The sequence below is a fragment of the Marmota flaviventris genome, chromosome 17 (genome assembly GCF_047511675.1).
Source record: "Marmota flaviventris isolate mMarFla1 chromosome 17, mMarFla1.hap1, whole genome shotgun sequence".
In the NCBI taxonomy this organism is placed as follows: Eukaryota; Metazoa; Chordata; class Mammalia; order Rodentia; family Sciuridae; genus Marmota; species Marmota flaviventris.
This window is the reverse complement of record NC_092514.1, coordinates 52,019,144-52,141,039: the sequence shown is the minus strand read 5'-3', so window position 1 is coordinate 52,141,039 and position 121,896 is coordinate 52,019,144. Positions and strand designations below refer to the sequence as shown.

At 52.5% G+C, this 121,896-nt stretch overlaps 5 protein-coding genes and 1 long non-coding RNA gene across 39 annotated transcripts in view; 5 read left to right on the top strand and 1 right to left on the bottom strand.

The window, feature by feature from the left end:
• Window positions 1-1,363: 1,363 nt before the first annotated feature.
• Window positions 1,364-25,178, top strand: Rsad1 (radical S-adenosyl methionine domain containing 1). Of its 2 annotated transcripts, XR_011704860.1 has the most exons (10): window positions 1,364-1,573; window positions 1,939-2,072; window positions 2,174-2,378; window positions 4,967-5,332; window positions 5,529-5,592; window positions 6,009-6,156; window positions 6,339-6,393; window positions 7,110-7,213; window positions 7,400-7,596; window positions 24,759-25,178. XR_011704860.1 is itself a non-coding variant. In XM_027924759.2 (9 exons), the coding sequence occupies exons 1-9, from the start codon at window positions 1,439-1,441 to the stop codon at window positions 7,515-7,517; spliced, it is 1,329 nt and encodes a 442-aa protein (XP_027780560.2). In that variant the 5' UTR covers window positions 1,364-1,438; the 3' UTR covers window positions 7,518-8,580. The 2 variants fall into 2 exon arrangements, 1 of the variants encoding a protein (XP_027780560.2); XM_027924759.2 differs by lacking the exon at window positions 24,759-25,178 and having other exon boundaries at window positions 7,400-8,580.
• LOC114083451 (uncharacterized) lies at window positions 14,560-23,963 on the bottom strand. Of its 4 annotated transcripts, none has more exons than XR_011704861.1 (7): window positions 23,851-23,963; window positions 23,645-23,747; window positions 23,318-23,445; window positions 22,591-22,699; window positions 21,284-21,426; window positions 16,660-16,839; window positions 14,560-14,800 (listed from the first exon to the last, which is right to left on the bottom strand). It is a non-coding gene; the product is annotated as an uncharacterized lncRNA (long non-coding RNA). The 4 variants fall into 4 exon arrangements; XR_011704863.1 differs by having other exon boundaries at window positions 23,645-23,743; XR_011704862.1 differs by lacking the exon at window positions 22,591-22,699.
• Window positions 25,179-26,396: 1,218 nt separating the features above from the next.
• Window positions 26,397-47,263, top strand: Mycbpap (MYCBP associated protein). Of its 2 annotated transcripts, none has more exons than XM_027924813.2 (19): window positions 26,397-26,484; window positions 33,217-33,344; window positions 34,143-34,302; window positions 34,454-34,554; window positions 35,317-35,500; window positions 35,778-35,893; window positions 36,396-36,546; window positions 38,954-39,069; window positions 39,159-39,274; window positions 39,694-39,805; window positions 40,312-40,504; window positions 40,976-41,163; window positions 41,912-42,058; window positions 42,431-42,847; window positions 43,234-43,355; window positions 44,031-44,146; window positions 44,663-44,814; window positions 44,991-45,161; window positions 47,095-47,263. In XM_027924813.2, the coding sequence occupies exons 1-19, from the start codon at window positions 26,442-26,444 to the stop codon at window positions 47,194-47,196; spliced, it is 2,835 nt and encodes a 944-aa protein (XP_027780614.2). In that variant the 5' UTR covers window positions 26,397-26,441; the 3' UTR covers window positions 47,197-47,263. The 2 variants fall into 2 exon arrangements, with proteins under 2 accessions (XP_027780614.2, XP_071459448.1); XM_071603347.1 differs by having other exon boundaries at window positions 26,409-26,701.
• Window positions 47,264-51,895: 4,632 nt separating this feature from the next.
• Epn3 (epsin 3) lies at window positions 51,896-57,530 on the top strand. Its single transcript, XM_071603570.1, has 9 exons — window positions 51,896-52,439; window positions 53,603-53,721; window positions 54,314-54,394; window positions 54,603-54,737; window positions 55,643-55,730; window positions 56,163-56,432; window positions 56,582-56,689; window positions 56,820-57,050; window positions 57,202-57,530. Exons 1-9 carry the CDS (start codon window positions 51,896-51,898, stop codon window positions 57,528-57,530), a joined length of 1,905 nt encoding a protein of 634 aa, XP_071459671.1.
• A 4,470-nt stretch (window positions 57,531-62,000) lies between these two features.
• On the top strand, window positions 62,001-70,347 carry Spata20 (spermatogenesis associated 20). Of its 2 annotated transcripts, XM_071603987.1 has the most exons (17): window positions 62,009-62,090; window positions 62,849-62,968; window positions 63,094-63,273; window positions 63,379-63,443; window positions 63,618-63,772; window positions 63,850-63,993; window positions 64,086-64,287; window positions 64,741-64,871; window positions 64,960-65,064; window positions 65,490-65,564; window positions 65,664-65,873; window positions 65,956-66,148; window positions 66,439-66,607; window positions 66,860-67,071; window positions 68,656-68,855; window positions 69,743-69,823; window positions 70,001-70,347. In XM_071603987.1, the coding sequence occupies exons 2-17, from the start codon at window positions 62,892-62,894 to the stop codon at window positions 70,169-70,171; spliced, it is 2,370 nt and encodes a 789-aa protein (XP_071460088.1). In that variant the 5' UTR covers window positions 62,009-62,090; window positions 62,849-62,891; the 3' UTR covers window positions 70,172-70,347. The 2 variants fall into 2 exon arrangements, with proteins under 2 accessions (XP_027780530.2, XP_071460088.1); XM_027924729.2 differs by lacking the exon at window positions 62,849-62,968 and having other exon boundaries at window positions 62,001-62,090.
• Window positions 70,348-75,894: 5,547 nt separating this feature from the next.
• Window positions 75,895-121,896, top strand: part of Cacna1g (calcium voltage-gated channel subunit alpha1 G) — a 63,816-nt gene continuing 17,814 nt past the window's right edge. For 8 of the 28 annotated variants that reach the window (XM_027924656.2, XM_027924654.2, XM_027924643.2 and 5 more), the window contains exons 1-25: window positions 75,895-76,136; window positions 83,188-83,299; window positions 83,478-83,611; window positions 83,963-84,060; window positions 86,038-86,197; window positions 86,706-87,006; window positions 87,173-87,265; window positions 89,480-90,263; window positions 91,534-91,910; window positions 104,238-104,389; window positions 105,146-105,331; window positions 105,425-105,539; window positions 105,621-105,776; window positions 108,677-108,745; window positions 110,210-110,294; window positions 110,379-110,572; window positions 112,822-113,253; window positions 114,115-114,215; window positions 114,395-114,518; window positions 116,256-116,324; window positions 116,472-116,656; window positions 117,931-118,057; window positions 119,644-119,769; window positions 120,714-120,803; window positions 121,446-121,638. In XM_027924656.2, the coding sequence (XP_027780457.2) occupies window positions 75,895-76,136; window positions 83,188-83,299; window positions 83,478-83,611; window positions 83,963-84,060; window positions 86,038-86,197; window positions 86,706-87,006; window positions 87,173-87,265; window positions 89,480-90,263; window positions 91,534-91,910; window positions 104,238-104,389; window positions 105,146-105,331; window positions 105,425-105,539; window positions 105,621-105,776; window positions 108,677-108,745; window positions 110,210-110,294; window positions 110,379-110,572; window positions 112,822-113,253; window positions 114,115-114,215; window positions 114,395-114,518; window positions 116,256-116,324; window positions 116,472-116,656; window positions 117,931-118,057; window positions 119,644-119,769; window positions 120,714-120,803; window positions 121,446-121,638 (4,705 nt within the window). Of the gene's footprint in view, window positions 76,137-83,187; window positions 83,300-83,477; window positions 83,612-83,962; window positions 84,061-86,037; window positions 86,198-86,705; window positions 87,007-87,172; window positions 87,266-89,479; window positions 90,264-91,533; window positions 91,911-104,237; window positions 104,390-105,145; window positions 105,332-105,424; window positions 105,540-105,620; window positions 105,777-108,676; window positions 108,746-110,209; window positions 110,295-110,378; window positions 110,573-112,821; window positions 113,254-114,114; window positions 114,216-114,394; window positions 114,519-116,255; window positions 116,325-116,471; window positions 116,657-117,930; window positions 118,058-119,643; window positions 119,770-120,713; window positions 120,804-121,445; window positions 121,660-121,896 lie in introns of all 28 variants that reach the window. The other 20 variants (XM_027924669.2, XM_027924651.2, XM_027924642.2 and 17 more) reach the window with 9 other exon arrangements.

The window sequence follows — 121,896 nt, the reverse complement described above, 5'->3', positions numbered from 1 at the left end:
TCAGTGTCTTGCTCAAGTCCACACAGCTGGGATTAGGAGCCAGCTATCTTTTTGGGGGAGGTACCAGGGGTTGAACTCAGGGTACTCGGCCACTGAGACACATCCCCAGCACCCCCCCCTTTTTTTTTTTTTGTATTTTCTTTAGAGACAGAGTCTCACTGTGTTGCTTAATGCCTCGCTTTTGGTATAGGATTTGAACTCTTGATCCTTAGCCTCCTGAGCCACTGGGATTACAGGTGTGTGCCACAGCACCCTGCTAGAACCCAGAAGCAGATTCACTGTGCACTGGCCACTAACTTGTCCAAGTTCCATGAGACAAAACACACACACACACACACACACACTACATGAAGTGGGTGTATTACTTATAGATAGGCAACAAGGGTCAACAGAAGCCTTGGATTCATTTCAAGCCAGTTGCCCCAAGGCTCAGAAAAGTTTCCTGGTGTGAATAGAGTCTCATCTGTGTGTGCCCTGCTTGCACTGGACTTGAAGGGCCCTGGAAACCAGCCTCCCCTTGGTGACCATGTGCCATATTGGACTAAAGCATTGAAAGAAGTCTTCTTGGGCTGGGGATGTGGCTGAAGCGGTAGCGCGCTTGCCTGGCATGCGTGTGGCCTGGGTTCGATCCTCAGCACCACATACAAACAAAGATGTTGTGTCTGCCAAAAAATAAAAAAAATATTAAAAAAGAAAAAGAAAGAAGTCTTCTTTAGGGTGAGGGGAAGAGGACAAGAGGTACTAGAACAGAGCCTGAGCTGTTCTGACCAGTTCCTCCTTATCTCAGTAGTTGTACCTCCAGCACATTCTACAGTTATTCTTGAGAATTGCAAGCTATCACCTGTTCACTCTCTCCTGCACACACCATCTCTGACTGTCCTGGGTTGGCCTGACCTAGACATTACAGCATACTCTCATGGCCAAGCCAATCCCTCCGGGACTTTCTGCTCCTTCAAGATCCAGCCCAAGTGTCCTCTCCTCCCTCAGGGACTCCATGGCTCTTATAACAGAGGCCCTCCCTGCACTGAACACACTGGCCTGGCGTCCAGCAGGCATTGCATTAGTTGTGCTGCCTGTCTTCACCTGTTCGTTGACTTCTCCCGATCTTCTGCACCTAGATGTCCTCAGCGCCCAGCTCTGAGACAGGAACATGAAATGTGAAGGAAGTGATGGGACAAACTAAGCTCCTGGATGGGTCAGGGAACTTGCCCTGGTATAGGGTACCAAAAGACGCGCCTCGCGTTCTTGGGAGAGGAAGAACAGGAGGCTGCGATGAGCGCATCGGTGTCCGGCAGGTGGCGCCGCAGATCCAAGGCCTTCCGAGGCGGCGCGAGGTCACGCAGCCTCTCTTCCTTCCGCCTGGGCAGCACACGCGACCCTGCTCTGCGTACACCCGTGCGCCCTGGGCACGATCCCAGTCCCCACTGCGCTGTGCGCCATGGTTCTCCCCGCTGCCCGGGCCCGCGGCTTGGTGGCAGCAGCCAAAGCGGCCCAGAGGCGCCGCCGCGTGGACAGTGGGGGAGGGTCCCCAAGTCCTGAGCCCGCGAGCAGGCGCGCGGCGGTTTACGTGCACGTGAGTGGCGCGCGGGAGGGCAGAGGTCTGGCGTATCAGAACCCAGGTGGCGTTTGTCACGCGATGGACCTGCCTGCTGTCTTTCCCCGCCCCCAGACGAGGTCTCCGATAGGTCCTGGTGCCCTGGCAGGGAAATGTCAAGGTCAGGGTAGTCACCAGCTCTGTGACCTTCCAAGCCTCGGTTTTCTCATGCTAAAGTGGGGATAATAATCCCAGGGCGACCTGGTTTGGGAGTGGTGGTTTAGATGTCCTAGCCACTGTTGACCGACCTCGGAATGAGGATGGGAATGTTTGCTATGAACCCAGGAAGCGCCCAGGGTGCCCAGAGTCACGCCTCACCCTGCACATACACCCTCTGCCCGCAGTGGCCATATTGTGAGAAGCGATGCAGTTACTGTAACTTCAATAAATACATCCCTCGCGGTGTGGAGGAGGCTGCCATGCGGAACTGTCTGGTCACTGAGGTGCGGACGCTGCTGCGGCTCAGCGGGGTGCAACGGTCTGTACTGGGGACTGTAGCCGGGGTTTTGGAGAGGAAGACGGGTGCAGAGCATGCCACAGGCCTCTCCCGGTGTCATCTTCTCCATCATCTTTCCCCAGGGTAGAGTCTGTGTTCTTTGGTGGGGGAACCCCCAGTCTGGCCAGTCCCCATACTGTGGCTGCTGTTCTGGAGGCTGTGGCACAGATAGCTCACCTGCCTGCAGACTCGGAAGTCACACTGGAGGCTAATCCCACTTCGTCCCCAGCCTCCAGGCTGGCAGAATTTGGAGCAGCAGGAGTCAACAGGTTGTCCATTGGCCTCCAGGTAACCCATCTCACCCACCCCCTCCCAGTGCATCCAGACCTTCAGGGCTGTCTCCCCTTTGGTGACACTTTTTCATTGGGCAAACATTTCTGGGTGTGAGAGCTCAATAACAGTAGAGCCCATGATGACACTTTTCCCCCCAGTGCTGGAATTGGACCCAGAGCTTTGAATATGCTAGGCAAGTGCTCTACTCTGACCAACATTCCCAGCCCTTGTGATGACACTTAGTCATCTGCTGCTCTACTGGGATGTAAGCTTCATGAGGTAGGCCTCTGGCATGCCTTTTTGTACACTAAGCACCACCATAGGGCCTGGAACATAGTAGGTACTCAGAAATGAGGTATTACATGATTGGAGATGTGGGGAAGCAGACACATGGTCAGATCACTGCAGCATGGAAATATGTCTATAAAGGGGGCTCTCAGAGTACCACTTGGAGGGCACCTTAGTCTAACGAAATCACAGAAGGCTTCCTGAAGGAGATAATGTTTGAGAAAAGGGAGGAGTTCACCAGGTAAGAGGGTGTGGGAGGAAGAGACATAGGATATGGAGGAGACCTGCATGTTTTGGGGGAGCTGTGAATCATTCCTTGTGACCAGAGGCTATAGAGACAGGACTGCACATACAGTCTGAAAGCTCTCAGCACTTCTGAAGGAGTTTGGGTTTCTTCCTAGTGGTGATCAGGGAGCCACCGAAGGTTCTCAAGTAGGGAGAAGCCTGTTCTAGGTTCACCCGCTAATGTTTCCATAGCCAGTCTTGCCCACCTTCAACACTACCACTTCCATTGAACCACTTCTCCTAGGGTCATGGGCTTTGTCTTGATTGGATAAACTGAAAGAGACTCACAATTCTGAGACATTCCTGCCCCAAATGTATATCTTGAAACTAATTTTGAGGAAACATCAGGTAAATTAAGACTGGGGATGCTTCTCAGTGCTAAAGGATTTGCTTAGCATACTTGAAACCCTGGGTTTCATCCTCAACACAGAGGTGGCCGGGCAGAGAGAATGAATTAATGTAAGAAGCCAGATTGGTGGCAGGGCACACCTGGAATCCCAAGGACCTGGGAAGCTGAGGCAGGAGGATCGCAAGTTCAAGGTCAGCCTCAGCAACTTAGTAAGGTCCTTAAGCAACTTAGTGAGACCCTGTCTCAAAACAAAACATCAAAAGGGCAGAGATGTGACTTAGTGGTTAAGCACCCCTGGATTCAACTCCTTGTGAAAAAAAAAATTAATGTAAGAACAGGCAGTGTGAGATCTGCCCTCCTAAACAATTTTGGGTGCCAGTATAGTATTATTAACTGTAAGCACACTGTTGTACAGCTGTTCTCCAGCATTCACACATTAAGAGACAGTTTTTTAAAAAATTTTTTAGGGGCTGGGGTTGTGGCTCAGCAGTAGAGTGCTCGCCTAGCATGTGCAAGACCCTGGGTTCGATCCTCAGCATCACATAAACATAAATAAGTAAAACAAAGATATTGTGTCCAATTACAACTGGGAAATGAATATTAAAAAAATATTTTTTTAGTTGTCAATGGACCTTTATTTTATTTATTTATATATGGTGCTGAGAATTGAACCCAGTGCTTCACACATGCTAGCTAGGCAAGCACTGTACACCGAGCCACAGCCCCAGCCCAAGAGACATTTTCAAAAGCAACTGGCTTGTACTCTTTGAAAATGTCAATGTCATGAAAGGCTGAGAATCTGGACTAGATTAAAGGAGGCTAAAGAGACAATGATAGCCGAATGCCAGGGGTGACCCCTGGTTGTAAAGGAGGAAATTATTATAGTAGACATTACTGGGACAGTTGGCCAAATTTGAATATGACTACTTATTAGGTAATGGTGTTGTATCTGTGTTACACTTCCTGAATTCCATAATTGGATTGTGGTTATGTAAGAGAGTGTCCTTGTCCTTAGGAAATACACATTTCAGGATTTAAAAATTAAGAGATATAATACCTGTAACTCTACTGTCCAGCACACCAGCCACAAGCCACATGCTAGTGGAGAACTTGAAATGTGACTATTTAAATTAACATATGTGTCTGGTGTCTATTGTATTGAACAGTGCAGATACAAAAAATTTCCATCATCACAGAAAGTTCTGGGCAGTGCTTATCTATGATTTGCTCTCAAAATAATAACAATAATTTGTCTGCACATTTAGAGAGAGACAAAGTAACTGGTCAGATGTTGCTGGTGAGTCTAGATGAAAGTGTTTATTGTACCTTTCAACTTTCCTATAAGTTATTTCAAAATAAAAAGGAAGAAAAGATTCTTGATTTTGGAGCCAGTCCTGACTTTGCAGTTATATGTCCTCAAGATAAGTTACTTAACATTTCTGAACCTCAACTTTCTCATCTGGAAAATGGAGCTAATTTTGGAGGATTATAAGGATTACATTGCCTTTCAGTGTGTAGTAGCTCTAGGTACTGACTTGACTGTTCCCCACCTTCCCCATCTTCCCCACTGCCTGCTAGGTATTGCATTTCCCCCATATTTGTTTCTACAATGCTGTGTCTGTGGCATTGCTGTCTCTCTCTGAGCTGGCCAGCACACTAACAGCTGACTATCTCTTCCCAGTCTCTAGATGACACTGAGCTGCAGCTGCTGGGGAGGACACACTCGACCAGCAGTGCTCTGCGGACGCTGGCAGAAGCCCGGCGCCTCTTCCCTGGCCGCGTGTCCGTGGACTTGATGCTGGGGCTGCCAGCACAACAGGTGGGGCCATGGCTCAGGCAGCTGCAGGAACTGCTGCACCACTGTGACGACCATCTCTCCCTCTACCAGCTGTCCCTGGAGCGGGGCACTGCACTCTTCGCCCAGGTGCAGCGGGGTGTTCTTCCTGCCCCTGACCCAGAGCTCGCTGCTGAGATGTACCAGGAGGGTCGGGCGCTGCTCCGGGAGGCTGGCTTCCGCCAGTATGAGGTCTCCAACTTTGCCAGGAACGTGAGTCCTGGGGCTGTTGGCTGGAGGTGTGGAATGGCAGGCTGAGTATAACTAGGTAACTCGGGCTTCTGAGGAGAAGGGCCCTGCTGGGTGCTCTCAGACCCCAGACAGTGGGACAATATAACCTGGTGCCCTGTCCCTGAACACAAAGGAAAACCTCCTCCCTCTGCGCTGACTATTCCCTTCTTCCCCACAGGGGGCGCTCAGTACCCACAATTGGACTTACTGGCAGTGCGGTCAATACCTTGGCATCGGGCCCGGTAAGTCCCCTGTGAGCAACAGAAGGGATGACTTAGCAGAGGAATGTCATGGCTGTGTGAACTTGGGCCACTTACTTAACCTCTCCGAGCCTGAATTTCCTCACATGTAAAGTACAGCTAACGATAATATCTACTGTGTAGAACTGTTGAGGATGTATTGTAAGGTGTTTGATTGACTGCTGTTTCTGGGTCTTCAGTGTGTGTTAGAGTCCTCTGCAGGGCTTGTTAAAATCCAGAATGCTGGGCCACTCCTCCAGAAATTCTGATTGATCCGGGCTGGTTTAGGCCTGAGGGTTTATATTTCTAGCATATTAGAAGCTCTTGGTCCAGGGACCAGACTTGAGAACCACTGATGTAAATCTGATAAGAACCTATTGTTAGCTCATTAATGTGGGGTTCATTGTTGATGTTGTTAGGGGCCCATGGGCGATTTACGCTTAAGGGGGCTGGAGGCCATGCCCGGGAGGCTAGGATCCAGACACTGGAACCAGACAACTGGATGAAGGAAGTGATGCTGTTTGGTCATGGCACCCGGAAGCGTGTCCCCTTGGGCAAACTGGAGCTGTGAGCATCTAAGGGCAGAGGGCTCTTCACCCAAAGTTCCCCACACCCCAGAAGCATCTCCACATGTACTTCTTTATGTCCTGCCTTGCCCTCCCCATAGTCCCCAACACATCCCAGCATCAGTGTTAGAGTGGGAGAGGAAAGGCCCCCTCTCCAAGGTTCCTCAATGACTTCTCTTTCAGGCTGGAGGAGGTTTTGGCCATGGGGCTACGCACTGACGTGGGGCTCACCCACCAGGTAAGAAATAAGGTTTTTGTGTACTGTTTTCTCTTCCTAAGCCTTGCAGAGTCAGCCTCTTTCTCCTCCTGTTCCCTGCTGTACACACACACACACACACACACACACAGAGAAAACACCACAAAACACACCCCTCCTATACCTCTGGGGTTGACAGCCAGAGGTTGGGCCGTGGTCCAGCTGAGGCCTGATGAGCAGATGCTATAGGTAGTGCTGTACAGCGGTAAGAACCCGGGACTTGGGCTGGAAAGATCCAGTGTTGGCCCCTATTCTACTGAAATCTAGGGCACATTGCCTTTCCACTCTCTGAACCTTGATTTTCTCAGCTATGTGAGGGAATAGATGAGATAAAGGGTTTCCATGTGTTTTTAAGCAGAGCTGAAACCTCAGATAGGAAGCACAATAGATAATGATCGATTAAACTCAGAACTGCTTTAGATATCGTCAAGTCCATAAAACCTGAGGCTGCTGTACTCTGGCAGGCAGAGGAGAGAGAGGAGGAGCAGATGGAGACCTGGCTTGGCTGGGATCTGGGTTTCCACCTGAACGTGCCACAGAGGTGATAGTGCCCACCTACCCATTGACCTGTCCTGGTGTTTATGAGTATCAGCTGCTGAGACCCCCATGCTGGACTGGATCCTCCCTCACCTCTCATCCCTGCCATGAGACCCAGAGTAGTTCAGCTGGCTCATCACTTCTAACCTCTGGTTTCCCAGCACTGGCAGCAATTTGAGCCCCCGTTGACCCTGTGGGACATTTTTGGAGCAAACAAGGAAGTAAAGGAATTACTGGAGCAGGACCTATTGCTGCTGGACCACAGGTGTGTTGGGGCCGTGGGCAGAGGGGACGTAGGTGTTCCCAAGATCCCTGACTGCAGATCCAGAGATCAGGAAATGAGAGATACTGGTGAGGATGGGCCTGTGGGTGCTGGGGCCTTGGCACAGGTGGGGATAGCATTGAAACTGGTAAGATGAAGCCGTCACATCCAGGCTTCTTGGTTTTCCAGGGGTCTCCGGTGTTCCTGGCAGGGTCTGGCTGTGTTGGATTCTCTACTGCTGACCCTCCTGCCTCGACTCCAAGAGGCTTGGCACCAGACAACCCCATCACCTGCACCAGGAGGATGAGAAGATGTTCCTGTATCCCAGGGCAATGCCAGGTGGACTTGGGGGTCTGGACCAGCACTACAGGCATCTCTGCTGGCAGGTGCTAATCTCTGCTCCAAGTAGTCATTGCCTGGCCCTGGGATCCCCAGGGGTGTGGCTACAATGAGGTGGGTGGGAGGATATGTGGCTGGGAACTGGCATCCCACCCAGCTTTTCAGACTCACCAGTGTATGTTCCATGACTGGGAATTGTTCATCACCCATAACAGCTTTTTCTTTTTTTTTTTTTTTTTTTTTGGTACTGGGGATTGAACCCAGGGGTGCTTAACAACTGAGCCACATCCCCAGGCCTTTTTATTTATTTTGAGTCAAGGTCTCACTAAGTTGCTAAGACTTGAACTTGTGATTCTCCTGCCTCAGCCTCCCAAGCTGCTGGGATTTCAGGCATGCACCAGTGCACCTGGCTGTTTACATTTTTGGTACCAAATAATGACCAGTGTTTGGAAATCTTTATGTAGGCAGTTGCCTCCCTGAGAGGCCTTCCCCTGTTGTGAGGTCCTGGACAGCTGTATGAATCAGATCCTTTCCAGGTATCTTAAATAGGAAGGGATTTAATATGGATATGAGACATTTAGAAAACCATTGGGTTTTTTAGAGTCAAGGCCACTTGTCCCATAGAATGTCCCACATTCTGGGTATGTCTGATTGTTTCCTAAGGATTGAATTCAGGTTGAATATTTTTAGCAATACTGATACTCGGTGTTGTGTAACTCAGGGTCCCTAATGCTAGGCCAACCCACTATCAGTAATGCTAATTTTGACCACTTAATTAAGGGGATGGATGTTCTGTTTCTTCATGGATAGATATAGTTTTCCTTGAAATTAAATAACACAACAGATGATGTGTGATATCTTGAGACCAATTGAATATCCTGTTCTCCAATAATCACTTGCTCAGTGATTTTGGCATCTACTGATGATCCTTGCCCAAATCAGTTCTTAATTTGGAAGTTGCAAAATGTTAATTTCTGACTGTCATTCTTTCTACATTCTTTATCCATTAAAAAAAAAACCTTTCCATTTTAGTCAAAGGGCTAATCCTCCTTGTGACCTGGAAATTGGTACCAGATGTGAGTGTGTGTGCCTATGTTTGGTGGGGTTGGAGGTACATTTTCCTGGCAAGAAGCCACATAACTTTTGGGGGGATTGGGGGGAGACTAGGGATTTAATCCAGGGATAATTTACTACTGAGCTATATCACTAGCCCTTTTATGTTTTGAGACAGGGTCTCACCAAATTGCTTAGGGCCTGACAAAATTGCTGAGGCTGGCCTTGAACCTGTGATCCTCCTGTCTCAGCCTCCTGAGCCACTGGGATTATAGGCATGCACCACCATGCCCAGTTAGGAAGCTCTGTAACTTTAATTCATTACCATGTCAGAGGATACCATGATGCTAAAGGTAATTTAGTTCCACTGCAGATTGAGGCATATAGACTTGGCCTTTGGGAGGTGATGGGGGATTGGGTTCCCCGTCTCTCAGAGGTGAGCACATGCCTTTCCCTGTACTCAGTGGGTGTGAATGTCAGGTCTTCTCTGACCCTGTGGTAACATGGTAAGCATCACTCCCTCTCTTTTTCATCATGAAATATTCAGCTGGCACTGGTTGTGTGCCAAGCCTTGTACCAGGCTCACAGAGAAGAAGAAGACCTGCCTCAGCCCTTAGGGAGATGTTGACAGTTGTGGAAGAGGTTCTTCCCAGGTTGTCAGTCAAGGCACCATGGCAGGCTGTGGGAGCCTGAGGCATCACTTGGTTCTGAAGGGCTGGGAGCAAGAAAAGGTGTTTTTTTCTTACCACCTCCTGTGCCCCTACTGCCCTGGAAAGCCTGGCCTTGGGACAGCTTGTAGGGTGACCTGTGCTGCCCAGAGACACCTCTTCCTGAGCCTTCCCCTGATCTTGATATTCAAGAAGTGAGCATGGGTGTGCCATCAGATAACCTGGGCCCACTCAGGTTTCTCCCAGCTGCCAGGGCTCGTGCCACCTGAGATGTCTGGGCACTGCATGCTGGGCACCTCACGAGACCTGTTCCGAGGGCTGGGCACAAGCCAGGAACAGGTAGGGGTGGCACAGATCACCTTCTGTGACTCAGCCTGGTCCCACCCTCACCTTATGAATCAGAATCTCCTGAGAGCAGCGCCCAGGAATCTAGTTGTTAAATGCTTCCTAAGTGGCTCCAGTGACCAGTTGGGTTGGGGAAGCCCTGATGAGTGACGTTTCCCACCTTCCATCATGGGAGGCTGGGGTTGGGACGAAAGAGGTACTCCGAGACATGCATGGGAGTGGGGTCCTTCTCTCCACATCCTGGTTCTTCCATGGCTCATCCATCAAAGGGGTCCTGCTCCTCCCTTATTGGGACTCTGATTGTCATCTTCTCACCCTCCTTATGTGGGCAGAAGTAAAAGGGGTAAACCGCCTGCTTTGGTAATAAGGTGATGAGAGAAGTTGGAGACAAGCGGTACATGTAGTCACATGTACTGTGGGTACAGCTTGAAGGACCAAGCGTTCCACCTGCAAAGGAGAGCACTGACAATTTTAAAGCCTCCACGTGAGCCCCACCCCCTCCCCCAGGGAGTGTGATGTAGGCAGGACAGCTGTTTCAATTTCCATTTTACAGACGGGAACATTCAAAGAAGTTTTCTAACTTGACTCAAGTCCGGAAAATGCAGTCATGTGTCACTTACCCATGGGGATGTGTTCTGAGAAGGGCGCTGTTCGATGGTTCATTGTTTTGTGAACACTGAGAATCTACTTTCACAAACTAAGAAAACTAGGATGTGGCCTAGGGACTACCACTATATACGAAGTCCATCATTGACCAAAACATTATTCTGGAGTAAGTTGCAGACCTGGTTTAATACTTCTGGACATCCAGAACTTTCTGTTAAATTCAGAACTTTCTGCTTCACCATCATTTTATACTTACTATGGGTCCAGGTCAATTCGGCCATCCATCCATTTAATTAATCCTAAAAACTCTTTTTTTCCTTCCTTCTTTCCTGTTCTGGGGATTAAACCCAGGGGCTTGCACATGCTAGGCAAGCATTCTGGTAATTCCGTGTGCCTGAAGTTGCCCAGATTGGCCTTGGACTTGCAATCCTCCTGCCTTAGCCTCCCAAGCAGTTGGGATTACAGGTGTACACCACCACACCTGGCTGGCATGCCTTTTAAATTAGGCCAAATCCTAACCTCTTTCTGGTTTCTTTGTCTCATGTTTGAAGCTGCCATCTCTGCCTGGTACTGGTAGCTTGGGCTCAATGTCCAAACAGTTATGCCTTGGTATCTGTAGGGGCATTGGTTCTAGGACCCCCTCAGATGCCAAAATCTGAGAATGCTCAAATCCCTTATGTCAAATGGAGTGGTATTTGCATATAACCTATGCATATCCTCCTGTATATTTTTAATCATCTCTAAATTATTTATAATACTTAATACAGTAGAAATGCCATATAAATGGTTGTTCGTATTGGTCAGGGAATAATAAGAAACGAAAGTCTGCACGTTTGGTCAGATGCGAAAAAAATATTTCCCCCAGTATTTTCCATTGTCAGTTGGTCAGAGCTGAGATGCAGAACCCGTGGATACAGTAGCCACTGTACTCCCCTTCCTCGAGCAGCTCTAACAATAAGACCCCACACTACCCAGGCCCTACCTCTGTGACTAGACCTGCATTCTCTCCCTACCTAATTCTGCAGAGAAAAGAAGGTCAAGTAATCAGATGAAATAACTTAGGTGGTAGATTGCATTATTGTTCAAAATGTTTGCTACCCTCCTCAGAGTGCCCTTCCTGAGGCCTATGGGAGGATCATAAAATTCCTGCACCATCATCATCATCATCATCATTATCATTATTTTGGAAACAGAAATTGAACCTAGGGGCACTTAATCACTGAGCCACATCTCCAGTCCTTTTTAAACAAACAACAACAACAACAAAAATACACATTTTTTTTCTGAAAAAAATATTTTCCCTGAGGCAGAGAAACCAGAAAGGGTTTAGGATTTGGCCTAATTTAAGGAAGAGGAGTTGCTGAGGCTGGCTTTGAATTCCTCATCCTCCTGCCTCAGCCTCTGGAGCTACTGGGATCACAGGCATATGCCACTGTGACCTGCACCTGCCTTATTGAACCCAGAAAGGGCCATGAGACTAGCTCAGCCCTGGTTGTCAAAGCTGGTGGGTGGTCCACCATCTATCTTGTGCTTCTGTCACAGTGACCTGCAGTGTTCAGTTTTATCAGAGACAGTTTTATCAACCTGGGTTCCAGAGTGAAGAAAATGGGCAGAGGAGCAACCAGCCACAATAGACATGAGATGGAGAGGGAAATGAACATTTGTTAATTTATTAGATAACGCAAGAAGGCTCCAAAGCAAGACATATATAGTATCCCATTTTTGTAAACTCGTATACCTAAGTATGTTCATTTCTGCAAAGATACACAACCAGAATTCTAACATTTGTTAATTTACATGTGTTAATTTCTACATTATTCTGTTGTAAACCAGTAGATTTTTCAGTTTATTAGCGCAGCATAACTAAAACTAAATTGATACAGTGACAGGATTCCATCATTCAAAGATTAACTACTGTTAAAATTCTAGTGTGTAGCTCTGCAGAAATTCTTCTATGCAAATGAACATACTTAGATATTCAATCCTACAAAAATTAAGATATATATATATATAGATATACACACACACACACACACACGTCTTGCTTTGGGGCCTTCTTGTAGACATCTTTCTATGTCAGGTTTTTTTTTTTTTTTTATAATGGTCCTGGGGATTGAACCCAGGGCCTTGTGCATGTGGCAAGCGCTCTACCAACTGAGCTGTATCCCCAGCCTCTTTCTACTTCAGTTTTATTTCTGTGTCCTATTTTTAGTATGGATCCATAGTGTACCTACTGCATGGTGATGCCAAAAAAATCTAGTTTTACAATTCCTTTTCTAAGATATGGGGTCTCATTTTTTATTATTATAAACTGTGCAGTGATCATCTTAAATAAATAGTTTGATGTATTTGTTGGATCATTTCCTTAGGTTCAGGATAAATCCAAGAGGCAGAAGTGCTGACTCTAAGGGTGTGCGCATCCTTTGTTTGGGTCCACCTTGCCACACCGTCCCCCAGAAGGCCTGCTTGTGCTCTCACCAGCTCACTGCTGCTCATTTCTTTACAGCCTCATCGATAGCAATCAGTTTTGCCAAAAGATCCACAATCTGATATATACATATTTTTTATGATGGTGGAAATTAAACTCACATGCAAAGCAAGTGCTCTATCTCTGAGTTGTATTCCCAGTGCCTGAAGAGCATTCTTGATTTTTTTGCTGGGGGGTGGGGGTTGGTGAGGTGAAGGTACTGGGGATTGAACTCAGGGGCACTCAACCACTGAGCCACATCCCCACCCCTATTTTGTATTTTATTTAGAGACAGGGTCTCACTGAGTTGCTTAGAGCCTCACTTTTGCTGAGGCTGGCTTTGAACTCACAATCCTCCTCCCTCAGCCTCCCCAGCCACTGGGATGGCAGGTGTGTGCCATTGCACCTGGCCTGAAGAGCATTCTTAAACGTGGCTTCAGTGTCCGCTAACACATTGCCTCCCTAACTTTGGCAACTATTTTGGTCCATTTGCTTACCGTAAAGTCAGAGAGCAAAGGGGATGCAGCCTTTGGAACCTTCCAGGTAGAAGGCTGAGCTGGTGCCGCTTGCCCAGTGTTATAAATGACCTCTGAATTTTTCTTAGCCAGAAACCCTTTCAGAGAGTCCCAGAGCTCCCTTCTATCTTCCTCTCCCTGCCTTCTCTTCTTTTCCCTGAGGGAAATATTAAAACTAACTTTTAAATTTATTCTTAGGCAAACAGCACGAAAGAAACAGCATTGTAGATGAAAAAGGAAAAAAAAAAAAAAAAACCCTCACCCACGATAAGCGGCCCCAGCCGTTGCGGTTTTTATCTGCCTGTTTCCTTCTGTCCTTGTCCAGAAGCACACCATGTTTTGCTGAGCACCCAGGCACAGGTCTAGTTTTACATTTTGCCCCTTTCGCTTCTCATTTTTCATAAGCAGTTTTCCACATTGCTCCGTGGTCATCATCTTTCCCATTTTAATTGGTGCACAACGTTCCGATGAGTGAATAATTTAATAATCATTACCCTAATGGAAGTCACTTACATGGTTACTCGATTTTGCCTATTATGAATAATGCTGCACTGCATGTTTTTATGGATATCGCTTCTTCCTTTATTTGGATTATTTCCTCAGGTCAGTGCCCCAGAGAGAGATCGCTGGGTTAAAGTGTCTGAGTGCTTTAATGATTCCTAGCATGAATTGTTATATTGTTTTCCAAAGGGTTTTCTCTTATTTATTTTCCTGCCCAACCCCCGCCCCCCAAATAAGGGGAAAAAAATGCATGCTTTCTCCGTCAACCATATAGAAGAAAGCAAAAATTATACTAGGAAAATAACCACTACAACATTTGGACAACCATCCCTCCAGATATCTCTTGATGCATAGATATAGATGGAGAAATAAAAATAATTCTTCACAAGAGGGATCATACTCACGTGCCAATTTTGCAATCTGTTTTTTTTTACTCAACAACATGTCCTAGGTTTTTCTAATTGGTTCTGCCATCACCCACGCCTAGGTAGTAGCATAGTATGTAGTTCAATAACAGCTGTAAACCAGGCACTGTGTCAAGAATTTTATCTGCATTAGCTCATTTAAGTTCCACCAGAACCCAATGAAAGACGTTCTATTTTTATCATGCCCATTTTACAGATGAGGAAATAGGCTTAAAGAACTGTCTGCCCAAGGTCACATGGTTAGGAAGTGATGGGGCTGGCACTCAAGAACTCAAGGGGGTTTTCTGGGTCTCCAAACCGGGCTTATACAAAATAATACATGAATGTATCATCTTATAAAAAAATAAAGTGTGAAAGTCCCCTTTACATTTCCACAGGGGTTTGATGTATCAGTTGAGGTTCAACTGCATATAATGGAAAACCAAACTAGCAGGCTTTAACAAGATAGGGATTTATTTTTCCTCACAAGATAGGGATTTATTTTTCCATTAGATATAAAAGAGGTTAGTATGGTGCGCCCAAGGTCGTTGTCTTGAGAAAAACCAGCGTTTAACTTTTTGCTCTGCATTCTCAGTTTGTGGCTTCCATACCTAAGGTCTCCATATGGTCTGCTATGGTCCCTGAAGTTCCAGCCATCATGTCTGCATTCCAGGTAACAAGAAAGAGAAAGCCTGGAGGGGCAACAGTATGTTTGCTCTCAGATGAATCAGCTCCTTGATTCATCTGATTTAGCTTTCCCTAAAGTCTGTCTCCTCCATGACATCAGCTTGCTTCTAATTGGCCACCTTTAGCCACAAGGGCCTCTGGGAAATGTAGTTTTAAAATTGATAGAATTGCTGCTTTACTACCCACACTGCTCCATTATATAGGAGCTTGGTTAATCAAAAAGCGGGTGGAGCTAGGGATGTGACTGAGTGGTAGAATGCTTGCCTAGCATTCAGGAAACCCTGAGTTTGATCATTGCAAAAAGAAAATAATATTTAAAAAGCAGGGGGAGGGAGAATGGATATTCACAGGCAATTAGATAACTCTGCCATCATATAAATCCTTCTTAATCCTTTTCTATAAATTTAAATATTTAAATTATCTATACATATATAAAAATGGTCTAACATGTTAAAGGTACCTTGTTTTAATTTACATTTTAAAGGTTTATCAACCAGCTTACATACCCTCTGGAGATGGAACCTAGAGGTGCTTTATCACTGAGCTACATCCCCAACCCTTTTAATTTATTTTATTTTTATTTTTCATTTTGAGACAGGGTCTTGCTAAATTGCTGAGGCTGGCTTTGAAGTAGTGATCTTCTTGCCTCTCTGCCTCCTAAATTGCCGGAATTTCAGGCCTGTGCCACTGTGATTGGCTTCCATTAGATATTTGTTTAGTAATTATTGTGTTGTGTACACATTTAAGCTCTTTGTTTATTTAGCCAGTTAGAGCCTGCTTTCTTTTTTTTTTTTCTTTTCTTTCTTCTTTTTTTTTTTTTTTTTTTTTTTAGTATGAGGGATTGAGCCCGGGGACACTTAACCACCGACCCACATCCCTGGTCCTTTTTTTTTTTGATACAAGTTGCTAAGTCTGGCTTTGAATTTGCGATCCTCCTGCCTCAGCCTCCAGAGCCTCTAGATACAGGCGTGTGCCACCGCACTGCCCGCTTGATGATTTCCTGATCAAGTCAAATGGACTGTCTAGATAGATTCATTAATTGATAGGTAGATGTTACAAATATATTAACTCCTTGTCTTCCTTGCTGCATATAGTGCTTCTGATAAGCTTCTCTTTTATCTTTCATGGATTGTTCCTTTTCGGAAGTGAGTTTTCTACAATGTTAACCATATTTATATAGTTGAGTGTTATCTGTTGTCTGTGACTTTTTCTATCAGTCCTAGTCTCAGGCATATTTGTTCCACCTCCAGGGATATGGTCATTGTTTAAGTTTCCATTCTCCTCCCAAGAGCGTCAGGATAAGGTTGACAGTAGGTTCACCTAGATCCAAATCTCCACTCTGTCACTTCCCATCTGCATGATTAGCTGGAATACTTCCTTCTTCTGAGTTCCGAGTTTCCTGACTAATGAAGGGGTGGGACCAGCCTTGGATCCTCAAACTTGTCTATGCATCAGAACCACTCAGGCTCCATAAAATGCCCATTCCTGCCTGCCCCCTGCCCTGCATCTGTAGAATCCAAATCCCTAGACCCAGGAATCTGTATTTTTCAAAGGTCTCTAGTGAGTCCACTGCTCAGGCCTGTTTCAGAATCACAGGACCAGCCTGGCTACCTGCACCCTGCTGAGTAGTCACTGAGGGAGCTGGGGGCAGCAGTCCTAGGCTACTGTGTCCCCCAGAGCCAGGTGGCCCTGCCTCTTCCTCTTGGTGGGGGCTCCCATTTCACATCCAGCCTGCACAGCAGCTTCTGCTCCCTGCTTCCTCAGGGCAGTAGAGAGGGGTGTTTAGGATCCCGGAGAGCTGCCATAGCCATGCCTCTGGGAGGGGCCAGGGCCACCTACTAGTTGGGTGACCCAAGCTACTCACCCTGTGAGTCTCAATTTCCTCCCTGTTGAAAGCAGAGACAGTTCCCTTCCTTCAAGGCTGTTGTAAGGTTGGCGATGATGGATGGCTGGACGGGAAGAGCCTAGAGCAGTTCCTGGCTCAAAATGTGCTTGTGACACTTGTCGTGAGGATTACTGTTGGTGTTGTCATTGTGATTTACAGCTGCAGGGGAGGAAAAAAGTGCACCTCGACTGTCATGGGGTTTGTGGGTTGGGCCTGAGAATTAAACTGAAGTACGACAGATTGACAGGAGAAAACACAAAGGAACACAAGTTTAACTTGCACCAGGAAATGGAGGCCAAAGGCCGAGAGCTGAACGCTGCCTGAACTGGACGAAGAGTAGTAAATGATGAATGGGGCAAGGCAGAGGGGCTTGGGCAGTTAGTTGGGTGGAGAAGTGACTAGAAAGATGAAGGTTTGTATCCTTCTCCCTTGACCTCAACTTTCTATCCTTGATGACAATGATTTCTAGAATAAAGAGGACCTCTTCCACATGGGAGTGTCACTTACTGCCTTTTTTTTGGGGGGGGGGGTTCTGGGGCTTGAGCCCTAGGCCTGCTAGAAGGCACCCTACCACTGAGCCACACCCCCCACCCCAGCTTGTCATCCTCTACTTTTAAGAAGAACAAGGAAGGTCAGGTCAGAGTGATCTTCTTGCCCCTGCAGTTTCTCAAGTGCCTTCACCTGAAAACAGTCAATATGCCAGAGAGGGATATTTTGGGGTGGCGTGTTCTTAACTGCTTCTCAGTGTCCTGGGCATGTTTGCCCTAGGGAATGAGCATCCCCAACAGGAATTTCCTGGTGCCTGACAAGACAGACAGAGACCTATAATTTCCCTGTGATGCTGAAATTTGTCAGAAGGAAGCCCTGGGCTTCTGGAAATTTTTCTCCCTGGCTCAGAGTAGAACTTGCAGCCTTCTGGGAGGCTGGGAGGGTGTGTGCCACGGTGCCAGCTAGCCACCTCCAGGCGACGGGCACCCACACTGTGTGACTCCTCATACCAGTGCTCCTTGCCTTCCCTCAACAGGTCTGACAGGAATGGCCCCATTCCTCAGGTGGTTGATCAATCCAGGTAGGGACATCCCCACTTGCCACCCAGACCCCTGATCCCTGGGATGCCCATGAGTGTGCCTTGCTCTGCTTCTGGATTAGGTCTCTCCTGGTGCCCTTCCTAGAACCTAGGGCCTCCTTACCTGCATTCCTGCCATTTTGACTCTGCCTGGGGCAACTGCCTGCCCTTGAACTTGACCAACTTACACAGGCCTCACATCCTCTGCAGAGCTTTCTTACTGTAATTAAGACCCCAGCGAGAGGCCAGAGCCCTTTATTGAGGGTCTTAGCAGCATCAATGTGGTCTCAGCCACTTTAGAGCGTTGAGGAAGTTGTCATGGAAACGCCCCTCCTCCTAGCCCCACCAAACATGGACCCTTTAATCTTCATGAACAGCAAACGAGCTATGCAAAATGTTGAACTGACAATCCTAATCTTGAGCAAGGTTGGGAGGTCCTGGGACAATGTGGGGGTCCCACTCGTGCACCCCAGCTTGAGTGGTTGGACTGAGGCCGAATTGAGATCCCAGTTTTGCTGCCCATTTGCTGCTAATCCTCTTAGACTTAGCCTTTCTGTGCCTCAATTTTTTATCCTGAAAAATGGGGATGTTAATAATATTCTCTATGTGATTGCTGTGAACATTTAAGAAGTTAGTACTTTCCAGGATCAGTGACGCATGCCTCTAATCCCAGCTATTCAGGGAGTTGAGGCAAGAACACAGGTTCAAGGCCAGCTGGGCAATTTAGTGAGACCCTCTCTCAAAATAAAAAGGGCTAAGGCTATAGCTCAGAGGTAAAACTCTTCTGAGCTCAATCCTGAGTACCACAAAAAAGGGAAAAAAGGAGGAAAAAGGTATAACTCATTACTAAAACAAAGAAAAATAGGTTAAGTTGGATTTTGCCAAAATTTTTAAATTTTACATGTTAAAGGACGCTGTCAAGAAAGTAAAAGAAGTCAGGCACGATGGCACATGCTTATAATTCCAGTTGTTTGGGAGGTTGAGGCAGAAGGATCAAAAGCCTGAGGCCGGCCAGGGCAATTTAGTGATACCTGGTCGCAAAATAAAGGAAAGGTCTGGGGATATAGCTCAGTGTTAGAGCACTTAACTAGCATGTGCAAGGGCCTGGGTTAGAAAAGAGAAGATAAATTTACAGAAGATATTGCAAATCACATTTCTGATAAGGGTTTACTATCCACTATAAATAAAGAACTTCAGCTCTACAATAAAGACAGTCCCATTAAGAAACAAGCAAAGGTGCCAGGTGTTGTAGTACACCCCTGTAATCCCAAAGACTTGGAGGCTGAGGCAAAAAGATCACAAGTTTGAGGCCAGTCTCAGCAACTGAACGAGACCCTGTCTCAAAATTTTAAAAATAAAAAGGCTGGGGATGTAGCTCAGTGGTAAAGTGCCCCTGGGTTCAATTCCTGGTACCAAAATAAATAGATGAGCAAAGGCTTTGAATAGACATTTCTAATAATAAACACAAATGGCCAACAAACACATGAAAAGAAGCTGAACATCATTAGCCATGAAGGAAATGTAACTCCAGACCACAGTCAGATATTACTACACACTTAGGATGGGCACAGTATGGGTTTTTGTTTTGTTTCTTTTCTTTTCTTTTTTTGGTACCAGGGATTGAACTCGGGAGCACTCAGCCCCTGAACCACATCCCCAGCCCTTTTTTGTATTTTATTTAGAGACAGAATCTCATTGAGTTGCTTAGGGCCTCACTAAGTTGTTGAGGCTGGCTTTGAACTCATGATCCTCTTGTCTCAGCCTCCTGAGCCGCTGGGATTACGGGTGTGTGCATCACCGTGCCCAGCTACAGTATATTTTTAAAGAAAAAGAAGTGCTGGTGAGTATGTGGAGAAGTTGGAACCTGTGGATGCTGCTGATGGCAATGTAAATGGTGCCACCTGTGTGGAAGTCAGCCTTGTAGTTCCTCAAAAAATTAAACCTAGAGTTACCATGTAACCCGGCAACTCTAGTCCTGCACCCAAGAGAATGAAAAACATATGGTCACACAAAGCCTTGTACACCAATGTTCATAGCAGTGTTCTTTGTAATAGCCACAAAATGGCAACAATCCAGTGCCCACCGACTGACGAGCGGGTAAAGAAAATGTGGTCTATCCATGCTATGGAATATTATTCAGCAATAAAAAGAAATGATGTCCATAAAATGTGGATGAACCTTGAAAACATTATGCTAAATAAAACCAGGCACAGAAGGCTACTTATTGTATGATTTCATAGACACGAAATGTCCAGAAAGAGCCAGAAAGTAGATTAGTGGTTTTCAGAGACTAGGAAGGAAGAAGGAATTGGAATGACTAATGGGTATAGGGTTTCTTTGAGGGTGAGGGAAGTGTTCTGGAATTGGATAGTGGTGATGATTGCACAACCTTGTGAATACTCTAAAAAAAAAAAAAACCTGAATTGTACACTTTAAAGTGGTGGAGTCTGTGTTATATAAAATTTTATGCTATGTGAATTGTCTCATTTGTTTATATATTCAGCACTGGGGATTGAACCCAGGGATATTTTACCACTGAGCTATATTCCCAGCCCTTTTTTTTTAAATTTATTTATTTAGAGACAAAAATCTCACTAAGTTGCTAAGGCTGGCCTCGAATTTGTGGTCCTCCTGCCTCAGCCGCCTGAGTTGTTGGGATTATAGATATGTGCCACTACGCCCAGCTATCTTAACTTTTTTTAAAAAAAATTGAATCAGTACAATAAAGTGTTCAGAAGGCTGCTCAGTTCACGTAAACCCTCAGTAGTTAGTTGCCAATTTGAGGGTTGGTTCAGGTAACACAGAAAGGAAAAACAATTCTAAATGGAGAATTGCCTTTAGAGATTGAATTCACATATTTAATATTGGTTGAATAATTAGCATATGAGGGGAGTGGGGATAGTAGAGGATAGCAAAGGTAGCAGAATACAATAGTCACTAATATGGCATCATGTAAAAATGTGGATGTGTAACCGATGTGATTCTGCAATCTGTATTTGGGGTAAAAATGGGAGTTCATAACCCACTTGAATCTAATGTATGAAATATGATATGTCAAGAGCTTTTTAATGTTTTGAACAACCAATTAAAAAAAGAAGAATTAGCATATAATTTCTTCCTTCATTCATATGCATACTTGTTGATTTTACATGCCTTTTATGGGTATATGTGTACATACAAGCATTTATTTGTATTTTAATTTTATTTTCTTTTTTTAAAAAATATCTTTAAAGTATGAAATGGGTTTCTAAAGCTTAGATTATTATTTAAGCCTCCACTGGTTAAGTCCAGCTGTCATGTGGCTCAGGGACTCTACTTAAGGTCAGGTCTGTGGTAGAGCAGGATGCTCACCGACCTTGGGGTTGGAAGACCTGAGAGAGCCTTAGCTCTGTTCCCCGAAAGCTCCCTGAGCTGGGATGGGACTAAGGTTCTCAGGTTTAAAACAGCAGACACCCAATTACATTTAAATTGCAGATAAACAATGAGTACGTTTTTGGTGTAAGTATATGTTCCAAATATTGCATGGGACATACTTACATTAAAAATTGTTTATTTAGTGCCAGGAGCGGTGGCGTATGCCTGTCATCCCAGCAGCTCAGGATGCTGACACAGGAGGATCGTGAGTTCAAAGCCAGCCTCAGCAAGGGCAAGGTGCTAAGCAACTCAGTGAGAGCCTGTCTCTAAACAAAATACAAAAAATAGGCCTGGGGATGTGGCTCAGTGGTTGAGTGCCCCTGAGTTCAATCCCCAGCACTCCCAGCCCCCGTCAAAGTTATTTATTTAAAATTAAAATTTAACTGGGAATTCAGTATTTTGTCTGTAACCCAGACATGACTCAATTTCTGTAAAAAGACTTTTTGGAGGAAATCACATTTAATTCTCATAGCAACCCCCCCCCCCCCATTTTGCCATGGAAGAGACTGACTCAGAAGGATCAAGTGACCTAGCCCAAGGTCATTCAGCTAGAAAATCCCAGAGCTGGGATTTGAACTTGGGTGTGTCGAGTAGGGCATGATCTGCTGAAATGAAACTCAAGACAGATATTCAGTGACCTATTTAATGATGGCATGGAAACCTTGAGGTAACTTGGGAAGAACAGAAGCTCTCATTGACTGGGAAGGAAAAAAAAAAGTTGGAGAATCACATTTGAAACAGTGCTTCTGTCACTATGTCGTTATTACTTCTCATTGCTGCCACAACAAATGACCTTAAATTTAGTGGCTTAAAACAACACAGATGTATTCTCTGACGTCTAGAGATCAGAGGTTTGAAGTGGCTAAAATTAGGGTGACGGCTGAGCTGTGCATCTCCTGTGCCAGCTCCGGAGTGCCGCTGCATTTTCTGGCTCCTGGCCACCATGGCTCAAGTCACATGCCCCTTTCAGACTCAGACCCTTCCACCTCCCTCTTTTAAGGACCCTTGTGATGACCGAGGGCCCACCAGATAATCCAGGATAATCTCCAAATCTCCAAATCCTTAATCACATCTGCAAAGTCCTCTTTGCCATGTAAGCTAACAGATTCATGGCCCCCAGCAATTAGGATGTCTGTGGGGAGTGATTATGCTGCCTCCACGCTGTCTAGAGAGAAATTAGTAGATTCGAGTGTTCTGGGTCTTAACTGTAATCCCTTTCATCTGTACGGCTTTCCGAGTACTTGCAGATACACCCTTTTTTCTTTTTTTCCTTCTTGAATTGATCCTGGGAGCTCCATTAAGGCTGTGCTGACTCTGCTGTAAAGAAATCAGTTGAAACCCAGGAGGCATCAGCCCTGTCACACAGCTAAGGACTCAGGCCCACTCCTTGTCATTAAGGACGCACTCCCTCACAGTTCCCAGCCACATACCACTAGAACAGTCTTCTCCCTGGTGGGGTGGACAGCTCCTCAGGTCCCTGCAGTCTAGAGGAAGAGGCCCAGCTCTCTTGCAAGATTCTGCCCTCCATGGGCAACCTCTCTGAACCAGGACAAGGAAAGAGAGGTGCCAGAGGAGAAACTTCTTTTTGTGGAGAGGCTTGGCACAGAGCCCCAGAACCCAATGTCCATCCATTTGGCTCATGTCCTCGACAGCAGCCCAGACTGGAACTTCTACATGCCCCGAAGGGAGCTTGGATTCTTAGAAAAGTCATCTTAGTGCGTCTTAGCGCAAACCTCTCCAGAACATGTCACTGTGGTTTGTGGTTTTTGCCCTTGGGTGCTGCTGTGTGGGAAGAAGCAGCTCTCTCCTGCCCACTGACACTTCTCCAGGCTGCCCCCCAACTTGTCCCATCCGCCATGATGGCCTGCGTGTGCCAGGCTGTTCCCAGAACTGGGGTACACCTTGGATCTGAGAGGGGAGGCTCTGCTCCCTGAGTGTACGCTTCAGCAGGGGACAGGGACACTGCAGAAGTACATGTGATACTTCCGAGGATAACAAAACTGGAGGACAACAGAGGGTGACAGCAATCCCATGAGTGCGACACTGTTGCCACTCTAAAGAGGACAGCCCAGGCAGGAGCAAAGGTGACATGCAAGCCCATGTTTTACTCCAGAGCCCTGGTGCTCCTAACACCTAGTCCAGTGGCCTCTAAAATACCTGTGTTCTCAAGAAGAGAAGAAGAGGAATTTGAGCCCCGGGATGGTGTCTGGTCTGTGTGTCATCCTTGAGACTAAAGTCAGTCCATCCTGGGAACAGTGTCACCTGAGCAAGTGACGTGATGTGTCCTGTAAAGGGGGATGGCAAACAGAGGTGAGGATAGTGAGGCCAGAGGTGGGGATGAGCCAGCTGTGTGGGGGGGAGGGGCATTGGGGGGGCATGGAGATGACAGGGCAGTGGGCCAGAGCAACTGGAGGGGACTGAACCTGAACGGTGGTGTGAACTGGGGAGGGGAAGCTAGAGGTGAAGGGTTTGAGAAGATACTACCTTCAGCCTTGGGCTTTGGGCTGGTGGCTGTCCCCAGGACAGGAATGGTGCAGTCTAGACTTAGCCTCTAGAAAGAGTAGTTGATGACATGCTCAGCACCTGGCTGGGTGAAATAAACAGACATTAAGCAATAATTGATGTCGTGCCTCCTGTCAACCCAGTTACCTCCTCCACCCTGACATCAAGGAACAGCTCAGAGTTGCCACCTGGGAGGAGACTGCTTGGCTTTGCTGCTCTGAGTATTATTCAGTCACAAAAAGGGCTGAAGTCCATGCTAAGAAAAAGAAGACCCAATAGCATATGGTTCCATTTGCATGAAATGCTCAGAATAGGCAAAAATAAAATAAAGACAGAACAGAGTTTGTGGTTTCCAGGGGCTGGGAGAAAGGGGCGGGGGCTGACTGCTTAATGCATACAGGATTTCCTTTGGGGGTGATAAAAAAAACCTTCTGGAACTAGATAATAGTGACAGTTGCACAACACTAAATGTATTAAGTGCCACTAAATTTTATATGTTAAAATGGTGAATTTGGGGGCTGGGATATAGCTCAGTTGGTAGAGTGCTTGCCTCACATGCACAAGGCCCTGGGTTTAATCCCCAGCACCATCACCACAAAAAAAAAAAAAAAAAGATGAATTTTGCTCGGCTTGGTGGCCCATGCCTATAATACCAGTAGCTTGGGGGGGGCTGAGGCAGAAGGATCACGAGTTCAAAGCCAGCCTCAGCAAAAACGAGGCCCTAAGTAACTCAGTGAGACCCTGTCTCTAAATAAAATACAAAATAAGACTAGGGATGTGGCTCAGTGGTTAAGTGTCCCTGAGTTCAATCCCTGGTACCCCTCTTCAAAAAAAAAAAAAGGTGAATTTTATGTTACCTGCATTTTACCACCTTAAAAAAAATCAAATACACATTTCTGGGGAAAGATTCTTAACTTTGATCAGATTCTCAAAAGGTTAAGCAGCTCTGATCTGGTTCAGACACTTTCATGAGGCACAGAGGAAATGAGACCTGTGTATGGTCACTCAGGGGCTAGTGGCAGAGCCCAGCCGGCGGCATACCTGTCTGACCATGAACCCCCCCCTTTTTCCCTTGTCCTTTGATCTCCATTGACAGGCACAAGCTGTGTAACTCCCTGAAGTTAAAAGAACTTCCGGAAGCCGGGCGCACAGATTAGAGTTTCATGGTGTTCATCTTTTCTCTTGGTGGACTCTGAACTCCTAGAGGGCAGGAGGAAGCATGTCTTACTTTCCTCCAGCGGAGCTCCTGTGGCAGCCATGGAGGTGAATTGTTCCTGAGTCCACCTTCAAGATGGAATTTGATGTTCCCCTGCTTAGCCGACAGCCTCTAACAAACATTGTTTACCCGGAAGACACACTGGTTGACCTAGACTTCATCAGATCTGCAGTTCTCTGAGGCTCTCCCGGTCCAGGCCGGCTTCCTCTCCCTTCATTTTTTTAAAGTCTTATTTTATTTTTAAATATGCTGTTTTAATACCCACCCTCTCATCATTCATAAGCCTTACCATACTTGCCACTCCTCTCTGACATAAACCCCTTGCCCTCCTATCTCCATCTTATTGTCTATTTCCTGGAGGACCCAGGTGATACAGCACCCCCAGGTGTACCATAAGTGCCCAGTAAATATTCATGGAGTGAACTGAAGAGTCACTCTGGAGGGGGCAGGGAGGCTGGTGTCTGGGCCTTAGAAGGAGAGAAGCTGCCCTTGGTGGATGTTTCTGTCTCAAAGGGTGTAAGATCTGGAGGGGCATGGAGAAGGGGCTATGACTTGGGGGAGGGGGACAAGGAGTGGGGAACACTCAGGGCGCAGGGGAACTGACCAGCCCAGCTGACATCCTTCCTAGATTCCTCCTTTGTCTAGGGCAAACTGTGACAGAGCTCATAAATGGCCCAGGAGACAGTGCCTTGGGACTTGGGGAAACCAGGTTCAAGTTATGCTTCTTGCAAGTCTGGTGATTTTTTTTTTGCCCTTTCCTCTCTGGAGCTCAATTTCTCCATCTGTGAAATGGTTATAGAGTTATTCTCTCCTTCGGACACCATCATGGTTTTGAGAATTGACAGAAAAGACAGAGTTTGCGGGGGGTGGGCACTGTGTTGGGTATTTTAAATGTTTACTCACTTAATCCTTACAGTGGTTTTGTGAAGGAGGCAATGTAAGTGAAGAAAACAAGTGACTCAGAGAGGTCAAGGGGCTGGCCCATGAACACATAGCTAGCAATCAGGCAAGGTTTGGATAGGAACCCAGTTCCGTTTGGCTTTAGAACCTTCATTCATCATTGGACACAGTTACTGAGCAACTGCTCTGTGCTAAATTTGGGGTTTGAGGAAGGGCAAGGGTCAGGCGGTCCTGCTCTTATGGAGCTGACATTTTGGCAGCGAATGTGACCACAGACATCCTCATGAACAAGATAACTCCAAAACGCATTAGGACTCTGACAAAAGAAAGAAGCAGCAGCAGCGACAGCAGATGGGTGTATAAATTTGAGATGACACTGAGGGGCTACTTTTAACTGGGGAATCAAGGACAGCATCTCCAGGGACTTGGACCCCAAGTCGGGGTAAAAGCTTGGCTCACTTGGGAAGGGACAGAAGGCCAAAGGGAAGCCATCCCCAGCTTATCAGCAGGGCCTCAGAAGAACTGTCCCCGCGCGCAAAGGCCCGAGGCTGGCAGGTGACGTCACCGCGCTCGCCCACGCTGCCGTGACGTCACGAGTCGGCCCAGGCCTTCTCGGGTCAGAGCGCCGGAGCTCGCCTATGGCGGACGCGCAGGCGCGGCACGATGAAGAAAGTGGCTAACAAGCAGTCCCCGCCCAAGCTGTACGGTAGGTGCGCGCAGCCGCGCGGGCCGCTGGTTGCTATGGACGCCGCGGCGGCAGCTGGCTGGAGAGGGCGTGGGGAGAGACCTCACCGCCCCGCGGTCTCCGGGCCCCGAGGCACAGGGCCCCGCTGCAGCAGGGGACCGTACCATGAGGAGTTCCAAGAAGGAGTCCCGCACCAAAATACCGAGCAAGTTCGTGGAGCCCCCGGAGAACATGAAAGGTTGGCACTGGCTGCCTTAGGTGCTCAGGAGAACCCGACAGGGACGCTTGAGACCCCGGGGTTCAGGACAGGGAGCCTGGAGGATGGGAGTGAAGACCACTGGGAAATGGAGTCCAGCACATAGGAATCCTAACCGTGAGGGACACATTGGAGACTTCCCAAGGGAGGAAGCCCCGCACACTGGGCCTTGGGGGTGGGGACACAGCAAGGCGGGGACTCATAGGGAGGCTTCAGGGATCAGTGGTTAGGGACATGTTTTGGACAGGACCCCACCTCTAAACATATCATAGGATGGCACACTGGAGGCAGATCCCTAGACTAGGTGAGGTGCCAGGGAAGAGTTTAAGGCCAAGCGGTCCTTGGGAAGAGGAATTCAGGAGTGCAAGAAACCACCTTGATGGGTGTCTGGGGGTGGGGATTGCACCTCAGAGTCCTGCTGGAAAAACCCAAAGTGCTTAATCCCTCTATTCTGGGACTGCCTTTTTCTACCACATGTCCTTTCCAGCCATATGACACTTGTCCAGCTAGTTTAACCTGGAGTGACTACTTCCTGACTGTAGTTACCCTCTGGTTGCTGGTGAGAGAGCCACAGGTTTCCTGACAACAGCCTGACCCCCAGGGACAAGTTCCCCTTTGCAATCCACCCCCCCTGCCTTTTGTTGTTTTGTTTTGTGGTGCTGGGGATCAAACCCAGGGTGGATGCTTGCTAGGCAAGTGCTCTACCACTGAGACGCATCCTCAGCCCTGTTTTCATTTATCCAGGACCTGCTGTATGTGGACACTGTGCTGGGCAACAAGGGTATTGATAATGTCACTGGCAGGGGTCTGAATAGTTTCCAGAGAGGGGAACCTCAACTCAGGATGAAGGGGTCCTTCATAATTGTCATAGAAAAGAATTTCCAGATGTGTCAGAGGCACAGTAGAGATTTAGATAGGAAAGCAAGAAGTACACATTCAAAGAAGATGTGGGCTATCTTGAAAGTGAGATGGCCTTTTGGGGTATCAGGCCCCTCCACCCGCACCAACTCTGCTGCTGGTACTAGGGATTGAACCCAGAGCTTCACACATATTAAGCAAGCACTTTACCACTGAGCTAAGTCCTTAGCCCTTTTTATTTTATTTTGAGAGAGGGTCTTGCTAAGTTGCTTAAGGCCTCATTTAGTTGCTGAGGCTGGCCTTGAACTTGCGATCCTCCTGCCTCAGACTCCTGAGTTGCTGGGATTATAAGTGTGTACCACCATAGACTGCTGGGGCTCTTCTTTTAAAGGGAACTTGAGGGTGAGTGGGCATGGAAAGGTTTGTGAGGATGGTGTTAGCCTGGAAATCACAAGACGATTTGTGGTGGTCTTTCAGTTCTCAGGATTTTCATGTTGATGCTGTCTCCTCTAATTGATTGACAGATAGTGTTTGAAAAGTACCCTATTCTGTAGGTTTCTTAAAATATGTCTCCCTTTGTTTAATCTATTCTAAAAGTATGTTGTACAAGGCAATTTTCATAAGCAAGTGAATTTGTAGTAGATTTAAGATTGTGAGAGAAGATTTGTAGACTGACCAGAAATTTGGGAGTGAAAGGCCTGGGGAAAAACTAGACTGGGGAGGGCCAGGCCTAGAGGGATATGGGCCTAGGGAGAGAAGGTATGAGAAACTTTAACCAAAGCTTTCAGACTAAAGCCACAGACTTGTTTTCCTTCCTTTTATCTCTTTTCCACTTATCTTCCATTTCTTCTATCCTCCCTTAGTATGAAGTGTGTGACCCCAGCCCTCTAGAGAGGACCTGGAGGAGGATTCAGACAATGCAGAAGTATAGAGACTGGGATTTTAGTGCCCAGGAGGATTAAGGGGGCTCAGCCCCTGACCCAGACTTGGGATGGTAGAGTTAAGGGGAAAGGTTTTCTGAAGGTGACATTTATGGCAGATCCAAAGGAAAAGAAAGAAGAAAAAAAAAATTAAAAAGGAATGGTTTGTTTCTCTAGGTCTAGAGAGAAGCATGAGTTCATAGATTTATGAACATGGGCGCCTGAGGGGGCTGTGCTGGTAGGCAGGGACCAAGCCATAAAAGGCCTTTACAGGCGAGGTCAGAATGTCTGGGTGTGCTCTTGTAGGCCCCGGGGGAGCCAGCCTCTTGCAAGGAGAGGGGCAGGCCTGCGCGCAGTAGGGTCCCCCAGGAGGCCCAGAAAACTAACAAGAGCCTCGTTGCTTTTCAGTATAGCTTTCTTTTATGCTTCTTCATAGTATAAAAGGCTGATGCTGTTTCATGACATACTTTCTAATAGTTAAGAGAGAGGGAAAAAAATACCTGGTTTGCTTTCCCAAGGGCAGTCAAGGGCTTTCCCAGCCACTGCCTCATGCTCTCCTGTTTCTGCGCCATCTTAATCAGACTTGAAATCCTGCTGTAAACAAAGATTTTTCACTGCATATCTGTTTTTAATAAGGGGAAGGTTTCATTTGTAAAATAGCCCTGAAGCTAAGAACATGCACCAGAGTGAGGAGGGAGAAAAAAACAGAGTGTTTTAACGTGGTTTCCAGAACCATGGTGCATGTCTGTAATCCCAGTAGCTTGGGAGGCTGAGGCAGGAGGATCTTGAGTTCAAACCAGCCTCAGCAACTTAGCAAGGCCCTAAGAAACTCAGTGAGACCCTGTGTCAAAATAAAATACAGAAAGGACTGGGGATGTGGCTCAGTGGCTAAGTACCCTGAGTTCAATCCCTGGTATGGAGAGGGGAGTTATTAACATGCAAGATTTCTTTTTTCCAGAATGTTCTCAGGGAAGCCTCAAATGTAGTAGGATGGTACTTTCTCCCATATAATGCAGCTGCAGCCAATGAACAAATATAATCTTATAATCTAGTGCTGTTTCTCAAGGTCTCTGAATCACAAGCAAAAAGACAAGCAAATATGGCAACTGGAAATCTGTTTAGGGACCTGAGAGCCCTTTTGAGTCCCAGGTTTCTCCCTGGTCTTGTTCTAAGAAACACGGAAGACTCCTGGTCACACCATGTCCCCCTCCCCCACCCATTATAGCTCTACCCTGGTAGGGACAGCTCCTGCCTTGATTTCCCCCAGTGCAACCCTGAGGTCAGAATTTCCCACAGGCTTTAAACAGCACTTGGAAATAATAACATTTAGATAAAACAAGCCAAGAATGGAGTTCAGGTTAATTCTCCTTCCTTAGTTCCCTCTCCCATCCCTACTCCCAGCCTAAGGGCTTCATTTCCAGCTTCCTTGCTCTAACAGAGGTGTCCCTTGACTGCTATTGACAAGAAGGCAGGTGTCTTTGACCGCTCAGGCTTTCAGGAAGAGCAGAGAAAGGCCAGCTCTGTGTCTTACCAGTGGCTCCGCTCAGCTGACATTTCCAGAAGAAAGAAGAGGAAAGAGCTGGGCCTGCACGGGTTCAGTAGTGACTTACTCCACCACGGGGCATCCTGCAGCAGGCCTCAAAAAGCCCCCTGGAGGCTCATGCTTCCTCCCTGGTCTCCCTGCAGTCCATCTGGCTCCCCTCCATCCCACTCCTCCATGGATCTAAATGCCACTGTCATCAGCTCACTCTCCTGGACCAGAGGGTAGATGCCAGAGCCATGCTTCACAGAGCCACCTTGCCCTGGCTTCATCCCCAGCAGCACCCCACTTCCCCAGCAGGGCTTCTGTGTTACCGTATCCCACACTTGCCTGTTCATCCCTGCTCCTGCTGAGCTCAGACGGGGCCTTACCTGGAACATCTCCTTTCTGTGTTTGTTTCTTGCAGTACTGGGGATCGAACCTAGGGCCTCACACATGCTAGGCAAGCGCTACGCCTCTTTTTACTGCTCCACATGTGCCCCTTCCATGTTCTCAGGATCATGGGAAGCTGTCTCTGCAACCGTTCCTCCAAACCTTCTTGAGAGCCTTCAGTTCTGTGACCTTCAGGGCTCTGTTCTTCTCTGATGCCTAAGCAGACCTCTTGGCTGGGCTTCTCAGGCAGGCTCTTGTGTTTTGTGATTGCTTTGTGTTACGGTCTGACTCATCTTTCAGTCCCTCAACAGGAGAAGCCATATCGTAATCTTTTATATCATCTCATCCGTCATTTATAACACATTGAAGGTCCTTGGATCCACCTCTAGGATGAATTTAACTTTAATATACATCTCATTTTCATGGCCATTTTATTAACTGAAACACACCCTTTCCTGGCGGTGTACAGTAACAGAGCCCTATTGTACTGCATCAAGATAGCTTTCTCAGAAAAACTTCAGACCCAAGTCTCATTGACTACTTCAATCTCAACCAAACATGAAGAATTAGTTTCTGTATCACTCCAAGGGATGGGGGTTTGGGCCCCCAGAAATCTTCAGCAGCGTTGATAGTTTGTATTTACACGTGGTGATGCTATAGCCACCAGAGAAAAACACCATCTGGAGAATGTAATCCCTTAGGAAGATGTAGACCAACCAAGGTGATGGGCAGAAAAAACAGATGTCCTGAAAAAGATGAATGATACCAACATATTTACAAAAGCAGACCTTCAGCTGGTTCTAATTCTCTTGTGGGCTGCCACCAGCTTTGGTGTGTTTGTGTAGAAGGGAGAGAGAAATAGAAATCAAAACCGCATGCTGCATCTCCACGAACGGAGGCAGATCAGGCCAAAGCTCAGGTTGAGCTGCTCAGGCCTGTCTGTGTGGATGTCGTGAACTCCTGCAGACCCTGCAGCGGAGGACGTGGGCTGCGGCTGATGGGCAGAATTCAGAGTTATGTCTGGAATGATTCTGGCTTTTCTTTTTCCCCTCCCCTCACCCCATCAACTATGTAGACATCTCTTTAAAAGGTAGTTTGATTTTGTCAGCCAACACCCCTGCCTTGATATTTTAGTGCTATGGTCTCTTAAAGATTAGGATACTTAGAGAACTGTAGATAAAACCAAATTTTGTTTTAAATGCCCTGAAGTCAGGGCTTAGGTTTTCTTGTGATTGTTTTGTGTAGGGCCTTACTTCAAACAGTTCAGAACCAGAGGGAAAAGGATGGGATTACCAGCCAGAGAAACAAGCAGTACACTCAACACATTTGTGCCAGGTCTTGGAAGGCAGGCAGCATCCTGGTCAGAGAGTGCCCCTCTTCTGTCCCATGTGATGTCCATGTAGCGTGTCCCAGCAGCCACCAGAGAGATGCACACTTCAGTCTCTCTACTTTGTTCCAGTCCTGTGAGCCCCTGTCCCTGTCAACCACTTCATTATTGCAGTTGGCTTCTAGATAACCTGGCCCATCCCTGCTGCCTTGCCGTGGACCACACCGTAAAGTCCTCTGCCTGGCTCAACTCTTCACGGTGAGCTCCTGCTTCCCTCTCCTGTTCTGCTTCCTGCCTCCCACCTTGCTGCGCTCCAGCTATTTTAAAACACACGATCTGCCTTCCAGAGCGGGGCTCCCTTTCCTCCTGCCCCCAGCCCACTTCCTGCTGCTCCTTGGAATGTCTCTTCCCAATCTCTATTTCCCTCTTCTGACTGGGCTCCATCTCTCCACTCTCAGTTTAAACATCGCCTCCTTGGGAAACCTTTCCTGACCATGCCACAGACCCAGTGGACCCCTGGATGCCCCCTAATGCCCCAGCTTAGGTGGCAGCCTTATCTCTCATGAGCTGTGTGCCCTTTGAAGACACCTTCTGCTGTTTCTCCCCAGAACCCAGCACAGTTCCTGGCACAAAGAAGCTGCTCCACATTTTTACATGAAATAATATGAAACAGATGGTCAGAGGTGTTCTGCTCCCCGTCAGAGCATCTGCATTTTAACCAGTGTCTTGAGAAACCGATGCCTTCATACAGAACAGACCAGTGCCAGCTCTGGAAGAGGCTAAGAAAACAGCTAGCCCAGGTGTCCCAAAGCACTGGGCATCAGAATCCCAGGATTTAATTTATAAAACTCCCTTGAGTTTAAAAAAAAAAAAAAGACAGAAAGAAAGAAAAATGATAGCTCTCTAAGGCCAGGCAAGCAGTACGCAGGAAGCTGTAATTGTCAAACTCCCCAGAAGATTCTGAGGCAGACATTTAGGAACCACTGATTTAGTCCATTTTCCTCTTTTCACATATGGAAGATGGAGGGAGGCCCAGAGAGGTCAGGCGATATGCACCAAGGTTGTCCAACTTGTAAGTAACACAAGCAGAAATGGAATATATATATGTATTTTTTTAATCTCAGTTCTGGCTATAGAAGTCTCAGCCACTGGGGCCAGCTTGGGGGAGTGGGTAGGAGCTCCCCCAGGAGAGAACTCCCACCCCCTCAGCCAAGTGCTATCCAGACCATCTTGGCAGCCTCTGCTATCCTGTCCAGGTGGCCAGCTCTGCCTTTACCATGCAGTCTAATATGGATTTATTGATTTGTTTACTTTATTTTTTGCAGTGTTGGAATTGAATCCAGGGCCTAGCTGCCTCGCACACATTGGGCAAGCACCCTACCACTAAGCTGCACTCCTAGCCCAGGATTTGTAATTTTATTTATATAGTTATATGTACAGAAAGCTCTTTGAGCACTTCCAATTTTTTGCTTCTCTTCAGAAAAGAAGCGAGCCAAGGCACCCGAACAGCCCACACCCCCCATCCAGGAGGAGCCTGAGCCCGTGAGCAATATCCTACAAGGAGATGACATTCTTGCCTTAGCCATCAAGAAGGAAGACTTGAAGAAGGTAAGGATAAAGTGCATGGGTCCCTTGCTGCTGACACTTTGCTACCAGCCTGTGTAACCTAAAACATCAGCCATGCCAAGGTCTCTCCAGCAGCCCGCTACTCACAGGGGCATTTCGTGGTATGGGAAAAAGCCATTGAACACAAATTCTATTCACTTTACCATCTAAAGGATTTTACTGTGCTGTTTGTTTTAACATTTCTTTTCTATTTTCTTTTCTTTTTGTCTTTTGTAGTACCAGGGATTAAATCCAGGGATGCTTAACCACTGAGCCACATCCCCAGCCCTGTTTTGTATATTTTTTTAAATTTAGAGACAGGGCCTCACTAAATTGCTGAGGCTGGCTTTGAATCCGCGATCTTCCTGCCTCAGCCTCTTGAGTTGAGCCTGCGACCGCGCCCAGCTGTTTTCACATTTCTGAGATTCATGTAGAACCACAGGAGACAAGATGATGCCATACTTTGCTTCCCAGAGGGGACGTGACACTATCCCCATCTCACAGATGGGAAAATGGGATGACTCAGAAAAGAGAGAGATCTAGATGAAGCTGCTGATCCCCAACCCCAGGCCTTTCCTGAAAGAGGCAGCCACTTCTCACCTGAACTGTCTGGAGTCATCAAGATATTTTTTCCTTCCAGACATTTCTGCCTCTTGTCTGTTACATCGGTGATTCCTGGACAGAGCTGGGGAACACACTGGTCAGCCCTCAGGAATTCCACCAAGAACCAGGGCAGAGAAGATGGTACTGCTCTTCTACTGCCTCCTCTCAGGTGGAATTCTCTCTTTGGTTTCTTTTTAGCAACACAGTCCTCGCCTTCCTGAAACAGAGGACAAGCCTTTCATTTCCCAGAAATTTATCATCCGCAAACCCAAACCCAAGGATACTAGGAGGAAGATCTGCCACTTAGTAGCACATCCTGCTAATCCAGAAGTAGCCACAAAGCCCCTCGACTACTCTGGTATGATCAGTCTTGACCCTGGAACCCCCGGGCTTTGAATTCATGGGTCAACTTTGAAAGAAAGCTGGATCCCCATTAGAAAGGCAGCCCCTTGGGTAGGTCACACCAGCTACCTATAGTTTGTCTTTTTCCACCCCTCTTTTCCCCCCAGGTCCAGGTGACCACTTCGATGGCAGTCAGATCCTGCCTCACCACATCTTGGGGAGTCTCCAGGACTTTAAGAGAATTGCGATTGCTAGAGGGAACACCCAGGTTCGTTTGTGTTGAGCTGCCTGGCTCAGAGAAGTCGCCAAAGCCACTTTAGTCTCCCTGCTGGAGACTCAAGCAGGACCTGGACTAAGAGTCAAACCTCTCTGGGCCTCAAGTCTGAGATAATCATTGACCCTCCCCCGAGGGTAGTTTAGATGCTTTGGTTACAAGTCCCAGAAGCCAATTGAAGCTGGTTCAGCTGAAGTCAGGGATTTGCTCTCAGGCTACAGATGTTGCCTCACGTACCTGAAGGGGGAGAGGACATGGTGTATGTAGGCCAAGCCACCAAGGCACTCGGATGCAGGGCCCAGCTCATTGCTCTCTGCTATTCTGTGCCTGCTCTCCCCAGTTCTGTGGTGGAGGAAGGTGGCTTACCACTGCTCCCTGGGTGACCTCCTCATCATGCAGTGCTTCTCTGTCCCTTAGATACTTCGCTTTCATTGGGCAGGTGCTAAGGGGCATGGGAACATGTAAAAACAGCTCCATCTCCCTGGGCAAAAGTGCCAGTTAGCATCAGTTATGAGGAAGAGGCCATGCTGAAAGATGACTACAACCTCAGAACCAAGGTTCCTTTTGGAGGAAAGAAGGGAGGGGCTGACGTCTGATCCCAAAGCCTCCAGGTTCTGATTTGTTTTCTGTCACTTGCCACCCTGCAGTCCTAAAGAGGAATTCTCAGCAGAACAGGACAATGGCAGAACCTAGGTGTCTGGAAACTTCAGCTTGGGCCGACTCACCGCTTTCCATGTGCTCACGTTGTCCTTTCAGCTGGCTGAGCTGATCCACATCCCGCCCAGTCTGATGACCCTCATCTCAGCTAAGGAAGAACCGCAGCAGAAAGACCTGAAGGAAGAGAAGCGACATCCCTGGGTCCCACCTCCTCAGCAGAACTTTCTGAAAAACTGGCAGCGTCACATCACCCTGCGAAAGAAGCAGCAGGAAGCCCTTAGTGGTGAGCAGAGTGGACAGGGCTCCTGCCTGGTCTCCATTTGGCTCGAAGGCTCTGGTGTGTGTGTGTGCGTGTGTGTGTTTTCTTTCCCCCCACCTGTCCAGATCCTTGATGATGACCACATTTGTGCTGTTCATTCCCAAAAGCTTGCTGCTCCTAAACCCTAGTTTATTGGTTCTATAATCAGGCTGGCCAACCTGGCTGCCCTGTGTAGTTCCAGGGCCCATTTGTTCCGATTTGGTGCATTCTAATAGCTGCATTCTTGCCTCCTACTCTTAAGAGCATCTGAAGAAGCCTGTCAGTGAGCTGCTGATGCACTCCGGGGACTCCTACAGACAGATCCAGGAGGAGCGGGAGCTCATTGACCGGATACTTCCAACACAACATGATGGGAAAGTAAGGGCGGCCATTCCCAAGTGCCCGGTGCTGGGCCATGGGGGGCAGGGGTTGGGACGCAGAAATGACTTGTTTCAGCTTGCATACTTGGGGAGAAAATAATCTATGCATTGCAAAGCATTGCAAAGCCCTTGGGACCTTTACTAAATTTTGTTAGTGGATGTTTGTGGACTGTTCAATTAATTAAGCCTGTGGTGGTCGCCAGTAGTCAGTTTGTCACTGAGTTACTATGAGTTTTAGTATTTGTCTCCTAGAGGCTTAGTCTCCTGCCTCTGGACTCCCCATCAGTGAGTACCAGCATCTGGACCAGCTTACATTATCTTTCTAGGGTCAGTAGAGGCTACCACAGGGCATCCTACAAACAAGAAAGTAGGTACTTTTGCCGTCAGGGCAGCAACAGGTTCCTCAGAGAAAAGTCTATGGTGCCGTTGTCTTCCCAGGCCACCACCAGCTGCCAGCTGAGGCACTGACTTGACCTCACTGTGCTCTCTTTCCTTACCAGAGCTATAAGGACACCAGTGTGTTCTGGAGTCCACTGGAATACTTGGGAGATGAGATGACAGGTCTGGTCATAACCAAAACAAAAACTCAGCATGGCTTCGTGGAACCCATTGCTCGCATCAGGAAGCCCCGGTCCATCCGGGTGGAAACAGGTGAGCAGCAGGGCTGTGAACCACCTGGCTTCTGGTAACTGGCGTGGGAAGCAGGGCAGTGTGGTGCGACAGCATGGCCGCACTCTGAGGTAGATCTGGGACCAAAGCCTGGTTCAGTGTGATCTTGGGCAAGACCCCACCCTTCATGAGGTTTAGTTCTGCCTTCAACACCTGATAGAAATCACAGAAAGGGCAAGGTGGGAGTGAGGGCCATAGAGCTGTGCTGTCTAGTGCGGCGGCCTCCAGGCTCCGGCAGCCGCGAGCACCTGGAATGTGGCTGGTCTATGGGGTGAAGGCACCCTGTCGGTGTAACTGCACCCAGCTTGCTTGCTTGCTTTCATAGTTTTTAAAAAATATTTGTTTATTTATTTATTTATTTTGGGTCTGGGAATTGAAGCCAGGGATACTCTACCACTAAACTACATCCCTGCCCTTTTTATTTTTTTGAGACAAGAGTCCTGCTGTATTGCCCAGCCTAGCCTTGACCTTGGGATTTTTCTTGCCTTAACCTCCCAGGTCAACTGGGATTACAGGCCTGCCCCAACTACACCCAACCTACACCCCGGGTTTTGAAGACTCGTTTGAAAAAGTATATTTTATTAATAAGTTTTATATTGATTACATGGTGGATTGATAATAGTTTTGATAGTCCATGTGCCGGGTGGGCTTGGGGCTACCGGGTTGAGGAGGAGCAGAGAGCAGCCTGAGTAAGGATGGGCTCTCACACCTCCTGGAGCCCGCTCCCTCCAGGACATTTCCATGAGGAAAGGACGATGACAGCCCTAGTGACCCATGGGACACGGCTGGATCCACTTTCCAGCCTGATCTCTGGGCCAGAAGGCGATTAAAAAGATACTTCTCAACACAGCTGCACTGCCATTCGAAAGGGCCTCCCTCTAGATTTTTCCTGACCTGATGGATTTGCGGTGATGTTCAGTCTCCTGGGGAATTAGGCTGGTGGAAGCTCGCCCTGGAATCACACACACCCAGCACGTTTCAGGATGGTGCAAGAGATTTTAAGGAAGATCCTGGCTGAGTGCCTGGTTGTGGTGGGGGTTCTTCCAGCCTAGATGCCCTCAGGGGAACAGCTGCCAGCTCCCTGGGCTCCCTCTGAAGGGAATCTTCCCCCAACTCTTGCTCTGTCATTATGCAAAAGGGAAAAAAGTATTGAAGATGCAGAATATGAATCCATTTGTGAGGAAATAGTGGATAAACTCAAACAGAGGGACTGCTTTACAACACCCAGAAGTGTCAAGGTCAAGAGAGTTAAAGGAAGACAGAGGAATGTTCCAGACAGAAGATTGAAGTGACATGACTGCTGGATGTATGGAGTCTGAATGTTGTTGAAACTTGAATGGGGAGGGAGAGTAAGATGTGAGTTATCTATTAAGGTCAGCTCCCTGATTTCACTGTGGAGTGTGATCCCAAGGGGGAATGCCCTTGCTTTAGAAAAAGCACACAGAAATATTTTGAGGCAGTTGGGCACAGTGGCAAATGCTTGTAATCCCAGCAACTCAGAAGGCTGAGGCAGGAGGATTGCAAGTTGGAGGCCAACCTCAGCAATTTAACAAGATTCTATCACAAAAAAAGAAATAAAAATAAAAAGTGCTAGTATTGTAGCTCAGTGGTAGAGTACCCTGGGTTTAATCCTTACTACCTGTACCCCACCACACACTAAATAAAAGTATTCTGGGGTAAGAGGTGTTTGGTCAGTTACTTTCTCCCCCCATGGTGTAGGAATGAGGATTTGCCTGTACTCCCTGCTTTTCTGTAAGTCTGTGAGTATTTCATAAATAAAGCAGTAACAATAATCAAAATTCAGCTAATCAAAATAATAATAATAGTTTTGACATATTGAATTAAATAGACTGAATTACTAGGATGAAGCTTATCTCTTTACCTCTGCAATATGGCATCAAGGACATTTGATCTGACCGATGGCTTGCTTGTGTGGTTTGTGGTGTTTTGTTTGCAGCCCTGTTTGAGAGCTTGCCTGCCTGCCTGGGTTCAGATCCTAGCTGGGTTGGGTTTCTGAACTCCCTTGAGGAATTTGACCCTCTGGCCCTCAGGTCCCTATTTGCAGAATACTCATGATAGCATTGTGAGAGGGTTAAAGAGGAGACGTGAGTTATGCACATTAAGAAATTCTGGCTCATTGTCAGTAAACGGTAGCTGTTCTTGTTCTTCTTATTGTAAACCAAAGATTTGGCTCTTTGGAAACTAATCTCCTAGGGTCTCCAGGGCTTCTGGGGAGCTCTGGGTCATGAGTCTGGCTGCCCCAGGAAAACTGTAGTTTTTCACCTTTTTCAGAAATGGTGTCAAATGGGTGTTCTCATGGGCCTTGATTAGTGGATAGGGAAGGGGGTGTGACAGCAGCCCTGCTGAGTGTCCTTGGATCCCACTTTAGGACTGCCAGCCCAGAAGGATGCGTGGTACCGCTATACCTGGGATCGGAGTCTGTTTCTAATCTACAGACGCAAGGAGCTACAAAGCATCCTGGCTGAGCTGGATTTTAGCCAGCAGGTTGGGAGAGCCTCCAAGCCCAGTGTGAGGTCTCTTGGGGTGGTACCTGTCTTCAGTCAGCTAATGTGTCCTTTCTCTGTCCCTCTGAGGATATTGATGGCCTGGAGGTGGTGGGCCGAGGGCAGCCATTCTCATCTGTCACTGTGGAAGACCGTACAGTGTTTGAAAGGCTCCTGGAAAGCCCCCCTGAAGACAAAGTGCGCTTGTGAGTGGGGCCTGCACCCCAGGGAGGAGGCTGAAGAGTGTGGCCACAAGTACTGAATGGCAGGTTTCCCTCCCTGCAATCAGGGTGTCTCTGTGCCTGCCTTGCTAGTGGCTCCACCCACTCCTCTAGCCATAGGCTTCACAACACCTGTGCTAGCTTTTCTGTTGCCATCTGCTCTTTTCTAACAACCTGGGTGGGGGCTTCCAGGTTAAAAGGGCCCTCCAGCCCCTCCCATTGCTGTTCAAAGAGAAGGACTCTGGCAGGAGGGCCTGGGAAGAAGGTAGGCTGGAGTAGGACTGATCACACTGTACTGCAGGGCACAGCCAGTTATGTCCCCAGACTGCTTGGCAATCATCTCCATGGGTTCCATGTGGCCTGAGTGTGCAGCCTACAGGTGAATAAGTCCTTGATTTTTACAGAGACTTACTGGACAACTGCCCTGATTCGGTCTCTATGCCTGTTCTCGGCCCTTCACTGCTATTCTGTGGGAAGCCAGCTTGCTGGATCAGAGGCAGCAACCCGCAGGACAAGGTAAAACTGCCTCACCCTCACTCACCTGCTGGAAGGGACTCTCATGGGTGCAGGCCCAAGGTGACTGTGACATTCACAAGGAGCCTTCATGGTCTCCTATTTTGGGTTTTTTATCTGGTCATACTCAGCATGTCTGAAAATGTTAACAGCAACACTTACTTGAGCAAGAATAAAATCACAAGCTACCTACTTTGTACCCTGACCCACCAGGTAAATAAACAAACTCTCTCACAGAGATGGGACTTCCAGAAAGTTACAAAATATTATTCTAATGTTAAGGAGCAGAAATGTTCATGGGGTAGAAATTCTCTTTGTATTATTGATAGTGACCTCAGAGACAGCCACTCTTGGGGTATGACACTACTTTGAGGCTATGGGCCCTGGAGGCCTGAAACATGGGACTTTGGTTGTTAAGCCAAGAGAAGTCACAGGCAAACTGGGAGGAAATGGTCACCCTAAGCCAGGGCCTCCAGCCTAGACCACCCTTGTGTCTCCTCCTTCCCCAGAGGCAAATAGGAATTGGTGTTCGATTGACTTTCGAAACCCTTGAAGGGGAGAAAACATCTTCAGAACTGACTGTAGTCAATAATGGCACTGTGGCCATTTGGTATGATTGGCGACGGCTGCCCCAGCTGGACTCTTTCCAACACTTGAAGAGAGACAGGAGGATGCAGCAGTTTTACTTTAACAACCGGGAAGGTACCTAGAAACTTCTCTCCTCACTGGCTCCGTGTCTGGGAGACGCCAACATCTAGATAGTACCCAGCTACCGCAAGCTGGAGCCCCAACTCCCAAGCTTGTCCCTCCTGTTTCTTCTGTGACCAGTGTGGTCTAACTATTTCTATCTGTTGAGAGTGATGGGTCTCTTGAGAACACAGGAAGGTGAGCCACTTGGGAGCAGGAATATTCTAGGGGCTCAGTTATCTAGATGCATAGGCCTGGGGCTAGGATCACCAAGTATCCCTGCTTGCATAGAACATTCCAAGATTTCAAGCTCAAAGTCACATATTTCAAGAATCCTCTCAGTCCTGGGCCAACCAGGATGGTTGGTCACCAGACCTGGACCTTAGTTAACCGTGTGTGTTTAGCTTAGGGCTTAGTTAAACTTCTACCTGTGAACTTAGGGCTCAACTAGTGCCTCCTCCTTGGAAACCCATCTCTGCCTCTCAGGTGTGATTCTGCCTGGGGAAACGAAAAACTTCACCTTCTTCTTTAAGTCTTCGAGTGCTGGCATCTTCAGGGAATGTTGGGAGTTCAAAACTCATCCCACCCTACTGGGAGGGGCGCTCCTGCAGGTCAATCTCCACGCAGTCTCCCTGGCCCAGGACATTTTTAAGGATGAGAGGAAGTTGCTGGAGGTAAGGGACCTGGAACGTTGGCCCCTGGGAACATCAGATAGGTTACTCTGGTGTTCTTTCTGGCTGTGCCTGGAAGGATCTTATTTCTCCTAGCCCAAGAAGTTAATTTTTCACAAACGGGTACCTACCCTTGCTTAAATACTTTCCAGAGTTTTGTGTATAGAAGATGAGGCAGGCAGGCTGGGGGAGGGGCTGCTCGCAGCAGCCATGCAGGGCACCAACTGAGTGAGAGATGAAACGGTGCTTTAAGACGCAGACTTCGCAGGATATTCCCTGGAGTGCAAACAGATCATGTGACCCTCTGTGCCAATGCTGTCTTTTGTTCACTGCTGTCTGGTACTGTGCAGTGGAGTGGCATTTAACAGACAAGACTTCCAAACCAGAGATGACAATTTAAATAGCTTACCTCAACACCCCACCCCATAAGCTGACATCCTAGTAAGTGTGAGATGGGAACTGGGAACCTGCCACCCCCAGTTCTCAGAAGTGCCCCTTCTGCTTCAACTGGGGGAAATCCAGATACCATTCAGGAGCAGCTGTCCCCCAGGAGTGGCCTCCTCTGGACCCTTTGTATCCTCTGTTAGGGAACAAGGAGGTGTGGGAAGACCAAAAGAGTTTTGAGGCAGGTACGTGTGTAAGCAGGAATTTCGACCCGAGGAAGCCACAGTCCCAGGGATCTGGCTTCCTTCAAGTTTACATGGGTGCTGGGAGCCTGGGCTGCCACCTTATGCCACTTTCCCTTCCTCAGAGCAAGCTGGCCACTCATGATGCAGTCTCCATAGCAAAGGATGTGCTGCAGGAGCTGCTGAGGGGGATCCTGACCCCGGAGCGCATGCCTTCGCCCGTGGATGCCTATCTCACTGAGGAGGAGTTGTTCTGCCACAGGAATCCTCACGTACGGGGTGGCACCACGTGTGCTCTGGGCAGTTGTGGGACCAAACCCATCTGTGTGCCAGGACACAAGTAACTCACTTTCTCCTTACACCAGTCCTATGATAAGATGTGGGTACTGTTATATCCTCATTTTACACTGAGGAAACTGAGACCCAGACAGATTAGGGAATGTGCCCGAGATAGCTAGTAAGTGGGTGCTTGGTAGGGACAGGGCCTCATAGACTCCTTCATCCAAACCCAGACTTTCTTGGAAGCCCAAATACAAAAAAAAAAAAAAAAAGTTTTAAATTGGAGGCTGGAGGGGGAGTGGGAGGGGGAGTCCCCCTGGCTTCAGCCACTCACTCTCTGCTGTCATCCGGCTCCTCTCCTGCAGCTGTATTACCAGCACCGTGTGGTACAAAACCTGCATCAACTGTGGAACCAGTGCAGGATCCTGTCTGCCAAGTCTGAGGAGGCCCGGCCAGGTGAGGAAGAGCACCTGAGCCCCAGGGTGCCAGTGACCCCATCTGCCCATCTGGAGAAGGCGTCGTCGAATGTGGACAACATGACAAACTTCAGGAACCCAGTCAGGGAGCCTCAACTATCCCGGCATGAGAATGAGGCCCAGGGCAACTTTCAAGATTACTCCACGTTCCAGAAGACTAGAGTGGGGACCAAGATTTCACAGAGGAAGAGCATCATGGAGGAGATCCTGGTGGAGATCCCAGAGGTGGATAGCACCAGGAGCCCTTGTGAGCTGCCAGGTGTCCCCCTGACTGAGTGGAACCTCTGCCTGAAGGAATTCAGAAAGGTGTGTCTGAGACCTGGAAAGGATTAGGGGAGAATGGCCCTGGACAGCTGGGCACACTGCTCCTTGCCCCAAACCAATTAGCTCCATCACCTCATGGGCAGTGAGTGAACCTTCCCGAGGGCCCAGAAAAAGTGATCTTTTGACTCAGCTTTTTTCCCTGGGATCCTCAGGAAGCTTTGGTGTAGGAAGGGCTCCTTCTGTGACCTGGCAAACCTCAGAGAAGGGGTTCATGACAGATTTCTGGGGGAGGTTCCAGGTGCCACAAAAGGCACCTTAGAGTTCATGGCTCCTGATTCTTCAGCCACCTGTCTCATCACTAGATGACACAGGGACCCCCATTGTGCCAGGGCAGAACAGTTGCCCATGGTGCTTATGCCCCTCACCAGGCAGTGATGAAGCTCCCAGAAGACCACCAGAAAGAGGATGCCCTGATCAGCCTCAACAAGGCAGCCTTGGAGCTGTGCCAGGAGCAGAAACCATTGCAGTCCAACCTCCTGCACCAGCTGTGGTAGCCCCCCCTCCCCATGTCCCTTCTCCTTCCCTTGGTGACATTTGTCAGGGAGTTCCTGGACTGAAGGGGCTGAACATCCCTTGAATTCAGATTGCTGAAGGATGTTCTAGGACCTGCCACAGCAGCTCCACAGCTGCCTCTGCTCCCTGGGGAGCAGGTGCTGCAGGGTGCATACCTTGCCTTGTCCTCCTCCTCCTTCTCTTGTTCCTTCTCAATGAGTAGAAGAATGAAAAAAGGAGATCCCAGTAAAAGCTTCACTTCTCTCTTGCCTTGCAGCTGCTTGGGTGGGCTTGGGGGCCTTTTGCAAGGCTCTCAGAATACAGCCCCAGGAGTCTCATGCTAAAAAACTCTTGCAAGGCTCAGCCCCTCCAGTGGGATGGACCCAAGCCTAACTGTAGCCCCAAACTATAGTTTAGATGCTAAAGTAGGACGGGATTCAGGGAGGCCTCCAACCCCAGTCCTGGGCCATCTTTTCTTGGCTGCTGCCCCAGGGAAGCCAGACTCCCATCTGAGCACTGGCACAATCTTGGTGAGGATGCCATCTGCTTGGTGGCATGGCATTTCCATGGTAGTTCCTGGCACTAAGGTCTTTGAAGGGAGTCACCTAAGCCTCTGCAGATTCAAGGACAAGTGGGGAGTGGTGGTTTTTCTCCAACACATCTTGCCCTCTAGTTTGCAGCTGTGGCGAGATGTAATTGACAGCCTGGTGAACCACTCCCTGTGGCTAAGGGTTCTGCTAGGCCTGCCTGAGAAGGAGACTATCTATTTGGATGTTCCGGAAGAGCAAGGTCAGACACTGAGCAGCACCAAGTGGTCTTCCCCAGCACTCTACCCAGACAGCAGTTGTACCTTGGCTGTTTGTACCCCTGTGGTGGGCACTCTGCTAGGTTGGGCCATGGAGTGGGCATATGGTATCCTCTGTCTGCTGCCAGGATTTGGGGCTTAGAAGCTACCTTAATGATCACCTTCATTCAAGTCCCCCAAGTTTGCAGGAAAAGTCCCCAAAATTTAAATGACCTGTCTGTGGCCATACATGGAGCATAGTGGAGCTGGGGCTAGAATCTAGGCCTTCTGCCCCTGCCCCACAATCTTGTACCACAAGGTCACATGCCTGAATAAAGGAGCTCAGGGAAGTGGTGCCCGCCTCTGCTCTCAACCTGTGGGAATTCTCTCCAAGCCTCTGAGAAGAGGGTTCAAAGCCTCACCCTTTGCTTTTCCATCTCATTCCCAGCCCCCTCACAGGCCTGTGGTGCCAGCTAGACTGCAGGGGGCCTGCTACATGCTCTTCCACTCACTCCCCTTAGATCGAAAATCACCTCCCATCACGGAAGTGAAGACGACAGCTGGAAAAATTGGGAAGGAGACAGAAGGCCGGAAAGGAGCAATACAGGAAAAGAAGCAACTTGGAATCAGAGACAAAGAGGACAAAAAAGGAGCCAGGATGGCAGGGAAAGAGGCATGTGGGACATGGTCTGGGGTCTGGGGAGGGCGTTCAAGGGGCAGCAGGAACCTGGAGGTCTCTCCAGCAAAAGGCCCAGCTCCCAGGGAGCTGCTGTGGAAAAGGTATCTGTCCTACCTTGGGAGCTCCTGAAGGCTGTGTGTGTGTGTGTGTGTGTCTATTTCTCCAAGCAGGACTGCATCAACAGCAAGAAGCAGAAGGCAAAGGATGACAAGAAAATACTGAAATCTTCAAGTCGGGACAGGCTTTCCTCCGACGACCCTGCCCCTGACAGCACCGTTCCTTCCCACGAACCCATAGATCCCCTGGTCAAGGAGAAATATATGCGGAGGATGCACACAGAGGTGAAGGGAGGAGCCCAGTAGCCAGCCTCCCCTCCCCCACACCTCCCTCCCCCTGCGTCATTCATTCCATTCATTCCCCAAATGAGCTCCTGCTCCATCAGTGATGGAGGCAGAGCTGCCTCATGAGGGGCATCCTAGAGTGTAAGGCTGCCCTCATGCATGCATGTCAGGAGATGAGCACTGTGACAAAGACCACGAATCGGGGTCGGCCAGGGGCAGGGGCCTCCCTGAGAAGGTGACACCATAGAAAGGCTTGAAGAAGGGTGAAGGGTAGCTAGAAATGTGTCCTAGGCAGAGGAAGCAACTCTTGCATTGGAGGGAGCAGGCCAGCGGAGTAGGCCACTGGCAGGCACATGGGGTGGCCACATGGGACTTTGTTGTCTATTGGGAGGACTCAGGATTTTCTCTGAGAGACTGAGAAATCACACAGTATCTTGAATGGAGGAGCAACATGGTATGGCTTAGGCTTTAGAAGGTCCTTCTGGCTGTGTCAGGAAACAGACTCCAAGGGAACGGAGAACAAGGAAGCACTTCTCTTTCTGCCACTTCTACCGCTGCCTTTATGTGCACCCTGGCAGACAGGTTCCTTGGGAGAAAACTACACAGGATCATCTTTGTCTCTCTATTGCTATAACAAAGTGCCACAGACTGGGTGACTTACAAAGAAAAAAGTTCATTTTTGATTCACAGTCTGAAGACTGGGCAGTCTAAGAACCTGGTGCCAGCAAGGGCCTTGCTGCTTCAACTCATGGTGGAAAGCCAAAGGGCAAGAGGGCAAAACACAGGTGTCTCATTTATAACTAATCCAGTCCCAAGAGAGCTCACCCACCCCCCCAGTACTGGGAATTAAACCCAGGGCTTTTGCTCACACTAGGCAAGCATTCTACCACTGAGCTGCATCCATAGCCCCTTTTATTAAAAAAAAAAAAAAAAAAATTGAGACAGGGTCTTCCTAAGTTGCTGAGGCTGGCCTCCAACTTGTGATCCTCCTGCCTCAGTCTTCTAGGCAGTTGGGATCACAGGCACCGCCATATTGGGCTTAGAACTCTCATGCTCCTGAAGACATTATGCTTCTCGAGGGTGGAGTCTAGTGACTTAAGTCCCACCACCTCTCAACACCTTTACACTGGGAATCAAATTTCAGAGGGGACAGGTCACATTCACACTGTAGCAAGGGTACATCCACAGGAAAGCCTTCATCGTGATCTGTTTTTAAGCAGCGGGTCCTAGGTTCTAGGTTCTGTTTTCTTTTTTGTTATTGTTGCTTGGGAGGGACGGCCACAAAGCCAGCTGGCTGTGTCAGCGAGTCTGTAGTGGTGCTTTCTCTTCCTCTGATGTGGACAGTTGGGAGTGAGGCTTACATCACTGTGCACTGTAGTAACACTCCGGATCTCATTTGATCAGAATTGCTGCTGGTGATGTTACTGAGATTTCTGATGATCGATGGGGTCTAGAAAGGAATTAAAGGGCTCTGAGAACTCATGGGGCAAACTCTTCCTTAGCTCTTTGATATTAAAAATCAAATTGCTTAGGCTTGTGTGGTCCAGCCTAGTAGGGGACAGTCTTGGACGCCTTTCAGTATCGGCATCTATGATCTTACAGGAAGACAAATTGGCCTCCGGGGAGGTAGGAGTGGAATTGAGACTGAGCCCAACCCCACCCTTGAGGGGCTAATGGGTGCTGCTCCCTGGGCTCTCTGGAGTTGCCCTTTTAACATCTGTAGGCTCCCAGAGCCCCCAGGGCAGGATTACCTCCCAGAGTAGGTCTGAAAAATAAAATTGTTTGCAAAAAACAGAAATTCTATAGAAACTCTTGAACTTGGTCCTCCTCTCTCCATCTCTTCTAGCATCTCTTGACTAATAGCTACCTTTCTGTCAGGTCTCCACAGAGCAAGCCCTTGCCTGTGACATCTGTCCTGGTCCTGTTCTTCCAGGTCTTTGAACTGCTGAATGTCCTAGTGACTGACCTGATGATCTCGGCTGACGAGCTCAGCCCCATAAAGAACGTTGAGGAATCTTTGCATCTCTGCAGCTGACTCTCGGGCCCATGTATCCTCCTGGGAAACTGGCTGATAAGTTAATAAAGAACCCTTTCGGCTTCCACCACTTCCCCTGTGCCTCTGTGTCTTGGTGTTGGATCTCAGTGAGGTCAGCTCATGGCCCAGGTGTTCCCATGGCCCACCTGCCCCCGGATTCCCCTCTGCCCTGCTCCTGGAGCCATCCCCACCCGGGAGGTGATATAGAGAGCATGAACAGAAGCGCAAGTTGGTAGCAGGACAAGGAATGAAATCAGGTGACAGGACAGATAGCGTCACTTTCGTAGTTCCTGCTCCAGTCTGTCTTGGTTCTAAAAAGGATCATGCTTCTTGGAGCCAGGTCTTCCAAAGTGTCATCACCAAGTTTGACAAAGTGTGAGACTAGGAGAAGCAGAGCCCATGGGACCTGGCTCCTTGAGATCTCCCACTTCAGCTGGCCTCAGAGTCCAGTCCCCAAGAAGACACTACCACACCTTCTAGACCCTGGAGGGCAGACCCCTTTGTCTTCAGCCAGAGATTCTGGAATCTGTTTTCTCCCCGCTTTATGTTAAAGCAGCTGGCCTGACTTCACACTACCTTCCCTGTATAGAGGAATGTGAAGTGAGCTGAGGTCCCTGATCAGACCCAGCACCACAGGGTTTTCTAAGGGTGGCACCCATGTGGGCAGGGCTCCTGTGTGGAGTGGGCCACAGGCTCCTGAGATTGGAGCATCACTCTCTGAACTGTGGCAGAGGGGCTTGTGGTCTGATGTGCTGATGGGGCAAGACAGGTGTGGGTGGGAGGCTCAGGAGTGGCTCAAAGCCCCTCGTATTCACATTTGGTGTTTCTGATAATGACCTCATGGGCCTCCAGCACCCTCCAGTTGAGACCTGAGAGAAGGAGGTTCAGAGAGGGCAGGGTGCTTTCTTCCCAGTTGGAGAGTCCTGAAGCCCCTCAGGGTGGCTGGGGAAGCCGGCTAGAAGCCCACAAGGGGACAGCCCCAGGGAATGGTCCTGCCCTCCGCTTTAATGTCCTCTAGAGGAGGAGAGGTGTGGTGTGGTGGGGGTGTTGGGAAGCCCCCACCCCTGTTTCCTGTTGAGGAGGTAAGGGAAGGGTTAACTCACTGTGGGATGGGTTGGGTCCCAGGCTCCAGATCCGCACCCTGGGGGATCACCAGCAGGCAGGACTGTCTCCGAATGCCCCGCCCTCCTGGAGGCAGCAGGAAGGGGTTAACACACCGCCTGCCCTGCGTCCTCCTGTGTCCTGTTACTGCTGAGGCAGACCTGCCCGGCCAGCCGAGCAACTTTCCTCCTGAGTGCTGCGCGCTGGCCAGAGTCTAGGAGGCAAACGGGCAAGAGGCAGAGCCGCAGCCTATTGGGGGACCCTGCCATCACCCTTCTGAGGGGTCTGTGCCTCCTGGGAGAGGGTGGGTCTTGGGGTCGAGGGTCCATGGTGGATGGCTCTGGAGCCACTCCCAAGGCTGTGCCATCCCCCTGCCTTGCTGGTCAGAGGGTCACTGCAGAGGCTGCTCGGGCTGGGGCTGAGGGAGCCCGCACTGGAGGTAAGCTCCCTCCCTGGCAGCAGAAGAGCCCTCCATGACAGGTGGGGCAGAGTGGGCTTGGGGCTTGGTCTCTTTCCCAGGTGCTAGAAAGGACAGGGCTGGGCTGTAGTGGACTTGAAGGCTTCTTACCTGTGTCCTCTGCCCCTCCGAGTCACCCCCGGGAAAGACTCAGGGTCTCCCTCTCCATCCCGGTATTAATGTCTTTGGTGGCATCTAGCATCTTTGGTGGCACTCCTCACAAATTCTGGCACATCTCTGCTGGTCCTTCTTCCTCGGTTCCAGCTGCACGTCTAGCCCCAGGGTGACCCTCAGCCCACTCCAGTGCCCCCAGCACACAGCTGCCCCAGAGCTGACAGAACCAACAGAAGCTTAGGGCTAGCATCACTCTCCTGTCCCTCCAGCAAAAGAAAGGTCCTGCCACTCCTCCCGTGTTCACGATGGACCGAGGGGAGTAGAGGATGGGGAGGGGCTGCTGGCTGGAGGGGCACATGCGGACTTGAGCAAACTTGTGCATGTGACTGGACAGATCTAGGTTCTGCCCATCTCTCTGAACCCCACTCTGGGGATGCCATCTGCTTACACAGTGCTGACTTTTGGGACTCTCTCCAGGTCTCTCCCCATTCCCATCCTGCAGACCCTGAGAAGAGAAGCCCCAGCCCCCTAATTCTCCTGAGTCGTGTATAGACCCCTACCCTCCCTGCCGTCCCAGCCCAGCCTACTCTCCCCCTCTACCTGTCCCCTCCTGCCTCCTGCCCCATCTGAATTGGCCTCCCAAGTCCTGGCTTCTCAGTGTCCTTCCCTCCACCTGACAGGGTCTGGCTCAAGGTCACTGCAGTAATTCCATACAAGCTGCCTGGGGCTGCCGCTGCCTTATCGGCAGCGGGGTTTCTGTTTCACTCCCTTTTATTCCTGGGCATATTGTGTTCGATAAAACCCTTTGCTTGTAACTCGGCTGGCAGGGCTCCCAGCTGCTCCTCCTGACTGCCTTTCCTCCCCCCTCCGGACTCCCTTGCCTTCACTCTGCCCTCTCTTCTTCCCTACCTTGTCCCCTCAAACTCTAGGGGGAGGAGGTCAAGGCACCTCCCTTTGTTTCTGGCCCCTCTCCCACCCCAGTTCCTGCAGAGGTGTGCAGAGATGCCCACCTTCCTCCTAGAAGAAAAGTCCAGGCAGGGTTGCCCGGCCACACCAGGAGGTCCCCCTCCCACTAAGACCGGAAGAAAGGCTGGAGCAGCCAGGCCCAGGTAGGGCTCTGGTGGAATCAGGATACCAGACTGGTTCTGCTAGTTCCATTGGCCAGCAGGGAGGGGCATGCACTGGGGCCAGCTTCTGTGCACAATTATTTCCCATCTTGACTCTGCCACTGCTGGCCTGCCCCGCCCCTTGGGGAGGTAAAGACAGGTCTGAGTCACTAGCAAGGGGGAGGGCAGGAGTTAAACAAGTTGAGGCCATAGCATCCCCACAGAAGGCCTACTACCAGCTGGACAGAAAGACAGACAGAAGGTAGGCAGCACTTTGGGCCAGCCACACTTCATCTTTCCTGACTCCCACAGGATCAGATCCTCGGGGCCATGCCCTCTGAGGCACCTGGGCCCTGACAGGACTTGCCAAGGCCTGTGGGGTGTTTTGGACTGGGCTCAGCACTGGGATGGAAGGAGAGTGGCTTTGAGGGCCCTGGGAGCAGGACAGCCTTCTGAGTCCTGTCTTTGGCAATCTGGGGACCAGTTGACACACAGCCAGGCTGGGGTGGAGGGTGATGTTGGGAGGTGCGATCTCCATGGCTATCAGGATGTCATGGGGGAAGCGGAGGTTCTACAAGATCAGCCAGTGCATGTGCCTTGTCCCTGTACCAGTGCCAGAGGAAGGGAGGTGGCAGAGAGGTTCCTCTTTGGTTTCTGATAGGGCCTTGAGAGAATTTTTCTGTCTTGGGCCTGGCCCTGAGGCTGGGGCAAGAGAGGAAGGCTAGCCCTGTTCCTCCCTGTGCTTTGCTATTAGAGGTCTTCTATGTACCCAGGGCCTTGGGAGTTTGAAGAGCCTGAATTGTCCCTGCCTTCAGGGAACTTCTATTTTGGCTGAGAAAATGGAACTGAGATAGTAAAATATTCAGATTCATTAATTACCAATTTAGTAACAGTGACAATAAGTACCAGATTAATCTTATGGAAATGTAAATGTCAGCCCCAAGCCCTCCAACCACACACCATGTGATGTGAGCAGGTCACATCCCCTCTCTGGCCTCTGGGGGTGGCAGGGGGTAGTGGTGGCTAGGTCTCTGCGAGACACAGCTACCCCTACAAGCTCCTTTCCTTTGCCTTCTCTCTGGTTCCCCCCTTCAGCTTCTTCTCCTCCTCCCCTTTGGGTCCCCGATCTTGGCTCAGCCACCACCTCCTCCAAGAAGTCTCCTCAGATTTTCCTTGCATGCATCTTCTGTGCTTCTGTGCATGCCTGCACTGGACTGTGATCATCTATACCCTTACAACCAAATGTGGGTGAACCAACACACTGAGTTTGGTCTAGGGCCTGACCCAGGGAAGGTCCCAGGAACCAGGTGCTGAATGAATCAAACTATAAAAATCAGCATAGGAGGAAAAGAGGAGAGTGAACAAAGAAGGCAGGAAAGCTGTGAGCAAGATCCTCCTCAGAGGGAGCCAATCAGGAGCGAGGCAAGGGAGTGGGCATCACAGCAGTCATGTTAAGGTCCTGGCTGAGGCCACTCTGGGTCCTCCTGGCCCCCCACTTAGCAGCTCTGTGATTTTGGACAAGCCATGGAATTCCTCTCTGAGTCTCACTATCCCCATGCATGAGTGGAGATAGTTATCATGGCATCTCTGGTGTGGTTGTGTAGATGGGTATGCCAAGCTACAAATACCTGCTGAATAATAAGTAAAATAAGAAAAATAAAAGTGAGTGTCCACTGACGGCTGTTCCCACCAGCTGGAACACTCTGGCTAGGCCTTTGTCAGTGCTGAGTGACCCTTGGGAGGGGAGCACTGATCCTGAATTCCGGACCTTCTCTTCCTCAGCCCCATGTGGGACCGAAGGACACAGCCGCCCTGCTGAGAGCACGGCGGCTCGCCCTTCAAGACCGTGACCTCACGACGGTGGCCCTCGGCCCTCCACCTCCAACGGGGGCGGGGGCCGCCCACCTCCAAGTCTCCAGCCATGACGACCTCTGCGCTCCGCCGACAAGTGAAGAACATCGTGCACAATTACTCCGAGGCGGAGATCAAAGTGCGCGAGGCTACTAGCAATGACCCCTGGGGTCCACCCAGCTCCCTTATGTCGGAGATCGCCGACCTGACCTTCAACACGGTGGCCTTCGCCGAGGTCATGGGCATGCTGTGGCGTCGGCTCAACGACAGTGGCAAGAACTGGCGGCACGTGTACAAGGCGCTGACGCTGCTGGACTATCTGCTCAAGACCGGCTCGGAGCGCGTGGCGCACCAGTGCCGCGAGAACCTCTACACCATCCAGACGCTCAAGGACTTCCAGTACATCGACCGCGATGGCAAGGACCAGGGCGTCAATGTGCGCGAGAAGGTCAAGCAGGTGATGGCCCTGCTCAAGGACGAGGAGCGCCTGCGGCAGGAGCGAACTCATGCCCTTAAGACCAAGGAGCGCATGGCCCTGGAGGGCGCAGGCATCGGCAGCGGGCAGCTGGGCTTCAGCCGCCGCGGTGAGCGGGGTTCTCCATCCTCCTACACCTGTGAGTGAGCCCCGAGAGTGTGGCTGGGACAGGGAGGTGGCCAGAGTCCAACCTTGGCTTTGCAACCCTGAACCATGGTGAATAGTATTTATCTTGGAGGGATGTTATGAGGACCAGCAAGATAAGGAGTGTAATGTGCAAGATATAATGCCCCCACATAGCAAGCACTGCTCAAGTTAACTCAAATATAATGTTATTATACATTTGCCATTCAATTTATTAATTAACTATCGCTAGGATGGCATGGTGGTTGCACAGACTGGGGTCAGATACCATCTATTGTGCCCCTTCCAAGCTGTGTGACCTGGATAACCAACTCTTTGAACTTCAGTTTCCTTATCTGTAAGATGGGGATAACTTCTGTTGTTTGATCTGTTAAAAAACAAAGCAAAACAAAACAAGAACAAGACAAAACAAAACAAAAAAAGGCCCTCAACCAGACATGTGGCATTCCTCTTAACTCTCTCTCTTGAGGGCACTGCCCTTGAAAATAGGGGCAGTTGCTGTGCAGTTCCTGAATGCTTCCCCCAGCAGTGAAGGCTGATCTGAGGAACTTTGGAATAGCCCTCCTTTTTTTGGAGGCTGGGGATGGGGGACTGAACCTAGGTAAGCTCCACCTCTGAGCTGCATCCCCAGCCCTTTTTATTTTGAGACAGAGTTTCACTAAATTGCAAGGCTGTCCTCAAACTTGCAATTCTCTTGCCTTGGCCTCCTGAGTAGCTGGGATTATAGGTATGCACTACCTGATGTGGCTTAGAATGGCCCTGCTTTCATTGCTGAGAGCTTTGGCTGTGACTTTGTTATATTGGAAGTTCCTGCCTTCCCACTCTTCTTGGCTCCAAGCACAGTGGGGTCCAGCTGGAAGAGTCCAAGAGCAGGAGTCAGGGGACCTGAGCTCAAGTCCTGCTTCAGGATCCTGGCCAGACACCCTCTGAAGTGTCTGCCCATCTGCTAAGGTGGCACTGGCATCTGCACTTCCTGGGTGGAATGGGGAATCTACAGGAAGTGCCCAGTAAAACACCTGGCTCACTGGAGCCCTTGACAGTTGTTTTTTTGCCTCAGTTTCCCTATCTGATCCTCAGCTTCTCAGCAGGCAGAGGAGTGTGGGTACTGTGGCCCTGTGGGTACTAGTGTGGTCATAGAGGCCATGATGGTTGTTGCAGCTGCCTCTTCATCCCCCCGCTATGCCTCGGACCTGGAGCAAGCGCGGCCCCAGACGTCAGGAGAAGAGGAGCTGCAGCTGCAGCTAGCACTGGCCATGAGCCGAGAGGAGGCTGAGAAGGTGAGACCTCAGTTGTCCCGGGCCGGCCACAGAGGGAGGAGAGAGGCCTGGTGCTCCATGACTCGGGTTTCCCACCCTGGGCCTCAAGCCCTACTCCTCTCTCAAGGACAGTGCAGGGCCTGTGTCCCTGGGTTTGTTTCAGGCAGGACTCCTCTTGGACTTCAGTCCTCTCTGGTTGGACCTGGGAGTGTGACATGTGGTTGGGGTATACAGTATGCTTGAAGGGCCTTGTGATGGGGGAGGGGAGCGTGCTGACAGACATCCTTGAAAACACTGGGATTGCTGCTCCCCCATCAGCTGTCCTTTAGGGAGGACAGTGATAGTACCTTTGATATCAACTCTGCCATAACCTCTGCGGATGCAGGCAGACCAGGTAAGAAGCAGCTGGGCACACATGGTGGTGCTAGGGGAGCACTCAGGCCACCAGAAGAGAAAGACCCAGCTTCCTGATCCTGAAGCCACATCCTCACTGCCTGCCCCATTTATGGTGGCCATTTCTGTCTCCATCCCTGCTTCCTGGGCAAAGCTATGCTGGCCCTCTGGCCAAGGGTGGGGAGTGCTGAGTCAAGTTCACCCATCTTCTTCCCTGCAGCCAGTACCCCCAGCCTCCCACAGGGACGAGGACCTACAGCTGCAGCTGGCTCTGCGCCTGAGCCAGCAAGAGCACCAGAAGGTAGTGAGTGGGCTGAGCCGCCTGGGCCTGGGCTGCAGGTGCCCCAGTGCGGTGCTGGTGGAGGTGCTATGGGCACTAACCGGCTTCTCTGCTGCTCTAACTTGGTGCCTCCCACCCTGCTCTCTCCTTGACCCCAGGCTGGGCGCACAGGTCCCCTCAAGTTCAGCTTGAACTGCTCATGCTCCTCCTGCCTCTGTACCTTCTGCAGGAGGTGAGGTCCTGGCGGGGAGATGACTCCCCCGTGGCCAATGGTGTAGGGGCTGTGGTTCACCATCGCCATCGGGGGGACACAGAACCAGGAAGAGAAGAGAAAAAGGAGGAAGAGAAGCTGAAAACCAGTCAGGTAGGGAGCAAGTGGAGTGCGTAGGCCAGCAGGCCTGGAGGTAATTGAGTTGGTATTTGTAGAGCGTAGAACAGTGCTTGGTGTATAGTAAGTACTACCTAAATATTTATTAAAGGAAAATGGGGGTGGCAGCATGTAACAGCCCCTGGTCTCATACGTGTGGTCTAGACTTGAGCTGATAGCAAAATGGGATGTGACAAGATCCTGACCAAGATCCTTGGATTTGCTGCCACTTACTTTATGACTTGGAGAATATCACTGTCTAGGCCTTGGTTTCCCCTTCTACACAGCAAGTTCTTTGATCCTGATATTGTAGAATCACGGGATACTGTGGATCACGACTAGGGGCTGGTTCTGGCACATGGTGCTGAAGACATCTTGGGCAGCCTGGCAGGGGTGGGTGGGGGAGTACATGGCTTCTGAGAGCAAGACCACCCTCCAAAGCTATTCAGGCTGCCCGTGGGGTGTCTCTGTCCCCTTTCTGCCCACATTCATTGTGGTCAGTTTCTCTTGGACACTGACCTATGGAAGTAGGTTTGTTTAAAAAAAAAAAAATCATCTCTGCTCTTATGGCCTCTTTCTGCTGGCCTGAATTCTATCCCAGCGCTGCCTCTCCCTGGCTGTGTAACTTCAGGCAAACCATTTCCTCTCTTTGGGCTTGAACTGGCTCATCTGTAAAGTGGGTATATCACCTGCTTTACCTTCCTCACAGGGTTGTTATGAAAGTGGGCAGTCAATGGATGAGGAAACATTTTATAAACTGGAAGCTGTACAGAGGTGAGGGATCATTAAGAGATGTTTGTGGAATGAATAAAGGAGGGAATGAGTTCGAGTTAGGCTGGCAGGTCAGGGCCTGCCCTCCCTCTGGGCCCTGCCTATGTCCAAGCTGCCTCTCCCCTCCACAGTCCTCCATCCTGGACTTGGCTGACATCTTTGCACCTGCCACAGCCCCACCCTCCACACACTGCTCTGCTGACCCATGGGACATCCCAGGTGGGTATGCAGGCCTGCAAGAGGCTCCTAGGCTGGTCCCAGAAAGCCCCTTCCTTCCCAGCCACTATGGTCAACCACTTCCCCACATTAGCTGGGGCAAATCACTCACCTCCCCCAGTCACAGCTGCCTCTGTGACCTGGCTTTTATGGTGAAAGAACCCCCAGTGATGTGAATCTCAGTAGAGGTTCTCTTGCTGCCCTCTCGCCATTCCAGCCCTGAATGGGAAGGTGGCCAACATTGCCCATGCCTGGGGGTCCAGAGGCCTGGGATAACTAACCTGGACTCCAGCTTCTGGCTGCTCCTGAGGCAGCATTCCACCTGTCAAGTGGCTCCCATACCTCCCACTTGGGCTGTGTAACTGGGAGAGGCCCTGCACGAGGGATTCTGGGAGCTGGGGGTCTGGGCTTACACCTGTGCTATTCCCATTCTAGGTCTCAGGCCGAACACAGAACCCAGTGGCTCTTCCTGGGGACCTTCTGCAGACCCCTGGTCTCCAGTCCCCTCAGGAAATCCTCTGTCCCGAAGCCAGCCTTGGGACTTGCTTCCTACCCTCTCCTCCTCTGAGCCCTGGGGCAGGACCCCAGTGCTGCCTGCCGGACTCCCCACCACAGACCCCTGGGCACCAAAGTCTCCCCACCACAAACTCCCCAGCACTGGAGCTGATCCTTGGGGGGCCTCCATGGAGTCTTCTGACATACCTGGTAAGTGGAGGGCAGAGGGTCTTCTGGGTCCCCCTCCCTCTGGTGCCAGCAGGTACTGTGCTAAGAGGGCCACTTCCCAGGAAAGGGGTCAGACCAGTGCCTGCCCTTTATGCCAACTCATCTCCCTCTTTCTCCTTGTCTAGTTCTAGGTGGTACCTCGAACTTCGACCTATTTGCCAAACCTCCAGAATCCACAAAAACCAAGGAGGGTCTGGAGGGGCAGGCCTTGCCCTCAGGGAAGCCCAGCAGTCCTGTGGGTGAGCAGGAGGCCAAGAGATACGGAGGCTTTGGGAATGAGTGGCCCAGCAGACGGGGTTCCTGCCCTCTTCCCTTCACCTCAGTGGCCAATCTGTCTCCCACCAACAAGCTCTATCATGTACCTTTCAGAGTTGGACCTGTTTGGAGACCCTAGTCCCACTTCCAAGCAAAATAGCACCAAGGAGCCAGATGCCTTTGACTTGGATGTACTAGGAGAAGCATTAACCCAGCCTGGACAGGAGACCCGCACCTGCCGTACCCCAGAGTCCTTCCTGGGCCCCTCGGCCTCTTCCTTGGTCAACCTTGACTCATTGGTCAAGGTGCCACAGGCTGCGAAGACCCGGAATCCCTTCCTGACAGGTAGGGCACCCCCGAGTCCCTCAATACCAGGAGCCTTGCTCTCTCCTGCCCTCCTAGCAGAGCCCAGCTGCTGCCCAGCTGCTGTCTTCCTCTTCCCTGGCTCTAAGACCCCGATCTCGCCGCCCATTCCTGCGCCCTCTCTCGTTCGCAGGACTCAGCGCTCCGTCCCCCACTAACCCGTTCGGTGAGCAGGGCAGGCCGACCCTGAACCAGATGCGCACCGGGTCACCTGCACTGGGCCTGCCGGTCGGCGGGCCTACCGGGGCGCCCCTGGGCTCCATGACCTACAGTGCCTCCCTGCCCCTCCCGCTCAGCAGCGTGCCGGTCGGCATGACCCTTCCCGCCTCCGTCAGCGTCTTCCCACAGGCTGGAGCCTTCGCCCCACCGCCTGCCAGCCTGCCGCAGCCGCTGCTGCCCACCTCCGCCTCGGCTGGGCCGCTGCACCCGGGCCCGCAGACTGGCACCAACCCCTTCCTCTGAGCGACGCCCCAGCCTGAGCGCGAGGCCACGCCCCCTCGTGACCTTGGGCCGGGCGGCAGTGCTGGTCAAGCACCGATCCCAGCCTCGCGGGGCAAGGCGGAAGGTGCACTCCTGAAGTTGGAGACTGAGGACGTTTTTTTGGGGCGGAGGTGGCTAGACCACACCCCAACAATAAAGACTGGAACCCACGGGCTCAGCTCTTACTAGCAAGGGGACTTCTTGTGGGGTGTGGCACTGGGGTCTGGACTACAGGAGGGATCATCACTGGCTGTGGAGGAAACTACTGCTCTACAATCTAGGGCACGAAACGGTCCCATTTCCCTTACAACTAACTCCTCTCAAACCTCCATCCACAGCCTCATCTCCTGTTGGCCTGGCACCTTTGCTTCCAGATGTTCCCAGGCTGTCACTCATTCGGTCATGGTCATTTCATTTATTCATCGCACATCAGCAAGCACTGGGGATGATCTAATAGGGGACGGTAGGCGTTTGTTCCCATTTACTGGGCACTTGCTAATGTGCTAAGCACTTTAGGCAGAACATTTCTTTTAATCATTGCAACTCTGGGAGACAGGGAATATTGTCACTCCCATTCAGGACAGCTAAAGAATCTGCAGGGTCCACTGCAAAATGAAAATGCTGCCAGATGTGGTGGCACACGCCTATAATCCCAGCAATTCTGGAGGCTCAGGCAGGCAGATTCCAAGTTCATGTACAGCCTGGGCAAATTCAGTGGGCCCTCGGCAACTTAGACCTAGCCTCAAAGTAAAAAAAAAATAAAAAAAGGACTTGGGCTATAGCTCAATGGTAAAGTGCCCTGGATTCCATCCCCACTACTTCCCACCCCCACAAAAGAAAGAAAATGCAGGGTACCCTCTTCAAAATTGGGTTAAGAATTTCAATACAGGAACAGCAGAGCATCAAACCAAGTGCATGGTCCTCCCAAGTGCAGTTGCACAGGTCTCTCTTGCAGCAGCTCCCATTTTATAGGTGAGAAAATTGAGAATCAGAGAGGTTAAGTGGCATGTTCAAAGTCACAAAGCAAGGGCTGTGAGGAGATGAGATTCAAAGTCATCAGACAGTCTGGCTCCTCATCCAGGAGCTCCCAGACTGGGCTCCAGATTTAATTCAGCAAATATTGACTGACTGTTGTGGACAAAGTGTTGGGCTGTCCTGGGAGGAATCCAAGAATTGCTGAGCTCACAACCTGCAGGAGCTCAGAGTACAGCAGAGCAGACAAAAGGTGTGTGTGGGGTGGGAGGGATGTGACGCAGCTGCAGCAAAGCCAGGTCAGGAGCACTCATGTTCCTATGTTTACTGGGTCATCTTAAATCCAGCTCTGAGCCTGCCCCCACCACCAAGGCTGACAAGAAACTTCCCTTTATCAGTGGGAGTCGGCTCCTACTGCGGGTTCGTGAAGGGTTTTAGAAACCAAGAGTGGGACAAGGCCTGGTACTCGTCCTGGGAGCCATCACGGCCACTTTTACTTTCACTCAATGCTTCGTGATCACTGGATCACTGGACACTGGTGTGTCCTCAGTGCTTAGGGGTGGCCCTGCAAGCCAGCCTGCTGTTAGCCCCTTCCCCTTTTAAGGTACTGAGAGCAAACAGCCTTCCATAGCCCTCCCAAGAAATATCCAAGTTGTTGATGGTGGGGGTGTGTGATGCCACTGTCCTCCTGGGGTGGGTTGCTTTGTTTGTGTGGAGGGAGGGAGTCCCACTGTTGCAGACCAGATGGACAAGAGCACTTACTTAGAAGTCAGACGGGCAGGGTTTAAAACTCTGCTCCCAAGTTTGAACTTAATGATAATAATCTCTTAATAGGTGGTTATGCTGTCTGACCTTGAGTAAAATTACTTCACCTCTCTTTGTCTGTGCCTTGATTTCCCTACTTGTCAAATGGGATCAAGAGTTCCTTCTTTGGGCTGGGAGGGAGGGGTGCAGCTCAGCGGGAGAGCACTTGCCAAACATGCTTGGGGTCCCAGCTTCAATCCACAGTTCTGCCAACAAACAGAACTGTGGACTGAACTTCTTGCAATCCCCAGTCCTTTTGTTTCTGAGACGCCCCTCTGTGAGCTTGCACTCTGGCCATTTCATATCTATGACTTTTTCAACAAACAAATAAACAAGAGCCAGGGGTCCATCCTCTTCACGCACTGACCATGACAATGATCCCTGCCCCTCGTCCCTGGCTTTTCCAGGCAGCACACACAGCCCAGCCCCCATCTATCTTCTGCTGCACCCAAACTGGGAAGGTTCTATCTTCCTTGGTCCCAGATCCATCTCTGTGCCTCTCCCACCTAAATTAACTCTCCCCTGGAGACTCCAAGAGGGGCTATTATGTCTCCAGGGAAAAATAGTTCAGTTGCCTTGCTTCCGGTAACTACTTCTGGGACATCTTCCTCCTTGTGAGACCCTCCTCCTGGAGACTGGCACTGTGGTGCTGCCCTGCCTCCTTCCTGCCTGTGGCTGCCACTCCTCCTCATTCTCAGGATGCTTCCCTATTGGCTCACTTGACCCCACCCAGATCCAACCTCAACACCTTATCCAGGAGGATGACCTCACAGCCTCTTGACCTCTCAGCTTCCCTGACCCATTAGCACCCTTAGGGACTTGTCACCGTCCCAGTTTCCTCCAGGCTTCCTGATCTCACTCCTCCCAGCTGGAGGATGTCCTCTGGAGCATCTCCACCTGCCAGTCCCCCACTCTCAGAACTGCTCAGTATTAAGGATCTCTTCTCTCCTCCATAGCTTCAATGGCTTTCTCTCAACCAAATTCTTCCCATCAATATGTGTTCTTATTAGCTTCATCCCCAAAGTATCTTTCTCCTCACGTTGAGTGTCCAGGGTATCCCTCCATTTCTCCTCTCTGCCCTCCCTCAATGCTCTCCAGTTGCTGCCTGCTCTCAGCCTGGTATCATTGGATGATGGTCACCACACCAACCCAGGGATTTTTCTGGTCTATCCTGGATGGATTCCCGATTCGTGTACCTTCCTTCTTGTAATCCCCAGTCCTTTTGCTTCTGAGACGCCCCTCTGTGAGCTTGCACTCTGGCCATTTCATGTCTGTGACTTTTTCAGGCTTATGGAGTCCAGAACTGAGCCTTCTTTCTGCTTCTAATGCAGTCTCCGCTGGGGGACTTCTCCCTGGAGAAACCCTCATTCCTCTCTCCCAACAGCTTCCCCTCTGTGCTCCAAGCCTTGTCACCTCCATCTCCCTGTGTTCATCTCAAAGGCACCTCAAACAACAGATCCAAAGTGCCAATCATGCTTGACACCTTCTTCTTCCACTGGGCCAGTCCTGATAATCGTGCCTAGGCCCCCAGCCCTGCCTTTTCTCTGCAGCTACACCCCCGCCTTGTGACAACCCTCCCATCTCCCTGTCTTGCTGCTTTGGCCTCCCAATCACTGCTGCTTCCTCTCTTGCCTCTTTCTGATCCATTCTCCACTGCGCAGCCAGCAAGATCTTCCCCAAATGCAAACCCAACTGGGTCATTCTCCTGACTGAAGCCCTCCAACAGCTACCTCCTGCTCTCATCAAAACTCCTCTTCTCACAAGTTCCTCCAAGACCTGGTCCCTGCCCTCCTCCCCAACCTCCAAGCCTCATTTATGACCTATCTTCCCCTTGCTTTCTGACCTGCAGTTCCTTATCCCTGACTCACTGTGATATGTGGGGGCCTTTGCCTATGCTGTTTCCTTCGGCCTACTTCTCCAGCGCCCTGCCCCCAGGCCTGTACGCCCTTAAATTTCTTTCCTCTTGTTCTCTATGGCTACCGCACAAATGTAATTTCCTCAGGGAAACCTTCCCTTCTTATCCCTTCCACCAGATCAAGTACCTTGTTATATTATGCACACAGTGGGTGGTTGAATATTCATTTGTGTGGCTGTCTGACTGGCCTCTGTCTCTCAACTGTCTATGAGTAAAACCAAGGGAACAGGCTTGTCTCTGTCCACCCTCCATTCAGTATCTGGCAGAGTGGCAGGAACTGGACACTTGGACACTTACTGCATACTGGCTCAATGCATGTGTATAAAGCATACTATACAACATAAAATTGGCTCAGTGTTATTATTCAGGAAAATGTTCCTGGAGTGGGTAGGATTTGAGCAGGACCTGAAGTTGGAGAGACTGAACCAGACTTGCTAGCTGGATAGAGCTGGACAAGACATGCCTTCAGCTAGAGTCTCATTTCTCAAAAAAAGGTCAAATTAGCTGAGGCTCTGAGATCCCATGGCCCTGGCACCCCATATCCGTGAGAGTCGTCCTCTGGCTGGCAGGGTTACTCAAGCCAAAGCAGTTTTTAGGGATGGACCCCAGGCTCTAAAGCCCGGGCTGCACCGGTTTGCAATCCTCCTCTCGGCCACATGGCGACGCTCAGAGACCAGACACTCAGCTCCGAGTCCGGGCGAAGACCCGCCCGCGGCTCTGAGGGCGTCAGGCCCGCCCCTCGCAGCCTGCCGCTGGGTTTCTCTCGGAGCAGCCATGCTGGGCGCGCGGGCCTGGCTGGGCCGAAGCCTCCGGCTGCCCCGCGCCAGGCTGGGTCTCACCGCGAGCCGCAGGTACGAGCGGGCCGCTGGGGTGCGCCCTGCACCTGCGGCGCCGGTGGCCGGTCTCCCTGGCTCTGGGTCCATAGTGCCTGCTCGGGCCAGCCCCGCATGCCTGGTCCTCCCCGCACCCCACCTGCCTCTGATCTGACTTGGACACCTGGCCCTGCAGAAGGGTCCTGAGACCTGCACTGGCAGAAAGGGCCTCCGTCTCTCCCCAACCCCCTCCACTTATGGGGCTGGCTCCTGGGGGGACTAATCTGAGGCTACCACCAAGAAGCCCTCCTTGAGCCCAGTGCTGGACTAGGGCCCTTCTTCAGTAACACATTGTGACCCATCACTGCCCTATACTGATGTGGGGCCTGTCCATTATTAGGTCTGCCCCCAGCATCACTCTCCTAGGCTGAACTCCTTCAGATGGGGCGTTTCTGATTCCCTGGGTGTCCTCCGGGTCTGACACAGGACCTGGCCCATTGGGCTGCCCAGTGGTGGGTTTTGAGTAAGGAGTCCTCTGGACTGTTTTCCTCTGGTTTCCCATCACCTGGCTCAGTCCCTGACCCTGTTTATGTGTGGTCCAGCCACTCCTAGAGCAGCCACCAGCAGCTGTACCTTTCTACCCAGTTCATGCCCCCATGCATGCCAGAGGATCCCTCCCCCGCCCAGTGTAAACCACCCTTGGGAGGGGCCCTGTTAGGGGGACAGAATGGTGTTGGAAGGACCATTCTGCCCATTGTGACTCGCCCTGACCTCACAGTCATCCTTCCCACCACCAGGTCTTGAGAGGTTGGGGGAGACTAACCTGGCAGGGAGCGCCCAATGAGCCACCTCTCCTCACCCCCCAAAAAACTTAAGGGGAAGCACAAAGGCCACGGTCTCCCCCGTGGTTCAGAAAGGTGTGTGGGGCTGGGAGTTGGGGTTCTTTGGGGTTCGAAGGAAAGCTGGGTGGGATATGGGGGCAGGTGGGCATGGGCACAGGTGGGGCAGGCCTTGACCTGTGTGACCCATCTGCCCATACCAGGGGTAGCTCCTCCCGGGACAAGGACCGTAGTGCTACAGTCAATAGTTCAGTGCCCATGCCTGCCGGAGGGAAGGGAAGTCGTCCCAGCTGCCCCCCAGCCACACCCCAGAAAGCCCCCAACCGCCTGATCAATGAGAAGTCACCATACCTTCTACAACATGCCTACAATCCTGTGGACTGGTAAGTACCTTTCCAGTGCTCTCCTTGAAGCAGCTGGGGCCCCAGACCGCCCCCCCCCCCCAACCCCCAGGGCTGCTGATTGATGCCACACCCTGCTGGACCTAGGTACCCCTGGGGACAGGAAGCCTTTGACAAGGCCAGGAAAGAAAACAAGCCAATCTTCCTCTCAGGTAATGTGCCCACCTTCTCTGAAATGGGGAGGGCTGTGTGGGGGGAAGGGTTGGTCAGTAGGGGAAAGGTCCTGTGGGCCTTACGGGCTCCCAGGGGTCTAGAGATCAGCTTCTGGTCTAGGTGGGGCCCCTGGGCTGCTCTGTCCCATCTTTGCTGCCCCATTTGCATTCCAGTGGGGTACTCTACCTGCCACTGGTGCCACATGATGGAGGAGGAGTCCTTCCAGAACGAGGAGATTGGCCGCCTGCTCAGTGAGGACTTCATCAGTGTGAAGGTAGACCGGGAAGAGCGGCCCGACGTGGACAAGGTGTTCATGACGTTTGTGCAGGTGAGCTGTTTTCCAGTGGGAAAAAATCCTGTCACTTGTTCACAGCAGTTCCCCTGACCCTGATGCTCTCTCCACAGGCCACCAGCAGTGGTGGGGGCTGGCCCATGAATGTGTGGCTGACTCCCAACCTCCAGCCCTTTGTGGGGGGCACCTATTTCCCCCCTGAGGATGGCCTGACCCGAGTTGGCTTCCGCACAGTGTTGATGAGAATACGGGATCAGGTAGGCGTGCATCCAGGAGGGAGGTACTCCAGCCCAGGTCAAGGAACCCCGAGCTCCATGCTGACCTCCAGGTGTGCCCTCTCCTCCCACAGTGGAAGCAGAATAAGAACACCCTGCTAGAAAATAGCCAACGTGTTACAACAGCCCTGCTGGCCCGTTCGGAGATCAGCATGGGTGACCGCCAGCTGCCACCCTCTGCCGCCACCATGAATACCCGCTGCTTCCAGCAGCTGGATGAGGGCTATGATGAGGAGTACGGTGGTTTTGCTGAGGCCCCCAAGTTTCCTACTCCAGGTCAGCATTCCTCAAGCCCTCCTTACCCCAGACCTGGTCTTGTGCTTCCTGTCCTGGTCAATGGTCTTCTGCTTCCTGGCATAGTCATTAGCCTCCTGTCCTCCCAACTGGCCAGGAGACTTGATACCTGCTCTTAATAATGACATTCTGACCCTGACCTACATAACGATCTTCCAACCTGGTCAATGACCCTGGGCAATGTTACTGGTCTGGTCTGTAACTTCCCTGGTCCCCTATGGCCAATGATATTCTGTTCTCTGGCTCAGGTGATGACCTTGTGTCCTTTGGGTTGCCCATTGACCTCCTGACTCTCAGGCTTTCCAGAGATGGCCTGCCTGTCAAGTGAACTCTTCTGGGTTGACTGTTGACCTCCTGACCTCAGCCTGGCCAGAGGCCTCTTGACTATCCATACTCCATCATTCTGTCACTCACCTGTTCTTGCCACCCCCACAGTGATCCTGAACTTCCTGTTCTCCTACTGGCTCACTCACCGTCTAACCCAGGATGGCTCTCGGGCCCAGCAGATGGCCTTGCACACCCTGAAAATGATGGCCAATGGGGGCATCCGGGACCATGTGGGCCAGGTGAGGGGCAGCAGGGCATTCCCTGGAGGAGCAGTGGGAGGCGGTGGCTGGGATCAGCCTCCAGCCCTGCATCTCTCACCTGGTACAGGGCTTTCACCGCTACTCCACGGACCGCCAGTGGCATGTCCCTCACTTTGAGAAGATGCTGTATGACCAGGCACAGCTCGCCGTGGCCTATTCACAGGCCTTCCAGGTGACCCCCTTGCCTAGTCCTAACCCTGGCTGCCTCTCCCAAGGCCTTCCTAGTACTGTGGCTCTTCTTTCATTTTTTTCTGTTTTTCTTTTTTCTTTCTTCCTTTCTCCCTTCCTTTCTTTCTTTTCTCGCAGTACTAGAAATTGAACTCAGAGGCACCGTACCTCTGAGCTGTATCCTCAGCCATTTTAATTTTTTAAGTTTTGAGACAGGGTCTCACTAAGTGGCTGAGGCTGGCCTCGATCTTCAGGTCCTCTTGCCTCAGGCTTCTAAGTAGCTGGGATTACAGGCGTGGTCCATCACTCTTAGTTTCAACTCTTAATTCCTACTACCCGGCTCCCCTCTCCCAATTTCCCGGGAGAATATCACCCCTATGTACCTGGGCCACCCCAATGGCCTCTACTGACAGCCTCCTCCCTCCCCAGATTTCTGGTGATGAATTCTATTCTGAGGTTGCTAAAGGCATCCTGCAGTATGTGTCCCGGAGTCTGAACCACCGGGTATGTATCCAGAGGAAGGTGGGCCTGGCTGTAGGAGAGGTTTGGGGCCTCCATTGCCCTTCAGGCTGTGGGACCCAGCCAACTCTTCTCTTTTCACAGTCTGGAGGCTTCTACAGCGCAGAGGATGCAGATTCACCCCCAGAGCGGGGCTCGCGGCCCAAAGAGGGTGCCTTCTATGTGTGGACAGTGAAAGAGATCCAGCAGCTCCTCCCAGACCCTGTACAGGGTGCCACCGAGCCTCTGACCTCAGGCCAGCTTCTCATGAAACACTATGGACTCACAGAGGCTGGCAATATCAGCCCCAGTCAGGTGAAGACTTCTTGGGAACACAGGAGTGGGCCTAAGACCTGCTGGGTATGTGGGTTCCCTCTGATAAGGCCATTTTCCTCAGGACCCCAACGGGGAGCTGCAGGGCCAGAACGTGTTGACTGTTAGGTATTCTCTGGAGCTGACTGCTGCCCGCTTTGGCTTGGATGTGGAAGCCGTGCGGACCTTGCTCACCACGGGGCTGGAGAAGCTCTTCCAGGCCCGGAAACACCGGCCAAAGCCACACCTGGACAGCAAGATGCTGGCTTCCTGGAATGGTGGGGCAGTCCTGTCTGAGGCCCAATCCTGTTTGTAGAATTCCCCTCACCAAGTTCCCCTGTCTGTCAGGCACCCTTAAAACTGCGGATTCTTCTTTTATTAGATTTATTATCCTTAATTTGCAAATGTGTTCATTCGAGGCTTAGAGAGTGGAAGTGACCTGCCCAGGGTCACCTTACAGGGGCCAGGAGGCCAGCTCTAACTGGTGTTGGGTCAGAGCCTGGGGTGTGGTGGGGACCTCCCTGGAGAGCTCTGGCCTCATCTTTTACACCCTTTCTTCTCCCACCAGGCCTGATGGTGTCTGGCTTCGCTGTGACTGGGGCTGTCTTGGGCATAGACAAGCTGATCAACTATGCCACCAACTGTGCCAAGTTCCTTAAGCGGCACATGTTTGATGTGGCCAGTGGCCGCCTGAAGCGCACCTGCTATGCTGGCAATGGGGGGACTGTGGAGCACAGGTGGGGGACTAGGCAGGCTGGGAGGGCTCATCTTCCTTATGTATTCCTAGCCCCCCTCTGCCCTTCCTCTGGATGAGGCCTCACTATGAGCTCCTAACTTCCCTGGGTCCATTTACTCCTCTGGGAAATGGGCTAGTGGCAGACACCAGATAGCTGGATTTTGAGGATTAAATGAAGGAACACATGAGAAATGTCCCCTCTGTGAAAGCCCCAGGCCTTCACTAGCCTCTCCCCTGTTGCCTGTGTCCCCAGCAACCCGCCCTGCTGGGGCTTCCTGGAGGACTACACCTTCGTGGTACGGGGCCTGCTGGACCTGTATGAAGCCTCACAGGAGAGCTCATGGCTTGAGTGGGCTCTACGGCTACAGGACACACAAGACAGGCTCTTCTGGGACTCCAGGGGAGGCGGCTACTTCTGCAGCGAGGCTGAGCTGGGGTCTGGCCTGCCCCTACGTCTGAAAGATGGTCCGTGTGGGTGTGGGTTGGCCTGGGGTCCTGCACCCAGCTGGGTTTGGCTTTCCCTGCACAAAGCATAGTTCAGGGTGGTGGTGAGGAGCTGGTATGGGCTGGCCTCACATCTCTGTTCTCTGCTCCTTACAATCGTGGGAACCTGTTTCTTTCTTTCTTTTTTTGGTACTGGGGATTGAACCCAGGGGCACTTTACATCCCTAGCCCTTTTATTTATTTTTATTTTGAGAACAGGATCTTGCTAAATTGCTTAGGGCTTGACTAAGTTGCTGAGGCTGGCCTTGAACTTGCCATCTTCTGTCTCAGCCTCCCAAGTCACTGAGATTATAGGCATGTGCCACCATGCTGCCCCCCCCTCTCTAATTTTTAGTTGTAGGTGGACACAATACCTTTTTTGTTTATTTTTATGTGGTGCTAGGGATCAAATTCAGTACCTCACACATGTTAGGCAAGCACTCTACCACTGAGCTACAACCCCAATCCCTGGCCTCTCTTTATATGTAAAAGGATATTAATGCTGGTACTGACTCACAGGGTTGATGGAAAGATTTATCTAGGTGCTCATTGGTCACTGGCATCCAGGGATTCATACCTGGAATGAGGCTGACGTGGTCCCTACTTTCAGGAAGCTTACAGTGTAGTAGAAGACAGCTAATAAACAGAAATAAGGCAATAATGCACTCACCACATGTAGTTAAAGTTGTGATGAGGGCTGCAAAGAAGTAGGAGCCCTATACCATGTGGCTGCCCCCATGTCTTGTCTGTTGTTAATGGTCTCTCAAAGAGCAGGACTTATCCCCAGGGTCCAGTGCAATCCTGGCAAGTTGTAGTAGGTGCTCAGTAAATGTTTACTGAATAAATGAAATGGCCTCAGGAGAGAACCAAGAGGAGGAGATCTAGCTCAGCCTGAGGGGAGATCAGATTGAACCAGGCCTGGGAGGCAGGAGTAGGGACCATGGGGTCACAGAAGAACTGTGGAGATTGTTCAGACAGAGGGAAGAGTCTGAGAGACCCCAAGGGGGAAGCCTGGGCCCTGGAGGACAGAGGACAGGGCCTGCATGAAAGGAGGGCACTGGGGCCTGCAGGAAAAGGAGGGAAAGGCTCAGGAGACCTGCTTAAGGAAGTCACTCTGATGGTGAAGAAGGGATGGAGGTAGGGGAAACAAGTGACCAGTTAGGAGACCATTCATGGTGTTCAGTGCATGCAGGCATTGGCGAAGGCTCAACTAAGGGTTGAGCTTGGGATGGAGAGAAGTGGCAAAGTGGCATGTATTGTGGCTGCAGCCCTGGCAGGACTCAGATTAGAAGTGGGGGGTGAGAGACAGGAAGGGTGTGGCCACTCTGGCTTGAGCAGCTGGGTGGTGGACAGAGGTATCAGCAGTGAGACGGGGCCTGGAGACTGGCCGGCCAGCAGGAGGAGTTGAAGGTGCCATGAGAGAGCCATGTACCAACCACTGCTAGAGCAGGGAGGAGATGTCTTCCTCCATCCCCTCCCCCGTGGCCCCGGAATTAGTCTGGGGCAGGATCCTGAGACCCAGTGACCCTTTCTTGCCTCCAACCTCTGCCTCCCTCTGCCCTGCAGACCAGGATGGTGCGGAGCCCAGTGCCAACTCTGTGTCGGCTCACAACCTGCTCCGGCTGCACGGCTTCACCGGCCACAAGGACTGGATGGACAAGTGTGTGTGTCTATTGACCGCCTTCTCAGAGCGTATGCGCCGGGTCCCCGTGGCATTGCCTGAGATGGTCCGAGCCCTCTCAGCTCACCAGCAGACCCTCAAGCAGGTGGGGGTGCTGTTCCTCTGGCTGGGACCTGGGTAGGAGGGGAGCCGGGTTGCAACAGGGAAGAAAGTATGGGATAGGGATCCTGGGACTGTCCCCGGCAAGTGCCCTTGAGGCAGGTCCCTGCTCTGCAGTGGAGGTGCCTGTAGGCGGGTGTGCATCTGAGGAGATGGCCTGTGGCCTGGGCACATGCCCATGTGAGTGCCTGTCTCTGGCCTTCAGAGTATGGGTGCAGGAGGCAGGGACTAAATATGGGTCCCTGGTTGCTGGTGAAGTGTTCTCTGTAAGGCTCTGACCCCATGTGTGATGTTGCCATGTGTGTGCAACCCTGGGGAGTGTGTCTGTGTGTGCATGTGCCTGCCTTTCTGGGCGTGGGCATGCTTGTGAGTGTTGGCAGTGTGCATTTGCCTATCTGCATGTGTACCCCCGTCTTCAGGTGTGCCTGCTTGTGTTACATGTTTGCTCTGTTGTGTGTGTGTGTGTGCGTGAGAGAGAGAGAGAGAGAGAGAGAGAGAGAGAGAGAGAGAGAGAGAGGTGGGGTTTGTACGTATGGCATCTTCCCCTGTATGGGTATCTGCTATGTATATACGTGAGTACCATCTCCCTGTGGATGTGTCTCTGTGATACGTGTCTCCCACTGTATCGAGTCTTTTGGGTGTGTGTCCCCATGTTTGTGTCTCTACCATTGTGCATGGCATTGTCACTGTATTCTCCTGGGGTCTGTGTCTCCACTTGCAAAGCATTAAATCCAGTGTGGCCTCCTGGTAGCTGAGTCTCCATTCCTCTTAGAGAGAAAGGGTGGTGCGAAGGGAGGATCTGGAAACCCTGGTAGGTCTGGGGTTCAGCTCCTCCCTCATCTAACACTGGAATGACCTTTTTATTCTGGCCAGATTGTGATCTGTGGAGACCCCCAGGCCAAGGACACCAAGGCTCTGCTGCAGTGTGTCCACTCCACCTTTGTGCCTAACAAGGTGTGTATCCCTATGAGCCCAGCCCCACCCCTGCCTCCCTTGAGTTGCCCTTGCTGCCTCTCCTTAGCTCCCCAGTATCTGCCTTGAAGGATTGAGGAGAGGTCATCTCCACCATGGGCTCTGTAGTGTCCCAGCATTTTCCTCCAGGTGACCCTCTCTGCTCTGCCACTGCCCCAGGTGCTGATTCTGGCTGATGGGGACCCCTCAAGCTTCCTGTCCCGCCAGCTGCCCTTCCTGAGTACCCTGCGACGGCTAGAAGACCGGGCCACTGCATATGTGTGTGAGAATCAAGCCTGCTCAATGCCCATCACTGAGCCCTGTGAATTACGAAAACTGCTACATCAGTGACTGACTCCGCAGGGCCAGGGCAAAAGGTGGCGCTTCCCAAGTGACCAGAAACTTAGGCCCATCAAGGCTGTGTACAACCTGCAGCCACCCTGGGCACCCTGCCACCAGGTGACCTTGGCCATCCTCACTGCTCCCCCATGGGCACCCACTTACCCTGGAATAAACCGAACACCGTCCCGCAGTGACCTCGGGGCCTCAGCCTCACTTGTGAGGGAGGGGATCAGCTCTGGCCTGGGAACTAGCAGCCTAGGACCCCTTCCTCTGCGAGTCCTCAGCTGACCTCTTTGTCTTCTTCCATCCCCCCTTTACCTTCCAGAGTGACCCTGCCCCCATCCATAGTCATTGAGCCTGAATGAAACTGAGGTCAGGGGGCTAAAACTAAGTACAGTGGACCTGAGTGGAGACAGGGATGTATACCAGCCCAGGAGGGGTAAAGCCAGTCCTTGCCTGTAGAAGGGGTTAGCAAAGAGTCCCGCCCTTCCCTCCCCTTGTTCTGAGCAGGGAAGGGATAAAGGGACACTTTATATTTGACAGGATGGCAATATTGCATATGCCATGGTTCTCAATAGCAGCTGCTATTAGAACTAAGACATTTTTTTAGGGGATCCATCCCTCCCTGACCTCATCAGGAAGCGGGGAGGCCTCTGGCAAGAGGTCAGATTGTTCATCCCCTGCTTTTTGCAAGCCAGTTAGGAAAGTTCTCTCTCTCTCTCTCTTTTTTTTTTTTTTTTTTTTTTTTTTTGAGCATCTGTTGTGTTGGAAGTCCTTCCCCAAATTTATCTAAGTTTTTCCTGAGCAGAGAAAGCTGATACCTTCCTGCGACCTTCTCCTGCCTGCTAGATGTTGGGAGATGCTCTTGAGTCCTCTCCTTGGCACACACATCTTTGCAGGCTCCAGAAAACCCATCTAGCCCCCACCAGGGGAGGAGACAGGGAAGTGTGCTTTGGGAAGGGCAGGTGTGGAGTGATGGGGCTGACAGGTGGGGTGGGGGGAGCTTCCCCCCAGGCCTTCAGGGGTCTGCTGAGTCTGGGCATCCTCCTAGGCCCCAAGCCCAGCAATACTGATAGCCAAAAGAAGCTGCTAGAGACAAGGAGGCCTAAATGGGGCCACTTCTGGGGGAGATGTCAACAGTGGGGAGTGGAGCAGGAAAAAGCCAGGAGACTGGACAGTCACTCCCTGGTATATGGTCACATATAGTGACACATGGTACCTGGAACCAGAGTCTGCTTCGTCTGGGCAGCTGGTCCTTGGTGCAAGCCACCAGCCCATCTGGAGGGGATTAGAGCCCTGGCCAACAAGGTCAGCTGGCCTCTTTCTCCTTGGAGCCCACTCAGCCATGCCAGGAAATCAGAGGCTGGACATGAAGAGCCTGGCCCAGGGGGTGGCAGGGAAGGAAGGTATAGCGTGCTGAGGCACAGGTGGCCTTTTTGGCAGCCCAAGGCCTGGTTTTGGAACGGTCTGAGTAGTTTGCACAGCCTTCTTGCCACCGTGGTCTCACTGACCCTCATGAATGAGGTGGTAAGGCCAGTACCTTCAGCATCTCATATGGATAGTTCTTCAAGACCCAGAGAGGGTAAGAGCCTGGTCTAATAGCCCTCAGCACATCAGCATCTCTCCCTGCTGCTTTCCTTAGGAGGCCCAGCCACAGCTGTGAAGAAGGGTGCAGCCTGGTGTCTTCTATCTCTCCCCGTCCAGTCTAGTTTCTGCATCTCCTTTCCCTCCGACCTGGGATCAGGTCCATACATGACAATGGGATTCTGTAAATGGTTTCAGAGGAAAGAGGGCCTTAAAGGGTTAGTTCTCCCAGGAGTCCTTGAATTTGCAAAGAGGGCAAGGCTGGATATAAATCTTGGTAGATGTGAGATTAGAAAGCCCCCGCAGCATCCCTTTTCCTTTGTGGGCTTCCCTTTATGTGCTCCCTGTTCTGCCAGCATGACTGTTCTGCAGCAGCTGTGGGCCAGGGTCACTGGAGACAAAGCATCATGGTTTGGGTAGTCATTTAAGTGAGCCTCAGCTTGCTTATCTGAGAAGTAGGGAGGGGCCACCCATCTAGCTCCCAGGGCTGTTGAGGTGACCACATAGAATGATGTTTATATCATCCCTGAGTAGAAGGCATTGCAGATGGGAAGATTCTCTCAGCTCCTGAGGAAGCCAGACGGGCTGTGGGAGAGGGGAAAGGTCTGAGGGTTGTAGGGTACCCGAGGGGCTGGCAGGGCAGGGCAGGGCAAGCTGCATATAGAGAGATCTCTCAGCCTAGAAGAGAGCTTAGACAACATCCAGTTCTAATTTCTTTTTTTGGGAAACCAAGACCCAAAGAAAGGAACTTTTCCCTCCTCTTCCCCCTCCCTGCCTGAGGTTATAAATTCAGCTACAGAAAATTTACTAAGTACCTATTGTGTGCCAAACATTGGACTAGGGCCCAGAGAGCAAAATCGACATTGCCCCTACCTTCAGGTAACAGAGAGCCTGGAAGCAGAGACAACCATTCCACTATTGTAAACATAAACAGAATCCCCGCCTGGACTAAGTACTATGAGCTTGCAGACTATTGTCTGGCTCAGTACTATATCCTCAGTACCTTGGCACTTAATAGCGTTAAACACTTGCCAGAAAGAAAGCCAGTCTAAAAAGGTGACGTCAGAGCTGAGACTTGGAGGGCTGGAGTTAACCACTGTTCCAGGTCTTCCTTTGCCTTCTTCCTCCACTCCCCACTCAGGTAACCGGTGAGCATCTCTGGCCAAATATAAGAATCCTCTAATGCCTACATACTGGGTTAAGGATATTCCAGGTGAGAGGTCTCTCCCAAGACCCCAACCCCAGGAAGTCTATCTCAATTTATCCATATGGTCATGTGTGCCTACCCTTTTTCTGGGCTTATTTTATTTTTTAATAACACTGCAGCCCAAAGATCAGGGTGGCCTTGGGTGATGCATGAGGGTGTGGGGCCTACTGAAAACTAGAGAAACCTGACCACTGGACTGGGTAAGCCTCTGGCCTCATTTCCCCTCTGCAAACACTGGTGATGAGAATCCCTACCTCCTTGTGTCAGCCCTGGGGCTTCTTGACCCTGGCCAGAAGGGCAGGCCAACAGGCCAGACTGTGGACCCGTAGGAGGGAAGAAAGTGTCAGACGATCAGAGCTTGTCATAAATAGCCCCCCTCTCCCAGAAGTCGTCCCTGGGTTCAAGATCAGCGCCACACACAGAATGAGAGCAGAGACACCAGCTAGGAGAAATAGGCACTTAGGGGATCTGTTCATTAGCATGAAATGCAAATGAGCCCGGCCTCATTTGCACAACTCGGTGCCCGGATTTGGCAAAAGGGCAACCGGGAGGCGACAGGCGAAGAGCTGCTCTGCCCTCCTCACCCGACACAGCAACCGGCTGGCGGGATCTGAGATGTCCCCTACCCCCCCATACCGTGGTGGGAGGACAGCAGGGGCTGCGTGGGTGGCACGTCCTTAAGAAAGCGGGAATCCGGGGGTGCCAGAGGTCAATCAGACCACCCTCGGTGTGTCTACAATCGGGTGAGCGCCTCGGATCTCCGGGGAGAACTGACTGACCCGGTGGGTTTTGCCACTGGGTTTGTATCTCCCGTAGACGTTGGGGAAATGCTACTTAGCGTCTAATCCTCGATGCCCTTTCCCCTCCCCCACGCGCCTAGCACTCCCGTGGTGCTCTGTTCTTGGGTACCCACAGCTTTCTGAGGTGCGTGGACGGTGGGAGAGAGCTAGAGCTGAGTCCGGAACTCAGAAGGTGAGGCGGGGCGAGTGCCCGTGTCTGCGCGTGCGTATGCACGCGTGAGAAGCACAGACCCGCAAGGACCCACTACCCTAGAGTTGAGGTGAGTGAAAGGAACAGCACCGCGAAGCTTCGGTCCCGTGGACAGCCCTCCCCTAAGCCATATTGGGGCTTGAAGGGGAAAATGTGAGGTACAGAGTTAGGGGACGTTGGTGGGATTTTGCAGCATTAAATGGTGGAACCCAGCTCTGTGTTGCCACTGCCTTCCAAACATCCGAGGCCCCCGCAGGTCCCCACTCAGGGGATCCTCGCTCTGCCCTGCAGCTGCGCCTGGAGATCCAGGCTCTGCTGTCCGGTGCGACCTATCTGGGGCTACGCTTTCAAGTACGAACCCCCTTCGTGAGTCCAAGGGACAAAGGAGCCTTAGGGACAAGGGACGAAGCTCGAGCGTCAACGTGAGGTCGGAGCCTAGGGGTTAGGGTTAAGAGGTCAGGGTGAAAGTTCAGAAAAGAGCCTGAGAGAAGGACTTTTAAGCCCAAGACTATTTGACGAAGGCCACGCCCAGACCATGCCCACCTCTGTTTTTCTCAGGCTCCGCCTGTTTCCCCAAGACCTGCCCCCCTAGTCTGACGCTCAACCCCCGGGAAGTCCTGCTCCGCCTTCCCTTTTCCTAGTCCCACTCCTGGGTTCAACTACAAGGTGGGCGATTAACCAGGTGGAGACCCAGGATTTCGCTCTGAGACAGTGATCACACTCTCACCCCTTGCTTCCCGCATCCCGTCTTCTCCTGTACAGAGCTGAGCTCCGCCCTCTGGCTGCGATCCAATTCGGGGGGTCCCTGAACAAAGAATGCCGGGGGACTGTGGTGCTACCCCAGCACGACCCCACGCCAAATAGTCTGAGTCCCCGGGGCTCCCTTTAGGGGAGTCCCGAAGACCTCAGCGGCCAATTGGAAAGTGGGTTCGGTCTGGGCAGCCGTCTGATTGGCTCCAGCCTTCGGGAGCGGACCCTGGGGCAAGGGGAGGGGAGAGGGGCGGTCCTGGGATTTGGGATGGGAAACGGATTCCAGCTGTGGTTGTTTCCCCGGGCGCCCCCGCCCGCACTGCCACGGCGGCCGACCAATAGGCACGCGGCTCAGGGCCGGCAGCGCGCGACGATTGGTTTAGAGATTGGCTGGGGAGAGGCGGGGCCGAGGCTTGAAGTTGGAGTGAGGGATCCAGCTGTGGTGTGCGCCGGGCTCCTCGCCGCCGCTTTCGCTTGCTCGCTCCGCGTCTCTGCCGGAGGAGGAGGCAGTGGCGCCGGCGACAGCTACGGCAACGGCAGCCACCGCGGTGGCTGCTGCGGCGGCGGCGGCATCTCCGCCTCCACCCCCGCCCGGGACGGCCCCCCACGGTCTCCCCGCCCCTCCCGGACTGTGAGCCCGCCGTGAGGCGGAGGAAGGAGCCGCCCCCCACCCGCTCCAAACCCACCCCCAAAGAGATCCCTCCTCCCCTCCCCCAGCCGCCGCTGGCGCGGAGCCGGGACGATGCCGACCCCTTAGATCCTGCTCCAGCTGCGCCGCGGGAAGAGGGGGCGCCTCTCCCCGGACCCTCCGCCCTCCACCGGGCGCCCCCTTTCTTTCTCCCCATCTTCGGGCCGCTTTACCGAAGGTAGCGCCGATTCGGGCGACCGGAGCCTGAGCGCGAAGCGAAGAAGCCGGAACAAAGTGAGGGGGAGCCGGCTGGCTGGCCCGGGGGACCCGGGGATCCAGGGAAAGCGGAACTCTCGCCAGGCGGGGCTTCCCTGCGACCCGGCGCCCCGCGGGCAGCATGCCCCTGCGGGCAGGGGGAGCTGGGCTGAACTGGCCCTCCCGGGGGCTCAGCCTGAGCCCTAGAGCCCCCCAGATGCGCCCCCGCCGGGGCCCCCCGCTTGCGTGAGGACACCTCCTCTGAGGGGCACCACTCGCCCCTCTCCGGACCCCCCCGGGGCCCCGGCTGGTCAGAGGATGGATGAGGAAGAGGATGGAGCGGGCACTGAGGAGTCGGGACAGCCCCGGAGCTTCACGCGGTTCAACGACCTGTCAGGGGCCGGGGGCCAGCCGGGGCCGGGGTCGGCGGAAAAGGACCCAGGCAGCGCGGACTCCGAGGCGGAGGGGCTGCCGTACCCGGCTCTGGCCCCGGTGGTTTTCTTCTACTTGAGCCAGGACAGCCGCCCGCGGAGCTGGTGTCTCCGCACGGTCTGTAACCCATATCCTTCGGGCACGACGGGCCGGGTTAGGGGGTCCGCAGGGGGGCGGGTCGCTCCGCCTGAGGGAATCAAAAGCCAGGTGAGCCGGAGAAGTGAGCCCAAAGGGTAGACAGTTGAGAGGGGGGCAGCTGAGGGGAGGGGGCGTCAGAGTGGGTACAGAGACTCAAGCAGGTCCGGTTGATACCCCAGACGAGCCCCACCTCCGTACGCACACCTCAGTTCTCCTTGGGGGTTTGGGATCCAGGCCACGAAAAGAGAGACGTGCCCCGCTGGTTCACAGCTGGATGCTCTCCAGATGTGGGCAGAGGAGGGTCGTCATCCTCCAGATGTGGGAAGCTTTAGGAGCTTGGGCGCTCTACTCCTCCAACCGCGGGTTAGCGAGCAGGGTTTGGTTTCCGAGTTTGGGGGCTGGGGTGGGGAGGAAGCTGCGGGGACGGAGGAGGGGAGACCGCAATCTCCTGGGTTTTTCCTCCTGCCCCCGCCCCAAAGTTTGCGGCGGATTCTAGGGTCAAATACTCTCACCTGGTCCTTGAGGCTGAGGATTTTACTGACCCAGAGAGAGGTGTTGGGGGGCGGGGACCAGGTCTTATCCCCCAACCCCCTCACCCCGCGGGTTGGAGGCACAACAAGGAGATTCCGGCGGCGGCTGATGTCAGGGGTGCAGAATGAGAACAAGATGTGGTGGAGGGGGAGCCGTCTGCCCCCAGAGCTGGACTGGAGCCCCTTTCAGCTGGAGCCCAATGCCGGGAGTGCCTCCCTCCACCCCAATTCTTTATTTGATGCGGAGTGTTTAAGGTTGGGTTGGGGAGTTTTCTACTGGATTTTTTCTTGTAGAGGGAAAGACTGGCAAGAGCTTTGGCAACTGGGGGATGGGATTAAGCTTGCTCAAGTTACCCCTCCCCTTTCACAAATAGAGTGCTTCAGCTAATGGCAGAGCAGGTATGGGAGACCACAGCCCTATGAAAGTATTGGGGGACAGTAAGGCTGCCAATGTTTGCTAAGGAAGACTTGGGTCTGCTGCCCCAGTGTCTACTCTGTGGACAGGTTTGGAGGATGCATGCCCCACATTCCAGGTGGATGGATTTAGCACTGCGCCCTAGCCTCTGCCCAGTCTGAAGTGTGGGGGAGACCCCCACACACAGCCTTCTCAATGGATAGCACAAAGCTCTGCTTGACTAATGCCTGGCTCCTGGCTCTTGGGAAAGGTGGGTTGGGGGGGTGTTCTGCTACCATCCAGGTCATGATTGTTCCCCAGGCTCCTTTTTGCCAGCTCTAAGGTTCTATGGGACTCAGGGTGGGAGACCCCATGTCTCCCTTGTAGCCCCTGAGAGTCGGGGCGGGACTCTGCTTTGGGGAAGGGGGTGCGGGAAGCCTGGGGCCGCCCTCACTCTCTGCAGCTCTGCTGCCTCTAGTGCGCAAAGCAGGATGTGAGATTGGGTCCCCCCCACCCCCATGCTCTACACTTGTGGGTCTTTGGGAAGCTCCCCTCATCACACCCTTTCCCTTTCCCCTACCTCTTTTTCCTCTGTCTGAGCTGCAGAAAAAGGGAAGTGGGGGCCTCAGAGGTCTGTGGTCCTGCCGAATAGGCACATTTTAAGCTGCGAGCCCCCAGCCTCAGCCCCTTTTCTGTGAAGCAGAGATGGAGACGGGAAAAGAATGTTGCTGAGAAGGATGGCCTCTGGGCACCCCTTCTCTCTGTCCCTAATTGCCCAGCCCCTCTGAATGGAGAAACCACCAGTCCCTATCTCCTTCTCAGGGGTCCCTGGGGAGGCCCAGAGATCTTCTCTCCCTACTTCCTGTCCCAGTCAGCCCCCAACAGACCTCTTGGCTAGCATCTCTTGTCACCTGCTCTGTCTGCATGTGCAGTGGAGGGTCTGCAGCAGATGCCTTCCTGGAAGGGGCATGGCAAGGGTTGGAATGAGGAAAGAGAGGCGGGAGCCCCAGCGCTTACCTGGAGGGTGGGAGAGCAGGCAGACTCTAGGGAGTGGTAGTGTGAAGTGTGGGGCACCCACATTACTAGATCTGGATTAGTAGCTGAGCCTCAGTTGGCTGAGAGTGTTGAGAACAATTTCTTGGCAAAGGGACTGCCTAAGCCATGTCCCCACTGCTCCCATTCTACCCGAGTGCCAAGGGGAACCTGTGTTTTCACTTACAGAGGGGCTCTGTACTGTCTTTTGGGCCTTAGCCTTCCCCTTTTTTTTCTTTTTGGTATCTATGAAACCTCCCTTGGCTCTAGGAGGTTCCCCATGCACCTCTGAGTCTGAGGGACATAAGGACATATCCTCCACCCCCACACCCACCAACTAACTAAAGCTAGTTAGCCTTTTCTTGGCACATTCTTTTTGGCCCCTTCCCTCTCAACCTCCTTAAGAGACCAGTTTTCCTAGAGAGATCTAGATGCAGGTAGGAAACTGTGTGTGTGTGTGTGTGTGTGTGTGTGTGAGAGAGAGAGAGAGAGAGAGAGTGAGAGTGTGTATGTGTGTGTTAGGGAAGGTGGAAGGAGAGCAAAAGGAAGAGGGGCTCAGAAGTATGTGTGTTGGTGTTGAGGAAAGCAGGGATACTGGCTCAGTCAACCCAGAGGCAGAAAGGCTCCCGATTCTCAGGTTATAGGGGAATGTTGGCCTTTCCAGTGTGTGTTTCTTCAAGTGTGAGGGCGTGCGTTTCCCCTCCCGGGAAGGAGATCCTGAGCATTCCCTCTCCGGCTGTTGTGTCACATCTGGAAGTTTGTGTAGGAGTTTCTCCAAGCTCAGAGCCCAGCACAGCTTTTTCTCATTTGGAAATCACAGGCTGGCATTTGGGATGCTGAGAGAGGGGGAGTGGGAGGGGGCCAGAGGGGGAGAGGGGAGCCTGCCAGGAGTGGGGGGAGGAGAAGGGGGAGGCCTGAATGGCAGGAGCACTAATGGCTTCCAGAAGTGAATGTGAATGTGTGTGACTGCGTCACTGTGTGTGTCTGATGTGTGTCTCTAGAAGGGAGGGGGCCCCAGGAATTTCTGGAGTCTTCTTTGACATTGTCCCAGTGCCCTAAGTCTGCTTGTTTCTCTTACCTAGGGAGGATTCTCTACTTAGTGCTCAGAGGAAGTGGGGTGGAGGAGTGGGGGGGTGGCAGGAGAGGTGTTCTTGTCTTCTCACCAATTCCTTCCTACCATTTCTAACTCTAGGCTCCCCAAAGGGGATTCTGGGGAGAAAGGGGCTGGGGATGAGTGGAATTGGGGGGAAGAGCACCCCTTGACATTCCCTCTGTCCTCGGCCCACCTTCCCTCTGGGTCATACACATTCCTTCCCACCCACTCTGCTCCACCGCACTGCTGGGGACTCCCTGTCACCCCTAGTGCCAGTTGGAGCCATTCCTGGGATAACCCCCGCCACACTGCCCCCCCCACCCCTCGCCTGCTCCCGCCCCAGCTCTCACCCCGCCCTGCCCGCCTTGGCCAGGATGGCGACAGACACCCTGCTCACACACGCAGGCATGCGCACGCACACGCGCGCGCGCGCACACACACACACACACACAGAGTCACAGACATTTGAATCAGATTTCTGGCCTATTTCCCCTCCCAAAGATTCCAGCGGCTGTCTCTCCTTGTGTCTCTGTCTCACGTCTCTGTCTCTGGGTGGGGCTGGCTGCCTTTCTGCCGGCTTCAGTTTTTGGTTCAGCTGGAAACCTCTCTCCCTACACACCCACACACTGAAGCTGGGGGGCACACAAGGAAACAGGCTTGCAGGAGGGGGTGCTCAGCTGGGGGAATCCCCCTTTCCGCCTCCCTGGAGCAAGCCAGTAGGCCCAACCCCTGTATCCACTGTGCTCTGTAGGGAGTCCTGAATCCAGAGGCTACTAGCTCCTGTGGGATGGATGGGGCATAGACTGGTCCCCATCCCACTCCTCCAGCTCTCACTAGATGGCCAGGATTCCTGAGTCCAGGCCCATTTCCTCCTCAATGTTCCTCAGTCTCAGATTTCCAGATTCCTAGGAGGGAATGAGGCAGTTTGGAGGGCCCGCTTCCCTTCTCAGTTCATGCCTGGAGCCCTGTACCCCTGGAGGCACCCCAACCTGCCCCTCTCAGCCTATGACTGCTGCCAGGCTAGGCAACTGCTCTCTTTAGATAAAGCCTCACAGAGAGGACTTGTTTGTGGAGATATCATGCTCTACTTCTTTCTCCCAGGAGGAAGAGGAGGAGGAGGGATGGAAGTGGGGTGCCTCTCCTGCCATTTCCTTTTTATTTGCTTTTGATGGTGGGTTGTGGGGAGAAGAAAGATCCTCCTCCCTCCTCCCCCCACCCTTTGGGATCCACTCCAGCCCGGACAGTCTCCATAGCAACAGTAGACATGTGACTGCACAGGTCTCTCATAGTCACTATGGCAACCAGTGTCCCCCGTTCCCTTGGTTACCATGGGGATCTGTCACATGGTTTCCCCCAACTTGATAACCTGTGGGTCTCCCCATTTCCTCTTCCCTGTATGAGGACAAGATAGTCAACCTGGGTAAGGGAAAATCATGTGTGAGGGGGTCTCTTTAATTACCATGGCAACAAATCCACACCACCTGGTGACACATCTTCCTGTTGTTATGGTAACAGAACATCACACAGTGACATACTGCCATGTTCCCAAGGAAACAAGTCCCATCCTGAGAAGGGTGAAAGACACCCCCCCCCAATTAAAAGTATTCTTCTATTCAGAGTGTCCCAAATTTTCCTGTGTCTTGATCTCTTCCCTTTCCATTCATGTTCACCTACAGTGAAGGAAAGAGGTAGAGAGGCAGAGAAGGAGAGGCAGAAGTCCCTGAGAACAGGCCAAATTGCCAAGGGGACCCTCAAGAAGGGACTTCTATGCTTAAGAATTGGATGTAGGGTTATTAGGATGCAGATTCTCTGTATATGAGGCCTGGGTCTGAACCTGTATCTCCTCCTGTCCTCAACTCTGCTCTTATCCCCGTAGTTAAAATTTATCACTATTGAGGGAAATGGGACAGGAGAACATGAATGGAGAGAGACATCTGGCAGATTCACTGATTCATTCATTCATTCTTCCCATGCACTGGTCGTCTGATAAGTGCCAGGTACTACACTAAGCCCTGGGAGCGGGATATAAAGATACAGGAGTGCCCCTGCCCACCAGGAGCCCACAGCTCATCAAGGGAGAAGAGTCAAGTGCATGGATGACTTAATAGGGTTGGAGTTGCTGATATTAGAAGGATCCAAACAGATGTCCTAGGAGCCCCTTTTCCCAGGAGAACAATCCACTCTCCCTCATGCAGACATATTTTTTCATGTGGGCCACTCCCAGACCCCTCCTCTTCTGCAAGGAGAGGAAGGGACTAGCCTGGGGAACTCACACAAGTTCTTGAAGGTAATTGTGTTCTTTTCTTTCCAAATGATGGCTACCTCCCTATCCCCCGTTTTCTGTAGTGACCCCTGGCTGACCCCCATTGTGGGGTGAGATCCACTGGGCTCTGACTCCACTCAGGAAAACAGCTCCATGGAAACGGATCATTTAAAATTTTTTTTTTCCTCCCATCTACCTATCCCCAAAACCTAGAACTTTTTTTTTTTTTAACTCTCATTCTTGTAAAGGGGTGGAGTTTAAGGATGTCTTAATGGGAGTCCTAGGGTACCAGGGACAGGTGGTAGACAGGGATGTGGACAGGTGGTAGACAGAGAAAAGAGCCTGAGTGACAGAAGAGGGGATAGGAGGGATGCAGGGGGCTTGAAGGAGTCATCAGCCTTGGGTGGGGGTGGGGCCTGAGATTCAGGACAAAGATGGGATAAGGCTGGGATCAGCTGGGAGGAAGGCCCTTGGGCCCCTGGACATTCCTGCTGGCCTCTTCATGCCTAGCTGAAGCAATCTTATTCTAGAAGTAAGGTTAAGACAGGAAGATTCCATGTGCTCTGTGCTCTTGAGTCTGGCTGTAGGGCTGTCATGATCCCCTTCTACCTCCATTCCCTAGGCAGTCTCCTTTCCTCATCTCCCACTCTGTTTCTAGCCTTTTTGTCCTGCCCACTCCTGCTTCCACCTCCCTGCTCATATTTTCCATGAGAAAAGTAGGCTGCTTGGTCATTTATCTGTGAGTCTGGGGCCTGGAACCTTCTAAGGTCCAAAGGCCATCTTGTATATTCTCCTACGGGTGGGTTGAAAATGAGTCCCTCCACAGGACCCACCACATGGGAAGACGCAGGGTTTAGAAGGAACTCCCCTCCCGTTTGCTGTTTTTGTCTGGGCTGGAAGGCACGAGAATGTGTGAGGGCATCAGGGCCACTCTGGGAACTGGGGTTTCTCCAGAGCACAGTGTCTGGCATGGCGTGAGGCCTCAGTGTTGAAATGCATGGACATGACTGAGGGCTTTGAACCTTGGGCTCTGGTTCTGTGGCAAAGGGGCTGCAGCTGTGGACCTTCTTCTCTTCCTGGTACCAGGACAGTTGGACAGCCCCTTCCCTGCCTGCCTGAGCAGCTATGGTGTTCAGAGGACAGATGGCATCGTAGATCAAGAGAGCATAAACTTCGGTCTTGTCCTGGCTTCTTGAATGACGTCAGCCTGACTTTGGCTCTCTGGGCCTCAGTTTCCTTAGGTTCTGGGGAATAAAATGATCTACCTTGGATGCTCCATGGGGCTGTTGTGAGCGTCAACTGTGGCATTGTGTGAAAGTGCTTGGTAAACTGTAAGACAGATATAATCCGACTTTAGGTTTGTGTAACACTTTCACATACATTATCTCACTTGCTTCTCACATCTACCCTGTGAGGTGGAGAGAATAGGATCAAATTCAGCTGCAAACTCATAGTGTCTGGCATTTCCACAAGCATGATCAATTCTATTCCCCAAATGGCTTGTGCAAATAGTCAGGGTATTTATGGCTTTTCTTACTTTACAGATGAGCAAGCTAGGTCCAGAGAGGAAAGATGACCAAGGTGAGCCAGGGCCCTCCCATCGTACCTGGTTGCATCTCAAGTGGGGTTGGGAGGTTGTAGGCACAGGTGTCAGGGCAGGATGGGGTTGGGGTGGGGGATAGCTTCAGCTCCAGCCCTCTCCACTGGCTGTTTCCTTGACACCTGATACCTGGTTTGAGCGTATCAGCATGTTGGTCATTCTTCTCAACTGTGTGACCCTGGGCATGTTCCGGCCCTGTGAGGATATCGCCTGTGATTCCCAGCGCTGCCGGATCCTGCAGGTGAGTGTGAGAGAGAGTGTGTGTGTGTGTGTGTGTGTGTGTGTAGGCAGCTCCTGATCATAATGCCAGACTCCTTCTCTGCAAGAGGCCCTGACCCAACTGGTGGAGGCTGGGTGGTGGTGGGCATATTCCCCCGCCCCCTTCTCGATTTCAGCAGCTTCTCCTCCCCACACATCAGGCCTTTGATGACTTCATCTTTGCCTTCTTCGCTGTGGAAATGGTAGTGAAGATGGTAGCCTTGGGCATCTTTGGGAAGAAGTGTTACCTGGGAGACACTTGGAACCGACTTGACTTTTTCATCGTCATTGCGGGGTAAGGGCCCGGGCTGGGGGTCAAAGAGCAGTGGATCAGATGGGCCCCCACCCTGGCCCAGTCACAGCTCTGCTTCCTCCCTGAAATCCATCAGGGGCCAAACCTGTCATGCCCTAGCTCACTGGTCTGTACTTTTCTGCATTCCAAGGTCTTCTTCCTGTTTCTACCTTCTCTGAGGGTGGGGGGTCTGTCCTTGTTTGGGGGTGGCCCTACTCCTCAGACATAGAGTTAATCTTTAGGGTCCCTCAGAGGAGGAGAGGGAGGACCCCAGAGCAGGATTCTTCATTGACCTCTTTTGACACTGTGGTGGCCTCAGACTCAAAGGGCCTCCCTCTGGGCCCCTCCCTGCAGGATGCTGGAGTATTCACTGGACCTGCAGAACGTCAGCTTCTCAGCTGTCAGGACAGTCCGTGTGCTGCGACCGCTCAGGGCCATTAACCGGGTGCCCAGTGAGTGACCCCTCGGCTCTCAGCCCCTGGACAGAGCCCCAAGAGGAAAAGTAGTCTCAGGCTCCACCCACCACTGCATCCTCACCTGACCACTCATGCTGCCAGCTGTGGCAGAGCCGAGCTCAGCAGGAAGCTAGGGTCCCTGGAACCGAACAGACCCCTGGCTGTGGCCCTGGGAAAGTTATCTGGGAAGAGGCCCCCTCACCCCATTTTAGCCTGACTTTGGGTCAGAATCTCAGAAACATTTCAGAGACCCTTTTCAGGGAATAAGGGTGGGTGGGAACAGGTGATAGGCCAGGAACAGGGGGTGCCAAGTGCTAATGGCCTTTTCTGGCCAGAACATCCTCTCACGCAGTCTGGTTCTCACTGGCGAGACCACACTGGCCACGCCGAACTGACTTCTCTTAAGACAAGGCCACTCCACGCCTCAGCCTCTCGGCTCTGCCTGCATCCCCTTCCCCCTTCCCACCCTCTTCCAACTCATTGCAGTCACTGCCGGGACCATTATCTAAATTAAACCGCATTGGTTTCTGGAGCCAGAGAAGGTTTGGCAGCTCTAGCTCCCCAACGACCTGCCCCACCCCACCTCTGCTCAGGCCCCCTGTGCAACTCCCCAACCTACATGAGCTGCAGATGGTCCCCAAGTGGGGGTTGGGGGAGCATGTTCCTGGGGCTCTGTGCCCAACTGTGTGTCTGACATACTGATGTAACAGCAGCCCTGTGTGTGTGTGTGTGTGTGTGTGTGTGTGTGTGTTATGCGGCTGCCTCTGGGAGGGCAGAGATGCTGTGTGTGTCCTGGGAGGGGGGTTCTGATGTGTGTTGGTGTTAACAGGAGCTCCAGAAGAGGGGCGTGCCTGCCTCCTCTCCGCCCCAGGTGCAGGCTGGCAGATTGATAGACCTCTGTCTAACCACCGGTGTAATTCCCTTAATGCGAACCCTGAGGAATTGATCTCAGTTAGAACACCGAAGAGCTGAAGGGGGATGGGAGGAGCAAAGGGGGAGAAGGACTGAGCAAGAAGGCCAGAAGGGTGGGGTGGGGGCAGGGCGACTGCAATCACCAAGAGGGTTAACGAGCTGCCGCTGCTTAGCAACTTTGTCCTGGAAGGGCTGGGAGCCCTAGCAGCACTTTGATGGTCAGAACCAGCTACCAGAGATCCTCCTGCTTGACAAAGGCTTGCTAGGTTGAGGGCTGGTTCAGGCTTGACCAGCTGCTGGGTCCTAGCCCTGGAGTGAGGAGGGGGAATGATCCCTAACAGGGCTTTTGAGGAAGGGGTTGCAGTGGCTTCCCCCATAGGGGATTTGTTAACTGATGGGCTCCTGAGAAAACAAGGTTGTGTCTCTTTGGATCCTGATTTGAGGATTTGGATCAAGCAGGGCACCGACTCAGGGCTGGGGGCTTCAGAAACCTGGTGATGTGCTGCTCTGGCTGTGCAGCCAGCTCTCAAAGTAAAATCCCCACATGCTAATGCCCCTCCTGGAGCTCTCTGCCTCAGTTACCCAATGACCCCAGTGGTGATAACTTACAAAGGTCAGGTGACTATGTCTAGTGAGAGAAGGAAGTGGGAGGTGTGTGTGTCTGCCTGTGTCGGGGAGCAGGATTTGGAAGCACAGAGCCTAAATTTAAGTCCTGGCACCTACATTTAGCAGCTCTGATACTGAGCAAGCCACGTCACTTCAGGGAGCCTCAGACTTCTCATCTGTAAATTGGGGGTGATATCATCCACCCCGGGATGATGTTGGGAGAATGCCATGGAACTCAGAGCACAGTCACACTGGCTTGGTGGTGGTACTGTGTACGATCAATGTGGGCCGGGGGCTCAGGGTCTGTCAGGGAGTTAGAGGTGGCTGTTGGTCTCCCCTCCAGTTGGAGGTGGGCCACCTCCGCCCCATGGGCCCCTCTGGGAATGCTGCCAGGCCCTTGGCAGTCAGCCTAGCTCGGCCAGCCTGGCGTCCCCAGCGTGGCTTCTGCCCCTACAGGCATGCGCATCCTTGTCACGTTGCTGCTGGACACCTTGCCCATGCTGGGCAACGTCCTGCTGCTCTGCTTCTTCGTCTTCTTCATCTTTGGCATCGTTGGTGTCCAGCTGTGGGCAGGGCTGCTCCGAAACCGATGCTTCCTCCCTGAGAATTTCAGCCTGTGAGTGGTGGACAGGGTAGGAGGGTGACCTGGAAGTGACTATGGGGCTAGGACCTCCCCAATTCCCTGGCTTCCCGTTGCCATCTACGTATCTGTGGTCATATCTGAGACACATCTGATTCTCAAACTTGGCTACACGTCGGAATCACCTGGAGAGTTTTAAAAGTTCCTGATGGCTGGGTGGCCCCGCCAGAGATTCAGATCACACTGGACTGGGATTTGTCTTGGAGACAAGGATTTCATAAATTCCTCCGGTGGTCCTAATGTGTAGTGAAATTTGAAAACCCCTGTACCAGGGTATTATCCTGCAGCACCTGACTCTTGCAGTTCCTGACTCAGCCCTCACCCTCCTGGTGTCCCTTGTCCACAAATCCCTGCCCCTGCCCCGTCCCTTTCCCATTGCCGCCCTGCATGCTTCCATGTACCCACACCAGTTCTCCTTTCCTGGCTCCCTCCATGGAGAACCCTGCTCCTCAGCCTCATTCCTGTGGCTGTCCCCATCCCGCAGTCCCCTGAGTGTGGACCTGGAGCCTTACTACCAGACAGAGAATGAAGACGAGAGTCCCTTCATCTGCTCCCAGCCCCGTGAGAATGGCATGCGGTCCTGTAGGAGCGTGCCCACGCTGCGCGGGGAGGGCGGTGGCGGCCCGCCCTGTGGTCTGGACTATGAGGCCTACAACAGCTCCAGCAACACCACTTGTGTCAACTGGAACCAGTATTATACCAACTGCTCCGCAGGCGAGCACAACCCCTTCAAGGGCGCCATCAACTTTGACAACATCGGCTATGCCTGGATTGCCATCTTCCAGGTGGGACCACCGGGGTCCTGGGATGTTCCCCAGAAGCTAGCCCCAGCACGTGGTGCAGCCTGAGAGTGGTTGCTCTTGGAATTGGAGTGGGTGCCCAGGCCACTGGAGGAGACTGGAGGAGGCTTTAGTGGGCCTAGAGTCAGCCTGTCCCTCTTGGCTTCCCCAGGTCATCACACTGGAGGGCTGGGTCGACATCATGTACTTTGTGATGGATGCTCATTCCTTCTACAACTTCATCTACTTCATCCTCCTCATCATCGTGAGTGACCCCTCCAGCCCCCATGGGAATGGCAGATGCTGAGGGCACGGGTGGGGACAGTCCAGAGAGGGAAAGGCTTGCTTGGTCTGAAGTTCTTCGCTCTTAGGACAAGTCCCATAGAAAAGGCATCTGTCCTGTGGTGGGAAGGACACCTGATGAGGAGTCAGGAGGAATCCAAGGTCAAGGCCTGATTCTACCACTTATTACTCTTATGACCTTGCACAAATCATTCCTAGGAGGCTCCCAACCCCACCCTGAGCTTCTGATTCTTCATGAATAAAGCAGATGGGTTTTAGAGCCCTATTTCCATTCAGAAATGGAAAAGTGTGGTTCTGTCTTTTAGGAGGACTAGGGGAACACTGTTGACATTTTGTTGGGGGGAGGGGAGAGATGCTAAGCATCCTAAAACATTTGCAAAGAATTGTTCCACCCCAAATTCCAATCCGTGTTGAGAAACACTGTGCAATCTCTTGTTCTCCCAGCTCAGAAATCCCAGGGCTTTACAAAGATAGAAGACAGGCAAAACCAGCAATATTTAATAGTTTTAATCACTACCATTCGTAGTTAATAATTCTGGTGCTACTACTTATAGCTGATATTTATTGAGCACTTACTGTGTGCAGGCTCCTGCTCTCAGCACTTCTATTTGCTGGGCATTTAATTCTCACTGTGATCTTGTTACCATCTCCAATTTACAGATGAGGACCCTGGGCTGTCCTCATTTATCTGCCTTCACCTTGTGCTTTGCCTAAGCTGTAGCTTAATCGTGCTGGGTGGAGCAGCATTATGAAGTGTTTTGTAACATCTGCTGCCTGCTAGGTCTTCATAGGCTCCTATGGGGTTTCTGGTGCAGGAATGGTGGTCTCCAACCCCTAAGTGAGAACTCAGATTCCCAGTGGGTTGGTCACTAGGTCCAGATCACATAGGAAGTAAGAGGCTTTAGTGGGAGAATTCAATTTAGTTGAGAATTCAACTCCAGGGTGTCAACTCCATTTCCAGCCCTTTTACCATGTTACCAAGAGGCCAACAACAGAACCAGATGGAGGGACAGATATTGAGAGGAGATTTTAAAGAGATTAAGATTTACTCTCTTCTGATGAGAGAGACTGAAGGGTAGCCCTGCGAATGAGCAAGTCCCCAAGGCTACCCACTCTTGCCTCTGTCACTTTCCCTGGTGCGGAAGAGTGGCTGGGCTTGGGGTGAAGCCTGATAGAGGCCTGTTCCCATCTCTGACCGTCTCCTCGGGGGCAAGGTGGGTGTTTCAGGGAAGCCAGTCTCAAAATTATTGCTGTCCTCTGGTGTTTGGTTGGGGATGGGGGAGTAGCCAGAGGGTTAAGGGGCCTTGTTTCCACCCTCCCACACATCCCCTTAAAAATCTTTCCAAACAGCTCTCTGAAATCACACTAGTGAAGCTAATTATCATAATTACTAGGACACCATGTAGAAAAAAAAATCTGCTTTGTCACCATAAATATTCATTTCCACCATTCAGGATTACTGTCCAAGCGATGGCCTCCCCAGGATCCTGGGGAAACTGAGGCATGGAGATGGGGGCTGGGAGAGCAGGGGAAAGGCAGAGTGGTGATCTGTCCTGTCTGTAGAGTGTGGATTCGGCCCTTGCCCCACTAGGTGAGGGGAGAGACACAGGGAAAAGGGGTCCAGGCCAGTCCAGTGGTCCCAATTTTAAGATGAGGATATTGAAGCTCAGTGGTTAAGGATCTCCCCTAAACAGGAATTGGGACTAGAAGTAGGAATCTTATGAACAAATCTCAAAGTCTCAATCCAATTTTAAGGTGCCATGTCCCTAATATTGCATTGATGTCCATAGCATTCTCTATTCTCCTGGGGAGAGGTGCTTAGAGTCTCCAAGGGTGGGTGTATTTGGGGGAGGGACCTTGGGAGGTAACCTCCCAGGATATCATTACAGCAACACCTTAGAATTTCACAGGGCTCAGTTCAAGTCTTAGACTTTCTCTGCATTAGCTGAGTAATCTGCGGTGACTTCCTTGATCTCTCTGAGCCTCAACTCTCTTACCACTTGAATGGAGAGATTTTTAGTAGCATCATCTCCCAAGCTTGGCAGAATAAAATAAGATCATTCTGGGAAAATCATGGAGCCCAACACCTGTGGTGTCGAAAGTTCCCTGTGTGGTGGCTGGCATTGCGATTCCCTTTTCTTCAGGACATCTCCTCTTCCTGTCCCCACCCCTACAGGTGGGCTCCTTCTTCATGATCAACCTGTGCCTGGTGGTGATTGCCACGCAGTTCTCGGAGACCAAGCAGCGGGAAAGCCAGCTGATGCGGGAGCAGCGTGTGCGGTTCCTGTCTAACGCCAGCACCCTGGCTAGCTTCTCTGAGCCGGGCAGCTGCTACGAGGAGCTGCTCAAGTACCTGGTGTACATCATCCGCAAGGCAGCCCGCAGGCTGGCCCAGCTCTCTCGGGCCGTGGGTGTGCGGGCCGGACTGCTGAGCAGCCCAGCGGCCCTCAGGAGCCAGGAGCCCCAGCCCAGTGGCAGCTGCTCTCGCTCACACCGCCGCCTGTCTGTCCACCACCTGGTGCACCACCACCACCATCACCACCACCACTACCACCTGGGCAACGGGACGCTCAGGGCCCCCCGGGCCAGCCCAGAGATCCAAGACAGGGATGCCAACGGGTCCCGCAGGCTCATGCTGCCACCACCCTCGACACCCACCCTCTCTGGGGGCCCTCCAGGGGGTGCGGAGTCTGTGCACAGCTTCTACCATGCCGACTGCCACTTGGAGCCAGTCCGCTGCCCGGCACCCCCTCCCAGGTCCCCATCTGAGGCGTCGGGCAGAACTGTGGGTAGCGGGAAGGTGTACCCCACTGTGCACACCAGCCCTCCACCAGAGATGCTGAAGGAGAAGGCACTAGTAGAGGTGGCCCCCAGCTCCGGGCCCCCCACCCTCACCAGCCTCAACATCCCACCCGGGCCCTACAGCTCCATGCACAAGCTGCTAGAGACGCAGAGCACGGGTGAGAACGCTGGGCTGGGGCTGGGTGGTGTCCCAGAGAAGACTAGGGCTCTGGACTCAGAGGGACCGGGGCTCAGATTCCCAGGCTGCTTCTTATGGCCCTGGCATCTTCAACCAGTTTCGTCACTTCTTTGAGTCCTAATTTTCTCATGGGTTAAAACGGGGACCATAATGCCTACATTGTAATGATAACAGCTGCTGTGTAATGTGTACCCATTATGCGCTCTGCTCTATACTGTTTGCAATAGTATCTAACCACTGTTGTCCCAGTGGTATGCGTATCACCTGCTTGGAATACCAGGTCCCTTTGGATCCTCTGGACAGTTCAGATGATAAGCTTGAATAGGGTCCCCATTGTATGCATGAGATAAAGGAGGCTTGGAGGGATCTCGTAGCTTGCCCAAGGTTGTTCCATGAGTGAAGTGCAAGCCATCCAACTCTGAAGCCCGTGGAGAAATGGTGTGTGACTGTGCCCCATGCCAAGTCTCATGTCCTCTCCACAGAGAGATCCCAGGCAGGAGCAGCAGGTGCTTGGAGCTGCTGGTCTGATGGGTAGAACACCTGTGTCATGGGGGAGTGAGACAGTCACCACCTGTGGGTGGGTCCCTCAGACAGGGGTGGTCTCTCCAGCCACCTGCCTCCCTGCAGCTGCAGCCAGACACACATGAATACATGTGTCTGGTGTTCATGTGCACATAGGTGTCTGACATGTGTGGGTGATTTTTTTCTGGTGTATTATGCACATGTGTACAGGGGTCTGGCATATATGCACTGGGTGGTGTGAGTGTGTGTTCTTATGTTTGGTGTCTGTACATGTTTATTTTGTGCAAATAGCATGTGCACAGTGTGTATATGAGTGGGTACATGTAGGGCACATGTGCACATGTCTGGTGTGTGTGGGGACGAGTGTATGTGTTTGGGTGGGTCTCAATCCCTTGGAGGGGTGTTGGTACAGACCCGATTCAAGCTCCTTGCTGAAGGCTTCCAGGACATAGAAGCTGTACAGGACCTCAGAGGACATCAAGGCCACCTCTATGCCTGAACCCTAGGACATTCAGCAGTACCATCAATGGGCTGCTGTTGACATGTGGGGCACATTGTGTTCAGGACTGCCTGTGTTGCGGGGCACTCAGCACCCCGGCCCACTGAGTGCCCAGCATCCTCAACACTGTGACAACCCAGCCTTCCTCGCTCACTTAGTGCTTCCACCAACGGCAGGAGAGCCCCAGGTGAGAGCCCTGCTGCTTCTGACCTCTACTCTCCTATTCCAGGCGCCTGCCAGAGCTCCTGCAAGATCTCCAGCCCTTGTCTGAAGGCAGACAGTGGAGCCTGTGGTCCTGACAGCTGTCCCTACTGTGCCCGGCCGGGAGCAGGGGAGCTGGAGCCTGCCGACCACGAGGTGCCTGATTCAGACAGCGAGGCTGTTTATGAATTCACACAGGATGCCCAGCACAGCGACCTCCGGGACCCCCACAGCCGGCGGCGACGGAGCCTGGGCCCTGTCACAGAGCCTGGCTCTGTGCTGGCCTTCTGGAAGCTGATTTGTGACACTTTCCGGAAGATTGTGGATAGCAAATACTTTGGCCGGGGAATCATGATCGCCATCCTGGTCAATACCCTCAGCATGGGCATCGAGTACCATGAGCAGGTAGGAGTGTGGGCCAGGCTGGTTCCTGCCAGCTGTGTCTCTTCTCTCTAGGGCCCCGTCACCTCCTCCTGCCTCCTGGGATTTGGTTCCTCTCTTGGGCTCCATTCCTCTCCATGCTGCTAGCCTGCAGGGAGGATGGGAAGAGGGACATGTAGTGATGTGCGGGGATCCTGGAGGGTGACTACCGTGAGTGCCACACAGTTTCTGAGTGTGGAGGTGGCCCAGGCAGGGGCAGGTGTATTCTGTCTGGGAAGACTTCTCAGAGCAGGCGGGCTTTATGTGGATAGACAACGAGTACTGACTGGCATGTGGGGAAAGACAGGTCCCTGGAAGGCATTTGGGACTTTGGAGAAGGTGTAGCAGGCAGGGGCAGTGATGGGGGGTCCCCAGCATTCACCTAGCTCAGTGGGTACTGGTGACTGATTTGAGGCCAGCCTGCAGATGGGAGTGAGGAGGAGCATGGTGGCTGGGCCTGGGGTCATGCGGGGTCATGCAGGGAGCAGTCTTGGCCTGGCCTGGGGTCAGGAGGCTGGCTGTGAACCAGGGTGGCTCTAGGTAGATGACAGTGCCCAGCATGGCAAGATGACTTGAAGCCAGAGCATCTGAGATCTTGTTCTGAGGAGCGGGCTGTTTAGTCAGGAGGAGAGGAGGCTCAGCGGGGACTGGCGAGCTGTCTTCAAATATTTGAAGGGCTGTCATGTGGAAGAGGGAGCAGGATTCCTTTGTGGGGCAGACAGCTGTGAGCTGTGGGATCTGGGCTGAGGGGAGGAAGACGTTCTCCCTCTTGGAGCTGTGCAGAGACAGAGTGTGGCCTGGGGGGACCCCACTGGCCTCTACTCCACACATGTTGGGCTGCACCAAGGGGCCTCACAGCTGGCTGGGCTTCCTCCCTCAAAGCCAGCCCTTAACCTGGCCCATAACCCTTCAGACTGGTCCTTCAAAAGGAGAGAGGCCAGTGGGCAGGTGCCACAGCACATGGATCCTTCTGTGCCCTTCTCTCCTACTCTCCTCTTCCAGGTGTTGGTGCCCCCTGGGGCAGTGGGGAGAGACTGGCCCACCTTCCCTGATTGGGAACGAGGGAATTTGCCTCCCCACATCAGGGGCCGAGACATGAGGGGCCTGAACCAGCACAGCACACCATGGAAGGGGCTTCCTGACCAGGTGGGACCTGGCCAGGGCAGGTGGGTGGGTGTGGTGGTGCAGGCACAGGGCGAGGAGGATTCTGGGTTAGGACTGGGAAGCAGGTGTAAGCTGGGGCTAGAGCAGACAGGAGGGTGTTCACTTTTCAGGGGAATCAAGCCCTCCACCCCACTGACCTCTGCCCCACAGTGTTGTAAGGACTTAGCTCTTACCTTTAGCCAGATGCACCCCACCCCACCCCATCACTGTCGCATCACACTGGCTCTGGCTGTCCTTCCTTTGCCACAATAGCCTGGGCCCCAGCAGCTCTGCCCCTTTCCTATCCTGTGGAGGCGAGGCGGGGGGTAGGACACTTCTGTGGTGCCAGCAGGTGGGCGCGCATGGCACCGTGGTGGGCGTGTTGTGTCTGGGCTGCGTGGGGCGTGGGTGTGTGTGCACATGCTGACTCTGCCAGCCTCCCGGGGAGAGGTGCTTTGCTCTGCCAGGCGGGTGGGGGAAGCTGAGGTGGGGCCAGCATTTGCTCCTTCTGGGACCTAGGTGGTGGCAGCCCATAACCTCTCCTGACTCTGGCTCCCATGCCTACCTGAACCTCAGTCTTCTTTGCCTCACCCAGTGCTGGCCATGGTCAGTTCCCTCCCCAGGGGGCACATCCTCCGAGTCCCCATTCCCTCTGGGGTGTGCACCCAGCAGGCCCTCCCAGCCAGATGCTTGCTGATGGAGGTTTTGATTGCACTGGGAAGAGGCTGAGTCACAAGACTGAGGGCATATGAAGCCACAGCAAGAGGGCTTTCAGTTAGATGTCAAGAAGGATGCCCCTCAGAGAGGAAATAAAAGCCATCAGTCGGGGTGCCTGTAGCATCTCCTTGCCCAAGTTCCTGAGGAAAGTGAGGGACAGCCATGGTTTTTGCTAACCCCCTCAGCAGCGGGGAGGTCTTCCTCCATGGGAGCAGTATGTGGTGTAGAGAGGAGGACCTAGTTGCTGAGGGCCCCATGGGGTGAGTGGGAGTCCCCAGGCTGGGCAGATGACTGACTGCTGCCCGGCAGGCTCCGGGGCGGAGGTTGAAAAAGCCCCAGAAGCTGCCATGGCCCTGTGCTCACAGGCACTGCGGCGTGAACGTCCCGCCATCTGGGCCCCTGAGCAGGCTGGAGGGAGTGCCAGGGACAGGAGTGAAGAGACATGTGGAGCTGAAAGACAGGGACACAGAGGGGGCTCAGAGCGGGAGATGGGGAGACAGGAAGGAGATGGAGACCTAGGAGGAGGGGGACTGAGATGACAGAGACAAGGGAGACAGAGAAGTGGAGGGAAAGACAGAGTCACAGACAGATGGAGGCACAGAGATGGAGACCCAGAAGCAAAGGAGGACAGAGACAGTGCAGGGAGGGGGAGACAGGGACTCCGAAGGCATTGACTGCAGGAGAGGTGGCTTCAGGAGGAAGAGCTGAAGGAGACAGGGAGGGAGGCCGAGGGAGGCCGATACGATGGAGGCGTGCCGGCCAGAGCTCCTGCTCTCCCTGCAGTGCTCTTAATGAGACGATTTCATCCATTGATCCTGGTATCGACTGGATAGGGGGATACTGCAGAGGGGGTTGCTAAGTGTGCCCAGAGACAGATCCCCAGCCCTCTCCTCCTCCCTAGGTCCTGTCCTCTCCCATCCTCTCCCAGTGCCACCTGCTTTATCTGTCATTCTGTTTCCCTGCCAGGGAGGATGATCTGTCTGGTGGTGGCAGCCCATAACCTCTCATGACTCTGGCTCCCCAACCCCACCCTCTCCACCTGCCTCTTGACAGAGGGAGCACCACTTTGTCATACCCCACCCTTTCCAAGGTTGGCCCCATGCTTCCTTTGCCCCTTAACCACCAACTGGCTGAGAGCTGGCAGAATGGGTATGCCCAGGGGACAAGGATGGTGAGAGGGACAAGGATGCAGGATTCCGAGGAAGGAGCAAGAAAATAACTGGGCTTAGAAAGCCTGTGAGCTGAGGTCGGGTGAGCACAGGTGTGTTCCCAAGCCCCCAGGAGGCAGTATGTGGCACCCGTCCATCAGCCATCCCTGTGCATATGAGCTGGCCTAAGCAGTAACATGCGGATAAATGTTTAACATCCAGCCCTCAAAAAAACAAAGCAAAACAAAATCTGGGTGCAGTGGTGCATGCCTGTAATTCCAGCTACTTGGAAGGCTGAGGGCAGAGGATTGCAAGTTCAAGGCCAACCTGGGCAATTTAACAAGTCTCATCTTGAAATAAAATTAGAAAGGGGGCAGGGGATACATCTCAGTGGTAGAGCTCTTGTCCCGTGTGTGCCAGACCCTCGGTTCCAGCCCTAGTGCTGCAAAACGAATTCATTAAACAAACTCATCAATTGATTATATGAGAGCTTAAAAGACAAACCAACCTTGATGTGTAATGTTCATCAATTTCCATGGTGCAGATGCCCCCACCATAGCCATTTTCCAGCTACCAACATGTCCCCGGATGTGAAACTGGGAAGAGATGTACTCGGAGCTGTTGGAGGGAAAGGTTGGGTGTAGTCAGTGAAGAAAGGAAGGCAGGGCACAGGACAGGTAGGGCCAGTGGCATCGGACACAAAAACTAAGTACAAGCCTTCAGAATGTGTGCGGCACTAGATGGGAGTTCAGATGGACAAGTGATAAGAGGTGAGATTGGAGGAAAGTCATGTCTTGAGAGGCCTAGGCAGTAGTTTGAATTTTATTCTGAAGATGCTAGGTCCTCTCCCTGTAGTGGAGACTGTGCAGGGGGGCTTTACCATTGAGCCATATCCCCAGCCCTTTTTATTTTTGTTTTGAGACAGGGTCTTACTAAGTTGCTGAGGCTGGCCTCGAGCTGTGATACTCCTGCCTCAGCCTCCCGAGACATTGAGATTACAGGCATGTGCTACTGCTTTGGGTAGATGAGAGGTTCTCAACAAAGATTTAAGCAGGTCAAACATCAAAAGTCCTCTGGAAGCTATGTGTGGAGTAGAAGGAAAGGAGGGGAGAAGAAGGCAGGGGGCCAAGGAAGACTACTGAAGTGGTCCAGGCAGTTCATACTTTATGTTTTTCTCTGGAGGTGGAGAGGAAGGGGTGAGGGGAGGTAACAGGCAGACTCAGCCCCAGTTAGCTATTCGGGAGAAGAGAGCAGCAAGGATAACTGTCAGGTTTCTGCCTAGAGTTGAAGCATGAGGCTTGAGCAGATTCAGGCTGGGGTACATCCTGGTGCTATGTCCAATGGGATTGGAAAAGAAGTAGTCTTGGAACCTGTCTCCCACCTGGGGCTATACTGGGGCAAGTCCCTTCTAGGAGGACAGGAGGGTACAGGATGGGGTCTTGGGGGGCTCAGGCACTTCCTAATCATCCTCTTTCTGGCTATGAGTCACAGCAGGGGTGCAGATGCTACCCTTGTATTCTAGAAGAAAGATGAACAGAGAGAGGGAGGGTCCAAGGTAGATAGCCTTGCAGGCTAGGAGAGGACAGGGTAGGGGACAATTCTGCTCACTGCTCAGATTCTGGGCCCATCTTGTCACTCCAGATACATGTCTAGAGGTTTCTATTTATAAACGAGGTTGGCTGTTCACTGCCAGGAAAGCTAGAGGTGGGGCGGGGGTACCCAGATGTGGTAGGTCTCAGCTTTTTTTTTTTTTGCACTGGGGATTGAACCCAGAGGCACTCTGACACTGAGCCATGACATCAGCCCTTCAAAAAAATTTTTTGTTTTAAAATTTTGAGACAGGGTCTTGCTAAGCTGCTTAGGGCCTAAGTTGCTGAGGCTATCCTCGAACTTGCAATCCTCCTGCCTCAGGCTCTCGAGTTGTTAGGGTTACAATTAGTATGTGCCACTGGGCCTGCCCAGGCCTCAATTTTTGAAGGGAGTTGCAGATTAGGTTTTGATCCTACTGAATATTGAGAAACTCTCTCCCCAGAACACACACATGCAGATACCCCATGTGTGGCCTTTGAGGGCAAAGGTTTATAGATACCTTCCACTCAAGCCTGTCCTTTGGCCTCCAGGTAGAGGAATTTGGGGCTGGGAAGACCTAGCCCCCACTAGGGGTCTCGGAGGTGGGAGCAGGAAGGGTGCTGTTGCAGAGGCATCTGGTTGAAGGGTGCTTTCATGCCTTGGCTCCAGGCTCCCGGAGCCCCACAAGGGGTGCACATCCTAAGCACGGCACACTAGAAGAAAACACTAGAATGTCAGAGGGCTGAGGAGCAGAGCCAGAGCCCCCAAGAAGTGTGGGTTCTAGTGGAAAAGTCTGTCTTTTCCGTGGACCACTAGTGCCAAATGCCATAAAAGGCACTCTGGGGATGGAGGAGAGGTGCTCACCCCCAGGTGAGGGATTTGAAATGTCTTTGTGAAGGAGGTGGCTTTCGAGGGAGGGCTGGAAGGATGAGTGGAATTGATAGCTGGGGGTAGGAACGGAGAGGTCTAAGTGGAAGGATGAGGGGATCTTCTAGAAGCCTGACCGATAAAAGCATCGGGTGACTTGGCAAGAGGGGTAGGGGTGACAGTGGCGTGAGTCCAGCCTAGCAGTTGAAGGAAGCCAGAGCTTCCAGTAGGTGCAAGCTGCATTGGGGAGGGGCTGGGGACTATTTCTACTGTTGAGATCAGAAGCAGCGAGGGCCCTAAGGAGAATGAGGGGGTGAAGAGGCCAGCAGTCCCACTGGCAGGCTCTGGGGGCCTGGGTAGCTGACTGTCAGGGAAGGAGGAAGGGCAGACCTGAGTCCTAGATAACCCCCAAGTTCCAGTTCAGAATATCCAGGAATGGCGAAGGCAGGAAGCTGGGGGCCAGAGCAGGTTTGGAAGAAGAGGTGAGAGGGTTTGTTTTGGAAGTGCTGAGTTTGAGATGGCTGTGGGCCATGCTGGGAGGGATATCAGGCAGGCCTTGGCTCTCTGGATGAGAAGCCTGAGGGTTTGGAGGGAGATTGTTTAGTGTCCTCTACACCCCAGTGACAGCTGGAGAGTTGGGAGTGGGGGTGATGGGGGAGGGAGGGCGCCAAGCGAGGGGTGGGGGGAGAACGGGCTCAGACTAAGCCCTGTGGAATGTTGGCCCAAGGGGAGAGCAGAGGGAGAAGAGCCCCAGGAGAGGCAGGAGGTGGCTGCACAGGGTCAGGGAAGCCAGGGGAGGCCAGACACAATGAAGGAGGGGCTGGCACAGACAGATACTGTCAAGGTGTCCACTACGAGGAGGGCAGAAAAGATGGCCTCTGGAGAGAGCTGGCATGATGGGGCCCACAGTTCAGGGGTGTCCGGGCCTGGACTCCTGCAGGAGGTTTCTGCATTTCAGCAGAGAGGAAGGAGGGTGAAGAAGTGGGGGGTAACTGATGGGAGGGGAACTTGGGGGGCAGAAGATCAGATTCTGAGTGTAGAGGGGCAGCTCCCTTCCAGGAGAGGATGCAGGTCTCAGAGCAATGGAGCAAGAGACACGGTGGGTGGAGGCTGGGGCCTGGGAAATGGGGAAGGTTTGGGGCAGCTCCAGGGGGACAGAAATGGAGACCCGGAAAGGTGGGAGAACAGAGAACTGAGTGCAGGCATAAAGCAGCCCTGGGGCCACCCAGCAGGCTTCGCCTGTCCAGTCAGCAGAGCGTCATTTGCGACTTGTATAGCCATGCTCAGCAGTTCTAGAGCTGCAGTAGGGAAGCCGTAGGCGTAGGGACTTACCTGGCCCTCTGAAGTCTGCGCCGAGGGCAGCCTTTAGATTGTCCACCATGGGCTCTAGTTTAGAGGTCGTCCAGGTTGGTGCAGGACAAGGCTAAGTAGCAGGGCCTTGGGCTGGCTGTCTGGAGGCTGAGCCAGACCCTGGGACACTGTGCCTACCTGGCTTGTGTGTTAACTAGGAGAGCCTTTGGGGTCCTGGGAGATGATGGGGAGGGGTTAAAGCCAGCCCTCAGCATTGCCCCTGGTTAGGAGTCACTGGGGGCACAGTGACATTGAATGGGGCACAGTGGGTATGAGGGTACTAGAGGATGTGTCTCAGAGAGGCCAGGTTCAAAGCCGAGGGGGAAAGAGCAAGGCAGCGATCTGCAGGATGAGACCTGAGAGACCCTCTGGGAACCTCCTGCCACCCAGGTGTCCCTGACTTCCCACACCTCCTTGAAGGCTCTCCTCCTGCTTACTCAGTGACTCTCACCCCATCACTGCAGCCCATCTGGACCCCCTCTGCTGGGGGTGGGGCAAAGTGGGCAGCAGGGCCATCAGAAGCAGAGGTGAGGTGAGGTGAGCCGAGGAGTCCCAGTCAGGGAGCAGAGATTTCAGGCTCAGTGGAGCAGGTGGAGCTGACAAGATGGGAGATGGAGGTGGCACTTGAGCAGGGGCAGGGTGCCTTGTCCCTGCCCTCTCCCCAGCTCTAGCAAGGCTTGTTTACCCCCTTATGCTTTTCTGTGAAAGGTACATCACTGTCATCCAGAGCTGGTTCTCAGCCTCCTGCCTAGACCGCTGCAGTGTCCCCTAATTGGTCCTCATCTCTCCCCTCCAAGCCATGCGCATGCTGCCACCACTGCGGCCAGATTAATCTTCTTAATGCCAGGCTTTGCACATCTCCAACCCCCCCACCCGGCACCCTGAGCCTCAATGGTGGGACTGTGGGTAGCAGAGGCAAGTCCAGCCCGAGTCAGGGAGCAAGGCCGTTCTGTCTGGGCCCTGCCAGCCCTACATCCCTGTGCCCCACCAGCCCTTTTCACCTTCTGGCTGGGCAGACTGCTGGATCCTGGGTCCTGAGTCCTCCCTGCACACACCTCTTTCCCTGCTCCTTTGCCACGACTGCCCCCAGCTAGAGATGCCTTCATGGGCATCCTCCTGCCTCTTCCTCCCCACTGGCCCGCTGACCTCAGCTGCTGCAGGACTCCTGGTTTTAGACACTCTGTCCTGTCACATCCGAGGCCTGCTATGACTATCAGTGCCCGTGGGGCCACCCAAGCTTGGCCCTGGGGCTGCAAGTTTCACAGATCTTAACTGCCGTGCCCTGCAGACAGCCTCGTGGTGAGGTGGTGTTACTCTGTTTAACAGAAGAGGCCACTGGAGATCTTGGGACTTCCCAAGGTCACACAGGTGGAAATCTCAGACTTGGCAGGTCTCCTGTGTTCAGGTTCAAACCCACCTTTGTATTAAGAATGTTCTGCACACAGAGGACACTATAAAGGTTAACCAAAGGAGCTGCCGTGAGTCCAGGAGTGTCCTGGAGCTGGGAAGTACTGAGCACTTTTCCTGGGGCCACAGTTGCTACAAAGTGATAATCTGAGTGGAGGGTAGTTGGGGGGAGATGGAAGCAGGGGGTTTAGAGTGAGCACCAGTGCAAAGAAGCAGCCCGGGGCCTTGTGCAGAAGCTTAGGCTGCCTGGCCTCAACTGACCCAAGTGCCCAGTGGACCTCGACTTCTGTGAACAGTGGGAAGGACACCACCTAGACCCAAGAAAGGATTTTTGAAGCTGGAGAGAGTCAGGGAGTGGAGGCTGGACTCAGATCCTCTTGTGTGCAGTCTGCTGTGTGTGTGTGTGTGTATGGGGGGGTGTCTTGAAGGCAAAGGTGTGAAGAAAGTGCAAGAGATTCAGCTGAGTACCTTTTTAAGGGAGCCATGTCCCTCCATCAAGTTCCCATTCTTTTAGGAGCCTCAGTTTCCTGGGCTGTCAGAGAGGCTCACATCCCTCCCTCATTTGGTTGAGAGTGTGGAGGAAATTAAATCCTGGGAGGAAGGTCCTTAGCCCAGTGCAAACCATGGTGGGTACCAGCAGGAACTGACTCTGCCTCTGCCCCTTCCAGGCAGCAGTGGCTGTAATTATGGCTGTGGTCCCTGGGGCAACCATGTTGCTAAGATTGTGACTCTGTGTCCTGTCCTGCATTTGCAAAACGTTCCCAGTCTCCAATTTAGTAACTTGGACAGATCTGGCTGTCTGGGTGGGGGTTGGGGGCAGGCTTTTTTCCAATGGATCACTGGGTCCTAGAAAGGAAGCATCATAACCCTGAAGGGTGTGAGGGAGAGGGGGGCAGGGATGAGGGAATGTACCTGGCCCTCTCCCACCTGTCAGGAACCCCTGCTTCTCTAGAGCTGCTTTACCGGATCAGGTAGGGGCTTCAGACTTTGTTGCCATCTTTCCCGGATGGGGACCAATGCTGCAGGCCCTAAGGGCTGCCCCACACCATCCTCAGTGAACCTGTCGGCAGCGTGCAGGTGAGCAAGGTATACACTTGTCCACCAGCTGTCGGTGCCAACTACTGAGAGCCCCGTTGATAAGGTCAGAACAGGATGAGAATAACCTCTCTGCACACCAGACACAGTAGTAGTCTTTTTAAGATCCATTAAACGAGTAAATACATATCAAAAGCTGTGGTGTTTCCAGCTAATTTTAAAAAAAGTATTAATTTTTATTTTTAGTAGCTTTTTTGAAGTCTCTTACTCAAAATACTTGGGACCTGAAGTGTTTCGGATTTTGGATTTGGGAAGATTTGCATATATGTAATGAGACATCTTGGGGATGGGACCCATGTCTAAATACAAAAGTCATCTGTGTTTTGTATACATTGCCTGAAGGCAATTTTTATGTGTTATTTTTAGTGCGCCTGTGTTTTGACTCTGACCTGTCACATGAGGTCAAGTGGGAATTTTCCACTTATGACGTCATATTGGTGCCTAATAAATTTTGGATTTTCAGATTAGGGATGCTCAAACTGTGGAATTTATATGACCTAAAATTAGGCGAGATATACTGCACCTAAATGTGGTACCTTAGCTGTGCTTTCACATCTACTTATTCTTTATTGCCGGGGGGAGTATGAGGGATTGAACCCAGGGGCACTTAACCACTAAGTCACCTCTCCAGTCCTTTATATATTTTTATTCTGAGACAGTGTCTCACTAAGTTGCTTAAGGTCTTACTAAGTTGATGAGGCTGCTCTAAGTGATCCTCCAACCTCTGAGTCCCATGTTGCTTGGATTACAGGCGAGTGCCACCAAAAGCAGCTCAGCTTGTTCTGTATTCATTCATCTCTGTTGATTCAAAATATAATTAAACATTAGAAGATGCATTATCTATGCAGTCCATCTGTGTCTGGATTCACAGGCCCCTCACTGTCCCTGTGGTTTGGGTCTGAATCCTGGCTGTATAGTGTTATTGGGGTCAGGGTGGTGTGGAGTCAGGCCCTATCCCGGGCTCTTCCTGCTCTGTGATTTCAAACCAGTCATCCATCATCCCTTGAACTCTTCTGCTCATCTGTAACAGCAGAGCAGGGCTGTTGTATAGAAGGCATGAGGTGAAGCAGGTGGTGAGCCAGGGACCTGGGAAGCATCACACCTGTGTGGTTTGTGCTCATTATTCTTATCCAGTCCAAGACTGGGCAGGCAGCAGAGTGACAGATCCACTGACCACCACGTCCTGGCAGACTGGACTTGGGAGTGCAGCAGGAGGATCCACATAGTCAGAAGCGATCTGAGCTCTGGGCTTTATCTTTACTAACACTGGCCATTTCCCTGCCTCCTACACTGTGCTCACACTGGAGGGACTAAAGGTCTTGTCTCTATGTGACCCCCATTAAGTAGGTCAGGTGGCAGTGCCCCTTCTGCCCCCACTCAGTCTGCAGAGCAAAGACTTCTCGAGATCTGCCAGAGCAGCGGGCTCTGTGCCACAGCAGCTCCAACTGTGGCCACTCACCCTCTGGTCAGCTGGCTCTCTTCCCACCATGCTGACCCTAGCCCTGCCCCCAAGCCTGCCTTTGGACAGAATCCTGTGCATAGGTTGAAAGGGTGTCTTTTTCTGAGTAGTCATGGCCCCAAGGCCTCCAGTGCCCTTCATCTGCTAGTGAGAAGCCCCTTCCTTCCAGCTCTCCCAGGTTGGCCACACAGATTGGGGCCATTAGGATACATTTGGTGATGCTCAGGAACTGGCTTCATGCTTGGGCGGCCAGACGAGGCAGCTGGGTAAGCAGGAGGAGGTGTCTGATGGAAGGAGGGCCTCGTGTGCCTCTTTCAGTAACTTGGGCTTTTTGAGGAGCTACTATTGGGCTTTTCTTTTATCTTTAACCTGTCAGGTGGGCAGTGGGCTGCCCTAGGCCAGCCATATCTCTGCCCTCATCCCAATTATGCTCCTCTCCTACCCCCAACTGGAACTGGGCTCCTGTCCTCCCCTCACCCTTTGGAGTTCAAGTGCTGCCACCCACCCGACTCGGCCTTTTCCAGTGTGTTCACCCTTTACCTTCTCTCCCCTAAACTCCTGGATTTATTCTGGCACTGAGGCGGGGTCTGAGGCCACTTGTGGTTGGTTATTTGATTGTTTAGCGTGTGTACGTCTTGGTTCCAGCTAGTCACTGAGCTCCTGGGAGGCAGGAGAGTGGCCAGCGTGTTTTTACAGCGCTCTCAAAGCCTGGAGCCTTGCTAGGCATTCAGTAGGCACTCTTTATGGAAAAAGATGTGATTGGTGAGCTGGAATGGCCGGCAAGAAGCGTTTGTCATTTGCTCTTCTGAGGACCTCTCTACGATGTATCGTAGGTTTGGTCCCAAACCCAGACTCTGGAATTACCTCCAGTGTTTTGGCCAGAGAGGTTGAGGATCTTGCTGAAGGTAGCATAGTGACAAGAATAGGCTAAGAATTATCCCGGGAGTCCTGGAGCCTTCCTGTCCAGGAGGAGGCTCCTTTCTGCCCATCAACGGGCGCATGATGGGGAGTCTGTGCGTTCGTGTTTGCGGGCGTGTGTGGGGAAGGAGGCAAGCGTAGCCAACGGCTGTCAACAGGCGGCTGCCAAGTCCACGGAGTGGTTGTGGAACACATGTGACTGCATGTGGGGCTGTGTGACTGGGTGTGCATGTGAAGCTTGTGGCCTAGCCATCTGATGTCAGCTGGAATCACTGCCCTGCTGTCCTGGGCTACTCTCCTGGTCTGGCAGTCCAGGACAGAATCCAGGAGCTCCCAGGGGAGGTAGAGTGGAACCCACACATAGGCCCCCAATAGACCTGTGGCCCCAGAACCTGAGACTCAGCCCTGGAGAGTAGCTGGGGGTTGTGGGTTTCATGTGACCTTTTCCTGGGGTGATTGCTCTTAAGTGCATTTCCTCTTGGTCCCTCCGAGGGTTCTCCCCATGAGCCAGGGCATCCAAAACCCCCTACTCTCCAAGGTTGCTGTTGTTGCTCCCCCTCCCTGGGGCCCCATATTCAGGAGGACTGGGACGCAGGGCTCAGGGACAAGCCTGCTGCTTCATGCCCCCCTGCCCTCCAGCCCGAGGAGCTCACCAACGCGCTGGAAATCAGCAACATCGTCTTCACCAGCCTCTTTGCCCTGGAGATGCTGCTGAAGCTGCTCGTGTATGGTCCCTTTGGCTACATCAAGAACCCCTACAACATCTTTGATGGTGTCATCGTCGTCATCAGGTATGACTGCCCCCTACTGTCTCTTGCTAGAAGAATGCCAGCAAGGTGGCTTGGGGTGAAGGACCATGCATCTTGTTCTTCTGGGGTGGAAGGAGTCTGGAGTCAGGCCCCATTGACCCCCAGGCCTTGCCACTCCCTCCGGGCAGGGGACTCTGGTCTCCACACTCTGCTCCACATCTTGCTCTCCTGAAACTGGGGTTCATGGGCTCCATTCTCCTCTCTTGTCCTCAACCCTACTTAGGCCTGGGGTGGGTGCAGATTGGGGAGTTGTCTTTGGTGAGGAGCTGGAAGCGGAGTGAGGCCCAGCCTGCTGTCCCTGCCTGCAAAGTGCTTGGAAACCAGCTCAGACACCAGCGACTTGCTTTAGGGTTTTCAAGACCTTGGGAAAGTATTCCAGCCCCCCAGGCCCAGGGCCAGGAGAACTGCTTTATTGCTTTTTGGAATTGGCTTTAGATTTCATTAAAAGGGAACAAAGCAAATATTCCATAACTCGAAGCAATTGCATTGGCCAGATTTAGGGAGAGGGCTGCCTGATGCCAGGAGGTGATATTGGCCTGGGGAGGGTGGAGGGGGCTGGGTCCATTACCTGGATCCTGACCACCTTGGGGGCTTCTGCCTGGAGGCCAGAGGGCCCATCCATGCCCCTTCTCTCACTCTGGACTGGCCGATTCTCTCACATGTGCTGGATCTCTGAAAGGGAGGGCAGGAGACAAAGGTACTATGGCTTAATCTACCTGCCTCACCTCTCCCCCGCAGTGTGTGGGAGATTGTGGGCCAGCAGGGGGGCGGCCTGTCGGTGCTGCGGACTTTCCGCCTGATGCGGGTGCTGAAGCTGGTGCGCTTCCTGCCTGCGCTGCAGCGGCAGCTCGTGGTGCTCATGAAGACCATGGACAATGTGGCCACCTTCTGCATGCTGCTCATGCTTTTCATCTTCATCTTCAGGTGAGCATTGGCTAGCAGGCCAGATGTGGGGCTGGAGGCCTAGGGCGGGGAGTGCTGGGCCCTGACCCTGTCTGTGGCTCCCTGTGTCCTCAGCATCCTGGGCATGCATCTCTTTGGCTGCAAGTTTGCATCTGAGCGGGATGGGGACACGCTACCAGACCGGAAGAATTTTGACTCCCTGCTCTGGGCCATCGTCACCGTCTTTCAGGTGCGAGGGTCACAAGACAGGGGGTGAGCAGAGGAGGTTGGGTGCCTGGTCAAAGCCCTGACTCCTGCCCTCTGCCCACAGATCCTGACCCAGGAGGACTGGAACAAAGTCCTGTACAACGGCATGGCCTCTACGTCATCCTGGGCCGCCCTTTACTTCATTGCACTCATGACCTTTGGCAACTACGTGCTCTTTAATCTGCTTGTCGCCATTTTAGTGGAAGGCTTCCAGGCAGAGGTAACCCCCTGCCCATCTCATCTTGCCCAGGGCAGTTGTACTTCCAGGAGGAATGACTGCCTGTCTTGAGCCTTCCTCCCCCTTCTGCTGTAGACTGTGAGGTCTTGGGAGGTCTTTCAGGCAGCACCCCAGACTAAGCCAGGGCCTGGGGAGTGGCTGGAGGGAGGTGCTGGGGGTCACTCAGTTCTCATGTGGAAGATGGTATAGTTGGGTGGGGTCCCTGGGTTATAGGTTAGTGACCTGTGGGCTTCTCTCTCCACCAGCTAGACCCTTCCCCAGCAGGTCAAATGAGCCAGGGTTGGCCCACGGTGCAGCTGGACCCTAAGCACAGTGCTCTATGGGACATCTGGGGGAGGGGACAATTTCGGTGGGGGGGTGGGAGGCTTGCGTGCAAGTAATCTGAGCTCAGGCTGAGCTGATGAAGATGCCACCAGAGCCCGGGCAGGGCTGAGCTGCCCAGGGTGAGAAATGAGCCCAATTAGCTGCAGGCATGGCAGAGATGAGCGTCCTATTTCCAGCCCAGACTCCATCACCTTCGTCACAGGCAGCGTCATCAATTAATATTGATTTACATTGATCCTGCCCTGGCTGTGCCAGGGTGCAGTGTCTGCCCCAAGGACTGCATCCCCTCCTTGCCCTCAGCTCTGCCTCCCTTCCCACCTAAGCCCCCAGGTCTAGCCCATCACCCTAGCACCTCAAACAGGGCAAGTTGGCCCAACCTAGAAATGCTCCAGGTTGGGCCTGGAGAAGCTCTTGGTCCAGTTCTCTCCGGGTGACCCGGATGAAAACTCCCGCTGCGGCCTGGTCTATAAATACCCAGCACACGGTGGAAAAACAAAAATCTATTTTCCGACTCTTTCCCAGCCTTGCAAGGGAGGGCTGTTCCCCGTGGGCCAGGCCAGGCTGGTGGGGTGCGGGTTCATCTGTCCCACACTGGCCTTTTCTCCCCGCTTCCGTTTTAATTCTGTAGTTACCCATTATCGCATTTCCTCCCTGCTGGGTGGCAGAGGGCAGCCTATGGAGGAGGCTTTGGTGGTGGCTGGGCTTCTTGCAGGGAGGGAGGGCCATTGGTGCTCTCCCTGGAATGGGGTGCTTCTTTGGGGTTTCCCTGAAGAGTTGAGGGTGCCACAGGGTTCCCTTAAGAGTCAGAGTGTCTATAGTTCCACTCTGGGTCATCGCTCGGGGCCTGCAGGAGGAGAAGCTGAGTAGGGACTGGTCCCTTTATCCCCTTACAAGCGGCAGCTCCCGACGGCTAAGCCTCTCTAGAAAAATTTCTGTGGAACTCTGTGAAGGGAAATGGAAGGTACCTGAAGCCTGTTCCTGTCCTCACTGCCCTCCAGCTGGCATGGCAGTCCTGGGGTGCCCAGTGCAGACAGCCCCCTCCCCACTGCTCAGCCTTTCTTAGCACCTTGTTAAATCGAGTGCAGCTGAGCTGGCTTGGTTGCTAGGCAGCAGTGATGTCTGAGTGTGGGAATGGAGCTGCTTGGCCCTTGTGCCTGGCCTGGTCACCCTGGCCCTGCTGGGCACTTGTGAACTGCTCCAGTATGGGGGGCTGACAAGGGCCCCTGGGAGCCACAGCCTCCTCAACTTTCAGAATAAAAATGCCCTTTCCTGGAGGGTGCCACCTCAACATGGTGACTTGGGCTGTGATGCTGCAGCTGTGGGATGGGGTGGAGGAGCCTTTTGAGATCCTCCCTGGAGGTGAACAGCAGCTGTGGTCCTGAGTGCCTCTGTGAGGTCCTGAAGTGCGCAAGTGAGGGCCTGGACCTCCTGTTCCATTGTCCTGCCTGTGGTACCATGGGTGAGGGCTGTCTGTCAATGCCAGAGACCTGGACACCTCCATGGCCACCTGCCCTCTTTGGTCTGGGGTTTCAGGAGTCCCCACGGTCTGGCAGGGGAGGCAGGTTTGCTTTTGTGATATTCTGGAATTTTATTTTGGTTTGTTTTTACAAATAAGACAACCTTCCTCAGTGGAGGGGGTGGCTGCTCCCATTTTGGTGGACTTCACCAGCAGGAGACCTCAAGGGTAGCTCCCCTGCTGGCCTTGCCACCGTGCCAAGAGGTGGGGAGGAGGTGGCACTGGGGATAGAGCCTGCTTGGCTGTTGATTTTCTGACTCGCAGGGGGGCAGTGCCCTGAATTCCTGTATATTTATCATCAACACACTTAATTAAATGAACAGGCAGCAGGCCCTGTGTGCGGCCATTAATTGGTACCAAACAACATCATAGCCATCATCCCAGTGTTAACTTGTCACATCCCATCCCACACAGAGCAGTTGGATTCATTCTGATGTGAAGGGACTTGGACCCAGAGTCTGAGAAATTATGAGGCCTGATTTTGCTCCTCATTGAGGCCCAGTCTGAGGCTTTTGCCCTTTTCTCCTTCCTATCCTCCCTGCCCTTCCCCCTGTCGGCTGCCCCAGAGCCAGGGAGAGCGGGATGTGCGGGTTCACAGCCCACACCCCCTTCTTACTCTGCATGATTCAAGCCATTTTCTTAACTTCTCCTGACCTCAGGTGTTGGCCCTGTAAGATGGTCGTAGTGGCATCACTTCCTGTCTGTCAGGGAAGCAAGCTGTGCTAATGGGCAGTTTTGCTCTGCCCAGCACACTCTCTGTGCATGGTAGCTAATTACTGAGGGCTTGATCCTTCCCTGCCCTGGACCCCATCTTCGTGGCCTCTGCCCTCACCTTTCAGATTCATTCTGGCCTGGGGGCCTGTGGTTGAATTCTGGAAGGCTGTCCTGTCCCACCCGCCACTCCCCACCCTGTGTCTCTCATTTCCCCTGCTGTGGGGTGTGCAGCCTCCTCTTCTTTCTCCTCTTTGGACACTGCTGATATTTGAAGGCTCACTCGAGCCTGTGACCAGCGGCCCTCCCCTGCCTCCCCCTCTCCCTGTAGGAAATCAGCAAACGGGAAGATGCGAGTGGACAGTTAAGCTGTATTCAGCTGCCTGTCGACTCCCAGGGGGTAGGTACGCGATCATGAGTTGGCATGCCCCTGCGCCCGTGCCCCCTCCACTGCAACTCCGTGTCTCTGTGCTCGTGTTCACGCTCAGCTGCTGTGCAACCTGTGGTAGATGTGGTGGTCATTGGTGTTGTGAGGTTTGCTTTGATTTTAAGTCCCTTCCCCTTGAGGACATGGAAGGGAGGCTCCTCCTTGCCTCTGTCCCCATCAACCTGCAAAGGGCATGTTCCCGTCCCTGCCAGGCCTCTGGATGGACTGGAGAAGGAAGGGACTTAGAATCCTCTGTGTGCACGTGTGTGCGGCAGCCCGTGTGTGCGTCCTGGAGGAGTCCCAGATGTTCGGCTTCCGTGGAGTTGAGACCTGTGGCCACAGATCATGCTTCCCCGTCTCTCTGCCCTTTATCCCCTTCCCTGGGACCCCATCGGAGACCCCACAAACTGCCTCAGCTCAGGACAAGTCCTTGAAGGATGTAGGAATGGGGCGTGGCACGTTCCCGAATGAACCAGAATTTCAGATTCCACCTCTGAATCTCTGGTCCCCTAATCACCCAGCCAGCTACCTCAGGCCATGTGTCTCCCCTGGCCCTGTGTTGAGCCTGTGCCCTGCCTTTTCCTGCACCAGAACTGGAATTTGGGGCAAAGTCAGGATTCCCATAGGACCCCATGGTGCTGCTCATCCCAAGCAGCCCCCTGGAGATCCCACTTGATAATTAAAGGCCTCGTTAGGGATATAAACTGAGTTAATGAAAATGATCCCCTGAGACACCAATTACCCAATATTTATGTCCTTATCAAAAGTAGCAATCAAGTATTTTTTAATAACTTCTTAAGGAGAAGTGTGTAATTACTGGGGAACCTACTGACCTGCTAGGAAGGAAGAAAAAACTATCCCAAAGATGACAGAAGTAAAAAAAAAAAATGGGGCCAGGGAGGGGCCCAGGGCTTGAAGAAGGTGGAGGGCAGGAGCAGAGGGACTGAAGTGGTGACCTGGGGATAAGCAGCTCTGACCTGGGTCTTTCAGTTTCCTGCCAGGGTCCTGGGGTCTGAGGCTCAGGGGAGGGGAGCCATGGAGAGAAGGCAAGGGGCTTCAAGTGGACTTTCAGGATTGAGGTTCTAGTGATCATTGTACCCAGCTCCTCCAGCCTGTGTCACCCGCCCACCCAGCCACCCCTTCTCCCCGAAGCCAGACTTGGTGCCAGTCCAGTCAGGCTGGTAGTGCTGTGGGCTCAGGATAGCCGTGGCCTTTTTCACAGGGTGGCTGGTGGGAGGCAGAGTCATGGGAGCCCTGGGCCCGAGCCTGGGTGGTCTGGCCTGCACCGGTGCATGCCTCCTGTGTGGTTGCTGGTTCCTGTGGCCTATATATATATATATATATGTGGTGTATGTATGTGAAGAGAGGGAGACCTTGGTCCATCCCGATGACCTCTGCCTGGCCAGGGCCCTAATGGCCCACTGCTCCCCACCTTAGGGAGATGCCACCAAATCCGAGTCAGAGCCCGATTTCTTCTCACCCAGCGTGGATGGCGATGGGGACAGGAAGAAGCGCTTGGCCCGTGAGTACCTCTCCTGAGGGTGCAGCCCCTTGCTCTGGGGCAGCCCTGAGTGGACTCAGGCTCTCTCCCTCTCTCCCCCTGTAGTGGTGTCTCTGGGCGAGCACCCCGAACTGCAGAAGAGCCTGTTGCCGCCTCTCATCATCCACACAGCTGCCACACCCATGTCGCTGCCCAAGAGTTCCAGCACGGGCCTGGGCGAGGCACTGGGTCCCAGCTCCCGCCGCACCAGCAGCAGTGGGTCTGCGGAACCAGGGGCGGTCCACGAGATGAAGTCACCGGTAGGGAGCTCACGGGGTGCCCAGTGGTGGAGGTCCACGGAGGAAGAGAGAGTGGAGGAAGGGTCCAAGGGAACCGTTCCAGAGCCATAGGTCAGGCAAGGCCTGGGTGTGCCTAGATAAACCCCAGGGCAGTCAGGGCTGGCCGTGCAGACAAAGAGGGCTCCCTAGCTTTGGAGGCCAAAGAGCAGGGTGCTAATCCTGCCTCTTCAGTCCTGTCACTGAGTGACCTTGGCAAAACTCAACCTCTCTGAGCCTCTTCTGTAAAACGGGGGCAGATGCCGCTTCCTCCTTTCCTGCTTCCTTCATACCTTGTCAGAATAATCAAACCTTCACTTAGTTCCTGATTCTGTGCCAGACATTGCTCTAGACCCTGCTCAGAAGCCTCTAGGTGAAGTTAATCCTCACTCAGCCCTAGGAGGTGGGTCCCATCATTGTCCCCATTTTACAGCTGGGACCTGCCTCTCAGATGGCTGAAATGAGTGGCAGAACCAGCCTTATAGTCCTGGAGGCTGGTGCCAGAGCCCATGCTCTCACCATTGTTTTATTTTTAATTTTTAAGACTTTAATTTTAATTGACAAATGGTCATATATATTTATGGGGTGTACATATTGTTGTGACGTATTGATACATGTATACATTATGGAGTGATAATGTCACACTAGTTGACATCGTCCATCACCTCGTGTACTTTTGTGTGGTTATAAACGTCTAAAATCTACTCAGGCCATGTTTCTCCCCTGGCCCTGTGTTGAGCCTGTGCTCAGCAATTCTGAAAAATACACGTGTCATTGTTAACTATAGTCACCATGTTATTGCAGTAAATCTCAAAAATGTATTCCTCCTGTCTAATTGAAACTCTGTACCTTTTTTTTGGGGGGGGGGGGTACCAGGGATTGAACTCAGGGACACTTGACCCCTGAGCCACATACCCATTTTTTATTTAGAGATAGGATCTCGCTGAGTTGCTTAGCACCTTGCTTTTGCTGAGGCTGGCTTTGAACTCATGATCCTCCTGCCTCAGCGTCCCAAGCCTCTGGGATTACAGGCGTGCGCCATCACACCCAGCAAAACTCTGTACTCTTTGAGATCTTCCCATTCCGTCTCCTAAACCTCTATGAGCCACCAGTCTACTCTACTTGAATGAGTTCAACATTTTTAGATTCCACATATAAGTGAGATAGTGCAGTATTTGTGTCTCTGTTGCCTGGCTTATTTCACTTAGTATAATATCCTCTAGGTTCATCCATGTCAATGTAAAAAACAGAATTTTTAAATTTTTAACGGCTGAATAGATTCCTCTGTGTGTGTGTGTGCGCACACACACACGCACATGTGCTGTGTTTTCATTTCATCCATTTCTCAGTGGATGGATACTTGGATCAGATATCTTTGTTCTTGTAAACAGGGCTGCAGTGAACTGGGAGTGTAGACGTCTCTGCCACATACTGATTTCAGATCCTTTCGATATGTGTCCAGGAGTAGGATTGCTGGATCCTACAGCAGTTCTATTTTTTAGTTTTCTGAGGAACCTCCATACTGTTTTTCCATAGTGGCTATAATCATTTTCATTCCCACCAACTGTGTACGAGCGTTTCCTTTTCTCCACATCTGTTTTGATAATAGCCATTTACAGGTGTGAGATGATATCTCATTGTGGTTTTAATTTCCATTTCCCTGATGATCGGTGATACTGAGCAGCTTTTTCATCTGTACCTGTAAGCCACTGGTCATTGTTATGTCTCCTCCTCCTCCTCCTCTTTCTCCTCCTTCTTCTTCCTTTCTTTCTTTATTTTTGTACTACAGATGGAACCCAGGGCCTCTTCATGCTAGGCAAGTGCTCTACCACTGAGCTACATTCCCAGCCCTGAATGTCTTCTTTTGAGAAATGTCTACTCTGGTCCTCTGCCCATTATTTTAATTGGGTTGTTTTCTTGCTATTGAGTTGTTTGAGTTTCTTCTCACTATTATTTTAAACTGCCTCTCAGCGATGATAATACTTCTCTTACCAACTAAATGAGGAACAAATGTTATTGCCATATTGGTTTTAGCAATGGAGGCACAGGGAGGTTTAAGAACTTGCCTCAGGTCATGCAGCTGAATGGGGTGAGCCATGGTCTGAAACCAGGCATTTAAATCCAGAGCTCCTGCTCCCACCTCTACACCCAATGTTGTGACAGGGAGGCTCATAGGAGAGGGGTGCATGTGAAGTGACCATAGCTGAGGCCACTCCTTCTCTGCCCACCCCCAGCCCAGTGCCCGCAGCTCTCCACACAGCCCCTGGAGCGCAGCAAGCAGCTGGACCAGCAGGCGCTCCAGCCGGAACAGCCTTGGCCGCGCCCCCAGCCTAAAGCGAAGGAGCCCAAGTGGGGAGCGGAGGTCCCTGTTGTCTGGGGAGGGCCGAGAGAGCCAGGATGAGGAGGAGAGCTCAGAAGAGGAACGGGCCAGTCCAGTGGGCAGTGACCGTCACCACAGAGGCTCCCTGGAGCGGGAAGCCAAGAGCTCCTTTGACCTGCCGGACACACTGCAAGTGCCGGGGTTGCACCGCACAGCCAGCGGTCGCAGCTCTGCCTCTGAGCACCAGGACTGCAATGGCAAGTCGGCTTCTGGGCGCCTGGCCCGGGCCCTGCGGCCCGACGACCCTCCACTGGATGGGGATGACGCCGATGATGAGGGCAACCTGGTAAGGCCCCCTTAGGCACAGCGACTCCTCACCCAACCTTGAGAGAGGGCAACTGTGCCTGGCCTGGCAGGATGTGTGCTGCCATTCCAAGCCCAGGGGGTCTCTAGAGGTGCCTAGCCCTGGAAGCTGAGCTGGCCTCTAAGCAGCCCCTTTTGTCCTCTCTGCCACCCTGCTGAGCCCCAGGTCCTTGTCATGCCTGGGACTGCGGCTCTGCCGTCCTTGGTGGATATGAATGGTTTCAGGCAGATGTGTATGAATCTTTCATGGCCCTCCCCCTGTGACTCAGAAAGACCCATCACTCATCTCTCTAAACTGATGTCCCCCCTCCCGGCCTCTTTTCTCATCTGGTCCTGATCACAAGCCTTGATTTCCAGCCTGTTCCTACCCATCCACCCTCCCCCAAACCCTCATCACCCTCTACCCTGGGGATGGATGGGCAGCAGGACCCGGGATGCAGGGTTAGCACGTGAGGAGAAGGGTCAGTGTCTCCTCTGCCCAGGTGTGTCTGAGCAGGCAGCTGGGATGAGTACAATGTTTGATAATTGATGCAGCTTCCAAGCCCAGCAGGGAGGGAAGGAGGAGGGCAGGCAGGGGGCTGGGTTGGAGGCAGGGATGGGAAGAGTGGAGCTCTCTGGAAGGGGTGCAGGGGAGGAAGGGGACACAGAGAAGGGGGCAATGCTCAGGGGAGGGGAACCCACGTGGCTTAGAGACTGGAGGTAGAGTTAGTAATAAGGGAAGAGAAGCAAGGCAGCGGGCTGGGCAGAGGTGGGGGAGGGTGGACCAGATGCGGGGCCTGGAGCTGCCGAGGAGTGGGGGGCCTGGGAGGCCCGCTCCTGCTCACGCTCCAGTGCCCCTCCACAGAGCAAAGGGGAGAGGATCCGAGCCTGGATCCGAGCCCGGCTCCCTGCCTGCTGCCGTGAGCGTGACTCCTGGTCTGCCTACATCTTTCCTCCTCAGTCGAGGTAGGTCGGGAGCTCTGGCGGAGCCCCTGCAGGGCTATCCAGGGCTCCTAGGAGTCGCACCTGCCTTGGGAGCATGAGTGAAAGGCCTGGGGAGGTGGCCTCCAACTGGGAGAGCCCTCAGGGGTGGGGGCTACAGGTGCCACCTCCTCCCCTCAGCCTTGGCCTTTATTCTGGAGCAGGTTCCGCCTCCTGTGTCACCGGATCATCACCCACAAGATGTTCGACCACGTGGTCCTCGTCATCATCTTCCTCAACTGCATCACCATTGCCATGGAGCGCCCCAAAATCGACCCCCACAGCGCTGTGAGTCACTAGAGCTGGAGACACGGCTGTTGGGTCCTGCTTGGTGCCAGGCCCCTCCTGGGTTAGCGCTGCAAACAAGCGAACGAGGCAAGGCCCACCGGCCTGCCCAGGGTCACACATCCCGGAGGGAGAGAGCTAGGACTCTCCATGGGTCTCTTGGACTCCAGCCCTTGCTCCTGGTCCTACCCCTAGGGTGCCTCCTGTGTTTCTCCCCTACCTCAGTTTCCCCTCTGTTGGCACACTGCCCAGCTGGGTGCTCCACCACACCCTAGGCTATGACAGACAGCATGTTCTGAGCCAGAGGCTTGGGAGGCACAAGTGTGTGCGTCCCACGGGGTTGGGGTGACCAAACTGAGACTGTCCTATGTGGGATGAGTGGTCTTGCTTCCAACCGAGGGTCTCAGTTTCCTCTGTGACTGCTGAGAGAGGTCTTGCCCAGTCTGTGCCATGGGTGATGCAGAGCAGGACAGGGGAGCTGCACTCTGTTCCCTGTGGTCTGCCAGGTCACAAGCACGTAGGTTTTCGGGGCTGGAGGGGGGATGTTGGTCACTTCTGCTTGGCTGTGAACCTGTCAGTCCTTCTCAGGAGAACAGGAGAGGCCCGAGTGCTGGGCATCCTGCCTAGGCCTCCCTTCTTTGGGATGGGCCCAGCCCAGCTGGTTCTGGGAATTATCCTCCCTTGCCTGGCATCAGAGTCTCTCCCCTCCGGCAACCATTTGGGTCCTACAAGGGTGGGATGAGGGTGGCCCTGTTTCCCCTCACAGCATTTTGCACTTGCTTGGAGGTCATCAGAGGTCCTTCCTCCCCTCTTGGCTGCCCCCACATCATTGTTTGGGTTTCAGGGCTGCTGGGGCTTCTGTTTTCCATGAGGGTGGCCCTGTCAGGCCAGGACGGGGACGCAGGAAACCTGAGGAATGGAGGGGCCGGCCTAGGGCCCTGGACTAGGTAGACGAGGGAGAACCAGCCCTGGGAAACCCCTCCTGGGCTGGTCATACGCCCTCCTTGGCCGCCTCTTGCACGGAGCTCCCGGTCACTGTCTCCCCACCTTCTGCTCAGCTCCTCCATCTCCCGCTGGGTCACTGCCTGCTCTTCTCCTTTCCTTCTTTCTCTCTTTTGCACTCTCTCATGCTCCCACTGCTCGCTGCCTCTTGAGCTCTTTGCACCCCATTCTTGGCCACCAGGAATGGCCTTAGACACCATGGCAGACATGGGCAACACCAGGGCACTGGGGGACCCGTGCCCAGCATTAATATGGTTCCTGGGGATTCACAGTCTGTACCCAGGTGCCCAGCTTGTCTGCTGCTCTGTTTCTAGGGCACACAGCAGGAAAGCAAGTGAGAAGGATAGGATGGCAGGCAGGGGTCAGAGATCAAGTTGACTCCTGCCCCAGTTTAAAGGAAGGAATGGGAGAATAGGGCCTGGGATTTGGGACTTGGATAAGAGAACTGTGGCACAGACTCCCTTCTGGGCTATGTGGCCGGGGGAGATCTGTTCAAGGGCAGGGGCGAGACTGTCTACAGAGCTACAAGTAGGGCCAGGACCTGGCATTGTCTGTGTGTAAGAGAGAAAGAGAGAAAAAGAGGGAGAGAGACAGACAGAAGTGTGTGGGAGATGTGTTGTTGGGGAGGGTGGGGTCATCTTTCTGCATCAAATGTTTGAAGCACTTTTTGGCTTCTGTGTAGAGAGCAGACCTGGTCCATGGAAGGGAGTTCATGGTGCCTCCCCCTCTCTGTTGCAGGAACGCATCTTCCTGACCCTCTCCAATTACATCTTCACTGCGGTCTTTCTGGCTGAAATGACAGTGAAGGTGACGGGGATGGGCATTGGTTTGGGCCCTCTAGTTCCTTGGAGACAGTGGAACTAGCTGAGGGTGGGAGGGTTGGCCACAGTAGCGGGCAGGATTGGGGACTGCAGGGAGGGTGGCTGGTAACAGCGATACGGTGGCGGTCCCCAGGTGGTGGCACTGGGCTGGTGCTTCGGGGAGCAGGCGTATCTGCGCAGCAGCTGGAATGTGCTCGATGGGCTGCTGGTGCTCATCTCTGTCATCGACATCCTGGTGTCCATGGTCTCTGACAGCGGCACCAAGATCCTGGGCATGCTGAGGGTGCTGCGGCTGCTGCGGACCCTGCGCCCGCTCAGGTGACCCCCCACCCCCGAAGATTCCACACTCCCCTCTCTAGCAATGCATTCTCCTCAGGGACACTTCTAACCACCAGCACCCCCCCCCCTCCCTGCAGTGGGACCAAAGACCTCATAAGCCCTGCCTCCTGTGACCCCACCCCAGACAACAAATTATGGCCTTGGTGACAGGCACAGTAGCACATGTCTGTAATCCCAGCAATTTGAGAGGCTGAGGCAAGAGGATCACAAGTTCAGCTCAGCAACTTAGCATGACCTTGTCTCAAAATTTTTTAATTTTAAAAAGGGCGGGGGATGTAGTTCAGTGGCAGAGCCCTTGTGTTCAATCCCTGGTACCCCCCAAAAATTAAATAAATAAGTAAAAAATATATATACACACATTTCATATATATATATATGAAATGTGTGTGTGTGTGTGTGTGTGTGTGTGTGTGTATCTCCTTGGTAATTTCCCTCCAAGACACACCCATTCTTTTCTTTATTCTCTTCTCCAATGTGACATATTCCTCAGGGCCACTTTCTGTGACAAGATGAGTCATGACTACACCCTTGTAAGGGGCACATTATGAGGAACCATAGGCAGGTCCCCTATGGCCTCCAGCTGAAGCTCTCCCTTAAGTGGTGCCCTCAGGGGTGATGCTCTACCCCTTCCCCTGAGGTGGCCCCTTCCTCTTGCTGGCTTCCTCCACCTTCTGTGACTCTCAGAGGTCCCACACCCCCCCTCCCCCAGGTAACACTTCTCCTGGCAGCCAGTCTACCCTCCCAAAGCCCTCCCTGGTCCCGCAGTCACCGCTCTTCAGCTTGGAGCCTTCCCCTGTGGGATGGTACTGACTTAATGGTGATGCTTTCCTGTGACAACCCACCTCCCCCTCTCTTTCCCTTCCTGCCTGCCTCTATGAGCTGGCGTCCTGGTCCCCCCACAACACACTGCATCCCTGGGGAGTGGAACTCCTCCCTCGAGTCGAGTCCTCCCCACTCCCAGCCTGATCAGGGAATATACACTGGACATCCTGGGAATGGAGGTGGAAATATGGGCACGGGGGTGTCTGCAACCTGTTTGGAGAGATGGCGGGTGGGAGTCCTCAGGGCAGGGGCCCCATGAAGAGAAGACTCTACTTTGCACGGTGAGCTCGGGAGCAGAACTCTTCCCTCCACCAGAGCCCAGGACAGGACCGTGAGCCAAGGTTGGGAGTGGGGAACAGTCCTAACAGGGTAAGGGATAAGGGAGTGTCCAGCCTGGGAGCCCCTCTAACTGCAGCCCCTCCTCTCCCCAGGGTAATCAGCCGAGCCCAGGGCCTGAAGCTGGTGGTGGAAACACTAATGTCCTCTCTGAAGCCCATTGGCAACATCGTGGTCATCTGTTGTGCCTTCTTCATCATTTTTGGCATCCTGGGGGTGCAGGTATGCGGGCTCTGTCTACAAGAGCCTGAGGAGTGCCCTTGTCTTGGCCCCAGGGTTCTGGGTTTCAAGTTGCTTCCACCATTATTCCAAAAAGGAATAAACAGGAACCCTTACCTCCAGGCCCTAGGCCTTGGGCCCCTCGGTTCCTGGGCATTTTGCAGAAAACTGAGAACCTAGAAGAAGGCCCCAAAGGGGGCCCAGCCTCAGAGAGACTTCAACCCCCTGGTAGCTGCAGGCTGCTGTCCCTGGCTCCCGGTGCACTTCAGCTTGCAGATGCTGGCTGGCCCAGGTCTACTCCGGGATCTCCTCCCTTCCTTCCCCACTTGAGCAGGGCGGGCTGCGTGCCAGGCCTGGAGATCCAGGGCCCAGACAGCTGGGCCAGGTTAGCAGCGTGCTGGCAGGCGGGCGGGTGCAGACCCCAGACAAGGCAGGAAGTGGGGCTGCTGGGGAAACCTGGCTCCTGGCCCAGGGAGAAACTTGGCTTCAGAGGAGACAGAGCCACAGCTGCCTGCAGGATCCATCAGACACCTCTGGGGACCAGGGAGCCCCTCCGCCCTGTCTTTGTCTTCCAGTGTTCCCCACTCCAGCTGCAGGGTAGACAGCTGGCTGTTGGGGCAGCGTAGGAGCTCCTGGGTGTCTAACACCCCCTCCCCCCTCCCTTCTTTTTTAGCTTCCTAGGATGTCCACTATGCCCTGGGGAAGGGTTGTTCCCTGGTTTCCTAGAAATTCTCTAGCCCCAGGGACCAGGCTGCCTTTGCCAAAACTGAGCCTCTCTGTCTGACCTCCAACCCCCACACAGCCCCGTGGCCTCCCCCCTCCCCACTTCGCAGTCTCCTTGGCTTAGGAAAGTCGACCATTGTTGAGCCCGTTCCTGAGACATTTCAGTGGATCTAGGGTCTTTCCCAAGCAGGTGGTTCAGGCTCCTGATCCTCCCTTCCCTCAAATCCCTTTCCCTCGAAGCAGTCATGGTGTGGTCTGCACTGGAATGAGAGTGAGCTTTCCAGACAGACCAGGGTTCAAGCCCCTTTTCTGCCATCCTCTGGTTATATGAGTGCATTAATGTCCCTGAGCCTCAGTTTTTCTCACCTGTAAAGTGGAGCTGATAATTCCTACTCCCCCCACCATTGTTACCATGAGAATAAAACACCTAGCTCTGTGGTCCTCAAACCTGAGTGTGTGTCAGAATTACCTAGGCAGCTGGGGGAAAGATTGCTGCCCCTGCCCCCAGCAGTGTGGTTGATTCAGTCCGTCTGGGGGGCCCCAAGAGGGAGCATTTCTAGCATGTTCTCAGGTGACGCTAATGGGGGCCCTGTTTGGAGCAGCACTGATTTAGCCTTGGTAGAAAAGGAATGGCTGCCCCCCCCCCACACTTCTACCCTGTCTTCCCTCTCTAGGAACAGAAAGGGGGTGACTGTGGGGAAGTTCCCATCAAGGACATTGACTTGACTGACCCTAGAGTGGAGCACCCCCAGGGTGTTCTCAGAGCCTGTAGGCCCTAGGGTTGGGGTGGGGATGGGGCAGGGAGTCCTGGCTTCTTGGGTCACAGCTCACTTCTTTCTGTCCCTGACATGTGTGTGTGTATGTAGCTCTTCAAAGGGAAGTTCTTCGTGTGCCAGGGGGAGGACACCAGGAACATCACCAACAAATCTGACTGTGCCGAGGCCAGTTACCGGTGGGTCCGGCACAAGTACAACTTTGACAACTTGGGCCAGGTGAGCCCCAGGATCAGAGGTGGGGAGGTGGGGGAGGAGTGGCAGGGACGCGAGTCCACGTTGATGAGACATGTTGGCTTGATTGAAGGTGAGCAGCCCCGGGGAGCGCGGCCCTGGCTGTCTAACCACCAGCAGGTCGTAAAGCTCAGTCCATCTCAAACGCCCCAGTGAGTTAGCCCACAAAGCCTTATCCCCCCAAGAACACAGAAATGGAAGCTCAGAGAGGGTAAGGATCTTGCCCAGGGTCACAGTGCTGCATGGCAGAGCAGAAAGGACATGTGGAGGTGGGGACAGGTATGAGTCCTGGTACCATGGCTGTCAGGTCAGTGATCTTCTGAGGCCTCAGTTTCATCATCTGGTGAGTGGGGTCATAATCATATCTCCATGGGGCCAATAGTCTATGTGAGGTGCACATTTGCTCACGTGGTTAGGCCACATATTGTTAAGATGATTCCTTTTCACTCCACGTTTGCAGAAAAAGAAATGTAGGGGGCTGAGGATGTGGCTCAGTGGCAGAGTGTTTGCCTAGCACATGTGAGGCACTGGGTTCAATTCCCAGCACCACATATAAATAAATGAATAAAATAAAGGTCCATACATCTAAAAAAAAAAAAAAAAGAAATGTAGACAATGAAGTAGCTCACTCAGTTTTTCTGGTTTGTTTCTCAGGCCCCTACTGTTTTTGGATTCCAAGGGTCCCAGGGTGTCTCACCCTACCTGGCTGGGCTCAGAGGCTGTGTTCATCTCTCATGGCTTTGAACCAGCCATGGAGCCCTGGGACTGAGGGCACACCTAAGTCCTGGAGTGACCCCAGCTGAACCTCTCAAGGGCTGGGATACCCCACGCTGTTGCCAGGAGGCGTTTTGGGGGCAGATGGGATGATTCAGCCACACATTCTAGATTTCAAAGGCCTGTCTCTTTCTCCTCTTCATCCCCTCCTCCAGGCCCTGATGTCCCTGTTTGTGCTGGCATCTAAGGATGGTTGGGTAGACATCATGTATGACGGGCTGGATGCTGTGGGTGTGGACCAGCAGGTAAGGCTGAGGTGGACAAGAGCCATCTTTGGGCTTAGGTCATTCAGACTGAGCTTTACGACAGCACAGAGATGTAGGCACTAGACAGGGAGAGGAACATGCCATCAAAGAGGTATCACATCGCCAGGCACAGTAATCCCACTGTAATCCCAGTGGCTAAGGAGGCTGAGGCAGGAGGATCACAAGCTTGAGGTCAGCCTTGCAAGACCCTGTCTCAAAAAAAGCGGGGAGAGGGCTGTGGATATATGTCAGTGGTAGAGTGCCCCTGTTCAATCCCCGGTACCTAAAAAACACAAAGGTATTACATCATACAGAAGGGCTGTAACTGGTGGCATGTGGGCCAGATCTGGGCATGGAGCAGGTTTTAAGAGCCTGCGAACACATTTAAAATTTTTGGAATTAGTGGAAAACACTTAGAAATTGGTGAATTTGACATGAAAATCCAGATTTGACCTACCCAGGGAAAAGCCCAAAGGTTAGGAACACTGAGATTGCATTCTCTCAAGACAGGAGCCAGTTGGAACAAAGAAGCAGCTTATGGATGGGGAATATATGGTCTCCTTTGCTACAGTTCCCACCCCTCATCCGAGACTGTTCACTGTTGAGCTAATGTCTCCACCTGTCTTTCCGGCTCCTCGCCAGCCTATCATGAACCACAACCCCTGGATGCTGCTGTACTTCATCTCGTTCCTGCTCATCGTGGCCTTCTTTGTCCTGAACATGTTTGTGGGCGTGGTGGTGGAGAACTTCCACAAGTGTCGGCAGCACCAGGAGGAGGAGGAGGCGCGGCGGCGGGAGGAGAAGCGTCTTAGGAGACTGGAGAAAAAGAGAAGGAGTAAGGAGAAGCAGATGGCCGGTCGGTAGTCTTTCCACATCTCTCTGGGTCGTGCTTGACCTTGGCCTTGCGACTGCCGGGAGCTGGGGGCTGGGGTCCGGGGCAGGGAGATATTCCCACCCCGCTCCTCACCTCCTTGCCCCAGTAGCATGTCTGCCTTTAGAATCCGCATGAAGCAGTCGGGGTCAGCCCCGTGGGGAAGGGGAGCTGCCTCTCCCCCGCCGGGGCGGGGGGGGGGGGGGGCTCCCTAGGTATCCG

Excerpts from the sequence above, each read along its gene's own strand:
- Rsad1 (XM_027924759.2), top strand. The coding sequence starts at position 1,439 with ATGGTTCTCCCCGCTGCCCGGGCCCGCGGCTTGGTGGCAGCAGCCAAA. Across the intron at positions 5,333-5,528 it reads TCTCCAACTTTGCCAGGAAC|GGGGCGCTCAGTACCCACAA; the intron begins GTGAGTCCTGGG and ends TCTTCCCCACAG. Across the intron at positions 7,214-7,399 it reads CTATTGCTGCTGGACCACAG|GGGTCTCCGGTGTTCCTGGC; the intron begins GTGTGTTGGGGC and ends TTGGTTTTCCAG.
- Mycbpap (XM_071603347.1), top strand. The coding sequence starts at position 26,629 with ATGAGGAGTTCCAAGAAGGAGTCCCGCACCAAAATACCGAGCAAGTTC. Across the intron at positions 39,070-39,158 it reads AGCTGGATTTTAGCCAGCAG|GATATTGATGGCCTGGAGGT; the intron begins GTTGGGAGAGCC and ends TGTCCCTCTGAG. Across the intron at positions 44,815-44,990 it reads CCAGGATGGCAGGGAAAGAG|GACTGCATCAACAGCAAGAA; the intron begins GCATGTGGGACA and ends TTCTCCAAGCAG.
- Epn3 (XM_071603570.1), top strand. The coding sequence starts at position 51,896 with ATGACGACCTCTGCGCTCCGCCGACAAGTGAAGAACATCGTGCACAAT. Across the intron at positions 53,722-54,313 it reads GCCGAGAGGAGGCTGAGAAG|CCAGTACCCCCAGCCTCCCA; the intron begins GTGAGACCTCAG and ends TCTTCCCTGCAG. Across the intron at positions 56,433-56,581 it reads GGAGTCTTCTGACATACCTG|GTGGTACCTCGAACTTCGAC; the intron begins GTAAGTGGAGGG and ends GTCTAGTTCTAG.
- Spata20 (XM_027924729.2), top strand. The coding sequence starts at position 62,014 with ATGCTGGGCGCGCGGGCCTGGCTGGGCCGAAGCCTCCGGCTGCCCCGC. Across the intron at positions 63,274-63,378 it reads GCCTACAATCCTGTGGACTG|GTACCCCTGGGGACAGGAAG; the intron begins GTAAGTACCTTT and ends TGCTGGACCTAG. Across the intron at positions 65,065-65,489 it reads CCTATTCACAGGCCTTCCAG|ATTTCTGGTGATGAATTCTA; the intron begins GTGACCCCCTTG and ends CTCCCTCCCCAG.